Source organism: Leptidea sinapis, chromosome 26, assembly GCF_905404315.1.
Source record: "Leptidea sinapis chromosome 26, ilLepSina1.1, whole genome shotgun sequence".
Taxonomy (NCBI): domain Eukaryota; kingdom Metazoa; phylum Arthropoda; class Insecta; order Lepidoptera; family Pieridae; genus Leptidea; species Leptidea sinapis.
In genome coordinates, this window is record NC_066290.1 from 9962201 (window position 1) to 10106379 (window position 144179).

Below are 144179 nucleotides of genomic sequence, written 5' to 3' on the forward strand. Positions count from 1 at the left end.
ACAAAACAACTTAAAAGGAACATAACCGAAACTAGTAAGCATATTGATAAAGTTATACGAAAAGATAACTACAGATTAGAAAAGTTGGAGACATGTATTCAGACAACAGGAGGAAGTATGAAAGCAATCAAACAACTAATAGAAAACCGAGATTGGATACTCAAACTGAAAACCTTATGTGGAAAAAACCTGACCAGAGTACCTGACATTAAGGACGCGTTTACGAATCCGACAAATATAAGATATTTTTCGGTAGAGTTTGTGATGAAACGAAACTAAATCTAACAAAACTAAAAATTGCCACAAATAAATTACTTCTTTATCTCCAATTAACGGGAAATATTTGCTTTAAAATTTTGATATGTTATGTCGTAAAAACGATTATCCGTTACCTCTTCACACAAAATTGACGAAATGGGGCTTCATTCATGATCAGTTTTCTGCTACTACTTACATAATTTTGTCTCTTAAAAATTACGTAAGGAAAGCAGATATAATATTTTCAAAAACACTGGAAATAAATTAGTGAATATGTTATAAATAATCTCAGAAAAAATAAAAAATGAATCGTCTAAAATTCATATATTTTTCTGATAAGCATGAGCTTTAAAGTGTGGTTAAGGGCTATTTTATTTTGTCCCTCCGTACGCATTGCACAGAGAGATCTATCGAAACAACGTCCACCGCGCTAGGTAGCGTCGTGGGTAGACACTGTATCGGTTGTAAGCAGCAGCTCGTACTCGGAAAGATCGCTGTACGAACATGAATATTTTTTATAAGCTCTACAATACTGTCTTTGATACTTTACATATTTTGTACGCAGTCAGATTTTCAAAAAATTATGTTTCTGTATTTTAAAAAGAATTAGTGATTTATTTTAATCTCTAAATATAAGGTCTATATTAAATCGAAATCCAAGATGGCGCCCATGAAATTTACCAACTTCTCTTCATGGGTGTCATTTTCGGGGTCAACAATAACGAATATCGGGTCGAAATCGAAATCTAAGATGGCGCCTATGAATTTTACCAACTTCTCTTCATGGGTGTCATTTTAATGGTTTTCGGGGTCAACAATAACGAATATCGGGTCAAAATCGAAATCCAAGATGGCGCCTATGAAATTTACCAACTTCTCTTCATGGGTGTCATTTTCATGGTTTTCGGGTTCAACAATAACGAATATCGGGTCAAAATCGAAATCCAAGATGGCTCCTATGAATTTTACCAACTTCTCTTCATGGGTGTCATTTTCATGGTTTTCGGGGTCAACAATAACGAATATCGGGTCAAAATCGAAATCCATGATGGCGCCTATGAAATCTACAAAATTTTCTTCATGGGTGTCATTTACATGGTTTTTGGGGTCAACAATAACGAATATCGGGTCAAAACCGAAATCCAACATGGCGCCTATGAATTTTACCAACTTCTCTTCATGGGTGACATTTTCATGGTTTTCGGGGTCAACAATAACGAATATCGGGTCAAAATCGAAATCCAAGATGGCTCCTATGAATTTTACCAACTTCTCTTCATGGGTGTCATTTTCATGGTTTTCGGGGTCAACAATAACGAATATCGGGTCAAAATCGAAATCCATGATGGCGCCTATGAAATCTACAAAATTTTCTTCATGGGTGTCATTTACATCGACAACATTAGAATTCGTTCATAAACTTAAATTATATTATAAAAGGCCCGTCTAACAATAGGCCTGTCTAGCATGCTAAATTAATTCTTCATTCCCTAAAAATATAGAAATATTTACGTTTCGACTTTTCACGTACAATATTTACAAAACACATTCCGTTACCAATCTAATTAAAAAATCTCATAATTAGATTTAGAAAGACCTGTCTAATGATACCTATATATTACATAAATCTAACGTATATCTTCCTTAATCCCGCATTATTTTCAAGAGACAAAAGGAAATGTCATGTATCAAACCTGAATCTAACTTTCAAAGACCTATCCAACGATACCCCACAAGGTATGTCTCCAGTATTTTTTTCAACTCCACTTTTAGGGGAGGTGTCCTCAGGGGGGAAGCTACGTCCAAAGCACCAGACAACACAAAAAATGACGTGTGTACAAAGTACACATGTCAGAAGTGAAACTTATTTGTGAAAACCAATTTTTAAATCTCGTTTATATTAATAATTATCCTAATCTGTTCTCTAAACCAATTGATTTTTGTCAATATTAGTAATTATTAGATGTTTTACTAATTATTATTACTCATTAAACCTTCACGATACAAAGCTAGTAGGGAGAATGTTCTACATACTCGCGGACGCACGCTAGATACAACGCTAGTAGTGAAGTTGATTTACTTCATAGCGGTACCGTCTGCTTCATGCTACATTAGAATTTTCTCACTCTATCTCAATCAGACTCAATCTCCCTCCCCTCTTCTTGGATAAAAACGTCCTTCATTTTCGTGACACTTTATTCCGTTTCATCCGTAAAAAATTTACCCTCATGCGGGCAAAGAAGTTTCACTTCAAAAATGATCCCAAATTCGTTCTCTGTACCCTCGAGAACCTCGGATTCGGTATCCATATTGTTGAAATCATAATTTTGCGCGGCCGCCATCTTGGATTTCAAAAATGATCCCAAAATCGTTCTCTGCACCCTCGAGAACCTCGGATACGATACCCATATTGTGGAAATCATATCTTTGCGCGGCGGCCATCTTGGATTTCAAAAATGATCCCAAAATCGTTCTCTGCACCCTCGATATCCTCGGATACGATACCCATATTGCTGAAATCATAATTTTTCGCGGCGGCCATCTTGGATTTAAAAAAACTGCGTTTACTGCACACGACGTTATGCGACAGAATTGCCATCTAATGTTCTAATATTTACCTACTAAACGAATACATCAAACAATCATCAAAAATACATAAGTATTAAACAAAACAAAATTCAAACTTGCCAAAGTATCAAATTCATTTGATTCCCGCAATTAACTTTAAGTTCGCGTATGTGTTCGAGCGGTGTCAGTGTAGTGGTGCGATTCGATACCTCTCTGTTTTGAGAACGCGTCCTTAACGTATTTCTCTAAAAATGTACCTATGTACAATGATATTAAAAAGTTTAGATAGGTTACCTAGACAACATTCGGTGTTTGTAAATGATACACAAACGCACACATCAATAATTTAACATTGCAATAGCACACTACATTACGATTACACGTGAAAGAAGAATAGTAAATGCAATTATCGCAAGTGAAAAAGAGATAAGTCTAATTTACTAATTGCTTCGTATTTGCATAGCAAAACCGTACACCGTGATTTATGCCTAAAACTGGCCAACACTGCACGCAAAATGGACCCAATTAAGCGGTCTAATTGCGGAAACAGGAGCCCTTTACCAATACCAATACCTTTCCCACACAAACGTTTTTTAACAATTCTTTTAAATTTCGTAACACATTTGTATTGTACATTTTCTGGGATCATTTTGTAGAAGCATATACATCGCCCAACAAAAGCCTTACTAACTCGACCCAACCGAGTAGTAGGCATAACAAGTTTATGTTTGTTCCTCGTGTTAACATTATGAATGTCACAGTTTCTAGAAAATTCCTCAATGTGCTTATGAACATACAAAACATTATCAAAAATGTATTGAGAAGCAACAGTCAAAATGTTTATTTCTTTAAATTTTTCTCTTAATGATTCTTTAGGACCTAGGTTATAAATCGCGCGAATAGCCCTCTTCTGCAGCACAAAGATAGTATTAATATCGGCCGTACTGCCCCATAATAATATACCATAGGACATAATACTATGAAAATAACTAAAGTATACTAATCTCGCCGTATCTATGTCAGTTAACCGTCTGATTTTCTTAACCGCATATGCTGCAGTACTAAGCCTATTCGCCAATCCTTCAATATGGGGGCCCCACTGCAATTTGGAATCAAGAGTAATGCCAAGAAATATAGCAGATTCCATTTCCTTCCTTCATCCTTCCATTCGACCGTATACAACCAAGAGCGGCTCGAATCATCGACGATCAAGTCATCTCTCATCAAGGGTTCAGAGGAGCTGTTCGGGTTGATTGAAGTGCAAAGTACCACCCGTATTACGTTGACGTCTGGCATTCTACAACGGCGCGTTTTGCAATTTCTTGCCTCGCACAGCCACTTTGTAGAATCAATTACCGGTTGCGGTTTTCCCGAAACGATACAACTAAGGGACCTTCAAGAAAAGAGCAGAGACCTTAAATGCCGGCCACGCCTCTCTTGACAACTGTTGAGCCCCCTTATATATAATATATATATAGTACATGATGACAAGTAGCGTGAGCATCAAAATCGTCAATTGCTGTCACATTACGAGGCCGGCGTTTTCTTTTTGGTGTAGAAGGCATGTTTCGTCCTAGGCCGCTCCTGCCGTAGGCTTCGTTACTGATTTTAGTCACATTTCTCAGAACCAAACCGATTATAATAAATTATATTATAATAAATTAATAAATATTAGTATTAAAAAAGAAATTTTAAAATAAAATACTGAATGGGGGCTTAAGTATTTTTATGGAAAAAAAATTTAATTTTATAGAAAATTAGTATTGTAAAAGAATTTTGAAAAATAATTAAAGTAAATTTAATTTGTATCATAAGCGGACCGCCATTTTGATTCAAATTGATTCGATTGTCCTTTTAACACACGTCCTTCCGGCATTTTCACGATCAATGTACTCAGCCCAATCGAAGCATTCCTAAAAGTTGCACCAAGAAATAAAACTACTCAACTTGAGACATAACAAATGCGAGAGAACTCTTAGCGAACGTAAATGCGGGCGCTAGCACGGGCGTTTGTTTCAAAAGTGTTCTGTAATCTGTGATTCTGTGGTTTGTTGCGAGTGACCACAGAGTACATTTTGTATATCGAGTGACAGACTTGACACTACGTCAAAGTGGCGACCAGACGGTCGGTTGATGTTGCCAGTTGATGTATATATAATGATGTAATATTTAGTTTCATGTTAATAAATATGAAAATAAATATGACATTATATTTTTTACAAAAAAATAAACGATATCGGTTACTATAAACTGTCAGTCGTCGATCCGTCAAAAACCTATGAATAAAATGGACAAAGTGTATGAAATAATTCAGCAGGTACCTACTACCTACAGATTGTTATTTTAATTAAATCATACTAAAAATAATTTTAGGGCTTTGATCATAATCAAAGAGTATAATAATATATAGGGAAATCATAATGCATTTAGTAATAATAGGTGACTCTTTGTTCGCTTTGTTGTAATATTATGTGTCTATATACTCTTTGTTCTTGATTACTTGAAAGTTGAATTTAAGAATAGGTATGAATAGTTTAGAGTTAACTGGGGGTATTGGTGGATGTGTTTATCTGAAATGTTGAAATAAATAACACAGTTAAAAATTTTAGTACGTTCAAAAGTAAATTAAAAGAAAGAACAACATCTATCATTAATAAAATAGTGCGAGTAAAAACTATCGTGAAATATTATTTAATTGTATTTAGGCAATGCTATTGGTGTCTTAGAGGAGGTATCTCACATTAAACAGTGATACATTTTCAAATAAAATGGGAAAGCTATTGAGTTTATTAGCTCGAGATGATTCAAATTGCTGTTCATCGCCAAGATATGATATATTTCTGGATTTTGAGAATGCAGCGCCTACAGATACGGAGCGAGAAGTGTACGAAGAAGTTCAGAGAGTGCTGATAGTTTCTGATAAAATCTTAGAAGAAATACAATGTTACAAGGGAGCTGGAAAGGAGATACGAGAAGCTATTGCTGATCCTTCCACCATCACTCAAGAGAGAGCGTGGCGTGCGGTCAAACCCCTGGTTGACAAACTGCACAGGTTTTACAATCATTCGATGGAGTTGCAAAAGGTGAGTCATTAAGTAACAAAGACTATTAAATATTACATCTATTTAATAATTATTATCATACCTGTTACTGTATAAAAAAATGACATATTTTAAGTGCAATGCCTAAGAAATAAAAATACTTTTGATTAGATTTGATTTGATTTGAAATTTTACGTGGAGGGTATGAGCCTCTCCAATGGTTTCCAAGGAGTCCTAGAATACACTCTCTTTGTCCAGTCTCCTCCAGCTATTTTTATTATTTCATAAATCCACTTTTCTTCAGGATGTTTTCTGGCTACCTTCCCTCTTGGTTCAGACCCTGCCTACCTTCATCTGCTAATTATATGTCTGGTTGTATGGTATGGACACTTCTGTCAATTAGTTTTGTTTTTCATACATTTTTCTGCTTCAGGATGCTCCTTTCAATAGTATATGTGGTTTTCTATATATCAAATGGAAAAGGTAATCATAAGTATTTTTGAAGTAATTATAATAAAATTGTTGCCCATAATTTTAATCTGTATGTAAAATAAGTGAGTTCTCCCGTAGTGATCATTAATTGTCTGATTATTGAACTGCAAAGAATGCTGGAAGAGTTTCTTGCGCTGCTTCTTCTCTCTCAGAGTGCCATTTGTTTCCTGAGTGGTAGTGAGAAAAAAGAATTCTAAAGGAATCAATTTAGAGAAAATAAATGCCTTTTATGCATTTTTATGCATAGGCTCAGTCACTGGTTTGGTATTTTTAAGGAATGTCCGGAGTGGATATTAAGTATTCTTATTAATTCATTAAGTCAGTAAGATGTTTTGGGACTGTTAATGTTTTATTGAACTTGAGGTAGACATGCTTCAAAGGAAGATATTTACTAAGTCAGATAACATACAATGTAAATACACAATAATTTTGAGAAGGTGGATTGTTTAATTTATTAACTAAATGAATAGATGAATGACTGGTAAATACATACATCTGCAATATAAAAGAAAACCGAATGAAAGGATGAAGGAGTGAGGGATGGTGGTTATTACTATTACAATACCTTTTGAAAACAGTTGAAATGTGATATAGAATAAGATGATACTTGTCATGAGGGAGACCATTCCTAACTGTTATATCATTAACAATGTACCTATCAATTTTATTTTAACTTTAAGCCTGAGGTAATTACATAAACGGGGGTGAAATCTGTAGCACCAATTCAAATATTTTTATTTGAAAAATGAATATATAATATAAATACAAATTATGGCTTCGTTTCTGCATCCACAAAAACCCTGCACATGGCTGTCAGTGACATCATTATTGAACAGGCCCATGACCAATTATCTTATGAAGTATTTTACATTGATTGTGTGAGATTCACCAGCTTGCCAGATAGCTTCTGGTCCATGGTATAGCTTCTTTTGTCTGTCTGCACTCTCACATCCATCTAGGATTTACTGTGTACCTCCTTGGTCTGTGTAATACTTGTTACAATGTTATTTTATTGGTTAGTTTTACACTTCATGTTGCACCATGCCAACTCTCACATTCCTCCAGGCATGCTGTCACCTTAAAATAACTTTGTACCCCTATACAATGTTTCATGTAAAAGTCAACTTAAATCTCTCTTGGCATGTTAATCTATATATGAGATTTCCACCTATGTATTGACTCATCATGATATTTCTGGAACTATAAGGCATATAGACTTGAAGTTTGGTAGGATAGTTCCTTTCACTGAGTAGAGGTCAGCTAAGGATACAATTTACGAAATTTATTACTGTTTTTTTCACCCAGTATAAGATAAAATCCAACATGAGTTGTTTGTAAGTATAACAATTTACATCATTATTTGGTTTTTATTCATTGGGTGTTTTGTAAGTACTCCAATAATAAGTCAGCTCCAGTAATTAGTATGAGTTTTTAATTATACATATACAGCACAGAATATTGATTTTTATTTTATGAAGCTCACTTTGATCATGTTTTCACTTCAATAAGAAAGGCTGTAGATAGTGTACAGCCACCCATTTTATCTGTGCTGGTTGAAGGATGTTAGTCTTATCATAGCTGATTAATGATATCACCAACAGATAATACTAAGATAGCAGCATTGCCATACAATAGTTCTGTGTTTACTTCCTGTTATGTCGTTGTTGGTACCTCACTAATATTAGTGCAAATATTATAACTTATATAAGTTGTTTGGTCTATTTGCTTCTACTAAACTAAGCCTAATAACTAAAATATTATTAGCTGCCAAATCATTCAAATAAAATATGTTTATTTCACATTTTATTTTGATTTTATAACAATACTTTAGATTTGTATAATACATAGGTTCATATTATTAACATTTTTGTGTATTTTAAATATATTATTAGATACTTGAATTAAGCAATTCACATAACATGGTGTGAATTGTGTATTGTAGGGTCAGCAGAAATATAGAGATAATACAAATATATAATAAAGAGTACTAATAATAAGTAATGCACATCTTTTCAATAAAAACAATGAACTACACAAGTAGGTAGCTATGTGGGAAGGAAAACATAAAAGTTAGTTACACCGGATTTCAGATGGCTGAGTTTTCAGCTTGACGTCACTAGCTGCTTGTTTGTTTTTATATTTTTTTAACATCCAAAACAGGCGATGCCTAGTGAAGGGGTCAGTATTACTCTTTTTTAAAGAATAAAAGTAGTAACATGCCGTTAACCTGTCTTTAGATGAGACACCCCGTCTGTTACAATTCAGTGATTTTCAGCATTGAATATTGAAAGATCTAAGCTGCATCGCAATTCCGCTCGTCACTGTAAGACATACTAGGCCTGCCACACGCGACGAGTGGCATGCGAAGTAGTGGAGACACAGACGTAGTGTGGTAACATTACTCGTCACGCCCCACATCAATCTCGTCGTCGTGGCCACCGCTCCCTATTTTGACGGCACTCTGAGCACGAGTCAAAGGAACCAATGCGAATGCGACAACCGTCACGATTACTTGTGCGAGTATGGGAGTGTGTGGGCAGACACGTCGACGTTGTGGTAGAGTCAGGAGTATAACAAGATTCATAGTGTGGTGGGCCTAACAGATGTTTAATCTCATTAGGCCAGTAATACCACCAGCTACAGCGCCATTCAAACAGAAACAATAATGTTTGCACATTACTGTTTGACGACTGTAAAAGGCACCACTGTAGCATATTCATCTACATGGCATCTCGTGCAAAGAAGCCTTACACTGATTAATAAATCTATACTAATAAATGAAAAGCCGTTTTTTTGTAGTCTTTGCTAATACAGAGAAAACTACTGAACCGTTCGGAATAATACTCATACCGTAAGGTGTTAGTATATTATGTCCATACAAAACAAATATTGAAAATAAAAATAATTATGGGTCCCAAATCGAAATAAAAAATATCCTATCTCTCAAGTTGGACCAAACTGCACTCCATGAAGAAATTAATCCCCATTAAAATCCGAGTCCATCGCGGACAAACAACGTGTCACGTAATTTATATATATATGGTAAAACAACGTTTGCCGGGATAGCACTTGTATATATATCTATATTATAGACAGATATACGTTAGCAATAGTTGTAGTAGGCTAACATAAGGCTAAATCTCTCAGATAAATAATAAATCTTTAATGTGTCTTCTACCGCATTTATCACGGGGAGTGTTCCGAAGAGCTGTTTCACCTGATTCCTGCCGCCGAATTCCACCTTGGTACGACACGCCACAAGTTAGGATATCATCCCCACCATCTGGATGTGTAGCGGTCCTCTACAGTCTTCAGGGCGGTTTTCAAGGAACTTTCTTCCACGTATAACCAAGTTGTGGAATGAATTGTGTATTGTGCGGTGCTACCGAGAGGATACGACATCGGTACCTTAATAAAAGCGTGAATACCTTTCTTATTATTATTGATTCTAAAAGGCTGGCAACGCTGCTGTGATACCTCTGGTGGTGCAACAGAGTGTGGGCGAGCGCTTAATATCAACTGATCCGTACGCTCTTCTATGAAAAACATAGCCTTAATGTTGTTTTTATGTGGAAAAGACACAATAAAAAGTACATTTAAAATGTCTGTGATGACACATTACATACGCTTAGATACATTTGTAATACATAAGATACAATAGGTATGCATTTTTATACTATGTATAAACAGTCAAAACTTTAAATACTTTTGTCGAGATGTATTTAAAAAAAATTATCAAAAAATCAACCGACTTCAAAAACACTATTCCAAAATAATAGATATAATATGCACTAAAAAGTATAAAAATAATTGCGTATTTTTATACAATCTAATTAATTAATCTAATTCTAGTTACGATTATTGTTATTTTTGGAATCGGTGTCCCTCCGCCGCGACCCGCTCACCTCTCGCCTTTATCTCACTTATATCATTTCGAGGAATCGGTTGGCACGATATTGAGTTATTCGTAAATCTATCATCCACTTTGATAGCGAAGCATACATACGTATCTAGACGTATGTATAGGAAATTTAAGACTTTTATGGTTTTGTCATGGATGTCATTGTCAGATCTGGAATTACAATGGGACCACACGGGAAGCACCAGCTTTCAAATAAAAAAAGAATTATCAAAATCGTTTCACCCAGTCGAAAGTTTTGATGTAACAAACATAAAAAACATACCTACGAATTGAGAACCTCCTCCTTTTTTGAAGTCGGTTAAAAATGTAAATGTAAGGTATTTAGCTTTCATGACCACTTACTGCCCTTGTGTATTGATCAGCTTTCTGGCCCATTAAGTAAGTAGGTATACTCATGTTAAGTAGAGAGAAAATATCAACAATTTTATTAATAGTCAAAGGGCCCGAAGGTGAAAAGGTAAGGGTGTTCAACCACCCGTGTAATGTTAAATGACACCACACTCTTCAAAACTACCTTTATAAGTTATTTATAATATTATGTAAACCTTACGCAATTGTATTATAATTTATTTTTGTTTGTGACATACATGTATATATTTCGATTGTAAGGCATTATTTATTAAAACATGGTAACATAATCGCACAATTTAGTGCACAATTTATAAGAATACCTACTACCTACTAGAACGCCGGAGGTCGTGGGTTCGATCCCGCATCGTTCATACAATTTTGTTTTTCAAATTTTATTTGTGTAATTACCAAAATTTGAAAGAATTTAAATGGATATAATATGTTATCCTTAAGAGATAGACATATGCCATCGCGAACATTATTTTGCAACACTTCCAACAAATATCGTTAATGTATACAGAAAGGTATTAGGTATGTAAAGAAAACACATTCCTATTTTCTTAATTACCTTTAATACGAATTTTACCACAGTGCCTAAAGGAATGTCAAAGCATTTATGAATGTGTTGTCAATGTCAGTGACTTGTGTCTAATCTGTGTTTTAAAGTTTTATCACATTTTACAAAGTTGGAGGTTAGAGGTAAAATAGAAAAGATTAGAATTGAAAGTTGAAACTATCAATATTAATTAATAAGGAGTTGGCGTATTTAAAGAATAAACTTTAATGTCATTTCTTTTATTATTTCAGGTTTGTTTTAATATGGTGATGTCATAAATTAAGTGTGTTAAAAACTATAAAGCATAATAAATCTTTTATTATTTCAGAGCAACACATTATCGTTTTATTAATTGGCCGATCCTAAAAACTATCATTATAGGTATACAAAAACTTAGCAAATTATATACTTATGCCTTCCCCGAAAACTACGCTTTTTAAGTTTATGGCGAACAGACAGACAGACGCGGCAGAGTACTTTGTGTCATAATAATATGTAGTGATAATTTTATTCAAAATATTTTTTATTTTATTTATTTATTAGGAAGCCAACGTGCATACAACTATCTTAATCTATAGATACATTTAAAAATTCTTTTATAATGTTGTATACTCCACTTACAGGCTAACTCGACATGCTTAATAGTATTATATACATCCTTTGTTAAACTAAAACTTTTGAAAACAATTTTTGATAAAATTTTTACAAATTAAAGCCACAAGCAAAAGGCTGATAAAACAATAAAATAACTATGTTCTTACTTAATAACCAAGAAAAAACTAAAGAATAAAACAATAATTACGAACAATGACTAACCATCTTGCAGTACTTTCATAATTTTTTTGATTTCTTTTTTGAAACATGTGGCAGAGTGCTGAAAAATATCTATACCAGCTCTTTTAACCAAGTTGTTGTAGGTGACAACTATTAATATGATTTAAAAATCATTTATTGACGCTCAAAATTTGTCACCCAATCGATAAGAGGAAATTAAACTCAGGTATCTGAGGAATGTCGACAATATTAATTAATTAATATGAGTTGTTTAACCATAGGACAGTTACATTCAAAAACAAAATCATTGAAATAGTTTCCCAAAAAGTCCATTTTTAAGTAAATGTTTTAACATAGAATCGATAAGAATAGTTCTCACAAGGCCATTAATGTCGTGATTTATATCAATCATCCAATCAACAGTGTGGATAGTCCCCGTGTGAAATACTGCAACCAAAACATCCTTTCCTGGCGCATAAAATATGGATGCGCTCAATTTATTCGATCAGCGCTGCATTTGATTCTCGTTCTATCCATTTATATGTCGTTATTTATTTTATACGCATCACTTAATTGACGTGCACTGTTTGTAAACGTTTCGATGACATTTAAGGCCTCAACACACTGTTCTGTTACTAGGTAACATTTGTGGATGGACAAGATATTATCAAATAAGATCTATTTCATCATTATAGGTGTCTTTTGTCTTGCCTTTTTTATTGTTAGTGTTAGAGTACCTACATCGACAAATGTTTAAATCGGCTTAATCATATAGGCCTTGTTTAAAAATCTGAATATCTTTTCTATTCAGTTTCCAGAATTTCGTTACAATTGTTTAATTTTTGAAGGAGGAAATTATCAAGAATGAAATCCTGATTTTTGAGTTTAAAACAGACGATTTTTAGTGTGACCCGCGTCAGGGCACCGCTATATTGTTTTAGAATTCTCAAATCAGAATAAGGTCCAATGTCACCTTTTAATTGACCGTGTGTAGGTCGCCAGGTTAATTATAATTTATTTTTTTGTCACTGTTATCTACCGCTGAATATCGTGGACTGGCCGTTCAATTCATTTTCTTATTTTTTAGTATTGTATAATTTGCCTTTCATCATTTGCTTGTTACGTTACCCATTCCCATTTAAAATATTCAAATAATTTTGCTGTTCATAGAAGCCACATCCACATGTTGAGACCTGTTTTAATATTCGGTACCCAAACAGAACTGTTTCTATGTTTCGTCTGTTCGCCCGCTATTCAGCAAGCAATAACTAATACAATATTTTTAATCCGAATCAAATTACAAATTGTGTTTAGCGCTCTCTATTGGTTCGTATGTATAATTATCAAAAAAGACGCTGTTTTAATATATTCTACCCGCAAGTTCGGAAATAATAATAATTATTGAATAATAATTAAAAAATTAATTAAAATAATAAATATTGACACTGTTTTACACAAATTCCTTGGCCCAAACTAGGCATAGCCTATACTATGGGTACAAGACAACGATATATGTAATACAATATATTTCCTTTAACATACATACATACAAATGAACATCCATGACTCGGATACAAACATTCATCATATAAATGTTTGCACCTACCGGGATTCGAACTCGGGACCTCTAGCTCAGTAGGCAGGGTTGCTAACTAGGCTGTAGGGATTGTAAAATATTTGGTGTTCGAATCCGACTCGCACTAGAGCGGTTTTTATTTCGTGGTGTTGTCACCTCTGTCTTGCCTTATGTTTGAAAGACAACCGAGATACTCAAACAAAAATATTGCCCGATTTTTCTTGTCCAATGACCCGAAAATGTGTTAACTTTGGAGTCACACCGCATATTTCTTCGTTAGAATGACACGCAGACTCACCCCACGGCAATATATCAACTTTAATCTCGGTGGGCAATGAAATTGAACGAAATTATTCTGTTTTTGTCAGTCTCTCACAGTGTGACAACCTGATGAATATTGTGAATGGATTTTATACTTACATATAAGGTAGGTCGGATAACCTCCTACCACGGTAGTACCATTCATTGGGCCTTGGTCTGGTCAAGGAAGAACCTATAGGCGATCCTACTCTGTACTGACCGCTTGGAGATACTGTAGGGTTGACACCTTTTTTCGGAAGAACTACAGTATTTACAGAGCAGTGGGAGGCTCCTTTGCACAGGATGCCGTCTAGATTATGGGTACCACAACGGCGCCTTTTTCTGCCGTGAAGCAGTAATGTGTAAGCATTATTGTGTTTCGGTCTGAAGGGCGCCGTAGCTAGTGAAATTAATGGTCAAATGAGACTTACATCTTATGTCTCAAGGCGACGAGCGTAATTGTATTGCCGCTCAGAATATTTGTGTTTTTTATACAATGGATCAAAAGTCACAGCAACTCATGCGGAAATGATATGGCAGATGAGTTAGCTAGAAGAGGCTCAAATATTACCTTACCTAAGGGCCAGAACCCATCTTACCTCTACCTTCTGGCTGGCACAAAAGCCACATTCGGAAACGCACAAGAAACCAACAAAAAAATCTATGGTCATCATTAAACGATTACCGACAAACACTGGAGATACTCCCCAACATTGATGCCAGTATGGCAAATCGCCTTATTAAGCTTCATATAATAAATATATAATAAACGGATAACGGCGGATCTAACCGGACACGGTAGTAAACATCTTTATAATATGGGCATATCTGACAGCCCCCTGAGCAGGGCCTGCATGGTGGCTGAGGAAACTGCGCGTGTACTTCTGCATTGTCCAAGTGTAACAACTTACCGGGCTCAACATCTTGGTAGCCCAAACACACTCCTGGAAGTCTTTAGGAAGGAGAAGAGGGTGCTAAGGTTTCTGGAGGAATTGGGGTGGCAGGAATAACAAATATATTCCCACACGCGCAAAATAGGCGCACAGTCGTCGAGTTGCTAAAATTAGCCCGATTATACCATACCATATCAAGCGTACGCTATGTATATTATAGATTGTTAAGTACACCGACATGAAATAATATACATTTATGTATTTTAGAGTACGGTTAACAACCCTAAAGTCTTGCTTTACGCCTTCCAGCCAACGAATTTTGAGCCTGCCGCGAGTTTTGTGTTTGGGCTTGAAAATTTACAAAAACAACATCATTTTCTGTGTTTCAAATTGTGATTTTGTTCAAAATTAACAACGGAGTTTGTCGACGCGTCTTGAGAAGGCATTTTGAGCAAGGTGTTGAATAAAAAGATACTTTAAAGGTCCTCGTAGTCAAGTTGAACACGTAGAATATTTTTATGTAGTGCCGGCTAAGGGTTTGAGTCCCATCGCACTTAATTTTAAACTATATGATTTTTTTACGTTACCTATCCAATGTCCATCCAATAACGGCCGTTTTCAATAACTTATCTATCCTTAGTTTAACTTACGTGGTAAGACAAATCTATCCTTTTACGCTTACTCACATTTCAATAACCTATCGATATAAAGCATTGGACTATAACTATATTGGACATAACTATGGATAGATAAGATCTTGTCACTAAATGGTGACAGCAATGTATCCGTAACTAGATATACGTTATTGAAAATGGCCGTTTGAGAGAACTTTTACTTGTAATGTTTTCGTACGATACAATACAACTTTTTCTTGTTTCTGTAAAGCTGTCAAAATCATTGCGAAATATCTGTATGAATTTTATGCAAATTACTGTTCGGTTGAAAACTATGGCTACACCGGATCTCCTTGTTTATGTACAGTATAGTTCAAGCGCAGGTGTATAGCCGCATCTTGCTTGGTGTAATGTAACCTTTATTGGGCAAGACAGCTGTTATTTTGTGGAACCTGTTTAATGGTTTCAGAGGGAAGCAAGGAACCTGATGGTTTTCATTTTTTGATGGAGGACACACAGAGAGAAATGAGCGTACGGCTCACCTTATGTTAAGTGATCACTGCCGTCCACATAACACGACACTAACCTATGTGAAACATCTTACGAGACTTTCTCACGTTTCAAGGTGACGAGCGCAATTGTAGTGCCACTCAGAATTATTGGGTTTTTCAAGAATTCTGAGCGGCACTGCATTGTAATGGGTAGGGCGTATCAACTACCATCAGCTGAACGTCCTGCTCGTCTCGTCCCTTATTTTAATAAAATAAAAAAAACAGCGGCGCTGGGCTGTTACTGTCGCCGGTTTCTATACTAGCGTATAGACAAACAATGCGTGCGAGAGAAGAACAGCTCTAACGGGGATACGGCGAGACAGAAAAGGAAAGCGAAACTATTGTTACTGTTACCAATTTTGATTGATAGGTCGTAAACAATCAGCCACGATTGACATTAGCTCTTTAGTAGTAAATAAAGTAATAAATAGTAAAAAAAAAAGTAGTATAGTAGTACTTAGGAGTTGCAGGCCTTGCACAGGGACCTAGTATATTAAACATTGATAAAGAGCCGTGAGCTGTTATCATGTGATTTACTTTAACGTATCCATGGTGTGGGAGTTTGTGAGAGAGCTGAGCTGGAAGAATATTTGTGGTAGAGCTTCTTTTGTTAATGTGTTACGAAATTTAAAAGAATTGTTAGAAACGTTTGTGTGGGAAAGGTTACTATAGCATAAACGATTTTCTTAATGACACCACGGACTGGGAATAAAGCGAACACCTTCAGGCTCTTTAATTATAAATGTTTATTGTACGATATCACATTGTAATCCATATTTTATATTTAAAAAAACCCCGATGTGTTTCTTGCCTCCATTCTGCTCAGGTCTGAGGCAGTCTCTTTTGAATGGGTGGTAGTTTTTGACGTTCTATAAGTGATTTTAAATCCTATTTTGAATAAAAATATTTGAATTTGAATTTATTGTACACCCACTCACTATTAATAAAAAAATAAAGAAAAAAACTCGATTATTCTCGGTTCTTACAATTTTTTATGATGATGTCAGAATTTGAACTGGATAACGGGATAGCTGGTCAGGCAGCGGAGCGGTACGGAACCCTAGAGACAACCTAGCCGGTTTGTAATACATAATAGTGATACGAGTGAATATCAAGTTAGAACAAGTGTAATGTAACACGTGGCCTATTTGTGAAATACGTTATTATTTTGAAGCGTCGTGGACACAATAGACAGAACCGTTGTCTCTCACCACGCAGACCCTGGTTGGATCCTTGGCCGCCACGGTTGTCAACGGTGTTGTAATGACTCTGGTGTTTCAAGAGAGTACGGGCCGCGTGGTCACATACCATCAGGTGGTGAGTAGATATACTTGTTTGTCGTCCTCTTCCGTAAAGAAACTCTCGTTTGACATTAATTTGCAGACTAGGTTGTGGAATGGGGTAAAAATTAACTTTGCTTTTGATGCCGTATACACGGGCCATGCAGGTCTCTATCGGGAAATCGTCGACCAGTGCCGGGAGAAACTTGCGTTTTCTATCGAGTTCTCTCCTGAGAAGGTTGCGGAATGGGGTGAACCGAACCTTGTCCAAAAAAAAAACATTTTGTCGTGTCACCGCTCTTTGACAGCACTTTTCTTAATGCCACGACTAGTATAGGAATTCTGGGTATCGGAATCTTGAGCGATTGCCAGTTCCGCGGTCAATAATGGAGCAGGTGACCCGTTCACTCGTTTGTAGTGGACAGACAGACCCCATGTATATATTTATTGTATCATAAAAGTTAACTCATATTATCTTAGTCTCACTAGCTACCCATTTATTTTTACCCGCTTTTTATTATCTTCACCTGTATTTATTTTTATTTGAAACCGACCCATTTGGGCGCGATTTAGGTCCACTTTAAACGGCCAGATTTCGTTCAAATTTCGTAGATTTATTGAGGACCAATGACAAAACATTAATTTGATAAAATTATTCCATTTTTCAATTTGCAAAATAAGATTTTTTTTAATCATATAATTTTCATCTATCGTGGATAAGACAGGAATTGATGTTAATTTTAAATTTCAACCATTATCTTTAACTGATTTATCTAATATTACGAAATTTTGAAAGAGAATTTTTAATTCATTAATGCAAATAATAGCTTAAAAAAACTAAAAAGGAACGCTTTTATTAATAAACCAATATTTTTCAGTTCCGTTTTCTATAAAAAGCGTATTTTTTAGTTTGATTTTTACTACTATGTATCATTTCTCTAACATAACAAACAGTTACTCACGATACACCTTAATAGTAAAGTACAATCCTAAATTAAATTCTCATGAAAATTCACTCCGTTATCCACAGCCACGGGTTGATTTTACAATGTTGCTGGTCCCAGTTGTTTTCTATCTACCCTCGAGTCGCGATACACCCGGTATTGTTCCGGGGCTCAGTAACTGCCACATTTACTATTTCTATAGAACTGCTATGATAATACAAACCAAAACAAATGCAGACATGAGTTTTGTATTCGAATTTGTTTCGTAAAGTTTTCCAACCGAACTGTCCCACTGTTCACGCGACTGTTACAAAGCTGTATTTCATAAATAAAACAACCTGCTGCGTATCTGCTTTGTTCGATTGTGCTATAGTTTTTTTATAACGTTTGTTGTGACATCCGGGCAACGGATATTATCCCCCCCATCTGGATGTGTGGCGTTCCTCCACATTGTGGTATTAAATGAACTTTATTCCACGTTCAAACAAGCTATGGAATGAGCTCTCTTGTGCGGTGTTTCCGGGACGATACGATTGGGGTACCATAAAAAAAGTAAGATCAGCAATGTTCCTGTGATTCCTCTGGTGTTGCAAAAGACTGTGGCCGGCGGCCTCTTTCTCAAGAACGCGTGGATAACTAACGTGAGGTTATTAGTTTCTTGTGGTCGGAATTTATTTATTTATTTTGTCATAACTGCGTTACTCTTATCGTGAAAGTACTTAATTATTACTAGCATGTAAGGCATAGAAGAGGGACAAAAAATCTTTACTCGAAGTATACAGAAATACAATTGTAACTTTATTCAAAAGTAGCTTTGTTAAAGAGCTTATGAATTAATTATATTATTGAATACCTACATATTACATTACAATCATAGTTTCCCAAAGAGGTACACATATAGTATTCCTTACTCCTGCTATACTTGCTTAGCTTCTCCACGATCAAAACTTTCATTCATTTAATTGAGCGTAAACCTAATCCATCAATACAAGAAAATAACTGAAGTAAACTAATTGCGCCTTATCTATGTCAGTTAATTGTCGAATCTTTAGATCATTGATAAGTGTAGATAGGCTGTGGCATCTGTGAAACGTCGAAAAAAATTGAGGTGGACAGTCAACCTCTATTTTGAGTGACAATACAAAGTGACATACAAATCGCGAGTGTTAGACATAGCTTGTAACGAATACTAAAGTAATAAACCTGGCCTGTGTTCATCGGTTGTCTAGCAGCAAGAGGCGTATCTTTACAAAGCGAACTCAGCAGGCAATGTTCTAATCTCGGGAATCGATCATTGGCGTGTAAAAGCAATTCACATTTGCGCGGACAATAAAATGTAACAGATTGCTTCCTATAATATTATGATGAACCACGCATGTGATAACAAATTAATGGTGCGTGTAGGACAATGCACTCTGCGCCAAGTTCCTTTGATTTCAATCGCTCTAGAGACACACCCACGTTCTCGGCTATCTTACTAATGAATGCAGAAAGACAACGCCGTTTAACAGGAGCATAGAGCATAGAACTATATGTAACATGCTTAACATACATTATGTACTTATAAATGATACATTATCTTATTATTATACATCCTTATACTAGCGTATACACAAAGTGTGCGAGACACAAGAACATCTCTAACAAATACATTAACATGTGACCGATTCTGAATGACAAGTCGTAGAGAGTCAGCCACGTGTTTGAAAATGAATAATCCCAATCATAGCTGGTCGATCGCGTTTATACAATCGAGCTTAGGTACTTCGCTGCTCTGCGAGCCTTGGACTAATACAAAAAACACTATTATGTCACATTTGGCCATATTTTTTTCCAAGAAGTATTTCAATTTTACACCGTTTTCTGTAAGAAAAATAATTACCAAGACTTCCCCCTAAGTGAGATTTGGAAAGATTTTGCTTGATTATTTAAACGCCAAATGTGTCCTGGGTTCAGAAAACCCAGGTGGGTGTTTAGGTTCCTTATGAATGTTTTCATTCACTATAACAGCGTCGAATAAACGTATCTACATATGACTACGTTAATTAAAAAAAATCGAGAAAATTTTGTTCCGGTTTGGAAGGGAATAGAACCGACGCCTCTTGGATGTAATGCAACGTTCGAAAATTTAAGTTGGTAAGCAATGACCTCCTATACACATATAAGGACATAATATCATTCGCAGTGATAGACAAATGGCAAAAGTGTGCTTTAAAACAATGTAAGCACAAATGATTTGAGTTTTCCTTAGTGTTATTTCCGTCAATATTTGCCGTTAAACAATTCGAGACGTGTTTCGCCTCTACACGGGGCATCCTCAGGATATGTTGAGTCGCCAAAATCAGGCACGAGACTGCAAACTGGCACGAAACACGTGTCGAATTGTTTAAAGACAAATATTGGCGAAATTAACACTAAATAAAACTCAAATCATTTGAATAATTATGGATTTCCGCAAAGTAACGCCTACTTAGTAAAAAAAAATGTAAGCACACTTTTCTCACTCGCCGAATCAAACTTCAACTGAATAAATGTTTTAGATTGCTGCATTGACCAAGAATATTTTTAATAACTGGAGTAAATGCGGCAATGTATAGATATAGCAGTCGATGATATTATAGTGTAGGTAATTTGTGGCATATTCCATATTTGCGCTTTTCTTTTTAAATGACGTCATTTGTCTATATGTATAGAACGTCATGATTAATTATTAATAAGTGATATTGTTATAAACATGCGGAAATTGCGAAATTCCACCCGCATTATGTTGACGTCTGACATTCAACAACCGACCGTTTTAATAATAATAGTAAAGTCGTTTATTTCAAAGCAAGCCCATATTACAAAATACAATAACAAATAAAATATAAATATATGTAAAATTTAAATGTAAGATATAAAATATAAAAAAATAGACACTTTTACGCAAATTATCTTGCCCCAAACTAGGCATAGCCTGTACTATGGTTACAAGACAACGATATATTTAATACAATATATTTACTTAAACATACATATTAATTACTTATAAACATCCAGGACTCGGAAACAAACATTCATATTCATCATATAAATGTTAATCATTATATAAAACAAAAGTAAATAAAATTCGGTTCTCACTCTGATACACAGACAACCAATGCCTGAAGAAATGATTATCCGGGCAATCACCGATGGTTCGAAGGATACGATCCTGAGCTCCGCGCAGACGACCGCAGACCGACTCGATGCGGAGACCATTTATCGCATAAAAGTCGGGAACTCCTGCCTCGGCGAACATGCCCGACGCGCTACAATAGCGAGGTTTTTTCATTAATATTCGAAAAGGATTATTGTACTATATTCTGAGTGTGCTACATGATTTTCTGTTATATGATGACCAAAGTTGACAGATGTAAATTTTTATAAACAAATTAAGTTTTGCATGAAACTTCTTGCCTCACACCGCCACTTTGTGGAATCGATTACCGGCTGCAGTTTTACCAAACTATTACGACTTAAGAACCTTCAGACTGAGGGCTCACTCCAAACTTAAAGGCCGACAGCGCATCTCTTGACCCCTGATGTTGGTCATGTCAGTGGGCGCTTGCCTCACCAGTTCCCACCACGTGGGCCTATTGCCTGTTTACCCCTCTCCTATAAAAAAAATCCACTCTTTTGCTCTAGTAAGTATACGTATATAACAGATGTATAATTTAATGCACCACTTGTTTTATCTTCCGCTGTATAATTAGTTATTACTTAGTGGTCGCGTTGTTTTTATCTCACAATAACCATATTAATTAGCACACTCCTCATATAATAACGGTGATGCAGCGGTCATTACCAGATTCATAGAATTACTGGTTGAATAGTTCGCAAGATATACATGAGCATTTTTACCTTTTAAGGACAAATACAGTCCAATCGTTCGAAGTAAATCCATCGAACACAATAATTGTTTTATCAATTTTGCTTAGTTGGTATGCAATTCTTTACTTATTACCTGTCTGTTGTATTCGCTTCATAATATTATTATTTATTTTTATTATTAGCATTTTAATTGGATAGTTTCTCATTAGAAAATATTACTTTTTCTCCATTTCTGCGTGTCCGGTTGCCAGTTGACAAAGGCCTCCTCCAATCTTCTCCATTCCTGCCTTTCTGTGGCTACTCTACCGCAGGTCGTTGCCGCCACCATCGTCTAATATCGTCATTCCATCTACCCTGTGCTCTGCCTCTGTTATATTTTTCCATTCCAGGGGTACCACTGGGTGACTTATTTACTCTGTCTGTTCCTCTAATAATAATATGTCCTGCCCCTTTCCACTTTTGTATTCTTATTTTCCGGGTTATACCTATCCTGAACTTGAATCTAATGCGACTATCCCTTACTTTGTCTATTCTTTTGAACCCTATCATACTTCTTTCCATGGCGCGCTAACATTGGATAGCATATTCAAAATTCTACTGTCAGTAAATAGCTGTCAATAATCTGAAGCCGTCCCAATATACCCGATAAGTCATTCTTATGGCCTTTGGGACGCGTGAATTGCAATTTCCATACAAACTTCTATCGCTGGTAAGCTATACATCGTCCCATTGACAGACAGCGGGTACGGATGAGGTGAGTTACCGTCGATAAGTTTATTGAGACAGAAAAGTCAGATAACGGCCGTTAGATTTGTGAACCAACACCATTTCGACAGATACATAAATACGCAATAACTACATAAATTAACAAATGATATTCGAAAACATTCTAAAACTTTTTGTTTAATGTGACTTATTTGATAGTTACCAGTGCTCACAATTACAACTACAACAAGAAAAATCAAAATAAAATATTGCGTTGCGTCAATTTTGTTAATGAGTGTGTTCTGCGTCCTTTGTATTAAAGCTATATGTTTGATACTTGTTGCACCCCATAATATTGTATTACATCGAGTAGCTGACCCAGCAAACGTTGTATTGCCATATAAAGTAATAAATAAAATTCAATCATTAAAATTTTTGGGGTTTAAAAAATAGACGACGACGAATCTCAGACCTATCAAATATATTGTACATAAAATGTATCTTACTACAATAATCATTATATTCGATTGCCATCTTGCAACTCTATTTCGTATCTGTGGATGAAATAGAACTAGGATGCCGCAGTCGCCATTCTGTCTCGACAATAAACTAGAAAATTTTGAAAGCTTTCTATCAGTTCAAAAAATTTTAAAATCGATCCAGAAATGGCCGAGAAATAATTTAACACAGAAATCAATTGGAGTCACCCAGAGCTTCGCTCAATAATATTTAAATCGCGATACAAAAATAGGTGTTGATCGTAGACGCGTGAAATGAGTTCTTGAGGTTGCATGTATTTTTTAATGCTGAATCATAATGAAATAAAATTCAAAAAAATAAAAGAAAATATTTACCCTTAAGGATATGAAAAATTCTCAGACCTACCCGATATACCCACAAATATTCAAACGAATTGATTTTCTGCTGTTTCGTAGGAGTTTGGTTACAAAGACTGGGATACTAGAATTAGGATTTACTATTTCTTAAGGAAATTCTACTAAAGGAGTTATTTGAAAAATCAGACATGTTTGCACTCAATATTATACAGCTTCGATGTCATAGAAATAAATGTTAAGTTGTAACAGACTGCTGTATTATATTTTTGTCTGCACTTGGACCATAAATGTATGAATGACTGAAAAGTTTTTTTATGACAGTAAGTCCGTGTAGTGTCTGTACGAACGTCCGCGTCGGTAGTGGCCGCATTGCGTGGATATTGCAGCACTCACTGCATTGACGTGTTTAAATGCTCACTACTCACATATTGAACGACAAGAACCACCACCCAAACGAAAATTTATGCAAATTTATTGAAATAGGCGTTATTTTGCGGAAATTCATCATTATTATCCAAATTCCGCCAATTTGTCCTAAAACAATTCGACACGTGTTTCGCCTCTACACGAGGCATACTCAGTAGATCGTCTCGTGCCAGAGTTTGGCGAGTCAACATCCAGTATTGGCGGAATTAGCATTAAAGAAAACTCAAAACATTTGGATGAAAATTTATGCGTCAGACCTGAGAAGAACGAGCGCAACAAACTCAGAGGGCTTCTTTTTTATGTATAATAGCAATCAAATTAATACTTTTAGATTTCAATAGATTGTTCTAATATTTGTTAGTTATTCGCTAGTGTATTCTGTCTATAGGTGAGAGTCAACGGTCTTTAGCACTAGATGACCTCTAATTATACTGCGTCTCAAACTTACTCCACATAAATTCTTATGCTCTCATTTCTACTGGTTCTCACTAAACAGGGAATCCTAGTGTGGAGCCAGAATACTTGTAAATTACCATTCCTTACTTTGTACCAATGTTTGCCTTCTAACAGGTATTAAAATTCAAATATGTTTATTCAAAATAGGATATGACACAGTGGCGGATTTACCAGCAGGCTGAGTAGGCTGGAGCCTAGGGCGGCAAATTTTAAGGGGCGGCATATTTAGTTCATAATTTTTTTATTTCGATTTACAAATTGGAAACGAAATTAATATACACACACAAAATACGAATTTAGAAAATTGCTGAGAAATTAAAATATTAAACAAAAATCGAAATATAGTCCTATTTACAGTGCTAAATAATAAATATTTCAAGGTCTCTATGTAAACGCAAAAGCGATTTGATGTTATAGTCAAAATTTAGCATTTTTTACATATTTTCTTCACTGATAACTGCAATAATTTTTCTCCGTGTACCTAATAAGTATGAGATCTCCTTACACAGGTCAATCTTGATATTATGAAATCGATGGTCTAATTATATTTGCTGCAGAAACTTTGCAAATTGTCAAATCCAATGTCAGAAAGTTATTCTTAGTTATTATTTCTTTATGCGTAAAAATACTGACTAAAATTGACAATTTATTATTAAATTAAAAACTAATTCATTATCTTATAGAGATATACTCTTTTGGTTTAATTAAATAGAATTTTAAACGAAATTATTTGAACGACTGCGACTTGACAGTAAAAAAATTCCCTTCACAAAATATGAAGTTAGGCAATATGCTGATTAGAAAATTGAAACTGATTTAATATAAGTTAATTATTTTATTTGTTGTAAGAAAAAGTTTGGAAAATCCAAATGAGCATCCAAGCGCTCATGTCGTATACGAATTATTTAAATTGAGTTCTTACAAAGCCAACTTTTTCAGCAAATGTTTATGAGCTCAGCGATCACTTTTCTTTCTGATAAGTTGCTTTTTAAATAATATACATGTACATCATATTTGTTAGGTACGGTTTGATGTGATAAAACAATCGGATTGTGATAATGCCTTTATAATTTAACTTAAATTTTATTACTAACAAATAATTATGAAAGATATTTATTGTTATGTTTTTAAACTGTAAGTGTTATAATTAATATTTATCAACGTTCGTCAAATGTATATTTTTTATGTAAGCTTTATTCATATTATGTAAGTATTTTATAGTTTTAAGACATACCTTACCTTACTTTAAAAGTGGTACATGACTGAAATATTTTTTTGCATTAAATAATGTTTTTTGATAATTCTTTGCTGTAGGGTAAAAGCCGGATAGTTGCCCCACTTTTCGAAGAACCGTTATTTTTTTAAATATGAACTTGCTGAAAACTATGTAGTATGTATCTCACAACATAGGTCTTTTATCTTCTATAAAAGCCTATTTTTGGATACATAATTAACAATGGTTTGGAATAAATTCTATTTTATTTCATCTCTCAAAAGAGGGATAGTTGCCTACTATGACGGATAGTAGCCTAGCGTAGAAAATGCTTCGGGGGATACTTGCCTCGTGCGGGGATAGTAACCTCGGTATGATTTTCATTTTGGATAGAAACAAATTGATATCAATTAGAGTAATCTTTATTATTTATTTAACAGTCTTTATAATTTACTGAGATCTTTATTAAGTACAAACTAAGGCTAAACAATCTTGAGACAAATTTAAAAGGATTGAAGACGGCCTCGGTGGCGTGTTCACATTATTCTGCTCAGACTCATGTACGATAATTTCCAGATTATCAGCATTACTTGGAACTTGATATCCTGATGAGAGCAGTTCGTTTTGATGATGTAAACTTTGATTAGACTCAGATTCCGATACGGTAAAAACACCTGGTACTTGTTTGCTTAGGGATGACTTTTGGTCTCTTTCATTTAACACAAGACTGCTCAGAATCTTGTGAGAGTTTTTCTAACGCAGACACTCCAGAAACGCCTCGTTCTTGATCATTTAGAGGATTAGATTCTCGTTCCTGCGCAAGTTCCCCCAACGCAAGATCTGATATAGCAAATTCACCGTCAGATAGAGCATTTGGTTCGACTGGGAAGATTCCACTGCCACGAAAACCACTTATTGCATTGGCGGGAATAGCTGCTTGAATCCATGCCTTGGACATTAGCTGACCAAAGTTGTACCGATTCAGTTTTTTTTGTGGATTGGTGCGCATGAAATTGTTTGTCTCAGTACTATAATATTTTTTAAATGGTCCAAATAGTGATACATCTAATGGTTGCAAAGCTGAAGTAGTATGACTAGGTAAACAAAGTAATATCACATCATTGTTCCGAGCAGTTTCTAGCATATTGACAGCACTTGAGTGTGATGAATGACCATCCAAAATCAGTAATACCTTCCCTGGCGGTTTGCGTGGAATAAAATGTTCAGTCAGCCATTTATAAAAAAGATCTGAGGTAATGTATGCCGATTTCTTTTGCATGTAAACTTGAGAACCAGGCGGAAGACCCTCTTCGAATTCTGGTTTTTTATTTACGCCTTTAATAATCAGAACTGGTGGGAGAAAATTGCCAATAGCGTTGCAACAAGCAACAACAGTAATTGTTTCTCCTTTTTCACCGGAAGTAAGGTACTTAACTGCTTTAGCACCTTTCTTAGCTAATACTTTACCAATTTTATTATTGCGTTGAACACCGCTTTCATCCATCTTAAATATTCTATCTGGTTTATCCAGCAAATTATTCTCAGTTGAAATAGTTGTTAAGAGTTTGAAAAAATTTGCAACATCTGTTCTGTTGAGACCCTTCGCTCTTTGAATTGATAAACCCTCATCTTGTCTCAAAGCTATTTCAGGATTTCTTTCAAGAAAGCTTTTTAGCCATTGCGGTTCAGCCATTTTACTCTCATTATTAAAGTTGTGCTTTAACCCCAACTTTTCGGCAAACTGATAAGCTAATTGGCGAATCGCAATTCTGTCAGGAGGAATATCGGCGTCTCCGAGCTTTGATATAAAAGTCTTTTTTCATTCTCAAAGCCAAGAACAGGATATTTTCCTAGAAAAGAGAAAAAATCCAATAAGGTCAGATAAGAAGGTAGGTATGTAGATAGAATTTTGTATTTATACTCCTAGGTATACACCTTTAAATCAAAAATATAACTAGTTAGCAGTTGTTGTTACTCTTTTTCATAGCGTCTTCTTAAGGTTCGAGCGGATATTCCGAATGTTCGAGAAATTTCATTGATACCTTTTTTTTGTCTCAATTCTTCGAAGGCAAGTGCTAAGCTAGCTTCTGTCCAGTTGATGTTGCGTGGCACCACGCCTGGTTTTCGCTTATATTTGCGAGGCATTTTTAGAATAAATATATAAAACTGTGAAGTAGATATTTATTTAATTTACAACAAATGAGAGACAAAGTAAATTCGAAAAAACAGCAAAATAATAAAATCCGTCTTTGCTTGTTAAGAAATTTTTTATCACTCTAGGGGCAACTATCCGCGACAGTAAGTAGGACGACTATCCTTGCCCTTTTTATTTGCGAATTAAATAAAAATTATTTAGCAATAAAACATAATAAACAATGTAATTTAAACTCTAATGCATACAAAGAAACAAAAAGTTGACTGAAACCACGATCAGTAGTAAAAATATTCAATAGAAATTACTTACCAATATAATTATGACGCCCGTCAAAGTTTCGCCGCGGAAGATTATTGCTCACACGAACAAAACACGTGCGCCTATTCCGATGACTTACGCGGCATTGAGGCCTGCGGGGCGGTCACTACTTATTGTAGTAAAGTGCCAACACAACTTATAATCTTAACATAGTTTATTAAACACCGGGGCATGCATCCGTCCGAGGCAACTATCCGGCTTTTACCCTAAAAATAATCAAGGATTTAATACGGTACCATAGTTTTCAATTATACTAACCATACGGGAAAAGTTGATGTAAAGAGCATGATGGAGCACAAATCATAAAGTTGGAATTTTATTGATAGAAAATTGAAATGGTTGTGGACTAAGATATCAAAATTTTGAGGCGGCAAAAATTGAATAGCCTACGGGCGGCAATTCTGTAAATCCGCCACTGATATGACATCACTTATTGAAAGTCAAAAACTACCACCCATTCCAAAACGAATGCCTCAGACTTAAACAGAATGGGAGCAACAAACTCAGCGGGTTTTTTTATTTCATCAAAAAAATATGTTAACAAAGTAATATTGTACAATTAAACTTATTATTTAATAGCCTGTAAATTAATCTGTGGCATCATTAAGAAAGTCATTTATGTTATAGTAACCTTTACCACGCAAACCTTTTTGAAACAATTCTTTTGAGTATCATAATACTTTTATTTTGAACATTTTCTGGGATCTTGTTGTAAAAGCATATAGATCGCCCCACAAAAGACTTACTAACTCGACTTAGACGAGTAGTAGGCATTATAAGTTTATGTCTGTTCCTGGTGTTAACATTAGGGTTATGGCATTTTCTAGCAAATTTATTTATGTGCCTATGAACATACATTACATTATCAAAAATATATTATGTAAAAACTATGTAACTTATAAGGGACCCAATAAATTTTCTTGTTCTACTGCATTTATTCTATTTTATCTTCTATCGTATGCATCAGATATACTTCTATGAGCAGCCCGATTTTGATTTAATAATATTTAAATTGATTTAACCTGCAGCTGACTAAGCCTAAACACTTAAAACAATGCGGAATCTAACCAAAATATGTGGTGTCGCTATTTGGGTTACACAAGCCAGGTAGGACAGTGACATTAATATTAATTACCCAACGACGTTTATATACATATGTATAAGTACGGAAGCTATTTGTAACCGAGGTACTAAAGAAAATTTGTAAGTAGTAAACATTTTGACTGTTGCCTCTCAAGATACTCTTGATAATGTTATATATTATGTAGGACGGTTAGGACCATTGGCGAATATTCTAGAAATCATGTGATAATCATAATGACACGAGGAACATAACATACATATATACATACAACTTGTAACTCGTGCTATTCCGCTAAGTCGAGTTAGTAAGTCTTTAATTGAGCGATGTATATGCTTCCACCACATGATATCAGAAAATATTCAAAACAAATGTAATACGAAATTCAAAAGATTTGTTAAAACTTTTGGTAAAGGTTACTATAACATAAATGACTTTCTTAATCATACCACAGATTGGGAATGCAGCGACCGCCCTCAGGCTATTAAAATTATAAATTTGCAGGGAAGTACTTATTATGTTTAAAAAAAAATTTGTTGCGCCAGTTGCGCCCGCTCTTCTCAGGTCTGAGGCATACATTTTCGAATGGGTGGTAATTTTTTACATTCAAGAGGTGATATCATATCCTATTTTGAATAGAAATATTTGTATTTGAAGCATTCAGCCGTACTCCTTCCACGCCGAAATAACTGACCCTTACGTTCCTTGGACGTGTCGTAACCCTTTTTATCGATAACTTATGCCTCCGAGTTCGTAGGAGTTAAATTCAAACGGGATTCGCGGATCCAAATGTTATATTCCCGCCGTTAACTGCACATTGAGTTAGAGATCCTGGGTTTGATTCCTGGTAGGCGAAAATATTTACATGATGAATACGGATATATATATATCTAATATATAAAATTCTCGTGTCATGGTGTTAAACATTGAACTCCTCCGAAACGGCTTGACCGTTTCTCATGAAATTTTGAGTGCATATTGGGTAGGTCTGAGAATCGGACATCTATAAATGTTAAAGGTTACACGAATTTTTTTTTGACTTTTTTTCAAATTTGTTTGATTATGAGTGAGCATTAAAAAATACATACAACTTCATCTTCTTTACTTTTGTATCGCGATTTTAATATCGGCAATACAACGTTTGCTGGGTCACCTAGTATATATATATATATATTTATGCATTATTAATTATTTACATCGAAATTCATCACAATCACTTTATGAATGTCAAAAGTTTTCTTTTCTTTTTACATATTTACCACCACTTGCGAAAAGGTTACATTACTAAGCCTAGAAGTGGGCAATAATGGGTATAAACAGTTTATTTTTGTTTCTGGTATTAAGTAATATTATATCATTCATATATCTTTTACCATTTTTATCAACATATACCAAATTTTCATATTATATCACTGTTATAAATATTCGTTTTTCTTGCTTCCAAAGTACAAGGCTATACCTAGTTCGGGACAGAATAATTTGTGTAATAATGTCTCAATATTACATTGTTATTATGTTATGTAATCCCTAGGGAGCTCTTCAAATTAAGTCTTAATAAATTAAACGATTTAAAAGAATGCTCTGATGAAAATCTTAGCACTCTCATTGCAGTTAATCTAAAGTTTAAACGATCAGAATGCCTGGGGCTAGATAAAGGTTAACCGTTAATGTATAGAGCTTTGAACAACTTTAATTATGATGTAGTTAAAAAAAAAGAACCCATAAAAGAATTAGAAAAAAGATTACATGAGTTGATGCCGAAACGCAGGAAGTCCGTTGAGGTCAAAAGTAATTCTCATGAAATTAATTATGAGAAAATAAACGACATTTTATGCCTGTAATTAATTATAACTGTCGCACTTTCACATAATATGTAGCCTATTAAACACATATTGAATAATTAAGAAAACAGACAGATATAAAGTGTGCTACAAAATATGAGCTTTTTCATCTGTCATAAAAATACCTATACTACGCATCTCCTTACCTCAATGTCCATACTAAAATGTCATCAAAATACTAAAAACTTGGATCACCTAATGTCAAGTGAACTTACATCCATTGATGACTAACATAGATAAAAATCAATCGCGCATTCGAATCAGCTGGAGTAATATTATATTTTTAAGAGCGTCTCGTGACTCAGGACTGCAGAACTATTATAATACAACGTATGCCTCCCGATAGTCGATACACATGTTGTTGATTCAAATGGAACAGATTCTAACGTGTATTACGTCACTTCGCCCTGGCCTGTCCCCTCCGGTGACTTAGGGCTGCCTCTGCATAATTATATATGGCTGCAACAGAAACACATCATCTGTCAATATTTCAACTGTCTAATTATCACAGTTCTTGAGATACAGACTGATACAAACTGACGGACAGAGGAGTCTTAGTAATAGGGCTCCGTTTTACCCTTTGAGTACGGAACCCTACCTTAAAAACTACGGAATTCATAAATAAAATTTGAAAACACAATTTTATTTATCCTAGAAGTGAGGGTTATCACTTTAAAAACATAACAAATTGTTTTAATATAAGCAAAATATACCTACACCAAAAAATAATTTCATTCATGAATTATTGTGATAAGTCATTATATGAATTAAATTTGTACTTTGGTAACATATTGGAGTTTGTATGACTTCGATCCTTATAATTAAGACAATGGTTCTGGAATTAAACATTCTTATTTATTTATTTTTTATTAAAATCGGTCCAGCCGTTTAGGAGGAGTTCAGTTACAACAGACGCACAAAAGAAATGTAAATATTTAGATTATATTAAATGTGTCGGAAGCACTATATGTAAAGACCTTTTCTTTCACTTCTACCTCTTCTCCCGCCACGTAGGTACTAATGTGTTTTTGGTTTTCTAATTATTGTTATGTTCGTTTTGACGCTTTATAAGGTTAGCAGCGCTCATGTGATTTATCTGGTGTTAGGTAACATACCAGCAAGTAGAGACAACCCCTGGTAATATGCGTACAGCGGCAATTCGTTCGTAATCATCTCGTGTGATTCACACTTCGCTGTAATTAAGTTTTAAGTTGGAACTAATGTGACGGGATTACAGAAATCTCAATAACATATTTTAGTAACCGATGACCAATATTAAATAAGTGTTTAAGGGCCTTCACGGGACGCACGGCACATGTGAAACATCTCAGTGAATACTGAGCTTTCTAACAATATACTTCGAATTATTGGTGAACGATTTGTACGTTTCGTCATGAAAAAACTCATAAAAATTGCCATTGCCGTCAAATTCAAATAACAAAGTTCATCCACACTTTCTGAAACGTGTCCGTATTTCGGTAAGTCATACACCAGCGACCCGGTCGTAATAAACTCTTCAAGACACGGTCAGCAGGTCAAGTATCGCAGCGATCAATATTGTACACTCAACATGGAACAATATTGTTCCAAATTTGTGTTTAAATAATATATTGTAATAACCACAGAGTACAGACCCAGAATATACACAATAATACCCAAGTGATTTTATTTTACAATAAACCCATTAGTGTGAATATTAGCATTCGGAAACATTTTCGGCCTTACACAACGACGACGTATAGAACATCATTGGCCTTACAAATCAACTTAGTATAAAGTTATGCCTGATAGTAATCCAAGAATATACATAATCTCGACTATATCAAAATGCTGTCGAGGGTATGTCAATTAAACCATCAAAAACATAACTTACCAAATACCAAAAAAAAACCAAGCCTCGCAACTCAGTTCTTCTACCGTATAAAGATGATAATTCTGAAATATTACCTATACTAATAATTAACCAATCATATTTATTTGTAAACATTTTGCGTATGATTGGTTTATTCTCACGTATAACTATGCCAACTTTATTTGTAAGGCCGTATGTGTCTATAGTCTTAACAATAACAATCCCTTTAGTAGGTACGTATTCCGTTCGAAAACTTTCATTCTATATTAAATCGCACAGCCTTTTTTATTTGCCAATTTTTCCACCAGAGCTTTTAACTTACAAACGTTTTTAATCTCAATTATATAGATATTTATTTTAGGAGTGTAATTTTGTAAATCTTCTGTCCAGTCATTTTCATACTATTTTTTCTACGACCATTATCAAAATGTTGAACCTAAAATAAGAAAAGGCAAGACAGCCATTGCCAATCTTCAATATAGGTTAAAATATTGTTGTCGTTAAAGCCTAAAATAGGTTGTAGTAGTAAGCCGTAACTTTACTCAGAAGTTTATCGTAGTTATGAATTCGGAGACCATTCATGGTCAGTAAATGTGATTAGATATAGTTTCCTGTCAATTTGATCGTCTAAATGATGAATACAAAACAAAGTTTACTCTTAGTTTTATATTCATCGCGAATCAGCCACCCAACAAACAGAGTCTAAGCACGATATTAAATACAAAATTAATTAGTATATCAGTTTGCAAGTATATCTGATGTGCTTGTAAGGTTTAATTTTTTATCGAAATGGACAGCTTTAGCCTAAAAATGTAAATCTAATATATAAAATTCTCATGTCGCGGTGTTTGTGTGTATTGTGTTGTTGTTAATTTTTTTTTGTTTTTTTAAATTTCTTTGATTATGAATCAGCGTTAAAAAATACATACAACTTCAAATTTTCACCCATCTACGATCAACAGTTACTTTTGTATCGCGATTTTAATATCGGCAATACAACGTTTGCTGGGTCAGCTAGTTATTCTATAGATTTACTAATGTTTGCCTATTGATTTTATTATTAGTGACAACGGACTTAAAGCACAATATAAGTAATAGAACAGAAGCGTAACTCAGCGATCTCCTTGAAATTTATACCTACGTCTGCGCGGAGCGCAAGGGTTGGTACATACAAATAGATTGACGTCGTGGACAACGCAGCGCTGATAATTTAACTCGGTCAGCGACCAATCTAAACGGCGTACAGCGTGACACTCAAAAGTTTTGTTTTCCCAAGATTACTTAGCGGCCGTGTAAGTAGTGTGTATGTGTGCGTGCGTCGATTTGGGATCTCTAGTACGATAATAAAGTACAATTCTATTACGGTCGCTCCATTCCCTAGATTTGTTACCATTAAGAAAGTCATTTATGTTGTAGTAACTTTTCTTTTGAACCATATCGGTTTCTAAAGCTGTGGCAGTTAAACCCAGGTTAAATATGCTCAATTGAGATCTAACAAGCTTAACGAAAGTCAACTTGTTTCTAAATTTGTTTTGGTTGGCTTCTCTTTGATGCAAAATCACTGTAGTTATTTCAATTGAACCAAAACAAAAAAATTGTTGTGTTTGCACACATAAATAACTGTATGGTGCACAGTGGATGCTCTATATCCAAGTGGTGTTTCTAAATTCTAATAACGACATGTTGACTCACACTTCAACACTCGTCATCTTCCCCTAAGATGTTATGTTTGAGGCGAAACATGTGTTCGTATTTTCTACATAACATTATTTGGGCAATTTTGTCTTAGAATTGACCTGCCCAAACTGTTGCATGATATGATTAGCCTTTATTTACTTAAAGCATATGCTGTGAACTTAGATCATATAAACGTCTAGATATACTGTGACAGCTATGAAACATTGAGATTGACAGTTAACCTCTATTTTGAGCAATGCACGCACACAAACACGAAGTGACATACAAATCGCGAGTGTAAGACGTAGCTTGTCACGCACACTAAAGTAATAAACCTGGCTTTTATTATTATTATCTAAGGCTGTGAAGTTTTCGGCCAGAGGAGGTCTTCCCACACTTGTAGTTTTGCTTGGGTGTAAATCAAACACAATATAAATTTCGTAACCTGTATACATATTAAAATAATATCGCCAATTTGCCGTGCCTGTGGCATAAAATAAACAATTCACACACTGAAAGGGGTAAAGATTGCTACAACATAAATGACTTTCTTAATTATAGGTACCACAGATTGGAAATGTAGCCCTCAGGCTTTTTAAATGATAGATTTTATTGCAACGAATATTAATGAAAAAAATAATTTAAGTTAAAAAAATACTCTTTCTGGAAATAGATTTTCATATTTTTCCCCCTGCTGAAACACGTTAGTAATGGGCTTTTTTACAACTTTTTTGCCGGCAAATTTGTGTTAGAAACCCACCGGGGCACTTTCCGAGCAGGAATATTATAAAGAGAATTGTCCCCACAACTATATATCGGCATTTCATTTGTGAGTAAAATACACACGATCAAAATACAATTTTTAATATTATGAAGCTGTATATACTGATTTTAAAGAATGGTAAAGAGTAGGTACTCTAGTCTCCTCTACTCTAGTCTCCTCTACTCTAGAGTAAGTACTAAGGTGTAGTTATCATTAAAGATCAACACTACCGAAATGGTGTTACATGGTAAATGTATAACTTTGACATTCATAATAAGGCTAAGTTCATATGGCCGCGCGGTACCGCGCGGAACTACGAACCGCGCGGCACAAGATCAATATAAACGATAATTATCGTCTACATTACCGCGCGGTACCGCACGCCAACGCGCGGCGCGCTCTGACCCGCGCGCAAGATCTAGAACCGCGCGCTGCCGCGCGGCCCAAGTATTTCAAACCTGTATCGACCTGTTCAGTTGATCCGCGCGCCTTGAGACGGAAAGACACATAGATCGATGCAATGAGTACCGAAGATGACATTGTGCCTATCGATTTGCTTATCGACGAAATCGAAAAAAGAGATGCGATTTGGAATCTTAACTCTAAGGATTATTCAAATAAAATATTAAAAAGAAGGTCTTGGGAAGAACTAGTTTTAATTTTTTGCAAAAATGATGATTCCGAAGAAAAAAAGAAAAATTTGGGTAAGTTGTTTTTTAATTAGTTTTATTTATTTAAAATAAGTTTTATAAAATCATCACCTATTACACCATTTTATCTTGCCAATCTAATTTACCTTCAGTAACAAAATAATTTGTGAATTTAGTTCGAATATTATCTACTTCATGGATTGCTCGTCCACTGTTAGTTGGATTCACATTAGGTAATGGCGCTGGATTGATCATATCATCCTGATTTATACCATCTCTCATCCTTACCAAGTTATGTAAAACACAAATAGCTTTGACGATATCAACAGCAAAATCTATCTTCACGTCTATTGGCCGGTGTAAGATATGCCACTTGTTACACATTATGCCAAATGTACATTCGACATACCTTCGTGCTAAAGAAAGGCGGTAGTTAAATATTTTTTTTTCTTTTGACAACATTTTACCACCATAGGGTCTCATCAAATTTTTAGTCATAGCGAAAGCCTCGTCAGCTACAATTACGTATGGTAGTTTAAATGCATCGCTCTCATTATTTGTGATAGATCTAGGCTCTGGTAAGTTCAACGAATTTTCTGAGAGTTTTTTGAATAATGACGTTTCCTTGAAAACACCCGAATCACTGTCTTTTCCGTAAGCTCCAACGTCTATCCATATGAAGCAATAGTTAGCATCACATAAAGCCATTAAAACTAATGAGAAAAAGTGTTTATAATTGTAATACATTGATCCTGATTCTGGTGGCTGTATTAAACGAACGTGTTTGCCGTCCAACGCTCCAACACAATTTGGAAAATATGCTTTATTTTCAAATTGTATAGATATTTGTGTCCAGATTTCTTTTGTTGGTGGACTCATGACCAAAGTTTTTAAATTTCTCCAAAAAACTTGGCACACTTGCTTAATTATACCCGATATCGTAGACTTGCCAATTTTATAACCATATTGTAACTCTGCAAATGAAGAACCAGTTGCTAGGTACCTGTAACATAATAGTTATTTAAGATACACGTGCATAAAGTAGATCTTTACCGAATAAGTGCTACAGTGAAAACACAAGCATAGCGAGTGTTTACAGTGTGGCACGCGAGCATAAAGTGCATATGCTCACGTGCCACGATAAATATTCCATTTCTATTCCTACTCCTATTCCTCGTCAAATTCCTATTCCCATACCTATTCCTACCCCTACTTACTCCTATTCCTACTCCTATTCCTATTCCTAATTCTATGTCTATGTCTATTTCTTTTAAGGAAATCTTTACTGAATAAGTGCTACAAAGAAAACACATTCATAGCGAGTGTTTACAGTGTGGCACGTGAGCCTAAAGTGCACAAAGTACAATTTGCATAAAGTACGAGTAGGTCATAAGGACTCTTTATGCACCCGTATCGTACAACATTTTTCAATAGTTTTGCAATGAAAACTAATAATTAATTATTTACTTTCTAGGATCGATTTTGCAAAAAAAATGGAAAAATTTACGAGATGCCTATGTAAAAGAACTTAAGAAAACAAAACATTTGAAGTCTGGTTCCTCAGCATCAACACCATCTTCATTTTCGTATTTCCAAAGATTGTCATTTCTTAAACAAGTTGTCCAGAAACGAAAAACTGACAACAGCCTTGATGTTGCGGAAGTTACAGAGAATCCTGATTTGGATAGTGCAGTTAACAGCAGCGGCGTTCAAGCTTCAACAGAAAATGTGCCCCGGAAAAAATTCAAACTTCACCCTGCCGATGAACATTTTGCAAATCTTTTACAACAAAGCATAAATACTCGAAATAATAATGCAGCAGAAAAGAAAGATGACGATGAAGATAAATTATTTTGTCTTTCATTGGTTAGGGAAATAAAAAAAGTTCCTGAAAACCGGCGTTTAAAACTGAAAATTGAAATTTATAATTTATTAGAACGATACCAAGCTACACGAGCACAGCCACTTGAAGATTTTAACTACCCGTCTACTTCATATAGCTCACAACGACCACCCAGAAACTATCATGCTTCATTTCAAAGTTCTCAATATAGCAACCCAATGCAGTACTCTGATAGAGAATCAACACAATATGGCTATACAACTAGTTCATACACTTCACCTCCCACAAGTTCATCGCAAGCAACATCACCCCCGGGTGATGTTACTTGTGACCCGTCATACGAAGATTCTCAAGAATTAGATCTGTTCAATTAAACTAAAAGTTAATTTGCCAAGAAGCCTCGCTCATAATTTCTTATTTTTTATAATTTTTACTGTGATTATGATTAATAAACAGTTAACTTACCGCAATGTTACAATGAGTTTTTCTTTTGGTGATATGCAATATCTTACAGCATTTTCACTGGATTTTAAATCATTTTCAATGAAATCGTATAAAAAATCAAAGGTTGCAACTGACATACGGAAATAATTAAAAAAAATTTCTTCATGTAACCTCAACTTAGGGTATAAGGTGACAAACAGGCTTGAAGAAAGTCTGTCACTTAATATTGGATGCACCCAGTATCGCCTTTGTCGTCTTCTGCGACGTCTCAGTCTTCTATATAAAATCCACAAGCAAATTGCCTCCTCCACGTCCATTGTATATCAATGTTAATGCCAGACTGGCGCTCGTATATACCCTGTCATGTGAACTCTCACATCGCGCGTCGGCGCGCGGTGCCGCGCGGCCATATGAACTTAGCTTTAGTGTAACTTTATGACCTATTAATTAAATTTGATTTAATTTTGTATGTACGTATCCATTCCCAAGTTTATAACTGACAGAGCCAGCAGGTGAAAAAGAAGTTCAAGCAGATTAAATTAAAAGAGCCTCCTATGTATTTTAATTCCATTGTTTTTTTTTAATAATTAAAATCCTGACGAGAGAAGACAAAAGGTTTCCCAGATAATATTGTCATTCAGCTAAATGGAATCTCACAAAACTCTTAACTTTGGCGATATTTTAATTTACTTAAATTTAAAGTAGGAATAATTTACAAACTCTTACAAGTAAATACGGATTATAGTAAGGTTATAATATTGGTTAAGTTTTTAAAAAGGCATTAATTTGTTTATCTCTTATTTTTAATTGATAACTAGACACGTTGGGACTACCAATTTCATTCGGGGCGATCCCCATACCATAGTTTGATAAAGCACTTCCATGGCTGAAGTGTTAAATATATAACATAGAGCGAAGACGAAACATTAACAATATACATACACATAGAAGAAAAATAAACACGCAAGAGAGAACAACCTTTCTAACGGAGATACAGAAATATAGAAAAGGAAAGCGAAATCTATTATATTATTATCTGTTACCGATTTTGATTGACAAGTCATAAACAGTACCTAAGCCACGTGTGGACTAAGCTCCTTAGTATGGGATTGCTTGTAATTAATTCTAGTAGGCTTCATAAGATACATAATAGCTTTAAGGATAAATGTGTACACTTTTATAATGAAGTGTCAGCGACTGTTTAGGCATTATCTATAAATCTGTCGTAAATCCTACTACTTCACAGCTGAATATCTAAGTGATCCGACAGCCTGGGATTAGATTATGATTAATTTTATAGTAACAGCATGACAATAAAATATTGTATATTTTTATTAAAAAGAAAGAAAAAAATGGAATGCTGGAAGAGTTTCTTGAGCCGCTTCTTCTCTCTCGGAGCGCCATTTGTTTCCGTAGCGGTAGTAGTATCTAGTATATTAGAATTGACATTAAAAAGAATTCTAAATGAATCAATTTTGAAAAAATAAACGTCTTGTGTGCCTTCTAGTATTTTTAATATTGATTGACTGGCTAACACACATTGACACAACAAAATTGATTACGCATTATCGGACTGTCAGGTCGTCTATACACTAGTATATTGTTTGGTTTTGTGAACAGCGGTTAATTCGTCCACGTGTTGTATGGATGGAAGTACCTACTGAAGTGAGCCAGCTTAAACTCATTGGCTTGACTATTCTATGATGTATACATTATTGTATATAAGGATGTTGATTGGTATTTGTATCGGTTGTGCAAGAACTAGAGCAAGACAATATGATTGGTGGCGGTCAACTAAATAGGATTAATTAACTACGGCTAACAACGTATAGTTATATCAACAGTACAAACGTTTCCTGGTATTTGTTTTGACGTTCTACAATGGATTTCAATTACTTTGATATATTGTTTCCGTTTTCATATCCTATCAATACTTCTATATCCTATTTTTGATCTCCTGCAGAATTGTCTGGACGTGTTTTGTGCTAATTACTTATTACTATTTTATCAAGCTGTGGAATGAGCTTCCTCACGTGGTGTTGTTTCCAGTTGTTTACGATGCATGCAAAAATAATTATTACTATGGAATTATAATATAATTCTCGCGAAAATACGATGTGAACTTCATAACAATATTATGAGTGAGTTAGATAACTAGCTTGAGATAATTTTGCAGAACTTTAAATATATAGATAAGTTCCGCCTGTGTCTTCGTTTGGATTACAAAATAAAGATGTTACTTCTGTTTCACTTGTTCCGTAGTTTTAGACCTCACCAAAACATCGTATTGCGCTCCAGAGTATTATTTTTAACCGATTTCAAAAAGGAGGAGGTTCTCAATTCGATCGGTATTATTTTTTTTATGAACATCAATTACTCTGAGATTTATGATCCCATTGACGTAATTCTTCTTTAGTTCGATGTGGAATAGATGCCAATTTTTCCCATAAAAACATTTTTACATAGTCTGTCCCAGTAAGTTTTCATTTTATGAAAATTTTTGTCCACGTGGATAATATAATTGTTTTTCGTGTACAGCTTTTTTAGAAGTTTTCATTCAGGTTGATTATATATTTTTATTATTAACTGACACTAAAAAGTAATAAATAAAAAAAAACTACTAATTAAGTTTTGTTTTGTTTAGGGCTTGGCACCAATTTCAAAGCTATCAATATGTAGCACATACAAATAATAGTATTTAATATAATTTATAATTATATTAAAGGTAAAGGTGTATTAAATAAAATTTTTAGTTATTTGATACTTTTCAATTTTTGAAGTCAGTTTTTTAAACGTAGTTTTATTTTCTGGACAACATGTAAGTACCCTATATCCTTTTCTGTAACCCTGACGTGAAAGTGTGACAGAAAAATAAATTTATATTTATAATCAAGTTTTAGCCGCGACATCGTCCGCGTAAGGCGCGGTTTATAATGAAGCGGCGTGGCGCAGACGTATGGCGGACGCGCGTAGTCAAAGAAACACAATGTACACCTTAATATCACGTAGAATAGCGTCGTATTTGCCGTAACTAGAATTCCGCGCGCGCCACCAGGTGACGAAAGCCCCTCGCCACCGCGCGCCAGTCGGCAGTCGCAAGCTAGTTGTCGCACGAAGAGCACGTTTATGTAGGTACAGAAAGAATCACAAAAAATGCGCGACGACGTACAATTTAATATAGTGTTTTGTCAGCTCGTGGAACAGTATCCTGCTCTATATGCGCGCCCCCGCCACTTCAATATATTATACATTCATGGTTCTAATTGATATAATATACTAAAAACGAAAAACAAATTGAAGTATAAAATAAAAAATAATAATAAATCAATGAAGCTATTAATTTTGATTTAAAAGAGTGGCAATAAGTTTCTTGCTACTTCTTCTCATTAATTCTCGACTTTTACCAAAGTGGTGGTAAATGTAAAAATAAAAGTTAACTTTTGACGCTCATAAGTATCATTCTCTTGACTTTCATGACTTATTTAGATTTTGAATTGATCATGGTAACCACAATGGTACTTTGGACTGAAATAATATAAAATAACTAACTATAGAGCATCCGTGATATAAATTATTTTTATATCTGTTAGCAGAAAATTTTACCCAATATGAATCTGCTTTGATCTAATCCGAACGTTCCCTAACATACAGTAGTGCTTTGATGTTGAGAAAATATAAAAACTAGAAAATTAATAGCTGGAAATTTATCACACGTATTCTATAAAGGAAGTTCCTACCCAGGAAGCAAAACAACAGATGGTTCCCGTTCGAACGACTCCATTAAGACTAATATTAACAAACTGTCTCTGTTCGGTTGATAATCGATAATTGATACAAATCACTTAACTGCCCTTTATCACGTCACATGCGGCACTGAAAACAAATCATTGTTTGGCAAAATTTAAGGCTCAGTTTTTGTAGTGAAGACTGTTACGCGCCAAGCCCAGACTTCACCAAAGACACTTCAAACTGAGTTTAATTAAACTAGTTTAAATGCCAGTCTTGATCTCGATTATACACAAAGCGTAATCGTAACTTAAACTGAGTGTACATATCATAACTAATGTATCAAATAGCTGTGAAAATTGTCATCGATAAGTATGAACAATTATGAAATTCCTATTTGCCTAAGTTTCTGTTACGGTATCGACAGTGAACAACTCTTGAGCGCGGTCTGATATGTTTACCGTCCAAAATTCGGCAGTCAGTATTTAAACGCGTTTACGTTATAACTGCGTTTAGTTTGTGTTGGTGAAATGTGAATTAAATGTTTACAGGCGTAAACTTTGTTCAAAGTGTTCTTGATCGCCTTCTACTTGAATGATGAAATTAGCCCTGTGTAGTTTTTTTTTGTGGATATTGAATCAGAATGAGATATAATTAAAAAGTTATAGCATTAATGATTTCTTCATGTATAATTCTAAATTGTAATATTAATAATAATTGTGAATGGGTAGAAAACTTAAAGTTACACTTACAAATACTAATAAATGGAGAACTGTTTTTTCCTTGATTATACTGCAGAAACTACTGAACCGATCGGAATAATACTTATACCATGAGAAGAAGCGCGGTTTGTAGAAAGTTTTAATATTGTTTGTTGGTGATTACTTATCCGGAACCTTTATTTTATTACATAATATGACAGTTATTTATACGATGAGTGGGCGAGGGTACATCTACTAATCTAAACAGTCCTATGAATAAATTACGAATAATGACACTAATATGCAAATAGTAATCGGACAGAGTAACGTCCTAACTCGTCAACGGTTGCTAAGGAAGTGTGTCGACGCCAGGGTCCAGAGGTCCCTACCTCTCCTCCTGTCACTTTGTACACCACGATTATAATATTATCTCGTTGTTACCAGGTGGTGCCACGAGTGTTGGGTTCACTGGTCGGCGGCGGAATGAGTCCGACACAACACTTGGAGCAGCAGCAGGCCCTCGTGAAACAGTTCGCTGAAATACTGGAGTTCGTCTTGAAGTTCGATGAACACAAAGTAAGTGTTACGTGTTAAGTACTTAATGAACCGCACTGCTCAGACTGGACATTGATGTAGCGGTATAACTGATAGAAATATAACCGCATATGGACATCCGCAAAGCCAGGGGTCAAGAGATGCGTTGACGGTCTTTGAAGTGGGAGTATGCTCTTATCTTGAAGGTCCTTAACTCGTATCGTTTCAAGAAAACAGCAGTCGGTGATTGATTGACTGGCTGTGCGAGGAAAGATATTTCTTGCAAAACGCGGGATTGTGGAATGCCAGACAGAATGTCCGGTGATGGGATACGGTTGCTGGTATCAACCAGTGAGCATTCCCCGTAATAAATGTGGGGTAGGGTAGCGTATTCAAAGTGAGTGGAGTCAAAAAGAGTGGTTGTCAAGGTTTTTTTTCACGTACAACCAAGCTGTGGAATGAGCTTCCTTGTGCGGTCCTTTTAGGACAATATGACATGGGTACCTTCAAAAAAAAGCACTTACACCTTCCAGGCAGGCGATGCTCCTGTGATTCCTTTGAAGTTGCAAAGAATGTGGGCGGTGGTGGATACTTAATATCGGGTGACCTGTACGTTCGTTTGTCCTCTCTTCCATAAAAAATGCCAATGACTATCTCTCATTATATATTTTCGCAATCGTTTCCTGTCATGCGTTAATTCATACAGTATCAATCGAGTGCAATGCTTCAGAAGCTTCAGGTGTACAAGCGAAAGCTTTTGCACATGACTCATATCAATACAGTGCGAGGTGCTGGCATGTAATTTTTTATCAGTTTCAGTGAGCACTCTTATACGATCAATAATTTAGTTTTGCTAACAGCAGTTGCTGGATGACATTCACGAAATTCATCACAGAGATATGAGGTATAGTTTGATCACTAAATTGATGTCTCTGGCAACGTTCTTGCGGACAACAACAGTGAAATAGTGGCGCGAATATTTTCTCCACACAAACTAAAATATAACCTACTCCCATAGTTTTCCATGTTTAAATACCGTAATTATTACTAGCCCAGATGTTTTAGTATTGTCTACGTATGGTAAAAACTACAAAGTCGATATTCTGTGGATAACATTTTTAATATAGGAGAGTTTCCTTCTACAACACGAAATAACGCCCTATGCTAATGCGTGTCCTATATTTGTATGACAATCGTAGGCTGGGACACAGATGTTATTCAAATAATGTATTCTACAGCATTGTACACGACTACAATGAATCATGGAATGATAACAAACAACGCTTGAGGGGCCATTTGACCCACACCTATATACATATGAACAATGTACTCTGTACTATTCATATTATGCACTGAAATTAAACCAATTGACATATGCGCGTAGCTTTTGGATTTGGAAGGTAACAAACGGATACGACAATAATTGCAAGACAGCAACATTTCTACTAAAAATTCATTTACGGCCGTTTTCAATAAGAGATAATAACTAGAGATAAACGTAATTGAAAACGGCTGTTATTCGTAAAGCGAAAGATAGATTTGGATTTATGTTTAAGGCGATACATTCAAAATAGATCGGTAAACACGTACCTTAACCACTTAGATCATGATAAATAGGACTTTTTTCAAACTGCTTATTAAAGGTCAAAATCGACCATCCATTCGAAAAAATACGATTCAGACTTCGGAATATCGGGCGCAAAGAGCTCAGCGGGATTATTTTTAATAAAACTGAAAAAAATAATAACAAAATTTTTATGATTTATAACGTATTTATGTCATAGTAAACTTAATTCATACACACAAACGTTCTATGACAATTCTTTTGAATTTTGCAACACATATATTTTGTACATCTAGTCGTTCTGCTGTAAAAGGCTAAAAGTATATATCACCCTATAAAAGGCTCACTAATGAGACTATCCGATAAATTTTCCAGAAATACAAAAACAATTCTCACAGTCTTCGATGCAATTCGTAGTGTCATTGCTTTATGTCCGAAGATATTTTCGGACGTACCTGCGGCGAATTTCTTTCTCACTCAACGCTAAAAATGGTACTTATATTAAAGCCAAAAAAGGACCAAAAACATGTTAATTTAAACTCATAATTGAGGTCTTATTTCTAAACCCTCAACGGTATGCTGTCCCAATTAAAACACTGTTCTTATTATTCATAGTAGAAGCTATAAAACATGGATGCAAAACACATTTGGTAGTAGAAAGCCAGATTTGATATGACCTCGGCCAACACTGTATGAGTCAGCTCCTCTATTTGTTTACTTTGTAATAAGCTGATGATAGAATGGTTTGGCGTGTTATATTATTTAGTAATTGCGCCGCGGCCGCTGCAGATTTGTATATTTATATTGAGGGTTTAATAATGTAGTGCTCGTGAGTCTTTCAACACTTGTAAATTGTAATCTGCTACTTGAAGAGTTTCAAAGATATTGCAAACGATAAGAAGTTAAGGTTATTTACGAACAGCTCCTCCTTCATAGTGTCTTAGTTTATTATTCACTTCATTTTTATGAATGTTTATGAACTTAGCAGCTAATAAAAAATATGCCGAGCTTAAAGCAAACCTGAGATTTACAAACCTAAAGATGTGATGATAATACATTCTGAAATATGTTATATGACATATTTAACAGGTGTATCTTGTAGATGAGATAGGTATGCTACTATCAAATAATATAGACTCTCGTTATTCTTATGGTTTAAAGAATATGGTTATATTCGTAACCATACGTTGGGAGTTGATTATAAATTAATAGTTAGTTAAATTATAAATATTAAGGGTTAATTTAAATTTATATATATAAAAGTGAATGTATGTTTGTATGTTCCCTAATATCTCCTAAACTATCCCACTGATCTCCATGAAATCTTTTGTAATAGAATCGTTGAAGCTCAAGGAAGGTTTACATAAATAATTGATATAGCAAAACAACGTTTGCCAGGTCAGCTGGTTATAAATAATATTAATAGTTTATTTAATCCCCTCCTTACTTCCACAGACCGACCACCACCCACCACTACCATTATACTCAGTGCGGCAACAGTCGTTCCTCCGAGTTCCGTTAATTATTTTTTTCAACACTCGGCGAACAAAGTTTTAGAAGAACAAACATTAAAGATCAAACAATAAGTACATGTAATTATTAATTCATATTCTTTAACGTTTTAGATGAAAACACCAGCCATCCAGAATGACTTCAGCTACTACAGACGGATAGTCTCTCGGGGTGGACTCATAAATGCAGAACCGCCCTCCGGGGAAGAACCACATCTTGGCGCCGAGGTCGCCAACAGAATGTCTCTCTTCTACGCACAAGCTACTCCAATGCTGAAAGTGTTGTCAGAATCCACGAGTCAGTTCGTGAACGATAATCAACAAGATCTGGAGAATACGACGGAAACCCTGAGTACGATGGCCAAAGTTTGCTTGAGGATGTTGGAGAACCCGTGAGTATTTTGTTTTTGATGTGAAAAGTTTTGAGTCTGGTTGGACACTTTATGGATGTGGAAACAATACTAAGCTCGTAGAACCATCACATTGGTGACGCTCCAAAGCTATCAGTTCTCAAGTGCAGGCCTACTTTATTGACAGTCTTTTTTGAAGTGAAGTTTCTTATTCAGGCGTGCTGAACTCTACTACTTTTATGGTTGGTGAATGACGTTAAGCTGTCACCCTCAGCTATTTAACACCCGTACGGTTCCGACTAGTAAGTGTTGGGTGTAACTGTCTCCCTCGTACAACAAAGCTGTGGAATGAGCTTCCTTGTACGGGTACCTTTGAAAAATCGCATACACCTTTCTAAAAGGCAGGGAACATCCCTGTGCTTCCACTGGTGTTGGAGGTTGTTTCCACATGTAAAAGATGTTGTATCCACATGTAAACGCCGATTAAGAAAGGTCGAACAATTGTGATACATTATCACAGTTTTGTAGATTTACGTAAAGAATTTTATATATATCTCTATATCTATTAATAATAATATCCTAGTGATGCATGTTTTGCACACCGTAACAAAGCGACGATGTGACGTCATCGACGTCAGAGATATTGTAACCGGGTAGTATATCGTAATTAAAATGTAGCGGTGTATTAAATACACAGACAAAGTAACAGCGCGCCACTAGTCATTTTAAATATTTAGAGCTCCAGAAAAACAATTACTAGAGCTATATTCATCCAAAATGTATCATAACACAACGATCGTGCCATAAACAATCTCCAAAAGTAAATAAACACGGCAGAAAGGTAAACGTGCATATAAATATTGCGTCGTTTTAATCTGGGGATTTAGGTCAAGCAGAAACTGCTGTCAAATGGCCCATTTATTTTTGATAGTAACTGGGCTTGGGGAATATGACTTCCTTTAGTATTCTTTGTTTTTGTTACTTTAACGCGCGGACTGACTAGGATTGTAAACGTTACATCCAACCCTACAGTATTTGTGTTGATCATGTGGCTAAGCTGCAAATGGGCATTTATTATACTGATTTTCATTTGGTCATTCAAAATCTACATATTAAATTGAAAATTTGTTCGGTTTAAGTTTTAAGAAAGTACTAATTCTATTAAATTCTTTCAAAAAAATATGTTTTTATAGCTGAAAATTCGGAGATTTTTGACTCCAAAGTATATTTTTGGGAAGCAACTTCAAAATTTTTATTGGATATTTCAAATTATATATAAATATTCTATTCGGATCAAAATTTTCTTTAAGTCCTTCATTGTGCACTGTATTTTTTGCGTAATAGACTCTCTAAGAAACCAATTTTTGTGAATATTGAGGTTCGACTATCTAGACGGAATGGTAAATAGTGTAATTGAAGAGATATGTGGAGGTAGAGATGTTGTGGCAGCTATTGAAAGGGATTTATGAGGATGTCTGGTTTATGTACAGTGGTGTTCCGAAGTTCAATCTTGTCATGTGTCGAAATCATGCCAACTATCTAGGAACTTCAATATATAACCAAGTAAATAATAAAATAAAAATTGCGGACCTCTCTTCTTACAAAGTAAGATCTACAGTACGAGAGTGGCCTTTACAATTCAGCTATGATGAAACAGAGAATTATCAATTCAAAGTTAGTATACTTTGATATATATTATATTTAATTATGTTTATTTATTTATTTATAAGTATTTGCTTTACCTATTACTATTTAATTTTATACAGTTTCTTATTGTAAGATAGGTATACTTTAAAGTCAGATAAATATTGTTTAAGTGTCAGTCTTACTTCTATTTCATTAATTATTAACATTAAATAAAATTACTTAACAGACGGTAATCACTGGTTGGCTCTGCACAGGGTTTCCTAGTGAGCCATCCAGACGAATTAAATACATTAAAGGTGCCTCTTTGTTTCTGTTTTTGGGACGGACACTGTAAATATTATTTATTTTATTTCTATTTATTTAATTTATTTATACTTTAATAAAACGGCGTAAGCCAATTACAATATTAAAGTAAGAATTAATTACAAACTAAACATATTACACAAATAATAGTTAATAAATACAAAGTTTACTGTAAATATAATTATACAAATAAAATTTGAAAAACAACATTTTATGAACGATGCGGGACTCGAACCCACGATCTCCGGCGTTCCGTGCCGGTGCTCTAACTACTGAGCTAACCGTTCTAGTGACGTTTCGTTATAAAATCTTGTATGCTTTGTTCAACTCTCAGGTTGTGTTATTATAATTAATAATAAATAAATGAAAATGAAATGAAAAATGAGTGGATGGATGTAAAGCTATTGCACAAGTTCGAAGAGCGGATGTGGTTGAAGTGTTGGGGAAGGTAGACCACGGCCGCGGCGCACCACGTTCTGCGTCGAGGTGGTGACAGGCGACTTAGGGAATTTACCAGTGAGAGGCTTTTTTGCACACGATACCCTCTAGATTATGGGTACCACAATGGTGTCTATTTCTGCCGTGAAGCAGAAATGTGTAAGCATTACTGTCTTTCGCTCTGAATGGTGCCGTAGTTAGTAAAATTACTGGGCAAATGAGACTTAAAATCTTATGTCTCAAGGTGACGAACGTAGGTAATTATAGTGCCGCTCAACGTGACGCCCAGCTCGTCTCGTCCCTAATTGTTGTAAAAAATATATACAAACGGACAATAGACTTATTGGAAAATGAAAATACAAAAGCTTTTCCATGACAATGATCATTCAAGATTTAATTAAGTAATTTGTTTGTGCATTATAATTAGTAACATATAAGATAAAACTTAAACATACATGAAAATGATTATTTAAATGCTATTATTAAATTCAGTTTGGGGTCTTAAATTAAATAATATTAAATGCACTTACTACTTTTTTGATTTTTGGAAGTAGGTTATAGTTAAATGCGGGTTCTAAACAACAATCATTTATTAAATTGAGATATTGGAATGTTTTATAATTTTCATGAATACTTTTTACATAAATCCTATGTGAACTATGGGTTTTCAAGTAAATGTATTAAAATAATAAAAGTTTTCGTATAAAATAAAAACTTACTACGTATTAAATATACTGACGCAGACGAGGATAAAGAGCGGTACTTATTAAAAATTACTTCAGTCAGACCACACCGCTAGGGTTGCCAACCGTACTATAAAATATAGTTTGGACTTAACGTATTTTATCTGTAACACTCACACAGTACGTTAAAATATTATTTTTACATAAACTTAATATATTGTGGCATATGCAAGCCAAATTTTTTTTATTAACGTATTACAAAAAATAATTTCTTAGAGAAAAATACACCACTGGTATCCAAAACGATAATATAACGCGGGCTCTGAACACAGCCACGAGAAGTAAAAACATTTCAAGGTGTCAAGTTCCTCCTACAAGATAAAAGTCTTTAAACTTCAATAATTGATGTTTTGTTTCATTAGTCTGTACTCTTTATTTAGTCTTCTTCTAGAAAGTGTTGGCAACCCTAGTACTGCTGCGCTATCGGAACAAGGACGAATTTATTGTATTACACGATCTCATATTACGACCGTGTTATTTTTGCAGTATTACGAACTTTTTGAAAGTTGACTTATATCTAGAAATGTCGCCAGATTTAAATATATATTATATTACATATAAATGTGAAAGTTTGTATGTCTGGATGTATGTTTGAACGTCTTTAACGCAAAATCTACTGAATAGATTTTGATGAAACTTTACAATAATATAGCTTACACACCAGAATAACATATAGGCTATAATTTATAAAACTATAGTGTAATTATACAAAATATAAAAGAAGTATGATTGTTACTAATTAATACAACTAGCGCCATCTCTACAATTTATATGGTAAAACATCGTTTGCCGGGTCAGCTAGTATTACATATACATATTGGGTTAAAATTTACTTGTATTCCGTTAATAACTTACGTAAAAAAATATCGTCTGCAAAAATGTAAGTATGGTGAAGAAACTAAAAAGTAAAAATGAATTTTCTCTGTAACAAAAAAATTGCTGTATTAAATACTTATATTTTATACCTAATGTAATGACAATCTATAATATACAATATTCATGCATGCATGACAATATTTATTCAAATAAAACAAATCTTATAGTTATATTTACAATACTATGATTACCTACATTAAATTAAAATTATTATTATGGCGGAGCATACCAAGAATACTGGCAGCATTTCCACGTTGGATAGCTAGGATGATCCGTTGACGTTGAATAGCTGCCAGCGCTTGGGTTGCCAGTAGCCCTATTGAGGCGAGAAGATAGTACTTTGTACATTCTCCGCGCCTCTGGGCCCCCGGGGCCAAGTGTCTCGACAGCAAACGGCACAAAGATGTATGGCTCACTGAGACCGACACGTTTGCGACGCTTGCTGTCTTCGGCGGTCGAAGCAACAGCCCCAGCACCAACTAATGTAACTTGGACCTGAGAAGGAGCCAGCAAGTCGTGTCCCACACCAGCGTCCTTCGTGCACAAGATTCCAGGATCATTCCATTAGGAATTTTTTGAATTAAACCTCTTCTGTAGGTTTTGCGTTTTGCCCGGACATACATACAAACAAACTAACAATATTTCTATACTTTTTTGGATTCAGTATTGTTTGTAGAATACACAGCAAGTTTTCTTTTATAAAAATATTTAATGTACAGTTTTTATTTATCAAGAGGCTACATATTATAACGCCAATTGCAAACGATATTTTTGCTGCTTGTAGCATTACGCGGAGCACGTCGCGGGCAACAGCTAGTATAACATGTAGTTTCCTGTTTATAACGTACTTATCCAAAGTTAATTAAATGAAACGATCTCAGGACGTTCATCATCCTATGACGCCTCACCCACTTCCTTATCAAAACGTATTCGGTGGAGGCACGGCGGCCACAAGTGATTCACTTCCAATATCAACGCACCCCAATATAAGCCGTGGCCGCATCAGGATAGCGACGAGATTTGATTGTAGGGCACCTTACATTTCTGCGACGGTTGTACAATTGTGCGCCATTGAAAGTGACAATAGGTCGTGTGCCTTGAATTACAATAACATTGTTAGATTTGATCGTTGCCGAAGTTCAAATATGTTGTCGTGGCATTGGCAGGAGCACCGTACATCATTTTGTTAATTTTAACGGACACTTGCCTGAATCGACGGTCCATCCTTAAGATTGGATATTATGCTGTTATTTAGACAGTGTTTCACTAAACACTTTGTCATTGCGTGGCGTTGTATTCAAAGCACGGTCGAAGCACAACTGAACGAAAACTCTACCTAATAGACGCGTAGGCAGAGTTTTGCTTCTGACAATTTTTGAGCGTGATCGTCAGTCTTGTTGTTTATTTTTTGAGCGGTGTTTTCAGGACGATACGACATGGGGACTTTCAAAAATCGTAGACTTACCTTAAAGGCGGGTTACGCCCTAGTGGTTAATCTGTATTTGCGGAAGAACGTCGGCGATCACAATAGATGAGGTGTTTTGGAAGTGACCCGTACGGTTACTTGTCCTCCTCAACCATAAAAAAATTGCGAACGGAAATCATCAGATGGGTCTACTATCCATTACGTCACTCTTTCCAACCTATGCGCACCTATACCGGATATACCGGAAGTTATAAACGAATTACTAATATATGGACAGGAGTTTATAGACTTACAGTATCCTACCGTAGAAACTATCAAAGCGTGCGAGAGAGAAGGACAACTATAACGAACATACAGCAAAATAGAAAAGAAAAGCGAATCTATTGCGACTGTAACCGATTTTGATTGACAAGTCGTAAACAGTCAGCCACGCACACATTGACAAATCAAAATTGGTATTCGTTCGTTGTTGTTCTTTTATTATTGAGAAGCCCTTATGCTAACGTTGAGAAGTTACCGTTGGTTGGATGTGCAAAGATATTGTTATAGTCAATGAAATATTATAATAATATTTATTTATGGCTATTTTTATATAAAAGTAATAATAAGTAAAGATTAGTGAATGTAGAATAAGCGCGTGAGCTTTGTAAGGATGCAAGTGGCGCCGGGAAAAGCGCGTGTATGTATGTATGTATGTAATATTAAATAAGTAACATAATACATATTTTAAGTATCATCAGACTGCTGGCCAAAATCCGCCCCCTTCTTCCTCCATTCGTCCTTATTATTATTTGCTGTGCGGGATCATATAGCATTCATTCATTAACTATCCCGTCTCTCCATCTCGTACCAGGTATTCGTCTTCTTCTACCAGTTTTTGGTTGTCCTGCTCCATTTTTGGTTACTTGTCCTTGACACATGGACTGCCCAATTCTGTTTCTTTGTAATTCTTATAACGTCTTTTAGTTTAGTCTTTTTCCGTATTTCATTCTTCGTTATTTTGTCTTTTAGTCCAATACTCAGTAAGTTTCTCTGCGTCACTTTTAGTCTCTTCGTCTGGTATTTATTGAGCGTCCAAGTTTGGCAGGTAGCTGGTTTGATACGTAAAAAGGCATAAAAGGCATTTATTTTCTCAAAATTGATACCTTTAGAATTCTTTTTGATGTCATTTCTAATATACTAGATACTACTACCGCTTCGGAAACAAATGTCGCTCCGAGAGAGAAGAAGCGGTTCAAGATACTCAATGAAAACGTTCAATGTTAAAACGTTTTTGATTTTAAGCTGATAAGAAAGTCTCTGTTTTTGAGTAGGTATATGTTTCAATGCCCAAATATCTATTATAATAATATAGATACGATTAATGTTCTAAAACTTCATGCGAACGAAGTCGTGGCCCAAAACTAGGTTTATATAAATAGGTAAGTGAAGAATGACGTGCGTTCCAGATATTAAACCGGGTAATGTGTTACGGCGCGCCGCGATTTGATCACGCTAGCGTTCTGCTTTGTATAATTTACTATCCCCGTGTTATTTGCGAGCCAAATCTTGTAATGTGTTGCAGTTTCCTCTTACTACAAGTTTCAACTGAATGCTTCTGATCCAGTTAGGGTTACCATCAGTCCGAATTAATCCGGACACAATAAATATAATAAAATATTGACACACACAAATTATAAAATATTCTTTTGCCAAGACAACGATATATTATGTAATACAATGCACTTAATTAAACATACATAAATACAAATATACATCCATGGCTCGGAAACAAACATCTATATTCATCACATAAATGTTTGCACCGGGATACGAACCCGGGACCTCTAGCTCAGTAGGCAGGATCACTAACCACTGTGCTGTATCGTCATGTCTACTTTTCCGGACTGTTAGATTGCAGTCCGGATTTTATGCGGCTCACTAACTTGTTCGGATTTTATTTTTAACTAGCTGAACCGACAGACGTTGTTCTGTTCATAATCAAAAACTCTTGCGGGTGGAATTTTGGAAAACCCGTTCTTAGCTGACCTCTACTCGGTGTAAAGAATATTCCTACCAAATTTCAAGTGTTAAGCTCTAATGGTTCCAGTGATATCGTGATGAGTGACTATATACGTGGAAATCTCTTATATATACATAAGATTGAATATGTAGTAATATAACTTCATATTAACTATTATCAAATCTAATGTTTACGAAAACCAATTCTAAACGAGATCAACTTAAAAGTCTTGATTTTAATTGAAATGTCAGGCTTTTTGGCCGGTCTTCTCAAATTAGTAAACGGTAACCCTAAATACAATGTGCATGTTTAAAGAGTCTGGTTTACCAGCGAAATTAATGGACACACATTTGATACTTTGGATACCCAGAGGAGCACCAGCTGATCAGCGATTGCCAGTGCGGTTTCCGTCAGGGTCACTCAACACCTTAAAAAAAGGCTTCGCGTAAGGCACTACGGTTTAGTAGGGACAACTAACGCATTCTAACTATTACACTAAGGGAGCACTGCAGATTGTTTCAATCAAACACCTTTTAAGTAAGGCCTCACAGATTCTGTAATAGTGCAGATGAAACCCCGTTACGCATTCTCTCTGAATGTGGTATTTTAATGTGTAAACGTAGCATATCTTTAATCTAATATATAAAATTCTCGTGTCGCGGTGTTTGTAGTTAAACTCCTCCGAAACGGCTTGACCGATTCTCATGACATCTATTTTTCATCCCCCTAAATATTAAGGATAATCCACCCCAAATTTATTTTTTTAATTTTTTTTACATTTTGTTTTCAATTTATTTAATTATGATTCATTAAAAAATACATACAACTTCAAATTTTCACCCGTCTGCAATAGAGTTGCCGTCCGCAGACACGCAATAGAGTTGCAATATGGCAATCGAATATAATGATTATTGTAGTACGATAAATTTTATGTATGATATATTTGGTAGGTCTGAGAATTGGTCGTCATCTATTTTTATACCCTAAAAATTTTAATTATTGATTTTTTTTTCATACTTTATATAACGTTTGCTGGGTCAGCTAGTCATCAAATAAGATTCATGAATAGAATCAATCTTATCGGTGAGTTATAGTAAACAGTGACTATCACAATAGATTACATTGGTCGCTGTGAAACAGGACTGCACTGACCTGTACTATAGCCCCTTTAACAACCATAACCGTAGAGATACTCAGCCGATGATCTTCTAGGCATATCTCCATTAATGGGCGCAGGCGGTTGATTGGAAGGGAGAGGCGAGTTTGGACATAGCGAAGGCCTTCTATTAGGTATAGGAAATAATAATAATAACCAAAATAGAAAAGGAAAGCGAATCTATTGTGTCTGTCACCGATTTTGATCACCACCACATGACATAACAAATGAAATTTACCACGCGTCGTCTGTCGGTAGTAGATTTTAAGTGTATGGCGCAAGGAATTGTACGCGATATTCTTCTGCTTATCAAGGTGCGAGCGTATGGGAGAGCTCTACTCTCGACAGAGACGTGTGATGATTTTCCAATATGAGATTGTATATCTAAATTGAGATACTTATTAAATTAATAAAAACAGGAACGTTATGAAAAGTAGATTTATTAAATTATAATTATTCGCACGACACGCCACAAGTTAGGATATCATCCTCACCATCTGGATGTGTGGCGGTCCTCCACAGTGCAGTTTTCAAGGAGCTTTCTTCCTCGTACTACAAAGCTGTGGAATGAGCTTCCTAATGCGGTGTTTCAGCGACGATACGACATGGGTACCTTCAAAAAAAGCGCATTTTCCTTCCTAAAAGGCCAGCAACGCTCCTGTGATTCCTCTGGTGTTGCAAGAGATTGTGGGCGGCGGTGATCACTTAACACCAGGTGACCCGTACGCTCGTTTGTCCTCCTATTCCATAAAAAAAAGTCTGCGTATATTTTATTTCGTTTTATTGAGATAAGATGTAGGTAGTTATAAAAATATTGGATCGGTTGTCAGTTGGTCTGTGCACATGTTTGTCTTTAGGTACGTTTCAGAACAGTATGCGTAAGATAGATATTAAATTAATATTTCAGTATACATTTAATTATGCATTTTGCATTGCAATCTATAAAGCTGAAGATTCTTTTTCGTTTGTTTGTTTGAACGCGCCAATGTCTGTTTTTCTTGCAAATTTGAATAATTATCTTAATATATATTTCTTTTGTGCGTCTGTTGCAATTGAACTACCTCCAAAATGGCCGCACCGATTTTGATGATTTTTTTTTTTGTGTTCCAGTGAATTTGAGATTGGTTTAGATTCTCAATTCCGTCCATATAATACATAATTCTCCTGCTCATGTGGATGTTAGTGAACTCCTCCTAACAGCTGGACCGATTTTTCAAATTTAAGTCGTGTGTACAGGACAACGTCTGTCGGGTTCACTAGTTTTTGTATAAGTTTTGTGATAGTTGACTACACGTCTTAGCTAACCCAAATATTGGATTTTGTGAAGTAATTCAAACAGAAGCCCTCCTCCATTGCCTTACCCTCGCACGTTGGTTTAATTGTAAGTGTTACGTGAATATAATAACAATAACACTACAAAGATGTATCCTGAGTGTAACTGAGAACTCCTGCCTTTTTCTTATACTAGTTATTTATAAAAGCTATACCAAGACAACTTTTGAAGTGATAACTTCTTATTTATTTATTTATGAGAGATGTCTGTCTGTCTGTCCTCCCTTTCTCTCACGAATACGGCAGCGGCGGGCTGGCTCCTCTCTCACTCTAACCAATTGTTACTTTGTAACGTATATACACAAAATTCATATGTAATTATATTTTAAAATCAGTATAATTAATAAATAATCTTTACATTATAATATTAATATACATAAAATTTAAGTTATTACCGAAGCTTTTCTCAAGATAAACAATTTATATATTAAATAGTTCAACTTAGATTAATTACTTCTGTCGGGCGTTCCGAGACGCACATGTGTTATTGTTTTGTCTATATATATATGATAGGTATATACACGGGGCACAGCTAGTCACAAAGTCTTATTTAATAATATGCTTTAAACTTGCAGGAAACTGGTCGCACAATTCAGCCGCGAGGAGACTTCACTTCTCGTGCTGCGCGTGATGGTCGGCCTGATCATCCTCTACGACTGGGTCCATCCTTCAGGAGCATTCTGCCGTTCCTCGTCCGTGGACGTGAAGGGCTGTGTGAAGTTCCTCCAGCAACAACCACCGCCGAAAGCCGAGCCACTCCTCAACGCCCTGCGGTATACCACCAAGCATCTGAACAGTCAGTCGACGCCCAAGAATATAAGGAGTTTGTTGGCCGCGTGAGGACAGCATTCCAGCCTTGCATGTTGCTGTGGGGAATGATGTGACAATAATTGATGGGGATTTCTCGACGGCATTTGTTCAGCTTTCATCTTAGTCGGTTATGGTTTGACCCCATTTTCTTTATGACAATAAATGACGAGACGAGCAAGACGTTCTGCTGATGGTATTTGATACGCCCCGACCATTACAATACAGTGCCGCTCTGGATTCTTGAAAAACCCAAAAAGTTCACTAGCTACGGCGCCCTTCAGACCAAAACACAATAATGCTTATACATTACTGCTTCACGGCAGAAATAGGCGCCGTTGTGGTACCCATAAGGTAGCCGGCATCCTCTACAAAGGAGCCTCCTATTAGTAAAAATGGGCAAACAACAGTATTAAACACCAAAGAATTAATCATCTAAATAAATATATTTATTATGAAAGGATTCGAAAAAATCACTTTGATATAATGTTTGAGATTTAAATTTTAATACGACAAACGGCCATGTTAATCAAATAAAATTCACTTTATTTATTTAGGTCAAAGAAATTACACTCAGAACTCAGATAATTTATACATGTAGATAGTCTCTTGCTGTTAGACAACCGATGAAAACAGGCCAGGTTTATTACTTTAGTGTACGTGACAAGCTGCGCAAACACTCGCGATTTGTTTTTCAGTTTGTGTTAGGGCGTGCTTTGCTCAAAACAGAAGTTAACTGTCCACCTCAATTATTTTCACAGGTCTCACAGTTTATAGACATACGTTTAAATGATGTAATATTCAGAAAATGTTTAACGAGAAGTGACAAGAAAGCCATTGGCACTCTTTTAAATCAACATTCACAGCTTCATCGTTTTACAAATTATTTCAATTACAATCTATGTATTGAAACACCAATCACTGTGCAGCTTTAAGTTTTACGCGTTTTCATTGGTGCTGAGGCGTGACGTCACAACACGACCGTTGTAGTTCTACCAATAGCATTCCAGATTTTTTACTGCCCAAATAAAGATTTTTTCCGAAAAAGAGACGCGTACCTACATTATGGAAGAGTAGACCGTAATAAAAATCTGTCTTGATGCTAATTATAACAATGAAGTTGTCAATAATAACATGGATTCCATGCTTGAGACATTTTTGCAGAAACATTTTACTTTAATCAAAACACAAAATCACTGGAGCGTTTATACAGGTCAAGAATGTAAATATTTTTCGGGAATCACAGCTGAATTATATGAAGTGTAGGTTTGTTCTTGATGGCTGTTATTGTTGCGCTACGGTCAGTGACTCTTACTACGTTGCGTCGATAGAAAACGATATCTATCGCTCTTGATATACTTCTTTATCGCTAACGCTCAGTAGCGCGTTTATAGTAAGGGGGGAAGTGAGCGGTCGGTATGTTACTTCGTACCATTAACGCGCTACTGAGCGTATGTCCGGCCACACATAAAATATTGCTGTCACCTCTGGTCTGCGCACCCCAGTATCAGCTCGATCCATTTGGCCGCGTGCAACACAGAGCAGCTCAAATTGACAGGTACCCAGTTCTCTGTGAACGACTAGTAGATTTATTAAATTATAATTATTCGCACGACACGCCTTTATACACTTTGCGTTGCCTAGAGACGTCGCTTCATTGTGCGTCTTCTACTGCATTTATCACGGGTTCAAGGAAACAGCTGTTTCCTGCCGCTGAATTCTACCTTCGCACGACACGCTGCAAGTTAGGATATCATCCCCACCATCTGGATGTATGGCGTTTTACCCACAGTGTGGTTTTCAAGGAGCTTTCTTCCTCGTACTACAAATCTGTAGAATAAGCTTCCTTGTGTGGTGTTTCCGGGACTATACGACATGGGTACCTTCAAAAAAAGCGCGTACACCTTCCTTAAAGGCAACGCTCCTGTGATTCCTCTGGTGTTGCAACAGAATGTGGGCGGCGGTAATCACTTAACACCAGGTGACCCGTACGCTCGTTTGTCCTCTCTTCCAAAAAAAAATGTATAGTGTGGATATCGCTGTCCCGATATATCGATATAGATATCGTTTTCTATCGACGTGACATAGTACTTCGGGTCATTAAACGTACTTCCGTACAGAATACCGAAATGCTACCATAATTGTAAAATGTCAAGTTAAAGAGCGCGTACACTTTTGTAACAGGCCGGCAACGCTCCTGTGATTCCTCTGGTGTTGCAAGATAATGTGGGCGACAGTGATCACTTGTCCTCTTTTCCAAAGAAAAGTTGAAAATGTGTTTTTTTTCTTTGGCCTTTTTATGTCTATAATGATTATGAACAGTTGTTTGTGAAATTATATTAGGTATATAATTAAAAAAAAATATTCCAATATTAAGATCAAACCATGGCCGACTATTATTTAAAATAAATTTAGTAGTACTAAATAACTTAGGCATTACCGACATACTATTCCTAATGTGTTTCCTTTGCAGTTGTGATAAATTACAGTTGATATTTTTTTAATCAAAGCTTTTTAATAATAGTTATATCAAACGAGTTAGTTCTATATCGGTTAAGGGAATTTTCTTTCTACCCTCACTATAAGATTCTAATTTAAAAGATTTCACCTTCAATTCTATTGATGCACGTTGGTGGAAACTTTTATTCTAGATTTTATTATTATGTTAAATATTAATTTAATTGCTGCTAAATATTAATATTAGCTCGTTACATAATCAATTTAGTGATGTTGATTCTATTTATATTGCTTCGAGTATCGAACGAAAGGAGGCATTTATCTTGTTCTATATAACTAAAATCAATGTTTGTATAGTTCTGAAACCATCACAACCACCAACGGCTTGTATACGCACGCATAATGCTAGATTGTCTCCTTTCGGTTAATACTCTAACTCTGTTGTTAATAAACACGGAGTAAAGTTATTTCAAGTTTAAAATTTTTGTCACTTCAGAGTTCAGAATTACGTGACAATCATTCAGAGTTCAGAATTACGTGACAATCACTACAGAAGTAATTTAAAACTTGGATTAACTTTACGATTATTAATAAGACAGTAAGCGTATATGTGCAATATTCACACAAACTTACTATTTTTGCATGCGATAGAATTCATTGTAAACAAATTAAGTGAATAGTAGTATAATATCATAATAGCTTTAAAAGCATTCATTAATTTTAGAGAAATAACTCCCCCCGCCCCACACGAGTGCAAGGTTCAACACTTTGTCATAACTAAAGAGAATTTAAAGTAGTTTCAAACTGTAAGTCGTAAGATAGAGTATTATATAAGTATTATATTATTAGATGTATCGTAGGATCCTTGTAATTGGTTACCATGTACTGTGCAATATACTCCAGTGAACGCGTCTACTTACGTTCGTTTATAAAAGTTGCCTTGTTGCGGTCGTGAACAAGAAAAGTTTAGGTCATCGACCTTATGCTATCTATCCTTGTCGCTCTCGTACACGTATCGTAAAATTAAGTTATATTCCAGGGAGAATTTCTGAAATTAATACTGCGCAGAAACTCTAAAACGCACAAATTAAACAAAATAATAAACCTAGTTAAATCTAGCCAAAGTATATCGTAAAAAGACTGAAAACTAATGCTCTTTATGATTTTATTCAATTCCATAAAACTTGTATGCACTAATGTGCGAAGATTCTATTACTATTATTCGTTTAATACAAATAAATTTATCATACTAATATTAAAGTTATGGCCATCCAGGATAATTTATAATGCAAATAATGTGGATTTTTTAATACACTATTTTGTAGCCGCTATGAAGCTCAAAATTATGTTAGTGGTATGTCAATGACTTGTTTTAATTCATAATATTATATTTAATTTTGTCTAGTCTTCCACATTAGAACATGCTTATTATAATAATTTTTGAAGTTGATTTGAATAAACCTACACCAAATCAAATATGATTTCATCTCAACTTTTCTATAGTCGAATTTAATGTATGTTTGCAGAAACTACTCCGTTTGACATTGACACCTGTCAAATAGGAGTCTCATAGCGTATGTGTTATACAAAACTTCAATCATTGAAATAAAAATTTTCTAGAAATGTAGGGAAAGTGTTAAAGCTATGTATGGATTAGAATATACTTGCGTATAGACGACCTGACAGCCCGATAATGTGTGTGTTAGTATATCTGATAGTGGGTTAATATTCTAAATAGTAAGGAGCTAATATCAAGCGTGGCTGACTGTTTACGACTTGTAAATTAAAATTAATTATAGACGGTTACAGTGAGATGCGCTTACCTTTTCTATCTGGATGTAACTCCGTTAGACATGTTCTCCTCTCTTGTGCACACTTTATCGATACGCTAGTAAGTTGTAAGTCTGGGACATTTTATTATACAGTTTGACTGGTGAAACATTTAACGATATTTAAGGAGAGTATACTCGCTACTTCATTCTCGTTATAAAAAATGATAGCTTGATTGTTGAACTAATTTCCCCATACTAAATAAATTGAGTATCATATTATGTGACTCTTACGCTAGCTAAGCGCAAGCGCCAATAGGTTCGTGTGTCCGCCTCCACATTCGTATATTGTCTTATCACCAGTCATGCTGTATAAATCATTATTATAGTGTGTAATTAACTGCCTATATAAAACTTATATACAATAAATAATTACATAGATAAAGAAATAGTTTCTAGAGCTGTTCCTAAAATATTTATGTCTTATTGTTTTACTATAAGCAGATATTATAACACGATATTACGCCTAGAATGTCAACTCACGCGTCACGTGGTGTAGTTAAACGGTGACTTTAGCCTTTCAAAATATTTCTAATGAACATCACATACAAAAACTAGGCTTGAGCTTTTATTGAAGAGGAACAAACACCGCCGAAACCTGGCTGTATGGGCTCTAACCCTTTATCCTTTCGTTGAAATGAATGATGAACAATTAAAAATTTTGATTTTTTTTGACAGCTGTAATGCATGCAGATGGCAATTTAGCATGCAATCATGACGTATAGAATGGTAATTGGTGAGTGTTTGTTAAATCCAATGTCCAATCCCATATACTGACTAAGATGTCTAGAGGATAGCGCTTTTAAAACACTTTTTGGTGAAAGATCTTTTTGAACCGATTCATTTTTGTTTAATGCTATGTTTTTAAACGGATTTAAAAACTGGTTTTAAGACTTGATTATAGTTTATATTAAAATATAGAGGATTTAGTGCAGTATTCAATATTACAATTTTTTATTCATTCCTGTATTAATTCTTGAAAAACAAACAGTCATCAATGATGAATAGGTAAGTGTATTAATAATTTCCACTATCGCCTTTATATTCATTTAGGGAATGTCTTTAACACATTACCTTGATAACAATAGAAGTGTTATGAGTACAGAATAATTAAGTAATATTACTTAAATGTTATTGTTGCTTATTAAAATAGATAAGTTTCATTTCACAATATTTATATTGTTATAGCATAATTCACATATATAAAATAATAATTATAGCTTAAACCAGAATTATTATTATTAATCAATTCTAACTGTAAAATGATAATTGTTAGATATTGTACTCTGTTTGCCGAGAGTTGATAAGTATTACTAAATGTCCTAAAAAGCGACTGTCGCAAACCATATAAGTTTCGTGGTAAGAGGCAAGCGTACGCCTACGCCGATATGTATGAAATAAAAAACAATTTGATTTAATTTTTATCAACTCTGGGCTAAGACTTTGTGATTGTTAATATGAATTAACAAGCACATAAAATCCTAATATAATGAATTATTAACACGGCATTTATACATTTAAGGCAGGTGTCTTTAAAGAACCTGATTTATTTACTATTAAGAAATGTTTGTTAAACTAAATTTAAAGTGTGTCTTTGAGTATGGCAGCATTTACAGATAATTAAATAAAATTTTCAAAATATCACTGCCCTAATGTTAATGCATAATATACTGTATTTTTGAGAATTTTCCTAACATGAAAAAATACTATAAGCCAATTTATTGGGTTTTATATAATATAATATGTATTTATTGAAAGGTATAATAAATGCTAGTTTAGATTTTAGAGTCATATAAAGCTATTTTATAGTTATTAGGGAACTTTGGTAAAAATATGTATTATTGATAAATTAAATGAAAATTTCTTAAAATGTTATTAGTATAAATTTTTTCCTGTTCTTATATTTAATATTATTGTCCATGCACTATTGTTTACTTATTGCTGGTTAAAAATATTGTAATTTAAATTGTGATATCAAACACTATGGTAAAATTTTAATTAAATATATTTTTTGGAGCGGACAACCCTCTTCACTATAATTGACAGTTTATTTTTAGAAGTAGAATCATTTGTTATAGCTAAATATTTTAGGTAATATAATATTATTGCTTCTCAAATGTTTAAGTACTCTTAGAATGTTTAAGTTTAAACTATTTATTGTATATAATAGAAACACCAAAGGTATAAATAAACATGAACTAGTATCACATGCTTAATTGTTTTATTTAATTAACTTAACTGAAACTACAAATTACTACTTAAATGCTACTTAGTTCGTATTTCAAATTGCAGAAATAACCTAATGGCACATACAGGCCAGTGAAACGTAACATTACAATTCACGTGCAGTGATATTTGAACACAAAGGGGCGCGCTTTGTGCTCATATTATCGGTATGCTTTGAGTAAACTGAGACGCGCGTGAAAAGTGAACACGAAAATAACCAGGTTTGGACAGCAATGGACACCATTTTTGTATAGTTCCCAATTCTCAGTAGAAGGCGCTGCGGTCGCGTGCACACAGGGAACAGTTCCGAGGTACATGTTCAGTTCTGATGAAATATGCTTGAGTTTCATGAGTCTGTACGCACCATAATACATCATATAAGCTAATGACTTAGGCAAGTCATAATATTATTTGCAGGCCGTGGCTTCAGTATAAGTTTGCCAGTTTCATCACATGACATGTTGAAGTCATTGAGAACTGACCGAGTTCTGGCAGTTATGATGCTCGGCGCTATAACCTTCCTGTGGACTCCCATCATGAATAATAACACTGGAAGTTAAAATTTCAAAATAAATTTTATTTAACCTTTCTCACATATATGCATGGGTGCATGGTATTTTGTGAGGGATTAATTTGGATTACCAGTCACAAAAAACCGCCCAGCTCCTTTCTGAAGTTCAGAACCGGGTGTCTGACGGAGAAGTCTGTGGATAGACTTCTCCGTCAGGCATTTGAGGCTTACATGAGTGACTGGTTTATTTTGACACAATTGTGAAATAGATCCTGCAGATGGTGCCACAACCTTAGAATAGAACAAACATGCCAAGATTTATGGATCATGGTGTTCCACTATAGTGTGGTTTACAAGACCCATTATTCAACATACAACCAAACTGAAATGAGCTTCCTTGTGCAGTGTTTCCAATACAATATGACATGGGTACTTTATAAAATGTGAGTACACCTTGCAAAGTTGGTTATCAGTTAACCCGCTCGTTTGTCCTTCTCTTCCTTAAAAAACTCATGTGTGAGATTACCAACTATGTCAAGTGTCTGAAAAGTTAACATTAGTTGGTAAGATTTTCTTGATGAAAATAAGGGACGAGACGAGCAGGACGTTCAGCTGGTGGTAATTAATACGCCCTGCCCATTACAATGCAATGCCGCTCAGGACTCTTAAAAAAACTCAAAAATTTTGAGGGGGACTACAACTGTGCTTGTCACCTTGAGACAGGATGTTAAGTCTCATTTGCCCAGTAATTAAACTAGCTATGGTGCCCATCAAACCGAAACAGAAAACTGCAGACAGAAATAGGTGCCATTATTGTACCCATAATCTAGCTGGCATCCTGTGCAAAGGAGCCTCCCACTGGTGGAAGAGAGTGCTGGGGCGTATTTCAAATAGTGTGGTTCGAGTACAAAGTCAGGAAGATCACTTAAAAATAAGAAATCTTTTAATAACTGTGCTTAACCTTCATTATTAATACTAATATACTTAGCAAATATTTACCTAATAATGTTGATGTTACAGCAAAGAACGGATGATTCCATAGAGACTGTGTCAGTGATACAACAGGAGTGAGTGGATCTGTCAGCCAGTGCCAAGCAGCTATAGCTGTACACAACGACACAGTTGCCAATACAACTGAAAATAAAACAAATTCATATTAATATACTAGCTGTGACTGTCTTCCTCGTGGCTTTGCCCAAACAGTCTGTCAAACAGATATACATTCTATAGTTTTCTGGTTTTGAGATTGTTAGCAGAACACACAACAATTCTTTAAAAAATACTAAATGCACAGTTTTTACTTAGTTGCTATTTTATTATATAATCTATAGATGACCTCTTATCATTCCAGTTGTAAAATCAATGCACATAAATAATGTTTATTTAAAATAATAATAATATGTATTACATAATTATACTTTTTTATATGGCACATACTTATTAAGTTATTATTTGATTGAAAACTTATTTGATTTATTTAATGCATCATAGAATAATTAATACAAATTTGTTACTTAATAGTCCACTCAATAGTTTTTCAAATTCAAATTCAAATATTTTTATTCAAAATAGGATTTAAAATCACTTATTGAACGTCAAAATCTACCATTGTTATAAATGTAAATTTTCCATCTTGTGCAGGTTTAATTCCGTTATATTTAATTTCTATGTATTGTCAAGATGCTTGTGAAACAGTCATTACAAATGAAATAGACTTATTATATATAATTGATAGGGTGGTAGTAATAAAAGTATTATTAGAAAAGCTCTTCTGTAAAGCACAACTATGAATACTACAACTAATAAATAACACAACTTCAGTATTATATATGAAACTATTAGTCAGATTAGGACTAGGTTATATTATCCAATTACATACATAAACATTATAATACATGGTATTATTTTTAAAACGGAGAGATCCCTGTGTTATTAATTATTGTTCTCTCTCAAAGGACTAATTCTGCCAAAGTGTTGGCAGTAATTTAGCTGACATCAAACAAAAAATCTGATGAAGTTATTGAAATAAATAATTTACTTAAATTTAATTTACAACCAATTCTTGAAAATAAGACAAAAAGTTATCCAATAGTGCCTTTATTGATGGGAGATTCATTTATGAGGGAAAGGCCCTTTAAACTCATTATTCTTTAAAAATAAAAATAAAGGTTGTCCAATATACAAATACAATCCTAATGTTGTGACTTAGCAATGATACAATGTAGATTATAATATATGTTCATGATATACAATGTTGGCTGCAGGGTAAAAAAGAAAAATAAACATTACCAGCTGATTATGTTAAGGAGAATTAATTAATTTTTAAATAAATAAGATTAATAAAACTCACTTCTCCACCTAGTTGTTGCAGGCTGCAAGCATGCTATAACTTCTGTTAACCTCCGTTCAAAAGCCTTCAAGTCTGTAAGAACGGCTTGCAAATATGAGAAAATATTTAATCAATTCTAAAATATTTAATATTGGTTGAAGACAAAATGTAATATTTTTAAATTTGTTCTTACGGATTTATAAATTTGCCTATCCTAATACATGGTTCCAATTAAATCGATTTTTTTATAATTGAAATACTTTGCATCCAATTTTTGATACTGTAAATATTATTACAATTAAAAGCTTACCATCACAAGCAGTTTGTTCCAAAGACATATTGATATTGGTAGTGGCAGACGGTTGTGAGACGTGAGTAGTATCAGACAATGGATAAGTGGTTATGTAGTAGCATTGTTGAAACCTAATAATAATTACTATCCTCAAACTTGTTTCTAATACAGCATGAAGATTTTACGAGTAGGTAATCTAGGTATCATCAGAATTCTGAGTTTTTATTTTGGACTTTAGTTTGAATCTGAAAGTCTGTCAGAAAGACAAAGAGAGTTTAAACACTACGTCTGTCACATAGATATGACCGAAGACAGCTGTAAAATGTAAATTATTTTTGAGTTAGATCTTATTAAACTTCGAATATTGACACTATAGAAGTAGCCTCCTAATGGTTTTGACAGTAGTCTTAGGTGTTGCCATAATATTTTATGACTAAAATTACCCCTAACAGAATAATCTAACGACACAATGTCACATACTTCACAGATGATTGGGAATATAATTGAAACAAACGGAATAACGAAATGCTATTCTAGCGCTCTACAAAGCGCAGGTCCGGCCACACATGGAGTATTGCTGTTATCTACCGCATTTATCACGGGGAGTGTTCCGAAGAGCTGTTCAACCTGATTCCTACCGCCGTATTCCACCTTCGCACGACACGCCACAAACTAGGATATCATCCCCACCATCTAGATGTGTGGCGGTCCTCCACAGTGCGGTTTTCAAGGAGCTTTCTTCCACGTACTACAAAGCTGTGGAATAAGCTTACTTGTGCGGTATTTCCGGGACGATACAACATGGGTACCTTCAAAAAAAACGCGTACACCTTCCTTAAAGGCCGTCAACGCTCTTGTGATTCCTCTGGTGTTGCAAGAGAATGTGGGCGGCGGTGATCACTTAACACCAGGTGACCCGTACGCTCGTTTGTCCCCCTATTCCATAAAAAAAAGCATGTACTTACTGATAATAATTATACCATTATATTATTGAAGTACTATAACATAACAACAGATTTCATATAAATCACGATTGCCTATTATAATATTAAGTCAATACTACGGTTACCTCACCCAAAACCAATCAAAAAACCCTCACTCAACAAGTATTCCATTCCGGACTATTTAATAGAACACGCTCAGCTTCTCTTAGCGATATGTCTAAATCTGTCAACCAATCAGAACTACAATCAAGAGACACACTGGATATGACTGATAACCCATGCACCCAGCAAGCACCTCCACCCTGGCAGCGGGTGCCAGGTACTAACAAGCGGAAAAAACAAGCGATTCACCACCAAACAGCACTCCCGTGCCAGTATCAAATAGGTTTTCTCCTCTAGCCTTAAATGAGAAGAACTCCACACCGAACCTAAAAACGAATAAGCCTCCGCCTATCGTTCTATATGGAATAGAAGACGTAAATGAACTGTCTAAGCTTATAGAATCAGTATGTGATGCCAAACTATTTAAAATAAGGATAGCAAACTAAAATTTACTGCGAGTTCTTGTAGATTGCCCGGAAACCTACAAGGATGTGATATCGGCAATAAGGGCCAAAGGTTTGATAGGTCACACGTTTACGCCAAAAGAAAAGAAGGCATATCGCATAGTAATAAAGAAACTTCATTATACCACACCTCATAGTGAAATAATCGATGCGATAGAAGCTACTGGTAATAAAGTCCGTGGAGAAATAATTAACGCCCGATATGGTCCAGACAAAACTCCATCTTTTACATTTTTCGTCAATTTGGAACGAAATAATAACAACAAAGCAGTGAAAAATATAGAGTATATCCACCACCAGCGAGTAATAATAAAAGACCCTCGAAAAGCGAAAACAATTGTTCAATGCCAGCGCTGCCAGCAATATGGTCACTCCAAAAATAACTGCATGCGGCCCTATAGATGCGTTAAATGTGGAGAAGGACACAAGACCGCTGATTGTGCAAAGGAAGATCGCAAATCTCCAGCAAATTGTGCTTTGTGCACATGCGACCATCCTGCAAACTATAAAGGCTGTCAGGTTTATTTGGAAATCGCGTCCAGAAAGGCAAACCAAAACAGTCCCGGATGATGACATCACCATCGCGAACGCGACACCCACACAAACACCGACACAGACACGCACACACCGCCTTCGCAGGCGTAGGCGCGGTCAACCACCGCAAACCACTGGCACTCGTCACTCTGACGATGGCCAGCGGCCCGCACCCTAGATACACCACACATTGTTTTGATACCCGACGAGACGTTAGTCCTCGTCCTGTAATCGTTTCACTACACTCACTAACACACGGACTGACTGACGGACTGACATACACCACTTACACAACCACAAACACACTTCACAAACAGACACAAACACAAACATACATGCACACTAACATTTACACTACTTACACACATACAAACATACATACATACAATCATAAACACATACATACACACTTACATACATTACACTAAACATCACCACACTCGCCGGCGAGTGTGTTCTTCTCATCTTTTCATCTTCATTTTCATTTTCATTCTCTCTCCTTCCCACAAGCACACAGCCGGTCTGAGGTTCGAGTCTCCTTAGGAGACGCCCCGCGAGTGTTGTTGCGTAGTCTTTGCGGCCTCCACGGCCCACGTCCTACTTCGCTGTGAAAGCCAGGGCTGCTAACAGCACAGAGGAGGTTTTAGTCGGTATGGGGCGTCCGCTTACGCGGACACTCGAGTCCGACATATTACGCCCCGTTCCGGGGCGTAAATACGTAACAGTATTTCCTCCTCTCAAAAAAAAAAAAAAAAAAACAAAACAAAACATAACAGAAAACACCCTGCTCGACCTTCTATGAACGACATGAAATTAACTAAACCAACTGAACCACAAGATCACCCCAACAAACCCTCGCTAGCACCTAATCCCACCCAACTCCGTGACAAGCGAAGCTACTCTGATATTACAGCAAATAGAGGCAGCCCTAACACTGACTGTAAAACTGAACCCAACCCTCAACAAAGTCGGATTGAAAAAATCTTAATAAAACAATCCCAAAAAGATAGACCAACTCATTCAACAGATAGGTACTCTCTTAAACCTATTGACGTCCGTTGTCTCTAAACTACATTCGTAATCCCCTTAGGTATAGCAACGTGGAACATCAATGGGCTGTCATCGAACATACTTGAACTTGAAGAAGTAATTAAAAATAATAATCTTGACATAGTTCTTATCTCCGAGTCACATTCCTCAAAAAATAGTCTCTACCGAATGAAGGATTTCAACATCTACTTTACGCCTCATCCTGACATAGGCAAAGCTCATGCGGGCACCGCAATAGTGATAAGATCAAACCTTAAACATACCGTGCTGGAGGCATACTCTACCCAACATATTCAGGCTACTACCATAAGACTTGATGACCGAGCAGGTCCGGTAAGCATAAAATAACCTATCAAATGTTTCAAGACTACTTTTCTCACCTTGGAACCAAATTCATATCAGGAGGGGACTGGAACGCTAAGCATACATATTGGGGTTCTCGCATGACTCTTCCTAGAGGCCGAGCGCTTAAAAGCTGCTTTGATAGTCTCCACCTCACCCCAATATCCTCGGGAGAACCGACGATCTGGCCAACAGATATTAACAAGACTCCAGATTTGTTGGACTTCTTTGTAACCAAGGGGATCAGCCATCTTTACTCCACTGTAGAATCGAGCCTTGACGGTTCATCTGATCATACGCCGGTAATCCTCACCTTAAGTACTTCAGTCATTCATGCCGAGCCATCTGACTCCTTATCTAGTGGAAAAACTGACTGGCATGGCTTTCGTAATTTCTTGGACGAATATATCCAGTTAAATGTTCCTATGAAAATTCCGGAGGATATTGACAATGCTTGCTTGTACCTCACAAACCTGATCCAAGTATCGGCATGGAAAAACTCACCAGTCTCCACTCGCCTTCCAAAGATGTCACTACAATCAGCAGATATTAAAGAAAACTTTAGAGAGAAACGAAGACTACGAAGAATCTGGCATCAATCTCGCCATCCTGCAGATAAAACCGCCTTCAACCGAGCAGCAAAACAGCTAAAGAAGCTTGCAAGATCAGGCAAATTCTTCATTCCGAAATACTCTCCAAAGATTGTCACCTCAGGGAAAGGGCGAAACGTCGCTTTGGAAAGCTGCTAAATCCTTTGCAAAGCCGCAAGAACATCACGCTCCCCTCAAACAATCAAACTCATGGGCTCGAACGGACGCTGAGAAAACAGAAGTATTTGCCAATTATCTTGAAAATGTATTCAAGGTGAATGATGGTGGCGATGAATCTGAGATTGATAAAGTACTTGGACAAGATCTCCAGCTATGCCTGCCTCTCCGACCCACATCTCCAAAGGAAATCGCGTATGAGATTAGACGACTGAATTCCAACAAGGCACCTGGATTTGATTTAATTACTCTCACAGTTCCTAAAAATCTTCCCAGAAAATGCATAACATTTTTTGCCTCACTCTTTAATGCTACCATGAGAACTTCATATTTTCCCATAATCTGGAAAGTATCGGAAATTATTATGATTCACAAAGCTGGAAAACCTCCTCATGAAGCTTCATTATTCCGACCAATAAGTTTAACTCCAGTGATATCAAAATTATGGGAAAAAAATATTTTTAGTCCGCTTGAATGAACTCATGGTAAACTGCAACATCATTCCAAAGCACCAGTTCGGGTTTCGGAAACAGCACTCGACAATTGAGCAGATGATTCGGGTTCATCACGAGATCAGACGCTGCTTTGTAATGAAACTTTTCTGCTCTGCGGCATTTTTAGACGTTCACCAAGCATTTGACAGAGTCTGGCACAAAGGGCTATTGTGCAAAGTTAAAGACAAACTCCCATACTCTCTCTCTACCTCATCATCAAGTCCTACCTGGAAGACAGGCTTTTCCAAGTGAAACAGAGAGATGCCAGATCTACACTACGAAAAATTGAAGCCGGCGTTCCACAGGGTTCAGTACTTGGTCCCGTAATGTATAGCATATTTACTTCAGACTTACCGGTATCTGAAGACGTCACCGTAGCAACATATGCCGATGATGTAGCCTACCTTGCAAGCGATGAAGACCCAGCACAGGCTAGTAATAAGCTCTAACACCTTTTAGACGAGACCCATGCATGGATGAATAAATGGCGCATTCGGGCAAGTGCTCAAAAATCGAACCACATCACCTTCTCGTTAAGAAGGGAAAATTGCCCTCCTGTCAAACTTGGCTCTGATGTTCTACCAGATTCTGAGAAAGTGAAATACCTAGGCTTTAACTTAGACAGAAGATTCACCTGGATTTCTCACATAAAGAAGAAACGGGATGAAATTAATCATAGGTTCCGAAACCTTCACTGGCTCATGGGTAGAAACTCTGTCCTGTCTACTGACAATAAGCTTCTAATCTACAATGCTGTATTGAAGCCCATCTGGACCTACGGAATCCCACTGTGGGGCTCTGCCAGCAAAAGCAACATCATGCTCATCCAACGTGTGCAAAACAACATCCTGCGTACCATCACAAGTGCCCCATGGTATATTTTGGCGTTCCCAGTGTTCAGTCGGAAATTGATAAATTCAAAAGGAAATACGCTGATCGCCTCTCGGTTCACCCAAATACCCTAGCTAATGATCTCCTAATCCGTCCCAGAGCGATGAAAAGGCTGAAAAGGAAGGATGTGTTATAGGAAGGCAGATGAGACACTGGTCTCTTCGTCTAAACGTCATACTCACCCAACTCATCCGCTTATAGTCTTGTGACTGATCGCAGATCCGACTTAGATAAAAAAAAATACTACGGTCAGAACTCTAAGATTGATTATCGGGAAAAATATTGTCTTCTTTTTTATTTCTAATCACTTAAATATATTTATTTTCTTTCTTAAAGCTATTTTTTTAATGTATTAAAAGCTATGGTGTATCAAATTTTTCTAATAAGTACATAGTAAAATGCATTATACTATAACATCCGACCAGCGTTTTATATAAGTAGACTTTAACTTATACAGATAACATAAAAACATTTATTTAAATAAACACATTACTTGGTGGCAGTAATTTTCAAAGCATAACCTTAAAAAAAACCCATTGGGTGCGAAATATTACATATTTCGTCTGTGATGTATTTAGTTTTAGCAATTGAAATGTAACTATTTGACAAAATTATTAAAATAGTCATGTTATTTACATATTATTTTGTAAATTTAAAGAGACCACTTACCTGAATTATAAACTCCATCCACTTTAAGTTTGATTATGCTGTTATTTGGACAGATTTTCACTGAACACTTTGTCATTAAGTGTATTTCAAGCGCTATCAAATCAACTGAATAAATACCCTGCCTAATAGACGCAATGACAGAGTTTTGCTTCAGACATATTATAAGCGTGATTGTTGTTTATTGTACGTAAATGAAAACATATTATAAAAACTTAAACTTGGAGTACCGCCGGCAGTGGAGCCAAGGCAAGGAAATAAAATAATTTTTCAGCAGCAGAAAATAAAATAAATTCTCAGCACCTACAACTTCAAACTTCCACCCGTCTACGATCAACACCTATTTTTTATCGCGATTTTTATATTATTCTATTCCATCCACAGATCCGCAATAGAGTTGCAAGATGGCAATCTAATATAAGTAATAGTTATTGTAGTTCGATAAATTTTATGAACGATATATTTGGTAAGTCTGAGAATCGGTCGTCATCTATTTTCTATACTCCAAAAGTTTCGATTATTGAATTTTTTTAATACTTTAAATGGCAATACAATGTATGGGTCAGCTAGTCTAATATATAAAATTCTCGTGTCGCGGAGTTTGTTACCAAACTGCTGAACTGATGTGTATGAAATTTTGTCTGCATATCGGGTAGGTCTGAGAATCGGCCAACATTTATTTTTTATACCCCCAAAATTGTTTTTTTCAATTAATTTATATGGAAATACAACGCTTGCCGCGTCAGCTAGTAGTATAAATACCTGCTGTAAGCTATTTTAATAAGATTGACAAAAAACAAAATTTAAACAAAAACCCTTTAACATGGGTAAAACTACAACTATTTTATGGGAACATTTTCGTTGTTACTGTTATATGTTATGTTTATTTGGATTACGATAATATTACTGAAAAAAAATATTTTTAGTCCACTTGAATGAACTCATGGTAAACTGCAACATCATTCCAAAGCACCAGTTCGGGTTTCGGAAACAGCACTCGACAATTGAGCAGATGATTCGGGTTCATCACGAGATCAGACGCTGCTTTGAAATGAAACTTTTCTGCTCTGCGGCATTTTTAGACGTTCACCAAGCATTTGACAGAGTCTGGCACAAAGGACTATTGTGCAAAGTTAAAGACAAACTCCCACACTCTCTCTACCTCATCATCAAGTCCTACCTGGAAGACTTCACTATTGATCAAAAATCAATACTTTTGGAAAGAAATTTTCATAATAGCATAATTAATTTAAGGCGAGCTTGTAGCAAATTTTATTGAAAACGTTAGGTGAAAAGTGGAAGCGAACTCCTTGTTTTTTAAATGAATTGGCATTGGCATCAAGACACACTTCACCCGACCCTATTGTTAACTTTAACTCTAAAGGAATATATAAATCAAACCAATAATGTTTGAAAACTAATGTTTTTTTAAATACAAAAATACTATTCGCAAGCTAACCGGCTTTTGCCGAACTTCTAAACAATGTCTTTCAGCCACAATTTTCTTGTTTCACCGCTTAAAGTTTGTCCGCTTCTACGATCAGTTTCGGAAATACAAATGAAGTGAGGAAGCTTCAGGAAGGAAAAGCACCAGGATATGACTCATTTGACCCAACCATCCTGAAAAAATTGCTCAAAAAGGGAATTAGGTACTATGCTCACTATCATCTACATTGCCTGCATACGACTGAAAATCTTCCCTTGCCAATGGGAAATTGAAAAAGTAAGAATGCATTACTGCTTCTCGGTAGAAATAGGCGCCGTTGTGGAACCCATAATCTAGTCGGCATCTTGTGCTGTCCGTGTCCCACGAGTCTGCGTTAAATATTGGAGTTATTCTCTTGCTTTTTTTATTTTATTATTATTAAATATTTGATAAGCTTTTTTTTAAATGAAATACTTTTTATAGGATTACATTGCGTGTAATTGTACTTCTGTTTTTTTTTTGTCATTTTTACCTTGGGACATTTTTTCTTTAAATATTTTTAATAAATGCTAATGATAGCGATTATATTCTCGCTCTAGATAAAGTGATATAGATCTTAGGATACAATATCGCGTGGGCTTAAAAGTGATAAAATTCGTGCAACTTGAAGAGTTGAACTTATTTTTTCGCCTTTTCTCAGAGTATAATAACGTGCCATAGGAATCAATGTAAATATAAAATAAATTAATTAATTTTTTTGCTGTGTACATACTGATATTATTTTAATTTTTTTACCAGAAGTGAGCAAAATATAGAGTAAGTAACTAAAATTACCTAATCATTATTTAATGAAAAATATATTCATGAATGCGAGAATAACTAATTATTCAAAATATTTATTCTATACAAATTCACTGCGTTGAATAAAAATAAAATAAAATAATTTAAGTAGGGAGTGGTATACCTAAGTATAGTATATATATATATATATATATATATATATATATATATATATATATATATATATATATATATACTATACTTAGGTTATATATATATATATATCTATATATATATATCTATATATATATATATATATATATTATATGTGTGTTTATAGGAAAGGTATATGCCTTTCTTCATTCACTATAACAGACCTCTCTTTAATTTCAGATCAAAATGCTTAAGCAAGTAATGAAAAATATAAAACCAGTGTTTCCTTATGCTAGGACATTATCATCTAAGGGTCCATTAATTGACTTAAGTGTAGACAATGATGGAGTAGCAGTTATGACCATGCAGAGACTACCAGTGAACAGCTTAAACTTAGACTTACTACAGGAATTGAGTAAATCACTTGATGAAGTTGCCAAAAACAAAACAAAAGCATTGATTTTAACATCAGTAAGTAATCAAACCACACTCACACCATCTTCACCAGAGCTCTTTTTATTTTAAATGGTTTTTAGACAGCTTCCTCGCTTTCAGTGATTGGCCAAATAGTGTCAGAATTGGAAGTAGTTCACATTGTCGTCGATTTTTGCGGGATCTCAATACAAAGAGCGGTAAAAATCTGTACAAATTGACTCCGTGTCACCTTACATAACAGTGAGGCACCAAAACAAGCCGGTAAACGTGTAAATACATAGCCCCACGCATACAAGCCGATCGGCCACCATTATGAGATTTGCCATCGTCTGTGACAGATCAGTTTGCATATATTAATAATATTTTAAAAATGCCGTCGTGCGTTGTGAAAAAGTGTAAAAACAATACTATAAAAGTATTTGTGGATATATGATTATTTAAGGGTGAAAAAATTGTGTGACTAGTATACCCCGTAACCACACACACACTAGCATACACGTGCTTCACTTGCTAATATCACGGCGCGGAGTCCTTCTTTTTTACTAGTCCGTGCAAAGTGATGATTTTTTTTCTACTATTGTGTTTAATGCCGTTTTATTCTGTCATTTTTGTTATCCTTGTTTTCTTGTAAACGATGCCTTGTTTTGTTACCCTTAAAGGAGAGTTCTTTTCAGGTGCTATTTTTATGGGTTTTGTGTTTTTAGTCCAGATAGCGGTTCTAATACTTCTTGTCTACGCTTCTATAATTTTTTATGCTTTTCTCCATTTGTTCGCGTTTTTCAATTAAGAATAGTGAGTTTTTTTTATGAACAATAAGGGTCAAAATAAATAATAATAATTATCGCTTAACACCCGGTGACCCGCACGCCCGTTTGTCCTCCTATTCCATAAAAAATAATAATAAGGGACTAGACGAGCAGGACGTTCAGCTGATGGAAATTGACACGCCCTGTCCATTACAATGAGTTTATAGGTTCTGTGTTTAGGTATCTTGATTTTTCTACCCACCCTCTTAATACTCTCTTTTATATTATTATAACCCCAAAATCTTTAATGATCTGTCGAAGAAAAGTCTATTGCATTCTTGGTTTTCCCATTGGGAGACATCCACGTCCACTTGCGATTGGTGTCTTCGGAAAGTAACTATTGCTTATCGTTACCTCTTAAACGAAGGCAAACTGGTGTCCAACAGTGGAGTCCGATCTCCTCGTCGGTATATAATAGCTCGGGAGAACCGATTTTAGCGTTCAAGTCGCCTTGAACCTTTTTTTTTAATTGCTACGATATTGACTGCAAGGTACGTGCAAAAATCTTCTACTTCTTCATTAGAATGTTATTATCTAGCTATTATCTCTATTAGAAATAGATTTATGAAAATTGCAGAAAACTTAGTTTTATAAGGTAAGGTTAATATTTTTAAATTATTACAGGCATCAACAAGTACATTTTCAGCTGGCCTAGATATTATGGAATTATACAAGCCAGATATAAAGAGAGTAGAATTATTTTGGACTACCCTCCAAGATGTTTGGATTAAATTATTTGGATCCACTTTTGTTACTGCTGCTGCAATCAATGTATGTATGGAAGGGCTTCTTTACATTATAGAATAACAAAACTATTGAATTACATTTAAAGGAAAACTCTATAATATTTTGTTGAATGGGAAATGAAAATTTCCGTTTTTATACACACATACTACGACTACATTTATTACGATTAAGGATCATTATGGAGGATTGTATTATTTATATCAGTCATCAACTTACAAGTATTGCACTCACTTATCTCATAAGATGTCATTAGAGTTTTAATTTTTCCTTCAAGTAAATGAAATTTAATTAAAGTCAACTCATCAAGTTTTCACTTCCTAGAGCTTTGTTCGAAAATTATTTTTTATGTTAATTAAATCCTTACTAACACTTCTTTTTTTATGGAAGAGGACGGCGGACGAGAGTATACCATTTGATTTCAAGTGATCGCCACTCCACATTCTCCTGAAAACCAGAAAAACCACATTAGAAAAAACACATCTAAGTTTGTACTGTATTATACAAAGGTGGAATTCGACGGCAGGCATCATATAAAACAGCTCTTATCATATCGGTGACTCCTCGTGTTAAATGCAGGAAGACACAGAATAAAGTGATGTCTCTACTCAACATCAAATTATCCGTTCGCAGAGCACTGATTCAATGACAATTCTAGCTGCTCTGCTGTAGAATGTGATCAATTGGTTAGAGCTAATACTGGGGTACACCAGACCAGATCCAAATGTGGCTGGAACGCTTTATAGAGCACTAAAATTTGAGTCTGCTTGAAGTATTGCTTTGTTCCCTTTATGATCCCAAAGCTTTCTTCAAAGCCATTTTAGCTTTGCCTTCCAAATTACCGCAGAATTGGCAATCGCTCGAGACTTCAAGGGACGTGTTGGAGAGACGATACGACAACTTGCAAACTTGAGTCTTCTGAGGGTTAGCTTAACAATGTTAATTTTACCCCTGCGATGTTCTCAAGAGATAACGGGTTGGACTAAGAATCCCGCAGCAGTAGATAGAGCTTTAATCCACAATTATAATGCTACCACTCTTATTACAAGGAATAATGAATATAACGAATAAAATCTTGTCTAAATGTTTGAGACACTCTAGGACAATGATAATCTAGCGATTATGATACTTCAATGTCTAGACTCTAGAATGTATATGAACATTGGCATTTTATTACAAAAGTGCTTAAGAAGTACTCGTGCCATCAGGCGCGACGAAAAAAGACCGCCTTCTGCTGAAATTGATAAATTAATTTAATATTAATTTTTTGTTCAGCTATCTGTCATATAGCAACTTTGAATACGTCTACACCTCAATATCATTCAAACGAGATATGAACGTAGTGTTTAAATTCTCTTTGCGAGATAGCAATTGAGCAAAACTGTCAAAAATAATTTACATAATCGCCTTAGTATATCATTGTTAAATTTCTGTCACTCAAAGATCTACGGTGTTTTTTTCTACGGACGTTATATTTTGTAACCGTAAATAATGTAATTAAAATAATAGTTACAAAAAAACTAAAAAACACGCTTCTCTAGAAAACCATACTAAAAAATAGAAAATGATTTCAATAAACATTAACTACGAATAATGTGATTATGTAGCAATAAAATGCATTTTATCAGTCGCTGATCGCTGAAGATACGATGATAAGAGAAATGGGACACACTAATAAATCAGTTAATTGCGATCAGTCCTTGACTAGTGTGCAAAGTTTCAAATAAAACAGACGTTATGCCCTTCATATATATATTTGAAAATAACGTTCAAGGATTCCGTTACCTACAAAAAGACCATACCGTTACATACCAAAGCTAATAGTGTGGGGCAGACTATTTAAATTATTGTATTGTCATCGGTCCTTGATGTGTGTTTAAATTTTCAATTTAATCCAATATTTGAAAGTCGGTCAAAATCGTATTCAAAGATTCCGTTACATATTACAAACTCGGGCGAGTCAACATGACACCTGGCTCGAATGCGTTTGTGCAATGTACAGTGTGCAGAAAAGTTTTTGTTTTAATTTCACTTTCTCGCACGAAAACGAATAATATTTTAGTTTTATAAACGTTTTGTGCATGAATATTATTAAATTACATAGATGTATCGGTTTTACGAAGTAACTTGTAGTTGTCATTCGATTTACATGGAAATAAAATAGAAATATATAGTTATTTGGTATTTTTGTATCAGATTTATTTAATAACTTTAATTAAAAATAGATATTTATTACTACCACACTAAATCATCACTTTCATCAATTTCTTCCATTTTATCTAAAATAAAACGTTGGGACGTTTTCTCTTGAAAAAGTCTTTTTTATAGATTAATGATAATAAATACTATTTAAATATCTGTGGCAATGACAACAAAAACTTTAAAAATCTAATTACACATATTATTTTTGAATATTTTATTTTAACAAAAACTTATCAAATATCTAAATAACAATAACATATTACAGCAACAGAATATTTAACTCGAATATTTTAAAGCGCAAAGATACGTACAACGTACCTGCGTGTTATCACTTAGTGTGTTAAATGTTATAACAGTTAATGTAAACTGCTACACTCAATACAATCATGCTAATATTAAATCCTATAAAGGAATATATTTAACTTCATAATTAATTATAATAAGATTATAATTATTTAAGCGTTATCTGTGAACAGTGCCATCTATGTAAAACCGATCTCTTCTTATAATATAGGTACTCGATAGAATGAGAGTTCAATTTGGAAATACCACAGAGTAGAACTTAATACTTTATGAAAGTGAAACTAGACACAGTACAGTAATAAAATAGTAGGTATTTTAAATTCATATCTACTTGACCACCCGAATTAAGGCACGCACACATACACATGATTTATACGGCCTGTAATCAATCTCGGGAAGACAAAACTATTTAGTGCCACGTGGCGCACCGCCGACACTCGCCGCCCCGCCCGCGTCGTCAAAATAAAACGTGGTTGGTAGTAGTGATATTTGTAAATGTCGGTAGCTGGACAACGAGTATATTGCAGTGTTCAATTACAACTATAAAATTAATAATCGTTAAATTAACATTTTTCATTCCTAAAACTAAAATAACACACACTCAATAATAATCTAAACACATAATTATTATACTTTATGTGTGTAGCAACCCTAGCGCTAACCCGACGTAGGTGTAAATTTCAAGGAGACAGATGAGTTACGCTGCTATTTTATTACTTATATTTGGCACTAGATGGCGTATAATCTATAATTTATTTTTAAATTAAACTTAGACGGGATAATCTATGATTCAAATTCAAATATTTTTATTCAAAATAGGATGTACCATCACTTATTGAAAGTCAAAAAACTACCACCCATTCCAAAATGAATGCCTCAGGCCTGAGAAGAATGGGTGCAACAAACTCAGCGGGCTCTTTTTTTCATCAAAAATATGTTTTACAATTAAAGTAACATTTACAAAGTAACATTGTACAATTAAACTTATTATTTAATAGCCTGAGGGCGGTCGCTCCATTCCCAATCTGTGGTATCATTAAAGAAGTCATTCATGTTTTAGTAACCTTTACCACACAAACGTTTTTAACAATTCTTTTGAATAACGTAATACTTTTGTTTTGATCATTTTCTGGGATCCTGTTGTAAAAGCATATACATGGCCCCACAAAAGACTTGCTAACTCGACTTAGCAGAGTAGTAGGTATTATAAGCTTATGTCTGTTCCTGGTGTTAACATTATGGTTGTGACAATTTCTGGCAAATTCACTTATGTGCCTATGAACATACATTACATTATCAAGAATATATTGAGAAGCAATAGTCAAGATGTTAATTTCTTTGAATTTTGCTCTCCATGATTCCTTTGGGCCTAGGTTATAAACAGCGCGAATCTTCTGCAGCACAAATATTGTATTAATATCGGCAGCGCTGCCCCACAGCAATATACCATAGGACATAATACTATGGAAGTAAATAAGTATACAAGTCGCGCCGTATCTATGTCAGTTAATTGTCTAATCTTTTTAACCGCGTATGCTGCAGAAATAAGTATGTTCGTCAATCCTTCAATATGGGTGCCCCATTGTAATTTGGAATCCAGAGTAATGCCAAGAAATTTAGCAGATTCCACCGGTTTTATCACCTCTCCGTTTAACAAAACACTTGCACTTTGGTACGGTAAATTTTATATATTTCGTTTTCTTGCTATTTAACAATAGGTTATTAGCGCTAAACCAGTACACGATGTCAGATAGAATATCGTTCACTTCGTCATACATAGCTTGGTTTCTTTTCACTTTGAAAATCAGTGAAGTGTGATCCACAAACAATACTACCCTATGTTTTTTCTCTATGAGATTAGGAAGATCATTTATATAGAAAAGGAAGAGTAACGGTCCGAGGATAGACTTTTGTGGTACCCCCATACTGAGAGGAGTCCCAGGAGATCTCCTGCCATTCACGTCGACCTTCTTAATTCTATTGTTTAGATATGAAGTCAGAAGATCGAGCGCAGTTCCCCTTATGCCATAGTGACATAGCTTCCTGATCAGCGTTGAATGTTGAACACAATCAAAAGCTTTAGATAAATCACAGAAGATGCCAAGTGCATTCTGCGATTCCTCCCAGGCATCAAAAATATTCTTGATAAGCTCAACACCTGCATTCGTTGTTGAACGTCCCCTAGTAAAGCCAAATTGTTTCAAATGAAGTAACTTATGAGAATTAAAGTAAGTAAGCATTTGGCTTTAAACTATTTTTTCAAAAAAATTACTAAGAGTCGGCAAAAACGACACAGGATGATAGTTATTCGGGTCAGAGGAGCATCCCGACTTAAATATTGGTGTAATTTTATTATGTTTCAGAAGGTCAGGAAGGTTATAGGTTATCACGGGCTACTATCCGCAACTCGACGACTATGGCGCGCCTATTTTGCGTGGTGAGGTGGGCGGCTAATCTTGCCATCCCAGCTCCTCAAGGTAGTTAATCAAACCTCTGATGTCACCCATGACCTTGGGGAGAGTCCTCGGTGACCCCAGGTGTTTGGCCCGGTAAGTGGCCATACTCCTACACTCCAGAATGATGTGTGCGGCCGTCTCTTCTGCCTCCATGCAGGCTCTGCACAGCGGGCTGTCGGTGACACCTATACTAAACAGATGTTTGTTAAAAGGGCCGTGGCCCGTTATAACATGGGTTAATTTACGTAATCTTTGGCGTGGGAGTTTTAGTAGCTTGTGAGAGAGCCTGAAGTCTACTTGGAGTAGGGCCTCTTTTGCTTGTCTACACCCTCTCACTTCCGTCCAGTATTTACTTTGTAATTCCTTGGTATGTTCTCGTATGACCATTGTAGGCCATCTAGAGGGGAGGGGGACGATTGGATCTGGTCCTGTTGCTATCATCTCCGAGCCTTTCCTGGCCAGTTCATCCGCAGCATCGTTGCCGCGTGAGTCACTGTGACCCTTTATCCATTGAAGAGTTACCTGGTTGCCATTTGCACATAACTCCGTCAGATACTGGTGACAGTCGTATATTAGCTTTGAGGTGATAGTGTTGCTTTGTAGAGCTTGTAGTACTGATTGCTATCTGAGAGGATGCGGATTGAGTAATCCTTTACCTTTCGTGCCAAAGTAGCTGTGGCCGCTTCTATGATACCCATGCACTCTGCTTGGAAGACAGTGTTCTGAGCTCCTAGTAGTGCGGCTATTTTTATATTTAGATCTTCCGAGAACACTCCGTATCCTGTACCAGATCTTGTTTTCGAGCCATCGGTGAAAATCCTAGGGTCTATAACATTAAAGTCCTCTTTTGGTTCTTCATACAACTGTATTTTGTATTTCTTATCGAATATGTATTCCTTTGGAGACCTGTCACTTACCGCGAGCAGCAGAGGCTCCTTTTCAATCACCTCAGTTAGGACCTCTGGGTGTGCGGGTTGATTGGTTCTCCAAAGATTTAGTGTCTTCAACCTTACTGCGGCGGAGGCCGCCTCTTGTTTTATAAAGACGTGTAGAGCCGGAAGATTTAGCATTGTTTCTAAGGCTGCAGTAGGTGTAGTTCGCATGCATCCTGTGATAGCCATACATGCCAGTCTTTGAAATCGTTGTAGTTTATTACACGTGGTTCTAAGTCTAGTGCGTGACCACCAAACTACTGCACCATAACATATCACAGGCCGTATCACAGCTGTGTAAAGCCATAGTACGATTTTCGGGGCAAGACCCCATGTCTTCCCTATCATTCTACGGCATTGCCAGAAGGATATTGTAGCCGTATTAATCTTCGCATCTATGTGGGCGCCCCAGTTTAGTTTGCTGTCAAGTATTACGCCTAAATACTTTACTTCGCTTGTTAATTGGAGTTCAGTGTTAAACAGTTTCGGCAGTTTGTAATTACCTAGAACTCTTTTGTTTGTGAACAATACCAGTTCCGTTTTCGTTGGGTTAACTGTCAGATCGTTATCTATGCACCATTTTTCCACGATTTTTAGTGCCGCATTTGTTACTTCACATACAGTATTGGCAAACTTTCCGCATATCAGTATAGTTAGGTCGTCTGCGTAGCCTACAGTATAGTAGTGGATTTCGTTGAGGGTGGCAATCAGATCATTTAGAACCAAGTTCCATAGAAGAGGTGAAATTACACCTCCTTGGGGACAGCCTTTGGCAACTATAGCTTTCTGCGTTTCACCTTCATCGAGTAAAATTACTCTGTGCTTAAGCATGTTTTCAATCCATACTGTCAGAGTTGTACATACACCATGTCGTTGTAGGGCTTCTTTCATTTTTGTAAATTTTGTCTTATCGAAAGCTCCTTCGATATCCAGGAAGGTTCCTAGACAAAAGATCTTTTCCGAAAGTGCACCTTCTATAACGTTCGTTACAGCGTGTAGTGCAGATTCAGTGCTTTTACCTTGACTGTACGCGTGTTAATTGGGGTGTAAGGGTATATTCCGCAGGTAATTTTCCCTCAGTTCTCTTTCGCACAGTCTTTCTAGGGTCTTCAAGGCAAAAGAGGTGAGACTGATGGGTCTGTATGATCTAGCATTAGAGTAGTCGCTTTTACCCGGTTTCGGTATGAAGATTACTTTCACCTCCCTCCATTTCCTGGGGATGTATCCATGCGCTAGACATGCCCTGAAAATGTTAGTTAGCCGGATGTGAAGGGACTCTCCTCCCCATTGCAATAAAGCGGGAAAGATCTCATCCGGTCTTGCCGATTTAAAGGGGTGGAAGGAATTTATAGCCCACTTCGTCTTATCATTCGTCACAACCTTATGGGCCAGCTGCCAGTCAGCTTCTTCAGCAGTTGTGTTTTCAACCACCCACTCCGTTTGCTGCGTTATTTTGTAGCCTGGGAAGTGCGTTTCTGTTAATACACGCTCTGTTTCTTCTGGTGAGTTAGTGAAAGTACCATCAGGTTTTCGCAAGGATTCCAGAATGTGTCTAGGTTGATTGGAGACCATACTTCTTACCCTGTTTGCTTCGTTTTGGCATTGAATGCCATTGCAGTATTTACGCCAACTTTCAGATTTTCTGTATCTGATGCGTTTCTTGTATTCAGACTTACTTTCCTTGTAGATATCCCAGTCGTATTGTTCGCCTGTGTTCATTGCGCGGTTTAGATGTCTCCTCACTTTTTTCCTGAGCCTTTCCAGTTCATGGCTGGGGTTTAGGTTTGTCAGATTGGGGGGAGATGAGGGGGCATGTAGCGTGATAGCTGGCTATCATAAGATCACTGATTTGTGATACTTGTTTTTCGATGTTATCTACGCCGATTATCTTGTCAGAGAGTGTTCCCTCATTCAAATTCAAATTCAAATATTTTTATTCAAAATAGGATTTATAATCACTCATTGAACGTCAAAATCTACCACCCATTCAAAAGAGACTGCCTCAGACCTGAGAAGAATGGGCGCAAGAAACTCAGCGGGCTTTTTTTTTATATAAAATATGGATTACAATGTAATATCGTACAATAAACATTAATAATTAAAGAGCTAGAGGGTGTTCGCTTTAATCCCAGTCCGTGGTGTCATTAAGAAAATCGTTTATGCTATAATAACCTTTCCCACACAAACGTTTTTTAACAATTCTTTTAAATTTCGTAACACATTTGTTTTGTACATTTTCTGGGATCATATTGTAGAAGCATATACATCGCCCAACAAAAGACTTACTAACTCGACCCAACCGAGTAGTAGGCATAACAAGTTTATGTTTGTTCCTCGTGTTAACATTATGAATGTCACAGTTTCTAGAAAATTCCTCAATGTGCTTATGAACATACAAAACATTATCAAAAATGTATTGAGAAGCAACAGTCAAAATGTTTATTTCTTTAAATTTTTCTCTTAGTGATTCTTTAGGACCTAGGTTATAAATCGCGCGAATAGCCCTCTTCTGCAGCACAAAGATAGTATTAATATCGGCCGCACTGCCCCATAACAATATACCATAGGACATAATACTATGAAAATAACTAAAGTATACTAATCTCGCCGTATCTATGTCAGTTAACCGTCTGATTTTCTTAACCGCATATGCTGCAGAACTAAGCCTATTCGCCAATCCTTCAATATGGGGGCCCCACTGCAATTTGGAATCAAGAGTAATGCCAAGAAATATAGCAGATTCCACTGGTTTTACCACCTCTCCATTTAATAAAATATTCGCATCTACATTTTTGACATTTGGCGCGGTGAATTTAATATATTTGGTTTTATGATTATTTAACAATAAGTTATTGGCGCTAAACCGGTACACGATGTCAGATAGAGCATTATTTACTTCGTTATATAAAACTTGGCTTAGTTTCACTTTGAATATAAGTGAAGTGTCATCCGCAAACAATACCACCTTGTGTTTTTTTTCTACAAGGTTAGGTAGATCATTTATATAAATTAGGAAGAGGAAGGGTCCAAGAATAGACCCTTGTGGTACCCTCATACCGAGAGGAGTCCCAGGAGATCTCTTGCCATTCACCTCGACCCTCTGAATCCTATTATTTAAATATGAGATCAGAAGATCGAGTGCAGATCCTCTAATACCATACTGGCATAGCTTCCTGACCAGCGTTGAATGTTGAACACAATCAAAAGCCTTAGATAAATCACAGAAGATACCAAGTGCATTCTGTGATTCCTCCCAGGCCTCAAAAATATTCCTGATGAGTTCAACACCTGCATCCGTAGTCGAGCGTCCCCTAGTAAAGCCAAATTGTTTTATATGAAGTAACTTATAAGTGTTAAAGTGAGTAAGCATTTGGCTTAAAATAATTTTTTCAAAAATTTTACTAAGGGTCGGCAATACCGAAACAGGGCGATAGTTATTCGGGTCAGAAGTGAGTCCCGATTTAAATATTGGTGTAATTTTACTATACTTCAGAAGGTCAGGAAACACGCCATGTTCAATACAGCTATTAAAAACTAGTGCTAGATATGGTGCGTTGACGTCAATAACAGAACTTATTATTTTTACAGATATTTTTTTTTCATTTCTAAGGATCTGAAAGGTTTAATTATTTCTGCTGGGCTAACAACACTGAATTTGAAATTTTGTTTACATTCCTTAACATTTTCCAAAAGAAGTGACTCGGCAACACTGGTGGAGGAGACAAGGGTGCTTGAGATGGAAACTGGAATGTCAGAAAAAAATTTCTCAAAAGCAGAAGCTACTTCCTGCTCAGAGTGGATTTTTGTATTGTTTATTATTAGATTATATTCAAAATTGCAGTCTTTCGCTCTTCCAGATTCCCAGTTAATAACTTTCCAAGTCATTTTTATTTTATTTTAAGCATTTTTAATTATTTCTCTAATATGCATTGACTTAGCAATAGTACATACTTTCTTAAATAATTTTGAATAATTTTTCACATATACAAGGAAAGATGCATCATGATTACATGATGATCTCTCACTATATAGTTCATATAACCGTTGTGTGCTCCTATGAATACCAGCTGTTGCCCAGTTGTTAAATGACAAGAGACCACCCGAGTTGACTGTCTTTGAAGTAAATATAGAAGCAAACTCTGTTTTAATTATTTTAAATAACTTACTATACATCTCATTTGGAGTACTGTTATAATTCAAATACAAGTTTGAGAGTTTTTCTGAAACATTGCCTCTATATTTCTCCATTCGCCTATTGTTTACCGGAATAAACATAAACTTTTTAGTTGAAGTACATTTGTTCCCTTCAATATTAAAAGAGGCTAATTGACCAAAGTGGTCTGAGCTCAGTTTACTAATTATTGATTGAGAAATAGGTTTATAATTCAGACGTGATTCCATCATCATCTTGTATTGGATGAGGTTCGTTCTGCGGGGTTTCCTCCTGGGAGACGGTTTAGTAGTGTTTACCTTCAGGTTAAAGAGTATCCATCTGTGATCTGAGCAAGATGCTTCTTTCGAGACATGCCAGTTGGATATAGAATTAGACATACCCTCCGTTGCCAGGGTAATGTCAATAATTGTTTCGCTCCTCTTGTTAATAAAGGTGGGTTCTGACTGTTCTGACGGAATGTAGGGACATTTAAAATATTAAGGTTAGTAGTGAAAAGGTATTCAGAAAGTTGCTTACCTCTTTCGTTAGGTGTCTGCATGCCCCAGAGCGGGTGATGTGCGTTGCAGTCTGCAGCTATTATCAGCTCGCTCTTGGTGGTCTCGCAATAGTTCACCAGTCTGACGAGAGCTTCTGGCGGTGGTTCTTCTCCATCCAGCATGTATGCTGAGGCGACCACTATCGCTTTCTGGTGAGTATGTTGGTCCAGTAGTTTTATAGCGCATAAATCTCTGGAACAATAGTCTGTTAGGGATTGCACATGTAGTTTATTTGAAATGTAAATACAGGCTCTAGGTTGTTGTGGCCCTGAGTAATATATGAGCTTACCTCCAATATTGGAGAGATAGCAAATGCGGCCTCGTCTAACCCACGGCTCCTGGATTAGGGCGAGAGCAGTAGAGTTAACCTCCAACCATTTCCGAAGTTGAGCCGTTGCGGTTTCACTATGGTGGAGGTTTATTTGTATAAAACTGCACTTAGAAGGGGATGCCATCTTTGGATAGCAAGCCCTCCTCACTGTCCCTGATGCAGAGTTCTTCGATACCCTTAGTGCAGTCGGCATCGCCCTTGGTGCCCGAAGCCAGAAGCTCTTCGAGCTCCTTCAGGCTGTCGAGCGCTTCCTCAGAAGGGGAGCTTGCGGCACAGGTTCCGTCTGCTGAGTTATTCCCTTGTGTTTCCATCGGTTCCGGTGGTGCAGTGTTATGGCCTTCGTTTGGCTCTGCAGGTTGAATAGTAGCCTCATCGTTAGCATCCTTGGAGGGGGGGGTCTCAATAAATTTTCCACCTGGCCCCTAGAATTTCATGTAAACTGAGCCCAGCATAAACGATAGCCGGCGCTCATGTTCCATTATTCTGGGGATTTTCTCCTCCGGAACGCTTACGATGATGAATGTGTCATCGTTGTGATGGTGAAGAGCATGTAGCAACCAGCAGTCTACCTTGGCCCAAGAGTTTTGGAACCTAAGCATGCCACCGATCGCCTTGGTGTCCCTCCACACTCCAGGCAGCAGGATGCCGCACCTTATGTTGTTAGGGACTTCCCACATGTTCTTTACAGTTAGGCTGTCTCCATTTGGTAGTGTTATTTCTGGGACCGCTGCCTTTAGCCACTCAAGTGTGTTGAGATTGGAGCACCACAGTTTCAGGACGCCCCCGTCATAGATTGGCTTGCCCAGAAAAGCAGGCCCTTCTCTCTCCTCACTTATAGCAGCTAGCATAGCGGCCATCAGCTTGTCTTCAAGTTTGTTTTGTATAAACTGGACTGCATTTGCGTCTATGTGCCCTGTTGTGACGGATGTTATTGCTACAACTGGGTCAGTTTTCGCGGCGTTGGCATATGTGGTAGGTTTAGGCCGATTCAATAGTTTTGCCCTCTTATGGTCCCCCCTTGGAGAGTTAGTATCGTCCAGACGAGAACGTTTGGTCGGTACAGAGGGTTGGGCTACGGCACTGACTTTGTTGGAAGGAGGCCCTCGGTTGTTGGTTGTTGGGGGCCTTCCTGGAATCAATTCGGGTTTGGTTCCCCGGTATTTCTGAACCACGAGAGGTGCTGGGTTGAGGTTCTGTTGTTGAGGAGGCCATCGGGCCTTGCGAAGGCGGGCTGCTATGCGCCTCTGTCTCCTGTTGGGACGATGGTGACTCGTAGATGCTGGTTGCGTTTGACTTTCCCTTATACAGGGCTTGTCTTGCTTTCGGCCCTTGTAGGACACGAGGGTCTAACCAGCCTCCAGTCTACTGACTGCTTGGGCAGGCACCACTTGCGCAGTGTCTGTCCCCATAGACGGTTGGGCCTTTGATGGCTCTTTCGCCAGTATGCTCCGGGTGCCAGTAGGTGCTGAACACTCTCCGGATGTGTTAGTATCCTTGGTAGATTTCTCCACCAAGGAACCAGTTATGGTACCTTTTGGTTTCCCTCCAGGTCCCATTTTATCCAACACAATCAAAAGCTTTAGATAAATCACAGAAGATGCCAAGTGCATTCTGCGATTTATCTAAAGGGGGACGCTCAACACCTGCATCCGTTGTTGAACGTCCCCTAGTAAAGCCAAATTGTTTCAAATGAAGTAACTTATGAGAATTAAAGTAAGTAAGCATTTGGCTAAAAACTATTTTATCAAAAAAATTACTAAGACTCGGCAAAAACGACACAGGACGTAGGAAATATTGGTGTAATTTTATTATGTTTCAGAAGGTCAGGAAACACGCCATGATTAATACTTAATAAAGGCTAATTATTAAAGATTATTGCAAGATATGGTTCTATGACATCAATTATTGAACTTATTATTTTAACAGAAATGCCCTATATATCAGCAGTTTTTTTCATGTCTAGATATTTAATAGTTTTAATTATTTCTCCAGGGCTAACAAAACTAAAATTGAAACTTTGTTGACATTCTATAACATTTTCCAGAAGAAGTGACTCAGCAATAATGGTGGAGGAGACATGAGTGTTTGTGATAGAAACTGGAATCTCAGAAAAAAATTCTCAAAAGCAGTAGCAACTTCCTACTGAGATTGAATTATTGTATTGTTTATTAATAGATTGTATTCAATGTTGCGATCTTTCAATATTCCAGATTTCCAGTTAATAACATTCCAAGTCATCTTTATTTTATTTGTCTGATATGCATAGACTTTGCAATAGAACAAACACTTTAAAATAATTGAGAGTATTTTTTAACATACTCGAGAAGGAATGCCAGATTCAACGCCATCTACTAGTAGATTAACTAACTGTAAATTACCTCCACAGTATGCATCTCAGTTTTTTCCACCGAAGCGTGACTACGAAAGTAAATAAGAAGGGTTAACTACAATAATAATTTCATGTGATGATAAAGGTTTCCCTAAATAATTTCAACATGACCTTGTTTTTAACTAGCTTCAAAAAAAGGAGGAGCTTCTAAGTGCCTGCGAACCTTTCAGAACCTTTTATCAAAATAAATCCCAAAAAGAATAAAAAGGAAACAACAATATTTTTATTAAATTTATTTAATAATTTCCTCATATCATTACATACCCTCGTAAAATTATTATTAATCGCAGAAAAAACGGAGTCACCAATGCATTCAACAAGCGTTGGTAAATCATAAGTGAATAAATCCTCTGACAAAGTCGTAAACTGTGTTAGAAGTGACAGTTGACAGTTTTTAATAATTTCAACATTTGGCATTAACAATTAACAATCCGAATATCCCAATTTTTCTATCACTACTGCTTGGTTATATAATCTAAACTAAGATTACGCTTAACTTAAATAATTATAATCTTATTATAATTAACTATAAAGTTATTTGGTTATAATATTGCCAAGTATATTTAATATTACAACAGATAGGGTTACCATCTGCGGATTAATTCGGAAATGTTCAGTAATTTTTTCTCTAGTCCGGATTTTGTCCGGCCCTCTTACGTGTCCAGATTTTATTTTTAGATTTAGATGGAATATACTTAACAATTAAACTACACGTTTACTAATATCAAATAATTTGTATCTTTACGAGGAACGAAATCTAACCGAATTTAACTTAAAAGTCCGGACTTTTATCGAAATATCAGGCTATTTATCAGGACTTTTCAAATGACTAAATGGTAACCCTATATATAGGTAAAGCTAATATGAAGCATGTAAAAATAATATTATAGTAATACTTATATAAAAACCAGGCTTGCCGGCAGATCACCTGATGAGAAATAGAGAAATAACATTATTTAGAAGATAGGTCTAAATCACATCCGTAACCTTTTATACGTCTGTGGCCTAAATGTGAATTCGCAATATTCTATTTTCAGTCCATTCTTGTTTCTTGTTGGCATTAACAACTTACAATTTGTGGTTAGCCACTGGTAATTTTTCCGCTGACCTTAAAATGCACAATGTATTTATATCAGGGGATCAAGTATAAAATTGCCGTAATAAATAACATAACCATATTATTCCCTATATATTATTATATACCCTATTTATTATTAAACTCTTTGAACATAGCTTAGCTTACATGCTCATGCCTTTTTTTATTTATTGAGCATTATGGCACGGGATGCAAGTCCAGTAGGCAATGCTCATGCCTCATCTAAAATTGAATTACCTACTCTCGTTATCTATGCATTTCTGCCATCTCACGGGAAGTTTATTTATGCCATTGGGCTTAAACCCTGGGGACCTATCCTTAAAGAACTCTGTGAAACTAACTAATAATAGTAACATAGTAACTATTGCTTCTGTAAAAAGATTACAAATCGCAGATGATAGTCTGTTTGGATCAAGTCTAGGGAGTACGTAGGATGTCGGAGGGTTTTAAATGTACCTGGGTCCTGTAGAGTTAGACCTGTTTCTTCAGCCGTATGAGGTTTTACGTTTTGATAATTTATATGTATAAGTATATAGCGTATGACAGCTGCTGCTGTAATAAGGTGAAAAAAAGGCAACAAACTCAACATCAACAACGCATCACCAACGCAGCAACACATGTACACTAAAACAAAGTGGCATAAGTATATCGAGTGGAAGACGTAGCTTTCATGCACAATAAAGTAAGAGACATGGCCTGTTATCACGCTTTGGCTGTTAGGCTACGTCTGGACATAATATTAATCTAGACGTATAAATTATCTAAAGTTTTTCGTTATCTTGGAAAAATAATAAAATATGAGCAAATGAATAAAAATTGATTTATGCACTAAAAATAATGTTACAATTTGTACGAGAGAGTTATGGTGGCATAATTATACGAAGTTATCGCTATTTAACGATCGGATCTCTTTCAGGTAGGTGTAGAGAATTTTATTATAACTTGGCATACGCAATAAATAACATAGGATAAAGTACAGTCGTAAAATTTTCCCCACTTTTTGTAAAAATCAAATTTTGAAAATAATATTATAACAAGTGAAATAATAAAACAAACATCAGAGGCAAGTTGAAATATTCCTTTATTATTTTGAACAGTCTAAAATTTTTAACTTTTTCTTTTAAACGCTATTTTTCTACAAAAATAGCTTTAACCAAAAAGTAGAAATTCTAGAAATCTTTTTGTTCGCCTAATATCGTCCCGGGGACGATATTGAGATAGCAACAATAATCAGTACGTAAACTTCAAGTGTATCGTTAAAATTATTATTATTGATATTGTATCTTTATCATAATTATAATATCTGATCAGACTTTTATTAATTATTGATAAGGTGAAAGTAATTTAAGTTTCTCAAACCGATTGTACAAACAAAGTTTACTCCAGGATTTTCAACACAATGCTCATGCAGCTTTTGCAAATAATTTGTGCATCTTATCCATTTCTCACGCTTTGTCTCACTTGCCTAATGGACGTTGAAGGTAGCCTAACAACTGCAACAGTCTGTAAGTCAGCTGGAACTATATACGGGGAGAAAGCGTTGCTAAACCTTGGAGATGGTGTTCTTCGTTTAGACCGAGTGGTTTCCAAAGGAACGGGGAAATCATTTACCATAGATGCCTAAGGGCAGATAAAGTGACCCAACTGATACATCATTAAGAATTTGTAATTTTTTTTCTATCATCCATTAAACCAAAACCAGCTCTTAACCTAAATAAAATGTTAATTAATTTAAATCAAAGTAATAACAACCAATTTTGTCAAACATTTCATTACAATAAGTCTAATACTATCATATTTAGAGAGTACTCATAGAATTTCAATTTATAACTCTCATTGAACAGATTTTTCTTCTTTTTATACAGTGTAGGACAGTGGTTACGTGTCACCGCCAAACTATTGCAGTTGCCGACTGACATGATAAACTTAAGACTTTAGATTGTCCTAGATGTGTGCTTGATGTTCCTGAAAAGCATATTGTATTTTTATAGATAATTTTGTAATACTCAAGTTAAAAAATGTACCTATGTATTGCGTATCTCTATCTGCTCTGACAACAACTACTATTTTTGTACCATTTTGTTACTGACATTAATACCATTAATAATTTTAAATAGTTTTTCGATTTTGCCGAGCGAGTGTGAATAATTATTTATATTTCAGGGTCATGCACCAGCATTCGGGTGTGTATTAGCAATGTCCTGCGAGTATAGAGTGATGGTGTCCGGCAAATATACAACCGGCCTGAATGAGACAGCTATAGGAATAGTTGCAACACGCTGGATTATGGATACCATGCGTAATACGATATCACAAAGGGAAACAGAATTTGCGCTCACAACTGGTAGAATGTTCACCGTGGATGAAGCTTTAAAGGTAATATGCTGGCGTATAGACGACCTGACAGCCCTGCGTGAACAATATTGATTTAAATTTAAAAAAAAGCCCGCTGAGTTTCTTGCGCCCATTCTTCTCAGGTCAGAGGCAGTCTCTTTTGAATGGGTGGTAGTTTTGACGTTCAATAAGTGATCCTTTTTTTTTTATATGAGAGGCGGCAAACGGGCAAGAGGCTCACGGGATGGGGAGAGGTGAGGCAACCGCCCATGGACATCCGCAACAACAGGTGTGTCAAGAAATGCGTTGCCGGCCTTTAAGGTGGGAGTATGCTTTTTTCTTGAAGGTCCCTAAGTCGTATCTGTTCGGGAAGACCGCTGCCGGTAGTTGATTCCACAAAGTGGCTGTGCGAGGCAAGAAATTTCGAAGAAAACGCGCGGTTGTGGAATGCCAGACGTCTACGTGATGCGGATGGTACTTTGCACGTAATGTCCGATGGTGGAATTCGGCCGCTGGAATCAACCCGAACAGCTCCTAAGAACCCAAGCCAATCGGAGATGACTTGATCGTCGATGATTCGAGCCGCTCTTCATTGTATGCGGTCAAATGGAAGAAGCTGGTACTGGGGAGCATCCGCCCACAGGTGAGAACAGTACTCCATGTGAGGCCGAATTTGCGCCTTATAAAGTTGCAGGCGGTGGCTTTTAGTGAAATACTGTCTCGCCTTACTGAGTACACCAAGCTTTTTAGAGGCCAGTTTGGCCAAGTGACCTTCCAAGTGACCACGGAACTGAACGTCGCTCGATATATCGACGCCAAGTATGCCAATACAGGCTGTGGCAGTTAGAGGAGTGATCTCGAATCGAGGGGATACGACAAAGGGAGACTTTTTAGTGGTGAACGCACAAACTTGTGTCTTCTTGGGGTTGAATTGGACTAAATTTTGTCGGCCGCATTCCGAGACTTTGCAAAGCATAGTCTCGATTTCAGACACAAGTTTGATCCGGTTCTCGTCGACGCTATCCCGGGATATGTTGGCACGGCCGTTGTAGGAAGCATACCCCTCTGCATTCGTATGCAGAGGGGTATGCTTCTAGGAGGGCTAATCATTGCTATGAATATTGCTAATTTGCAGCATATCATTGATATGCAGAAGAAACAGCGTAGGGGATAGCACACAGCCTTGTGGGACACCAGAGTTTATGGGTTTTAAGTCGGAGCATGCACCGTTGATAACAACCTTGATGCTCCGATCAGCCAAAAAGCTAGTGACCCATTTGCACAACTTCTCGGGAAGCCCGTAGGTTGGCAGTTTCGCTATAAGCGTTTTATGCCACACCCGAAGGCCTTCGCTATGTCCAAACTCACCGCCAACGCCACTCCCTTCGACTCAACCGCTTGCGCCCATTTATGGGTGAGGTACGCAAGAAGATCACCAGCTGAGCGACCCTGACGGAAACCGTACTGGCAGTCGCTGATCAGCTGGTGCCCCTCTAGGTATCCCAAGAGCTAAGAGTAATGGCAATGGGGGGGTAGTTGGACGGATCTGAGCGTACACCTTTCTTAGGGATCGGGTGCACTAAAGCCGCCTTCCATAATTACGGGACTACGCCTGATGAGTAGGAGAGCCGGAAAAGATGGGTAAGGACCGGCGCCAGTTCCGGAGCACATGTCCGCAGCACTATCGGGGGAGTGCCATCGGGCCCGCTCGATTTGTGAATGTCCAAGGTGAGAAGCGCCTTAAGCACGGCACCATGCCGGATTTTTACCTCCGGCATATATGAATCGCACCGCGGAATATGCGGTTGTGGTGCATCTTGGTCATCCAGAGTCGAGTTGGACGCGAAGAGGGAGCCCAGGAGATCAGCTTTCTCTTTCGCGTCATGGGCCAGCGAGTCATCATCCCTGTGCAGTGGCGGACAGCCTTGGCGAGCGACCAGAACGCACGAGTTCAACAGATCTGCCTCCACGGGTAGGATGCAAAAAAGCACCGCATCTCGTCCCACTCTGCTGACCTATAGTGCCACACGCGGCGACAGCTTAAGAAGCGGGGCCTGGTTAGGGCGCGTGATCGGCACGGTGCTCCGGATCAGGCAGTGGTCCGATGATCCCAGAGAAGGGTCAACGGAAACTAGGTAGCCGTCCGATCTTGAATCTTATTTTTAATTTGAATTTGACAATGTCAACAAAGGAGCTAATAACAAGCGCGGCTGACTATTTACGACTTGTCCATGAAAATCGGTAACTGTAACAATAGATTTGCATACCTTTTCTATCTTGCTGAAGCTTTAATCTTAATAAATCTTTTATCGGCAAAAGGCACACGGGATGGAGAGTGGTGATGCATCCGCCCATGGACATTCGCAACAAAAGGTGTCAAGTGATGCCGGCCTTTAAGGCGGGGTATGTTCTTTTCTTCAAAGTCCTTAAGTCGTATCCATTCGGAAAAACAGCAGCTGGTAAATTATTTCACAAAGTGGCTGTGCGAGGCAAGAAATTTCTTGCAAAGCGCACGGTTGTGGACGCAGACGCATTTAACGTAATGTCAATGGTGGAATTCGGCCGCTGCTATCAACCCGAACAGCTCGCCTGAGTACTTCCCGTAATAAATGCGGTAGAAGATGCAGAGAGAACCCACATCACACACGAGGGGATACGACAAAGGGAGACTTTTTAGCGGTGAACGCACAAACTTGTAACTTCTTAGGGTTGATTTGGACTTTTGTCGACTCCATTCGAGACTTTGCAAAGTATAGTCTCGATTTCAGATACAGGTTTTGTTCCGGTTCTCGTCGATGCTATCCCGGGACATGTTGGCACGGCCGGTGTAGAAAGCATAGCAATGAATATTACAGTAAGTCTTGGCGATGTAGGTACATAGATATATTATGTAAACAATTTGTTATTTTTAAAGTAAAGTTATCCCTCACTTCTGGGGACTGGGACAGGGATGCGGGACTCGAACCCAGGCTCCGTCCGAGCGCTTTTCCTAGTGTCTTGTTCAACTCTCAGGTTGTGGCTCCATCTATAGGATCTACTTTACAGTTGATAATCTGCTCAACCACAATAATGGCATATTATGAAAGTGACTTGAAATGTTGCTCTTTCAAATCTAAACAATTTGTTATTTTTAAAGCCACTACGAACGAAGGATATTATGATTTGACAAGATGATCCTAGAATATGTTCAAATTAAATGTAGGTACTAATTACGAAATTCAAAAGAATTGTTCTAACACGTTTATGTGGTAACGTTACTATTACTTAGACGACTTTCTCAATGATAATGCAGAATTATAAACAAAAGTTTAAGTCTTGTACTAGGGCAACGGCAACCACGAAAACAATTAATGACCATGTGTTGACTAATATTATTGACTACTTTCATGGTGTTATAATTGAGTCTGCCCTGTCAGACCACAAGAATATATATGTTGAGCTAAAACGCTATAAGCTACCACCGAAAACAAGAGTACAGTACGAAGCTATAGATTTCTCTAAATTATATAAAATGGTGGAATCATCCAAAATGGAGAACGAAAACCACAATTTTACCATTCTGGGCGAATATAAATGAAAGAAACTATTGCAAAGTACAAAATATAAAGCAATCAATCAGCCACATATTAATAGGTTTAAACTGAATATTCCAAGCTTAATTTTAGATTTTTTAGTTACAACTTACAACATGTTAATTAATAATTCCTTAATAATATTAACTAACATTAATAATTCAGTATTATATTCATATTTTCAACACAGGTTGGCCTCATAGATGAAACAGCAGCTGACAAAGAAGACGCTATCAAGAAATGCAAAGGATTTATCAAGAAGTTTGACCGAATCCCTTCTTTAGCCCGCGGTCTCACAAAACAAGGTATTCGAGCTGAACCAATCAAGTGGCTACAAGACAACAGAGAAGCAGACACAAATGTGTTCCTAGGTTTTGTAAAGAATCCAAATATGCAAGAATCTTTGGAAATGTATGTTCAAGCTATGAAGGCAAGGGCAGCCAATAAATGATTGATTGTTGCTATAAGGGTGGAGTTCACGGAAACGAAGATAATCATTGATTTTAAAACCGACCGATTAATGATAATGACATTGGTAAACATAGAGCGTTTTATTTCTGTTCACCGTTACCTTTCTAACAAGGGTTATTAAGCCGAGCGTTTTATTAAGTCTTGTTATAACCAAATAAGATGTCCTAGCCCTTTAAATGAAATAATGTTTATGCATATAACTTTAAATGATTGTTTTGATACAATTATAATAAACTATATAAAAATGAAAGAGACAGTTTTATAGTGATTATCAGGCGAGAAGTTCTCTCTATTTAACTTGAAAGGTTTATAATGTGTTTAAAATGTTGATGTCATTGTATATTTGATCGTATTTTTCTCTGTGCCGGTGAAATTATTAATTATTTATAGTGCAAGTGCTACAAAATAATTTGTAGCATTAAAATAAGAATGAGATAAATAATTATGAATTTGATGTTTTGTTGATTATCTATGTATTTCAGTAAATTAAGAGTATATAGTCTTCTTCTTCTGTTAAAAAATTAAAGCATGGCATTTTATGATTTTAGTTATGATATTATCTGATAAACAATACAAAATAATTACTTAGGTAGGTATATTACCTATGGTAGTCACTACGTTTACCTAGTGTACTCTGTGGTAAGAAGTAAGAACTGTCAAAATAATCAACCTTCAACGATTAACCAAGCCTTTCGTGGTGGATTATGATCAATTATGATGACAGAACACTTTTTCTCTAACGACATTATGATAATCGCCTGAACCACAGATGAGTAAAAAATAAGGACTCCGTGTCACCTACATAACCGCGTGCAACGCAGAGTTATTCGAATTGTCGAGGATCTAGTACTCAGTCAAAAATTTCATCACTTTTGTATTTACCTAGCAACCAAATCACTCTAAAGCATAAAGTTATATATTCTCTAAAAATTTACTTATTTTATATAACGTTAGTGGCAAACAAACGAATTTAAGAATGGATTTTGTGTAGTTATTCTTAAAACTAAGAAATTTTATATGCTTATCTTTAGTTCTTGGAAATAAATAAAAGTCGCAGGGCTCCAGGTCAGGACTGTATGGCGGATGACTCATTATCTGGACACCTGCCATAATCAAATTTACAATAGTCCGTTTTGCGGAGTGCGCTGAAGCATTGTCGTGGTGAAGGAGGATCCTGCTTCGAGGGCGCTGATGTCGATTTTTTTCCAAGAGAACAGGCAAAGAGCGATTGACATACCAGGATGCAGTAACTCTCCTACCATCTTCTAGCACAACTGTCGCGAAATGTCCTTTCCGACCAAAAAATGAGGCAATCATCTTTTTTCCTTGACTTCTTCCTTTCTTTACCTTACTTGGCCAATCCTCCAAAGGAAACACCCACTGAGCTGATTGTCTTTTGGTTTCGGGTTCGTAACAATATATCCAGTTTTCATCACCTGTGACGATGTCAAATACAGCAATTGAGTCACCGCCGTTGAAATTATCTAACATAGTGGTGTAGTGGCACCAGATGGGGCTTCATTACGAAATGCTAATCGCAGCCTATCATAGCTTTGTTGTTGATTAAGCACACAAAGAAAGTCATAATAAATCATAGACCGAAAATTTTCTCGCGTTAGGTTAATTTTCACGTCGAACAAGAGTTTAAGATTTGCCGCCAATTCACAAAAACAAATGACAAATGAATGCAATAGATATACTACATTATGTTATCAAAGAGTTCTAAAATTTAAATTCAAAATTTGAAAAAGTTTTCATTAGCAATGTTTGTAACTGGCCAGTTCTAAACATTTTCAGTGTTACCCACGTATTGATCAAACAAATAATAATTAAGTACACAGATGTAAGAATGTTTGCAGCAACGAAAAATTACCCGTCAAAAAATTTGTGCTCGTCAATAATTAATCAAAATAAAATATAAACATATGAAATGAATTTTTATTAACCTTTGTTCTTCATTATCATTTACTTATTTAATATTTGTGCCTTTGTTTACCTTATAATTATACATTTATTCATTAATATTCATTAGCTTCGAAGCTAAATGACAAATAATTATCTACTTATTTCGGTATCTTAATCTAACATAAGTTGTAAAGACAGGAAAAGTAAAAAACATCCATAAAAACGCATTTTTAATCAGTCTGATCATTAAGGCATACATGAATAATTAGTTTAAAAAATACATTCAACTACTAGAACGTAATAAAGAACACATATTTTTTTTTGTAATTTTCCCAACATCTATCGATGTTTCTTTAGATGGGGTCGACATCACAAATTTTAGTACCGCGTAGACTCGCTATGGCCAAAAGCGCCAAAATGTGAATATCAAACAGGCACAAAAACACTTTGACAGCCGCCAGTCCAGTGGTATATTCATAGAGGTCAGTGGCGATTACATACTCGAGCTTTTTCTTTACCTTTTCCGAACTCGTGCGTTCTTTTTCCAGCAGCTATAAAAGTAATGTCTATTAAAAAGAAAAAACCAACCACGAAATAAAATTTTAGAAGTTTTTATGATTCTTGCAAATATTTTTAAAAAGAAGCTATTAATTTAGTTAGGTTTCATTTCATTTCATCTCATTAAATTTCATTTTAATTTCATATCAATAAAAAAAATCAACTGAAGACTTGGCTGTATGGATATAGTTCCCTTTGCCTGCCCAGAATGGGTGAAGAAAACAAAAAAAAACTCTGCACTTTTACGGTTGGCGCCATTTTCCAGAAATTTTCTTTGCGAGTTTAGTTGTTTGTTGCACAAAATGAGTAATTTCGACGGTATTTTATCTGAATGATCACCACCGGAACTCAGTATAATTGCAAAATGCGGAAAAACCAAAAAGTCGCTACATATCTACATACGACGAATTTATTGCGTGGAGAGAAGAGAAAAAAGCAAATAGTTTTTCAGAAAATGTTTTGTTTTTTTTTTATGGAAAAGGAGGACATACGAGCGTACGGATCACCTGGTGTTAAGTGATCACCGCCGCCCACATTCTCTTGCAACACCAGAGGAATTACAGGAGCGTTGCCGGCCTTTAAGGAAGGTGTACGTGCTTTTTTTGAAGGTACCCATGTCGTATCGTCCCCGAAACACAGCGGAGGATGTTCATTCCACAGTTTTGTAGTACGTGGAAGAAAGCTCCTTGAAAGCCGCACTGTGGAGGACCGCCACAGATCCAGATGGTGAGGATGATATCCTAATTTGTGGCGTGTTGTGTCTAGACACGCCCAGTCAAATAATCACAAGCATTCGCACACATACGTAACCACAAATTCGACCCTGTAATTTCTCAACACATAGATAATTGGCATACACACGCCTTCTTTTGACATCTCACGCCTATGAAGTTTCATATTATACCGATAATGTTATACTTCATGGATGGGTACATGAGTAAAGTGATGTGCCACGCATAACGAACAACCCGACTTTCAAAAATCGGTTTTGACATTTAAATCGAATAAACTTATTCAAATTATGTAAATAATAATCGAAAGGCATGGGTGATCAAGCCGTTCAAAGAGCACTTGATCCCTGACATCTCGAGCAGCTCTGCGTGCAGCGTTCAAATGGTTTGAGCTAATAATGGTGTGCGCCAGACCAGAAATGACAGCTGTACACATTATTTGGCCGGACCTGCGTTTTGTAGAGCGCTAGAATATGTGCCGGCCTGAAGTATTGCCGGGTTCTCTTTATTATTCCGATACTAGCCGCAGGTTTAAGGTCAAAGAGTGGTGTTCATAAAGAGTGGTAAACGCGCTAGCTTGAGTCTTCTGGGGGTAACCTCTCTGTATACCAAGAACTGGAGGCTGACAATGACTGCCCTAATTTTGGAGAGCAGGGAGGTAATAGCAATAGGCCTGTTGTTAGCCGAATCCGAACTGTCTCGTTATTCTTTTATCGGATAGACAAGGGTTGAATTCCATAAGTCCGGGACCGGAGTTCGGAGTAATGCAGCCAGTAGTAGGATTCGCCGGTTCTGGCTCACAGTAGTAAAGATTCGCCGGTTCTGGCTCATTTGTTCGTGATGCCTACTAAAAAAAAAAGTTTGATGTCAAACTGGGGGTTTTGATGTATTTCCGAGCGATTGCGCTGATCCGTTTTTAGATATCTCTTATAGTTTCAAAGTTAGCTTTTTAAATTAAACAGATCCATAATAATTAATAATCACTGGACATTAAGCTAATGATTGGTGAGCGACTCAATGTCTAAATTTCCATGAACGTGATACAGGTAATTTACTAATTACATCTGTCACATTCGTTACTACGATTTATAAGACAGTTGCTGTATTTATTATTTATTTTTAAACGATGATTTTAAATAAAGTATATAATAAAACATCATTGCAGATTGTATCATTTTCAAAATATTTGATGAAATCATTCAAACTCTTCTTATTAAAGTATAGATATATTATGCAGTACTGACCACACACTGGGGTATATTCATTCTGTACTCTTGCAGTATTGCAGTTATACATTCTGCAATTCCTTTGTAAAAACACCAGCTGGAATCCCTGAGGTGGACGACCATGTGAATCAAAGTATTGTCCAATACCCTGTTCATCAATGTGTATTGCAACCCAGTGAGAGCCTGGCTTATTATCACTATCTAAATTGCTGACAATATAACAGGGAGTTACAACATAATATATCGGCAATCGGTTTGCCGCGTAAACATTATTTTTAATACTGGGATCAATTTTGTTCAAATAATTCTATATTTCGATTGTATTCCTATTAGTTGAGATGAAGGTCTTGTCAGTTGCGGGGATTGAATAGTTATGTGGATCAAAATAACATAAGCACTCAATAAGTAAGGCTTTAATGTATCTTATTCATGTATTTAAAACTTATTGGGTTACAATAAAACAAAATATCATTTTATATTATATAAATTTTTATTATATAAATTTATAGGGTAATCTAGTATTTAATAAACATAAAAAATACGCAAGGATACAAACGATTCAAACATTAATTATTATATTCTAACTGCTATAATCTACAGAAATATTACGATTTTTATCAATTTCAATAGCATTATCAAATTCCGCATAAACAATACAGTTAATTGTTTGTGTAAGAGCTGATTCAAAACGAACTTCTAATCTTACACTACCATGTTTTATAAGATTCCAATGACTTGAAGAATTTTCTGTGCATATTGTATAATTTTCAAAATATTTGATGAAATCATTAAAACTCTTCTTATTTAACTGAAAGTAAATGTACATTAAAAAGTACTCGCAAAATATACCTACTGCGGTAAATAATATCTTTACTCTTGTAGTATTGTAGATATACATTCTACAATTGCTTTGTCAAAACCTCAGCTGGAATCCCTGAGCTTGACGATCATATGAATCGAAGTATTGTCCCATACATCTGCTCATCAATGTGTATTGCAACCCAGTGAGAGCCTGGCTTATTTTCAATATCTATATCAAGTCAAGTCAAAAAAATCTTTATTCACTGTAAAACTTTATAAGTTATTTCGTGCAGGTCAGGATGAAGTACAAAAGTTACAATAGCATTCAAATGAGTATAACAAAACAAATTATTCATCATTAACAAAATTTAGAACATTAATTCCAACTATCTTTAAATAATCTTTCACATTATAATAGGCCTTAGATGTTAATTGATTTTTACGATACATTTAAAAAAATTAATAGGTAATATTTTAATAGCATTTAGGAGTTTATTATAAAATATATCACTTTAAAACATTAAGCAATTTTACGGAGCCTAGTAGATGGAACAACGTTACAACGTATATCGACAATCTGTTTGCTGCGTAAACATTATTTTGAATACTGAGATCAACTTCTGCAAATAATTCTGTATCTCGATTATATTCATATAAGTTTAGAATAAGGTCTTTTCAGTTGAGGGATTGAATATTTATTTGGTTGATGTATTTAAAAGTTATTGGGTTACAACTTACAATAAGACAAAACATTTTATGTAAATATTTTAATTCAAAATTATAAGGCAATATAGTAGTAAGTTTAACTAAAAATAATACACACCTTTACAAACAATCAAACATAAACATAACTGCGGTAATCTACGGAAATATTATGATTTTTATCAATTTTATTGTAAAGAACTTATTCAAAACGAACTTGGTTTTTGAAATATGTAAATTGAGTTAAGTGATATAGCTCTTTGTCATTTTCTTGATGTAACAAATTTTGAGATAAATAAAATACACTTTAGTTAATGTGATTACTTCCATTCGTGAATATATCAACAATCGAGTTGTTTCAGACCAGATTTCCTCATCAGGTCATCAATTATTTTTAGGATTAATTTAAGATTTTTTCCGTTAAATATATTATAGAGTTCAGGTAGTTATATCTTGAAAGTAATTAACATGGTTGAGATTGTATAAAGGTTGCATATCATTAAAGCATCAGGTGATAAAATTTGTGTCACTGACATGATTCAAAAATTTTATAAAATTATTTGCGCAAACTGATTTTCCACACCCACACAATGCACCCTCTACTACAAAAAGGTTTCATATAACATAATGAGACGATTTAATGTCAAACTACCATTTATTGATTAAATTTAAATAGAAAAATTTGTAAGTAAAAGAATATACAGAACCTACATCATAACTTACTCCACAAGTTATATATCTAATCTATTCTTTTCAAAAAAAATAATTCAACCTTAAAACTTATATAATATTTATTTTATTTATTTTATTTCGTTGAGTGAAAATATTATCCTTTATTGACTTAAATCTATGCATTGAACAATATTCATTCTTATTTTTAAATAGGCATAGGTATCTTACAATTTTCCATTTTCATATAAGTAAGTACTTAGTAACACTTTTATTAAATTTGAATGTGAATTTTTCCTCAACATCTAATACATACGTTTAGATCTAAGTCCTAGGAATTCATTAAATATGTAAACTTTGTTTTCATCTTTATAATTACCGTACCGTACTTCGTTTTATTGACTTTTGTATAGCAAAAATTTTTTTCTGCAGTCAGAGGTTTTGAAACGCAAATGTAAATCAGCTTTTATATTTGTGTAATTTTTTTATATATTAAACTATCAGTATCAGTGTACAATAATTTTAATTTATTTCGAAGCTTTTTTAACTAGTGAAAGTCATCGCTTTAGAGTTTAAGAAATATTCAATATATAAAATCCGAAATAAATTTTTAAGTGCCAAATAAATAGGTTTATTGAAGAACAATTTAGTTTTTCGTAATTGAATTGCAACCAAATTTTCATTTTAAAGTAAATAAACTATTGAATTATATCTTGGCAATAAAATCTTGTACAATTTAACATTTACTCTTTTTCAATATTTTCCATTGTTCTTTATACACTGAGTTATTCATTAATTTATAAAAATCTTTTCGAAATCAGATGTAGGTAGCATGTTTTTGCATGTTTGTATTTAAATCTATGTAATATTGTAACCACGAGCTTGGTTTGAATTTTAAAATTATATGAATATTTTGTAATTTCTGTGTGTGTGTTGCACAAAACAAGACATTGCTTTAAATTCCTGAAGTAAATGACATATGTATTTTTATTACGAAGGTTTGGAACAAATTTTATGCCTTTTTTATCATCAATACTTACATTTTATATTCTCGGGGCATAAGGATAGGTCAGAATGTAAATCATGCAGTTCAATTGGATATTCTATTGGATCTACTTCCAAAATAAAACCAAATTCAAAATCATCCGGAACATCAAAATTTGTAGGGACATCTACCCATTCAAAAACTTCAGTAGGAAGGAATGGAGATATAGCCCATCCGTAAAGGTTACTAGCACCAAAATAAGTTATAAACGACTTTGGTTTTTCTTTGTCCTGTTCTCGCATAGTCAAAGTTAAAGTTCTTTATTTACCAGAAACAAGTAAAGTTGTTACAAATTTAAGAGTAGACACATGTTTCGTCTTGACAGACATGCAAATATTTCAGTGGTTTCGTTTTATAAAATTGTAACCTATACTTTTTTCATTAAATTATCTTTTTCATAACGATTTCTACATTGAGATATACAGTCTTAAATACTCGATCCAATGAAAGCTATTAGAACGCGAGCAAGATAGAGAATATGATGTCAACTGCAGCGCGACAAGGACAAATAGTATGTGTCATAGATTAATCAACCAGAAGTGAAATCGTAGGCAGAATACATAGCGTTCGTAACCGCTTGATTGCGAAACTTGAGTTTTCTAGTTAGTTAGGGAGCGTCTTTCTTAAATAATATTATGATGATTATAATAAGTTCTGGCTTTCAAAGTCTTATAATAAAGGTGGTATAGAATGAGATTAGTAATAGCAGGCTATTTGATATTTTATTAGTACTTAATCTTGGAATGTATGTAACGTACCAGGAGGTCTACTCTCAAAATCTACAACGACACATTTGGAACGATACGACAATACTCCGAATATACCGCAACTACCCTGTCTGCAGCGGGATGATCGAGGTAGTATATTTTAGGACAATTTAGGAAATGATGTAAAAAGGCGTTGTTGCAGTGAATGTAATACGAAATTTAATATTTTTTAATAAACAAGTGCGTATGCGTAGCTGAACTATCAAACTACAAAAACAAGTTTTAGGGTAGATAGCGGACGTAGACAGTAGGTAAGTGCTATCTGCTTGCGTAGGAGTTTTTTCAGTAACACTGTCCTTTCGGTATATCCCTTGCTAACTGCAGAAGAATCAATGGATCATTTTCTGTTTCTCCCATTATCTTATTGTAATAAACCCTCAACAGAAATACATTCATAAATAATATAATATACAAGACACACTGTTTAGACACACACCGAAAATACCGAACATTATGCAGATCTAATTTCGGTGCCAGGAATCAGGTGAAACAGTTCTTCAGAACACTCCCCGTGATAAATGCGGTAGAAACACACAATAAAGCGACGTCTCTACACAACGCCAAGTGATCCAGCCGTTCACAGAGCACTGGGTCTCCGACAATTCGAGCTGCTGTCCGTTGCACGCGGTGAAATGGATCGAGCTGATACTAGGGTGCGCCAAGCCAGAGATGACAGCAATACTCCATATGTGGCTGGACCTTCGCTTTGTAAAACGCTAGAATGTGGGCCTAATTGATGTATTGCAGTGCTCTATTAATGACGCCCAGCTTCTTCAAAGCCAATTTGGCTTTGCCCTACAGATGACCACGGAATTGGCTTTTGGCAATCGGTCTAGATTTTGAGACTCAGTATTCCGATACTAGTCGATGCTTTAAGGGAAGTGTTGTCGAAGAGTGGTGATACGACAAATGGTTATTTTTAGTGGTAAACTCGCAAACTTGAGTCTTCTGGGGGTTAAATTGGACAAGGTTCAATTAACCCCATTCCGCGACCTTCTCAAGAGAGAACTCGATAGAAGGCATAAGTTTCTCCCGCCTCTGGTCGGCGATTTCCCGAGAGAGACCTGCATGGCCCGTGCATACGATATCACCCGTGCTCTCTCGCCTAACTGACCACAGCAGGCTTTTTTTAAGCCTCTTCTTCCATGTCACCACGAAAATGAACGTCACTCGAACGACGCCCAGTATGACAATACTGGATGTACTAATTAGGTAACTATTCTGAAATCGAGGAGATACGAATTTGTATGTATTACGTGTGAACATACTAACCTGACTATTAAATCATTGATACCTACAGCAAATCACCAGCAGAAAATCGATTTATTTCGTTATAAGTACAAAGATTTTCTCGTTCTTTAAGGGCATTATATTTTTCTTTTTCTCCATTTTTATCCATAATGTTTAATTCAACTGTAGTTAAAATTCTCTGGGTTTCCACGGAAGACCAGCGTCGTGGAATCTTTCGAAACCACAACTATACTGAGTTGGGGGCCCATTGGAGTCATTAGATCATAATTAGAATAGTATAACTTTAAGAACTATTATCAGAATGTATGTAATGACGTCAATAAACATTTTTTCTTTCGTTCTGTCTTTCTAAAATAGTAACACGTACGGAAATACATGCAAACGGAATCAAACTGTTATTTTCATAGTTATACTTAACTTAAACAAGGGTCGCTATGAGAATAACATCAGAATGGTCATTGTATGGGCAGATATGTCAACGATATACGAGGTATAAATTTACCCTTTTTTAATTAGTAGACATTTTCCTTATGTCTAGTTTGTTTGGAGGAACCACGTTTCCCGCGTTTATTTGCAAGGCTGTCTGACATTCAGTAACCACACACTAATTATTGTATTGACAGTGTTGTCAGCGATATCCCTTGATGAAAAACAGTACAGAGATAATCCTTCTTAAGAGAAATTTACATACATGCGTAACATCTAATTAATAAGGAGTTATCTCGTAAGGACTATCATCACTGCAGCAACAGTTCGTAATAAAAACGTGATTAGATATCAAAACTAAACTTACATACAAAATTTCGTGAGCGTGCTACTAACTGTTGAAAAGTTCCCTATTTAAGAAATAATCCTGGCTGCAAGGTCAGATTATGTATAATATCATATTATTGCAATGTCACCGAAGTTATGTAGGTGTACAAAATTTTAGCTCAATTAGATATCGGGAAGTGCTACAAAAGTTTCTTTTAGACTCTGAATTGATACAAATACTTACATAGTTATATACCAACTAACCGGCAAACAAGTGTTAAGTAAAACCTTGCAATATTAATAAAATGCTCAAAACCGTGATGATCATACAAATATGAATATTATCAAATATTTACTTACCTATTATAGACCATGGAATAGTCAACATAATATGATATATTTTTATTTTTCTCGTATTATTTATGCATACAATACAGTAATAGACCATATTAATAATAATATTCTAATATCACTTTCTATGTTAAGATATTCAAGCTTGCAATTAATAGAACGTGTATTGCGCTAACTGTCAACTGTCTATGCGATCGTCAACCGGTTATAACCAGTATTGCAGCGTACGCAACAAGAACAAGCGACCAGTGGACACACATGCCCCGAATTATTGTAGAAGTGCAACCGTTTATCGTGTTTGTATGAAGCTTAGTCTCTGTACATTTTTTTTACTCATATGGCCATATAGTCGGTAAAATACTATTTTCAGTTTATTTGCAAGGATTTTGCATATTCTGTTTTATACTTAATTATAACTTTATACCACGTTTATTTGTAAGGCCGTTTAAGTTTAGTATGAAAACCTTGCTTATATTGGAGGTTCCTTATAGGAGGGGGATTTTATTCCATATTTTGGCTGACGAGAATCGGAAACTTCCTCTGAAAGTAGCTGTGGCATGAGTCTGCGGCAAAAGCTGCGTCGCACATTGCTGTGTGCCTAGAGAACGACGACTTGATGCCCATGACAACTTATCATACAAATATGAAGCTGCTTGATACTTAATGACATCAAAGAGAAAACAAGCGAGATGGAATTTGCGCCTGTGTCTCATTTTAAGGATTGAGTGTTTATTTAAGTAAGGTGTTACATTGGCTCTCAAAGGGATATTAAAACAGAAACGGGCGCACGCATTCTGAACTCTTTGTATTAGTTTTTGTGTTCTTGCAAGTAAACGTGGACCGAACACTGTATCCATGTAGTTCCAAGAATATTCTATGTAGAAAATGTAAAAATATGTGGTTATGAGTTTGATCCTGGCCCGAGTTGCATTCCGTACTAATCGAGGAGGAATTGATGCACAATCTAATGTAAATGACATTTGAAGCGGCTATGACCAAGTCTCAGACGTGGTAATGTGATATGGACATTTATGTTAACCTAATGTTTGGATCTTCTAAACCACGGGTGAGCAATAATACCACAATAATTGGTCTTAGTATACCAACATCCCTTCATTTTATGATTGTTTCAATCTTGCACTATCTGTTGTTTAATTATTGGCATTAAATCAGACATTAATGGCAACACTCCTGGCTGACACATCAGTTGACGTCACACCCCCGGTCATCCAACAGTCACGCACTAGTTCAAACGCCGCTGTGCAGTTAAAATTTTTGAAGTGAACCTTCTTTAGAATCGTTGTGATTTGAAACTCGATAAAACAACAAAGCGAGGCGATAGAGGCGCCTTTGACAGCTATTATTTATAAAACTATTATTTTCGCCGCCGCATCAAATTATGATTTCAACAATATGGATATCCGATCCAAGATTCTCGAGGGCGCAGAGAACGAATATGGGATCATTTTTGAAATTAGTAAATTTAAAATATTGCCGCCGCGCATAATTATTTTTGGGGCTATACGTATACGTGGTGGTTATAATGATAACCCTAATGCCAAACCACTAAAAAGCATGTTTCAGAAATTTTTGTGCCACCTGGAACTAAAATCGTTGAAATCAGCAAACTATGTGCTAACGAACACGAACACGAAACACTAGAAAACGTCAGTATATTTATGTGTTCTTCTTCACTGCATAATATTAATACAACTGCTCCATCAACATGGACTGATGATGCAAATCAGGATGAAAGTGACGGTTATATTATTGATAACTAGAAGGAAATGGAGGCATATTAGTGCAAGTTTTACATAACAATAAAACTTGTATTATTGAGCAGAGACGATGCACAGTATCTGTGAGATTGCGTTTGATACTTTCCTTTATATTTCCGGCCGTCACCAGAGCGTTGGCGGCAGTTCGCCCTCATAGAAGTATCTCACCAGGAGCCATTATTGGGATGCTGTGCATCGTCTCTGCTCAATAATACAAGTTTTATTTTTATGTAAAACTTGCACTATTATCGGCATGTGACGATGCACAGCATCTGTCAGAGACGTGTTTATAACTCCTGGTGACTGACAACGACGCTATGTGAAATTGAAACAGACATTGATAACTATCGTTATATTTAACTATACAGTATCAATTTTGTGTACTCCGAATTAATTTACAACAGTTAAACTTAAAAAATCATATGGATGTATTAATTCTTACAATTGAACTAGCTTTTTAAAACAAGGAATACAAAAGAATCTATCTAAAATCGACTAAATTTAACCAATCAATATAGATTTAATTATAATTATATAGAATCAAAATTAGCTGCAAGGTTAATGTGCGATCCAGTAATGCCCATAATTTGCTTAAAATAATATTTTGCAAAGGTATTTTCTCTGCGCCAATTCCCACGACTAAGAATATATTCTATATGGTAGTTATCATACCAGTTCAAAGATGCGACGGCAGAACGCAATGAGCCAGGAGTGGCTGTAATACCTGCGTCCCTTAACACTGTTTTAACCCAGTTACCGAGAACCCTTCGCGAGGCGGCTTGTCTGGGACCTCTGATATTAACGAAGAGGGCACTGTTACACTCGGTTATGCGTCTCTGTGCTCCTAGCTCTACAACTTTCTTAAGCCAAAATACCGGACAGATATTGTGATTGCTATGCTCCATTAACTTCCAACCTGATTGTCTATATGATGCCGTATCTGTCTTCGATCCAAAGGCTGGGAGTAATATGACACGATCGCCTCCGTCAGTAAAGTGGGATGGAGAGATCTTCAGCAAGGTATGATAGTGTACGCGTCGGCCGGATGCTAAAACTAAAATACAGGCTAACCGGCGTGAAGCTTCAAAGAGTGTATCATTGGCGGGTGAATTACTTTGTAACCATGCGACCAAGTCACTAGGATACCAAATAGGGGGTTTTTCTGCTCTTGGTTTCTGAAGAGAGATGGCTTTCAATATATACGTTACCAAGAAATGAGAATTTAAATTTTAATTATTTGGTGGTTTGCCGAAAGTTAGTACGACTGATATATGTAATAAAATCGTTGGATAAGCTAGTCTCTCTTCAAGGCATAAGTATGCTAAGAATCTAGATAAACTCACGGCGCTAGGATTCTTATGATAAAAATTATTGTTTTTACACCACTTTATCCATCTTGCCTATGCAAGCTTGTAAGTTCTCAAGGTGGATTTCTCCGCCTCTGTCCAGACTCCAGTGATGTCACTCCACCCTCAATCTTCCAAACGTACAGTTCTATGTCCTGCACTCGAGGCTCTAAGCCTGTGCTCTGATCGATAAGTACCGTGCTCGGATTGTTCACTTTCATGGGCTTGCACAGCGCTCTTTGGCGGAGATCCGGTAGCCAAATCGCTTTTTTCCACATCGGTGCTACAACTAGATACACTCCTATTGCAGAATTCAAGTGGTGCAGCAGTCGGGACAGCAGACTAGGTGGTGGTAACACCCACGCCAGTTGAAACTGCCATTCGCGACTGAAGGCATTGCAGAATAGCGCTGAGTTGTCTCGACAATCTTTTGAGACATACTTTTCTACAACCCTCGTGTTCATCGTGGCGAATAGGTCGATCTGAGGGATCCCGAAGTTGTGAAACACTTCCTTCAATGCTGGGCCAAGTAAATGCCATTCGGCCTCTTGTCTCCCCTGAGATAGCCGGTCTGCTATGTCGTTGTATTTCCCGGGGAGGAACTCTGCTATCAGTGTGATGTTCCTTTTGTCTAGGAGTTCCAGTAGCTCAACTGCTTACTGCACGGTGATTTTTTATGGTAGTTATCCACCATTTTAAGTCTCTTACTACTGGGATCGGAATTATCGATGGTGTATATGAAGAGGTTGTCCGCTAGAATTCGAGCATGACGTTGCAACTGGCGGCAGTGCAGTCTTCCTCTTGGTGTTACGAAGTTGGCAAAGTTGAGAGTGCCAAGGATCACCTGAGTTTCCTTGAGAGATATTGTTTCCTTGAGAGATATTGTTCCCTTGTGTATAGCTTTCTGTGAAATTGCTACTATAGTTTGAACCTTTTTCCCTGGTAAGCTCTTTAGACTGCGGGCAGTGTTCCACGATAGTCCTAGAAATTCTATCTCCTGCATAGGGTCGATTATAGATTTTACGAAATTCATGGTCCAGCCGAGAGTCTCCATCATTTGAATTGCTACTTTCGCTCGGTCTCTCAGAAGTGTGTTTGACTGATTTACCAGCAAGAAATCGTCTAGGTAGACTATTACCCTCATGCCCTTGTTCCTTAGGTACTGAGCTTCCCAATTGGTTAGAGCTGAGAAGTTCTTCAGTGCACAATATAGGCCGAATGGAAGGCAGGTCATTTGGAGGACTTGTCGCTCGTAAACCAGCCGGAGGAACCTTCGATGAGACTGTGAGATAGGCACGTGGAAGTATGCCGATGACAGGTCGAGCTTCACCATTCAGTCGTCCTTCTGAAGAAATCGAGATATGTGAAACTGTGAAATCAGTTTGAATGGCTTGGGTGTTATATGCTGATTGAGTTGCCTTAGATTGAAGATGGGTCTGAATGATCCATCGCTCTTCCTCGTCAAGAACATCGTTGACAAGTAACTGGCTCGTAACTGCCGTTGATTTGGAATTTCTAAAACTCCTTGTTCCAGAAGATTGTGGATCTGCTGTGTCATATCTGGTGACTGAGGAGTCTCGAAACGACGTAAAACCTGCGACGACGGATGGACGAGCGCTGGTTTGGAGGTGAATGGCAGGCGCATTCCCGTGATTATATCGAGAAGGGCCAGTGGAGCTTTTCTCCACCAAGTACTGAACAATGTCGGAGGCCTTGGTGGTGTGGTGAAATCGAGAGACGTAGATATACGTCGCTGGGATCACGGGATGCAGGAGCTGGTTCTGTCCTATCAGTGCAGTGCCACATTGATTATGACTAGGAGGCCTCCTCTTCTTCCGCTCCACCTTAATGAAGCCATCCTTGTCGGTCAAACCCTTCGACACAGTTCTACAAGCGGGTTCGTTGCAGGCGTGCCCGCTTCCACTTTCTGTCCTCAGCACTGTCCGCTTTCTGGGTTGCTGGCGGATGGCAGCAGCATAGTCAAGTTGAGGTGTTGACGTAACGACAGCAGGCGACACCTCCGAGAGGGGAGGAGGTGAGGGACCGATGGTAAGTAGATTACCGCTTACACGTGCGGGCACAGCGGTCGGTGTCAAGTCGAATTTGGCTGATTCAAAACTCGCTGGCGAAGCAATGCAAGCCCCACGTCGTGTGTTGATGTTATTGGCCTCTATTGACCTACTTACAACAGTATTGTTGCGCAACGTCGCAACTTCAGCTTGCAGGTTCCTGATGGTGTTCTGAGATGCCTCTAATTTCAACACTACTTCTGCCAGGCCTGCCCTGGTGACGTCGACATGGTCGAAGGTGACGGGCGTCAGGATCAGTCACCTTCACGAGATTTATCATGTCCTGAAGACTTCTCTCTCCCCTTTCATCTCTCCTGCGGGTCGGCATCTGGTCTGTTTTCATCAACACCTCGTACAGGAGCGTCTTGGCGTTGATGATCTCCTTACTCCTTACACTTTTGGGAACTCATAGTCATAGCGTGCAGCGGCGGTTACCGCGCAGATCGCGAATATAAATTATATTCGTAAAAAAGTATTATATTTTTACTGGGCTGAACTTCCTTTCTGTAATTTTTTCTCGTACTTTTTTCAGGCGGCTTAGAGGCCCTTGTGAGTGCGAGTTGTTTATTTCGTTAAAGTTATGTCCTTGTAGACGAAAAATTGAGCCGCATTGTCTCGTGAGGGGCCCGTTATATCAGATTTATTAGTTAACTTCGTATTAGCTTTCTTAGAATAAAACCACGGCCGATTCCACTTGTCTAGTCCGCCAGTGCATTGTATATAAACGCGTAACTGACTCTCATCAAAAATATGCTTATAACTCGTAGGGATCTTACGCAAACCCACACGCAAATTTTTATTAGCCAACTTGCTTAGGATACGCTCCCTGCGATTCTCAATGTATTCGGCTCGTTTTCCGCAAACCATTTGCATTACCTACTTCGTCACTCATTTTGTGAAACTTGGAGGTAGGTTGAAATATTTCGGTTATTTTATCAAATATAGTATAGGCAGACAAAATTGTGTCGGCAGAGGCCGTCCAGTTGACAAAATCTTGCAGATTTTGATTCAAAAGTTCACGCTGAGTAATTAAACCGTTACAAATTGGTGCTATTATTCTTTCTGAATTTTCGGTATGATCTTTGCCCTTAACAAACTGTCGGAGTTCGTCGTTCACTTCCAAGTTTACGAAACCCGGAGAAGCATTATAGAGCTTTAACGCATCCGTATATCGAACATCTTTCCACGAGGAATCGCCGAATTTTTGTAAGAGCTCAAACCCTTTTAAATGATCGGGGTGGGCTCTGGGCAATTCCGGGTGAGTGTTGGCAGCGGCTCCAGGGAGTTGTAAATAAAAATCGGGAGGTGCATAAGGAGCCGGCCCAGGTGCTTAGTAGTTTTCTTGCCCGAGATTCTCAGTTGTTTCAGAACGTATTGTGGTATTCGATATCGGTATGTTGTAATGTGAATTTTGCAATAAAAAATCTGTCAGTATACCAACTTTATTCAACGATTGTATCAGTTAATTTAACAAATTCTTCTCTTATAACTTCTCGTAGCGCTAGCGAATGAATTGAGTCATCTAAATAAGAGCTGTCAATAGAAGTTGGAACTTTAAACTGAGATCCACGCTGAGTGGTGATATTGTCGACAGTAAATGTCTCTTCCATCGGAATTATCTTCCTGCGTGGTCCTATTAATATTTAAATTATATTGGTTTTAACTTAAAGCAGAAGCAGTGCGAAGCGTAAGCGCAGATGTCTTAAAACTCTCATATAGTTCGTACGCTTTAATACAATATATATTATGAGAAACCAAACATATAAAGTCAAGCGCAGTGCGAAGGCAAAATGACCAAACAAGCAAGACACTGAGATCCGCGCTAAGTGCATTAATGAAAAGGTCTGTATCGGCTGGTCAAAACCGGTTAGTACGAGTAGCTAGCGGTCTTTGACCTCATCCCCATCGGACGCACAAGCCACCGCGCGCTGTTCTAGAGATGTTATGTGCGGTAGGTCAGTTACGTAGCTGTTACAAAATTGCTTACTGTGCTTGCATCCGCTGCCGAAACTGAATGAAATGTTCACTGTGATGACTGCTTTTAATTCGCTACAGAACAGTATAACTTTCAACCACTATAACTAAAAAACACGTTACTAATTAATTTTATAACACTGCAACTGTAAAATTACGCCTGTTACGTACAGCGGCCGTAACGCGAATATACAGAATAGGATCAAGGCCTGCCTCCAGGCAGGTTCCGACGATGCAACCGCATCGCCTAAACCTGCCACCAGAGGTCAGGAACTTACTCACACAGAAGCACAGAGCCGCTAGACTTTACGATAGGTATCCGTCGGTCGAGAATAGGCGCCACCTCCGCTACCTACAGCGGGTGGTACGGGAACGTATCGCGGAACTCCGCGGCGAACGTTGGGACCGCTTGCTCGGCAACCTTAAGCCATCACATGTAGCTTTCTGGAAGCTGCCTCGCGCGTTCAAACAGGAGCCGCCCACTGTCATGCCTCCTTTGGACAGACCGGGACTGCAGCCGGCGCTCGATGACGATGAGAAGGCTGAATGCCTCGCCGATAGTCTCGAGAGTCAGTGCTCTCCAAATGCAGCAGCCGACCCGACACACGTTGACGAAGTTGATCGTGAAGTTGAACGTCGCTCCACTCTGAGCCCTTCAGGCGATGTAATAAAACCCACCTCTTATGAAGAGGTGAAGCTAATTATTAAGGAGCTTCACTCCAAGAAGGCCCCGGGGCCCGACACTATAAGCAATAGGGTTCTTAAAATCCTACCCTCGACTCTTATTACTTTATTGGTTACCATTTTTAATATTCTATTGTCTAACAGCGCGTTCCCCGAACAATGGAAGGATTCCATTGTTATCGGTATCCCAAAACCCAATAAACCTCAAACTAAACCGAGTAGCTATAGGCCTATTATTTTTTTTTTATATGAGAGGGGGCAAACGGGCAAGAGGCACACGGGATGGGGAGAGGTGAGCCGCCCGCCCAACCGCCCATGGACATCCGCAACAACAGGTGTGTCAAGATATGCGTTGGCGGCCTTTAAGGTGGGCGTATGCTTTTTTCTTGAAGGTCCCTAAGTCGTATCTGTTCGGGAAGACCGCTGCTGGTAGTTGATTCCACAAAGTGGCTATGCGAGGCAAGAAATTTCGAAGAAAACACGCGGTTGTGGAATGCCAGACGTCTACGTGATGCGGATGGTACTTTGCACGTAATGTCCGATGGTGGAATTCGGCCGCTGGAATCAACCCGAACAGCTCCTCTGAGCAATCCCCGTGATAAATGCGGTAGAAGATGCAGAGAGAACCCAGATCTCTACGCAATGCTAGAGAATCAAGCCGATCGGAGATGACTTGATCGTCGATGATTCGAGCCGCTCTTCGTTGTATGCGGTCAAATGGAAGAAGCTGGTACTGGGGAGCACCCGCCCAGAGGTGAGAACAGTACTCCATGTGAGGCCGAATTTGCGCCTTATAAAGTTGCAGGCGGTGGCTTTTAGTGAAGTACTGTCTCGCCTTACTGAGTACACCAAGCTTTTTAGAGGCCAGTTTGGCCAAGTGACCTTCCAAGTGACCACGGAACTGAACGTCGCTCGATATATCGACGCCAAGTATGCCAATACAGGCTGCGGCAGTTAGAGGAGTGATCTCGAATCGAGGGGATACGACAAAGGGAGACTTTTTAGTGGTGAACGCACAAACTTGTGTCTTCTTGAGGTTGAATTGGACTAAATTTTGTCGGCCCCATTCCGAGACTTTGCAAAGCATAGTCTCGATTTCAGACACAAGTTTGATCCGGTTCTCGTCGACGCTATCCCGGGACATGTTGGCACGGCCGGTATAGGAAGTATAGCCCGTGCTGTCGTCTGCATAGCAATGAATATTGCTGATTTGCAGCATATCATTGATATGCAGAAGAAACAGCGTAGGGGATAGCACACAGCCTTGCGGGACACCAGAGTTTATGGGTTTTAAGTCGGAGCATGCACCGTTGAAAACAACCTTGATGCTCCGATCAGGCAAAAAGCTGGATGGCAGTTTCGCTATAAGCGCTTTATGCCACACCCGATCAAAGGCCTTCGCTATGTCCAAACTCACCGCCAACGCTTCTCCCTTCGACTCAACCGCTTGCGCCCATTTATGTGTGAGGTACGCCAGAAGATCACCAGCTGAGCGACCCTGACGGAAACCGTACTGGCAGTCGCTGATCAGCTGGTGCCCCTCTAGGTATCCCAAGAGCTGGCGGTTGATGATCGACTCCATTACTTTGGAGAAAATGAAGGTAATGGCAATGGGGCGGTAGTTGGACGGATCTGAGCGTACACCTTTCTTAGGGATCGGGTGCAGTAAAGCCGCCTTCCATAATTTCATTTTTATTAGCTTAATTAACTCGATCGGGAAACTTTACGAAAGATTAATTCTCGCGCGTCTTAATCATTACATCGCGGAGCTTAACCTGATACCCGACATACAGTTCGGATTCAGAACCGCTCACTCGTGTCTCACCCAGACCCATCAGATCTAGCGTGCCACAGGGCTCGGTCCTCTCTCCCACTCTTTTCTCGCTCTTCACGAGCAACATTCCCAAGTTTCCGAGTGTCCAGCTCGCTCAGTACGCTGACGACACGGCACTCTACTTTGGTTCCAACCGCTCAACCTTGAGCATGAACATTAAAGTGCTTCAAGCCACCGTCGATGAACTAGGCAACTGGTTCAGAAAATGGCGGATTGAAGTGAACCCCACCAAGAGTGCAGCGGTACTCTTCGGTAACGCGAATAGCATCCGCGCTAAAAAACAACCGACCGACGTTATTCAACTGTATGAAACACACATTCCGTGGGTGAAGGATTACAAATACTTAGGAGTCACGAATAGCAATATGAACAGCAACAGCAATATGAACTTCAAGAAACATATTGATACGGTTTGCAACAGAGCCCGATTTGTCCTTAGTCGCCTTTATCCACTTGTGTGTGGGCGAAGCAAACTTCCGCTCAAACACAAAGTGACGCTGTACAAAACCATCGTACGGCACATACTGTCATACGCAAGCGTCGTTTTTGCACACACCCGACCGAGCTACTTACGTCGTTTGCAAGTAGTTCAAAATAAATTCACGCGCATGGCAATCGGAGCCCCGTGGTTCATCCGAAACGTAGACCTTCACCGCAACCTAGAGCTTCCGACGATAGCTCAACACTTTAAAGAGATCTCGCGACGCTTCTTTGACAAGGCGCCTAACCATCCCAACATCTTGGTTAAAAAGGCATGCGGGTACACCCCCCTTCACCATTGTCTCAACCCAATAAGACGTCCCAGACACGTCACGGTAGACCCGGATGATGACATCACCAACGCGAACGCGACACCCACACAAACACCGACACAGACACGCACACACCGCCTTCGCAGGCGTAGGCACGGTCAACCACCGCAAACCACTGGCACTCGTCACTCTGACGATGGCCAGCGGCCCGCACCCTAGATACACCACACATTGTTTTGATACCCGACGAGACGTTAGTCCTCGTTCTGTAATCGCTTCACTACACTCACTCATACACGGACTGACTGACGGACTGACATACACCACTTACACACTCACAAACACACTCCACAAACAGACACAAACGTGAACGTGACACGTTCACGTTCACGTTCGCTGTGAAAGCCAGGGCTACTAACAGCACAGAAGAGGTTTTAGTCGGTATGGGGTGTCCGCTTACGCGGACACTCGAGTCCGACATATTACGCCCCGTTCCGGGGCGTAAATACGTAACAGTATTTCCTCCTCTCAAAAAAAAAAATCATCCAGTACCGCAGTACCAAGGAACCAGGAATAAAGGAAGCTCTCAAGAAGTACCCAGCAGTTTTATTACTACGAGGAACCCCTGCCCCTGCGGTGAACCTACCCCTGCGGCGACCTACCACTGCGGCGGCATACCTGTGCGGCAGCGAGAAAGCCTGCGACAAGCTACTCCGGCGGGAGGGAACTACCTACCCTCTTCGTCTTCAACCCAGTGAGGTCAATTCCAGCAATAGTCAAGTGTGCATGCTGCACAATTATAGAGGAGCCCGTGAGGTTCCGCGTACCTCACACAGATGGACAACAAGAGCCGGAGAGCTCCGATCGATGGGCTCAACAGCACCATGTCGTCAGCGTAACTGATGCTGTTCACACAGTGACCAACAATCGAGCAGCCGACACGTGCGCCACCGAGTGTCTCGGTCAGCTCATTTATATGCAGGTTGAAAAGCGACGGTGAGGTTAAACCCCCCTGCCTCACCCCGCATTCCAACCTGTACTCCTCCGACAGTATGTTTGACCATCTTACCTGATTGGTCTGATGCTCGTACCAATGGAAGAACAAGTCCACGTAAGGTCCCGGTACTCCCGTCTGCCTCAACTTACCCTAAAACAAGTCGTATCTGACTAGGTCAAAAGCCTTCGAAAGATCGAGAAACACTGCATAAACAGGCGTATTCCTTTTCGTGTAGTATCCTACCACATGCTATAGCGACATGATTGCGCACTCGGTAGATAACATCGGTCTAAAGCCGAACTGAGCATCACTTAATTTAAGATGATTACTCACCTGCCGCTCGAGCACTGCATCGAATACCTTAGCAGTTATGGTTGCCAGGGAGATCGGCCGATGGTTGTTACTATCCAATACTTCACCTGTTTTGTTTTTTAAAACCGGTTAACAACGACCGTTCTCATTAACGCCCCTGGCAGAAACGAATGTCTCATACAGAAGGTGTACAAGAGCGCCAGCAATCGAGGTAAATGCGGACCAGCGTGTTAAAAGTGCTTAATGCTGAGGTGGTCATGACCGGGAGACTTACCCATAGTCATATTCTTTATTATTTTAGTTATTTCCTTCGCTGTTATCCGAGGTGGTACTTGCGAGGGTCGATTCGGGTCCACTACCCCAGCATCAGCACCTCCACTTAACTTTCCAAGTGATTGTACCCTGAAATGGTTCTTAAACATATTAGCAATCCTCACAGGCTTACACTCGCCATCAACGGTCACCGGAATACCAGCTTTCGGACTCAATTTCTTTGTTTGTTTCCAGAAACCTCGGAAGTCTTTTTGCTCATGTTTTGTAGCAAGAATATTCATTTTTATTTGCTCCTGATAGTTTTCACAAACGTTTTACCATTTTTCATTCCACCATATCCCTATAAACAGTTCCTTTCAGAGGTTCCCGTTCCACACCCAGCAAAGAAATATTTATCTAGCATCCTGGTGAGCACTACGGACGTGCTTGTTCCACCCCATCAATGGTCGAATCTCCTATGGGTTATTCCAACCTTATTACTACAATCCTCATAACAATTAACAGAAGCTTCAGTTAAAACATTAATAATACACATATATACATTATTTATCACAGATTATGATTCACATTAGTACACATATTATCACAACATTTGCTTACTTCTAGAGGAAAATCTATTAATTTAAATTAATCATATTTATTATACATATTCAATTTGATCTCCTGTGCGAATAGTCTAACCCTTTCAAGATAACATTCGACCTCCAGTAGAAAGTGATCTGACCAGAAGACATCGTAATGTATTTTTACATTTTCTGCTGTCCGCCAAGCGGCCATAGTAGTTAAACAATGGTCGAGCCACGAACAGCTACCATGCGCATCGCTAGTGTAAGTGTATGATTGAGAGTTAATACCTAGTCTCTCAATGTCCGCACATAGCCTATTCTACGCCGCACAAAAGCTTAACATTTCATTTCCAAATAATTTGCCAGGATGAGCATTAAAATCTCCTAACACATTATATAGATTCAATATTTTGTAGTCTACCTTTGATTAAAAATACTCATTGAAAAGTATTGAAAATTATGAGAATTGTTTTCAATAATCCTAATTCTTTTTTTATGTATTTATAAATATACAATTTACATGATCACTTCTGTTTATTTTTCAATACTTTTCAATAAGTATTTTTATTTCAGGAACTTTTCAAAAGTTTCCCTTCTACTGTGTGGGACTTGCACACACATATATTTTTTATCCGCACCTGATGAATTAATATTTTTGAATGAATATGATTGAACAAATACTTACCCAAGAGTAGGTAATGCTAACATAAAACATACATACCTTTTCATCTTTATTTCATGAATTTCGGCAGGCGTAAAATCCTGATTCATCATGAAATATTGTGCCACCATAAAACTATCCACTATTGGCAGATTATCCGACTTTTAAGAAATCCTTCTTTCATTCTACAGTTACAGTACTACAAACTTACTTATTTAAATACAAGCACACTATAAGAAAACGAAAACGATCGAAACAAAATTAAATGAGAGTGCGTAAACACCGGAGCGAGCACCGCGCCGTGTCACGGTTCGGGCTGAACGGGGGTGTGACGTCATAGTATGAACGCGAGTATTCTCAGAAATTCGAAATAGAGCTTAAACTTCTCATCGTCACCGCGGAAATACTGCATGTATTGAAGTGAAATAAAAACTAATGTAATTTGCGTGATCTTTGCTCCGATGTGACGTATATTACATAGTCATATTTTTACCCTTTTGTTTTCTCCATTCGCTCTGTGTGAACGCATTGTTAGAGACTATAGTTCTGCAAGTGCAAACTGCGGAGTGTGAAGTGTTAACAGTTAGCTGCCAATTACCACTAAATAAAATATAATTAAGACGTAGGAAGCTGTTTATTATAATTTTAGCTTCTTGATAAGTTACTATTCTATACTTACGTGAGGGTTGCCAAACTTTACTTGAACTTTAGGTAAATATATTGTCTTTTCTCTTTAAACTTACATAGTAAATTAGTTATATTTAAGTAAGAATTAGTGGCAAACTCGTTAGAGTATATTATCTATAGGGTAATAGTGTTCTGTGGTGGCCAGTCAGGCAGAGATTGAATACATTGATAAAAAGTCTTAGGTGTTTGTAAAGCATGCAGTAGGTCAACAAACTTGTCAATTTGATAATGATTTGACATAATATAGAAACTAGATTGGAAATAACTATAGATTAGAAATTAGAATAGAATTAGAAATTTGAAAGTCCAAACTCCAAACTCCATAGATATTTTAAGTCTTATAAAATATATTATTTCGATTAAAGTTTAAAAGTGATAAAATTCGAGATACATTTTTTTCCGCCTATTCGCAGTGTATATTAACGTGCCATAGGACTCAATGTAAATCAAATATAAAATAAATAAATTAGCTTTTTTACTGTGTACATACATAAATTATTTTTACGTGAAGTGAACAAAATATAGAGTAAGTTACCAAAATTACCTAATAATATTGAATAAAAAATATATTCATGAATGCGAGAACAACTATTGACAATATTTATTGTATAAAAATATATTCTGTTGAATAATTGAAAAAAAATTAATCTAGGGACTAGTTTTATACATAAACGTATATAGTTTTAAATTTTATTATTTTATATTTATGTATTACTATAACAAACTTCTCTTTTATTTCAGATCGAAATGCTTAGGCAAGTAATGAAAAATATAAAACCAGTGTTTCCTTATGCTAGGACATTATCATCTAAGGGTCCATTAATTGACTTAAGTGTAGACAATGATGGAGTAGCAGTTATGACCATGCAGAGACTACCAGTGAACAGCTTAAACTTAGACTTACTACAGGAATTGAGTAAATCACTTGATGAAGTTGCCAAGAACAAAACAAAAGCATTGATTTTAACATCAGTAAGAATTAAAGTATTTTTTAAGAACCACATAATATTCAGGTTTGGATAATATGTGGTCTGCATGACTTAATATACTGTGTAGGAGTCACTCTCTTTATCTGCACTATCAAACTATTATTAAATTATACTAAAAGAATGTGAATGACAAAAAAACTAGATTCTTATGAAAGTTGACACAGCACATTTTGACACCTGCACACAATTTTAAAATTTTTGACAGTTTGCCTTGTCTGGCTATTCTCTGAAATGGCTAGACCAGTTTTGATGCAACTTTCACTGACATATAAGTCGAATTTATAGGTCATAGCTTTTTTATTTTAAGTAAATGATATAATAGTCCACACAAAAAAAGCAAAATCCTATTGTATGGTCATGTGGATAAGTATAACAATATTTATGTGGCATAGTCACAGGCTGCCAAAAGATACCAATAAGAACCTTAATGGAAATAAAAGAAAATAACATTGTTTATTTTGGTTTTGTGGTTTAACATCCTAAATAATTATAACATATGATTGCTCTTGTGGATGTGTTTGCAAAAATTGAGCAATTTTTTGTGTCTGAAACACTGGAACTACTTAAAAAGAAATATTGGGGTATAACTTTTTTTTTATGAAAATAAGGGGCCAGATGAGCACGACATTCAACTGATGGTAATTGATACACTCTGCTCATTACAATGCAGTGCCACAGGATTCTTGATAAACCCAAATTTTCTGAATGGCACTGCAATTGCGCTCGTCACCTTGAGACAAGATGTGAAGTGTCATTTGCCCAGTTATTTCACTAGCTACAAATCCCTTCAGACCAAAACTCCAGTTCTCTACCACAAAGATACTTGTTGTTAGATGATGATGATCTACATATAATAAATATCAAATCAAATCAAAATCACATCAGTCATTTCAATGAAATAACACTTATTTAACATTCATAAGTTTACTTTTCTTATTACATTTACTCAATGCATTACACAAGTTAGTCAAAAAAAGTAAATGAAAAATTATACCTAATGAAGTCGGTTAAAAACAAGAGTAATACATAACACACACACTGTAAATAAATAAAGGTATTTTGTGAGTATTTAATAAGCAAAGTAATCAAAAAGCTGAAATACCAGAAATGAAATTACACAAAAGTTACGAATATTTATATCATTTCATAAGTTCTATAATGCATCGGAGCTTATTAAAATTTTATCATTCACTGTTTTTTTATTTATGGCAGGGTGAGTGGTATTAGTACATAATGCCTCAGAATATATTATTATGTAGGATGATTTTCTACCAGAATGTTTGCTAATTAATATTTGATAAGCTTCTTACTCTGTTAGAAACAGATTTACGAAAATCTTAGGGAACTGCTTTTTAAGGTAAGGTGAATAATTTAAAATTATTACAGGCATCACCAAGTACATTTTCAGCTGGCCTAGACATTATGGAAATGTACAAGCCAGATATAAAGAGAGCAGAATTATTTTGGACTACCCTCCAAGATGTTTGGATTAAATTATTTGGATCGAATTTTATTACTGCTGCCGCAATTAATGTATGTATGGAATAACTTTATTACATTTAGAAAAACAAAATTTGTGAGTCACATTTAAAGAAAAACTATAATATTTAGTGTAATGGGACCATGTTAATGACTGTTTTGACACAGTCCACATATATTGCAATTAAGGATTGTAATTGATTATGTTTTTTGTATTAGTCATCAACTGCACTGTACTGACTTAACTTATAAGATGTCAGCAGAGTTTTATTTTTCACTTCAAGTATATATTACATTCATAAACTTAAGCCAACTCATCAAGTTTTCATTTCCTGGAGCTTTCCTTGAAAATTATTTTTTAAGTCAATTAAACCGGTGCCACCACTCCCTTTGGAAGTGAAAACTTCATTAGATACATTGGGCACTTTTGGTAGGGGAAAATCATATGGGTTCGCGTCACCGACATGCTCATGACTGGCGTACGCGATATATATATATATAAAATAGAAATATATAATATAGTTTGGCACTTTTTGAATAGGTGGTATACCTTATAAGTGAAATTAAATATATTATATTAAAAGCTCAATGTGCATATACTGTGCATTGTTGAAGAGTTTTTAGTTTTATTGTGTGATTAATATATTATTGAAAATAAGTTGTTTATTGTTTTTAAACATTATGAAATCTTAAATTTTAATACTCTAACTTCTTTTTACTTCTATTGGCACTCTCTAAAACTGCCAATTTTTTTCATGGAAGAGTACTCATTTATTGCCATAAAAATACTTACATATTTTATTTCTAGTTCAAAATTATTAAGTAATAAATTCCGCCGCGGCAACAAACCATTGTAGGAATGTTTGAATAATAGATTTTAACGTAGTCACAAAATATAATTTTCATGAGTAGGTAGGTGGTACCTACCAATTTTTACTAATAATTTATTATTTTCATAGCTCTGTGAAAAAACAAGAAAACCATTAAAGTATTAAATACGCTGGGGAGAAATTAACGTTTTTAAAATAAATAGATTTCGAAACTGTCATTCCATTCCGAAAACTGTACCATTACCACTCCGTAAACCTATATATTTTGATTATTAATACAAATATTCTAAAACAACACTAAAAAAAATTAAGGATGTTTAATTACATACTATCATGCTAATACTTGCTAATTAAGCTCATTATGTACATACAAATTAAATTTAAGCAAATTGTCCATTATATTATATTGTGGTCTGTAATTACGATGTTGGGAAAACCAAGCAAAACATAAACTTGAGTTTTAATCATTGTTAATTCGAGAGGTCGCCAGGTTTTCATAGCAGACTCAATATACTTACATAGTCTGGCCATAAATACTGTTACAATTAAAAATAAACAAAATATAACATTTGAATTTGGAATCTCCCTTTTTTACATGATTGTTCATTGAGTTTTCTCATTTTGGCACCAATATATGGTACCATATGTATTGCACCATTGTACAATATATTGCGATATTAAAATGGAGTGGGGTGATAAAGAGAACCGAATCGCTGTGATTGCATTACACAGTAAGTATGGCGCCAAATGCAATATTTAAAACTCTGCATACGCTTGGTATTAATAAAATGTTTGTGTACCGGGCTATTAATAAGTACAACGAGACCTCCTCTCTTTGTGACAGAAAAAGATCTGGGGGCCTACTCCTAAAATCGATGTTCGATATATCGTGGCATTAATCATGTCGAATCCTACTCTTAGTTACATCGTATTCAATGTCGAAACGATGATTGAACGAACGAAACATTCGGTATTATCGGTCCTAACCCTACTCTTAGTTGAAATTGTCAGAGACGAATATTCGAATTTGACAAATAATCAAACGTCGCTATTACGATAATCTCAACGACACTTCCTAGGCTGTCGATGCTATTATCGTTTCAATTTGTGTAGATATATTTGCCATACAACATACATACATAATAAATGTTATTAAAATAATTATATGTTATTTACTATTCAACAGGATTTTTTACTACCAAGTAATTTAAGTCATATTTTGTTGATCGTTTATGCGTAGAAAGTAATGCAAATGGCCGCCAGAGAAATAGGAAGTCGACGAGAAGGGTTGAGTTTATTTTTTTACATTTAATTATCTGCAAGTTTTGTATTATTTATTCAATTTTAAGTGGTCATATTATAGTCATTACATAATTTTGGAATATTTACATTTTGTGTGAATGTTATCAAATTGGTGGTGTAGAGTCTGGCATGGTCCTTAGCGCTTAAATTGTGTTTTGACTTTTGACACTTAACAGCGACATAGTACAGATAATATTTAGTTTTTCAAGGTTTGCGTATAAGTCATTCACTCTTACATCGTAAGAAAATCAAAATATTAGTCTATGGTTACGATAAACAATAAGGAATTCGAACATTTGTCAGAGTAGGATAGTTGCGGTATATTCGAAGTATTGTCGTATCGTTCCGAATGTATGGTTGTCGATTTTGCGAGTAGACCTCCTGGCCGTCCACGTAGTGTTCGTACGAAAAACGTGGACAAAGCAGTAAGGGAAAGAATTCGAAGAAATTAAATTGAAGAAAGAAAAAAAAGGGCAGTCCTAACGAAAAAGATTTTATCTCGGGAGATGAAGATAGCACCAAGAACCATGTCGCGTGTTTTAAAAGATGACTTAGTACTTGCAGCCCATACGAGACTATAGGGTTAAAAAAGAATAAGGTGGTAAAATCGAAACAACTACTGAAGCGGTACGCAAAGGGAGGTCACTAATAAAATTTTGTTTACGGATAAGAACTTTTTTACAATTGAGCTACATTTTAACAAACAATATGACCGTAATCATGCTCAAAGCTCTTAGGAAGCTTCCCAATTAGTCAACAGAGTGCAACGTGGGCACTATCTGACTTTTGGTGGGGTATTAGCTATGTAAGTGTGACTGAGCCATACTTTTGTGAAAAAGGTATCAAAAAATCCGCACATGTGTATCAAGATACCATTCTTTAGAAGGTAGTAAAGCCCCTTAACAACACCATGTTCAATGACCAAGAATGGTTCTTCCAGCAGGACTCGGCGCCGGGTCATAAAGCTCGGTCGACGCAGTCTTGGTTGGAAACGAACGTTTCGGATTTCATCAGAGCTGAAGACTGCCGTCGTCAAGTCCCGATCTGAATCCGCTGGAATACGATTTATAGTCAGATTTCAACGGATTGCTCTTAACGCCATGATTATTTGGAGTCCCTAAACCAATCCGTACGATGGGCGGTGAAGAATTTTTCCAAGAAAGAGTGCGTGCTTCTATTGATAACTGGCCTCAACGTTTAAAGGGCTGTATTGCAGCCAATGGCTGGCAATTCGAATAAGCTCTTTTATATTTAAAATTGTTTTATATTTATGTATTAAACTAACACACTGGAAAAGTAATAGATGTTATTTGCAATAGAATTTTTTTCTTTATTTCAGTATTTATGGCAAGACTATTTATTATATCGTATAACGGTCCTAAATCTGACGCTCTCGTGTAACGTTAAAGTCTAACGATTAGGACGGAAGATACTAGTACGAAAAGTGGGACAGACTATATAAATAATGAAATTCAATACCGACGGTATAAAGTGTTTCAAAATCACATTCAAAGATTCCGTTACATACAAACAGATATATGTACCAAGCTTACAAAAATGGGGCAGACTATTTAAATTATTGTATTGACATCTTATCTTGATGAGTGTGTGAAGTTTCAATTCAATCCGACATTTTAATGTCGGTCAAATCGTCTTCAAAGATTCCGTTACACATTACATATTATATAATATATACAGGTAGAGTTACCATCCGTTCGGATTAATCCGGACATGTTGAAACTTCTAGAGTCTAGTCCGGATTTTGTACAGATTTTATTTTTAATTAGATGAAGTATAGTAATAAAACTACATATTCACTAATATCAAATAAGTCTCTTTACATGAAACGAAATCTAACCGAATTCAACCTAAAAGTCCGGACTTTTATCGAAATATCAGGACTTTCAAGCTTATATGAAGCATGTAAAAATACTATATTTATTATTAATAACACCTGACTTGCCGGTAGATCACCTGATGACAAATAGAGAAAAAACAACATAATTTGAATATGAATTCGCAATATTATATTTTCCGTCTATACTTGTTTTTTGTTGGCTTTAATAACTTACAAGTTGCGGTAATTGGATGGGCGTGTAAATGGGAAGAAGAGTAGACGCCTTGGTTATAACATGACTTTAATAATTTGACAATATAATATGATGTCTTGATACGTGATGTATGAATGACCGTCGCTGAAGCATTGTTGGACACGGAGAGCTGCGCCCGCGCCTGCCCGCGCGCCCCGCGCCTCCCCGCGCTAACCGGTTCAAGACTTGAACAGTCTGCAGGGGCAAGGTTAATGTCTTCAAACTTGATTAAGAGAGAGGAAGGGGACAAATATTGTTGAAAGCCCTTTGCAAGATTCCTCGTTTAGTTTTGATATCGGCAACCCTGTTGACACCGTCTCTACCGGGATGCAGCTTCACAATTCTTCCGAGCTGCCACAAAAGCGGTGGTTGGTTCTTCTCCCTCACGAGCACCATGGCGCCTGGCTTGAGGCTTGATGTTGAAGCTCGCCATTTGGTTCTTTGCTGAAGGAGAGAGATATAATCTTGTGAGAAGCGTGACCAAAAATGTTGTCTGAGGCTCTCAATCCTTTCGTAGCGCTGCAAGCGGCTGATGTTGGCATCGCTAACGCAAGGACGAGGAACAGTCAAAAGTGAGCGCCCAATCAAGAAATGTGCTGAAGTGAGGCAACTGAGGTCCAAAGGATCAGAAGATAGAGGTGTCAAAGGTCGGGAATTTAGGATGGCTTCTATTTGGATAAGACACGTTGACATTTCTTCGTAAGTTAAATGGGTTAATGTAAGGACCCTACGAAGATGATGCTTTACTAATTTTACCATACTTTCCCATATTCCTCCAAAATGCGGGGAATAAGCTGGGATTGTTTTGAATTCTATGCCTTTATTATTTATGTTTGACATAATATCATTTAAAGAATTATTTAAAAATGTAGAAAGTTCGTTACTAGCTCCAAGAAATGTAGAAGCGTTGTCGGAGGTAATTGATGCTGGTTTACCGCGGCGTGAAACGAATCGATACAGTGCCGAGAGATAGGCATCGGTGGTTAAGTCCGCGACGAGCTCCAGATGTACCTCTTTGACTGCAAAACAAACAAAAATACATATATAAGATTTCGTCAGCTTAGCGCCTCTTCCCTTACGGTCGGCTATCAACACTGGCCCAGCATAATCCACGCCTGTATGTAAAAATGGAAATTCCAAATGTGTCCTATCATGAGGCAAATCGCCCATAATGGGTTGAACATATTTTGATTTAAATCTAAAGCATCTAACGCAGCTATGCACGACGCGTTTAGCCAAGTTCCTCCCCCCGAGTGGCCAATATTTTTGTCTTACACAAGACAAAAGAAGTTGAGGTCCGGCATGCATAAGCTCTGTATGCTCTTTTTGAAATAAAAGTTTAGTAATATGATGTTTACTACATAGTAGTATAGGATGCTTAACATCATAAGTGTAAGAAGAGTTTTTGAGGCGACCACCAACTCTTAAGAGATTATGTGGGTCCAAGAAAGGGGACAATGAATTTAATTTGCTGTTTGATGGAATGTTTTTACCTGACTTAATTAATTTGTATTCCTCAGGAAACATTTCTTGTTGAACGGATTGTAATAAAATTGTTTCTGAATTTGATATCTCAGATGGAGATAAAAAGTTTGTTAACTTACTTTTGGGATTCTTACAGTTGAAAATAAATCTTAATATATAGGCAAATGTTCTTATTAAATGTGTATAGTTGGATTTTTTATGAATTAAATTATGAATGATGTTAGATTGAAAATTAATTGTATCATTTTTTTGTGTACTTGTAGTGTGTAGGACTAATTCTGTGTTTGAGTTTGTATGCGTATTTGGTATGGTTGGAAAATTAATATTTTTTGACTGCAAAAATTGAGGACCAGACCACCATAAAGTAGCAGAGCTAATACTGTCTGCGGTCACTCCCCGTGAGACTAAATCAGCAGGGTTTTCTTTTGACGGTACGTAGCTCCATCGATGACCAGCTGTGCAGTCTTGTATCTCACCCACTCGAGTACGTACAAACATTTTTAATTGATTTGGTTGAGTCTTTAGCCATGCTAACACGATTGTAGAGTCAGTCCAAAAATAAGAATTATGTATTTTAAGTGTTAAAGAAGATATGACTTTAGTATGAAGTCTAGTGGCAAGAAGTGAACCACACAACTCTAACCGGGGTATTGTTGTTGGTTTCAAGGGCGCCACTTTACTCCTAGAGGTAAGAAGACGAACTTGTATTTTGCCATTCATGTTGACTGCTCTTACATAAACACATGCGCCATATGCACGTTCTGAAGCGTCTGAAAAGGTATGTAGCTCTAATAACAATACATTATTAGTACAAACCCAACGGGGAATGCGAAGCGAGTTAAGTGAAATAAGAGAAGCTACGAAATTTGAAAAACACTTCTGGGTTTCTTTAGAAACTTCGTCATCCCAACCGTATTTCTGAACCCAAAGTTTTTGCATAAGAATTTTAGATTGTACAGTACATGGTCCCAGAAGACCTAAAGGATCAAAAATTTGGCTTATAAGCGATAAAATAATTCGTTTTGTAATTTTTTTTGTATTTGTGTTTAAATTAATTTTGAATAATAAATTATCTTTACTGCAATCCCAATGAAGACCAAGTGTCTTGTGTGGTAATGAATTATCCAAATCAAGTGTTTTATCCCTATGATTAACATGCAAATTCTCATTTGGTAATGATTCTAATATCTCAGGGCTATTCGATTGCCACTTTCGTAACTTAAATTGTGCTGACTGTAAAGAATTGATCACCTGTTTACATAGATTTATTACTGACGGAATGGTTTCTCCGCCGCTCAAAAAATCGTCGACATAAAAATCTTTTGAAATAGCGAATTTTGCTTCTGGATCGGAACATTGGTCTGCCAGCGAAACCAAGCACTTAGTGGCTAAGTAAGGTGCGGCTGCAGTGCCGTATGTAACTGTATTTAATGTAATGACTGTATAACATCACTACGGTTAAATCTAAATAAAATTTGCTGTAATGAACGTTGAGAGGGCTCTACAAGCACGGCTCTATACATTTTTTCAATATCTCCGGATACGACATACTTATGCTGTCGGAAACGTAATAAAATTGACACCAAATCATCTTGGACTACCGGTCCAACCATTTGAATATCATTAAATTATTTTTTATTTGACGTGGGGCTAGAACCATTGAAAACCACGCGTAGTTTTGTGGTTGACGAGGATTCGCGTATGACCCCATGATGAGGTAAATAATAAGAATATATCTGTGTATGAATGAGTTCAGAGAATTGTTTTGATGTATTTGTCATGTGACCTAACTCTTCATACTCAGTCATAAAATTTATATAACGCTCTTTTAAAATAGGATCGCGTTCGAACCTGCGTTCTAGCGCCAATAAGCGACATTTTGCTGTGTGATAAGACTCGTCAAGAACTTCGGGGGACTCTTTCAACGGTATGGTTACAATGAAGCGGCCGTTGTTATCGCGCCGAGTGTTCTCTGCGAAGCTTTTCTCACAAGCTTGTTCTTCTAAAGATAAATTATATTTAGAATGTACCGATTCTAACTCCCAAAATCGTGTTAGTAAGGCCTCATCATTTTGAGTGAAAAAACAATTAGAAGACTGATTTAAGTTTTTTAAGGATAAATTTTTATTTGTATTAAGAGTGCCCGAAACAAGCCAGCCAAGTTTTGTTTGCTGTAATTTAGGATAATGTTTACCTAAATCAATTGATTTTGAACATATGACGTCCCAGAATACATCAGCTCCCATCAATATGTCTATGGGTGCGGATATGTGAAAAGAAGGATCGGCTAGTTTGATATTAAGAGGCAATCGTATGGATTTTATATTAATGTTACTGGAAGGTACCGATTTTGTTATTTGAGGTAAAACATAACATTCGACACAAAACTTATAGTCACCCGAAGATGAATCGATGGATAAGTTACAAGACTCTGCACTGTAGGAACATTGATTATTGATTCCTGTTACCGTGGAGCTTACGCTACGCCGCGAGACGCCGAGCTTTTCACAGAATTTACGTGTGACATAGTGTGCTGTTGCACCGTTGTCTAGAAGAACGCGAGCAGGATGTAGTATCCCGTATGCGCCGACCACGTTCACCAAGGCTGTGGAAAGCAGTATATTGGGTTTGTTAATATAATGTATGTCAGAAGATAAAGCAACTTCATTGAATTGTTCTGTGTGCTTCTGTGTATGTTTGTGAAGCAGGCTAGAGTGTGTAATATTGCAATATTTACAATGCGTCAGCTTGCAATATTTTTCCTTATGGCCAGGCCTGAGGCAGTTATTGCATATATTATTAAAGCTTTGCATTTTTATAATGCGAGAATCAATATCAAGATTTCTAAACTCAGGACAAGCAAATAAGAAATGATTTTGATTACACATTGGACATGAAATTACCTTTGTGTCTGAATTTTTTATTTTATTGTAATTTGTGTTTTTTGATTTTATTTCGACTTTGTGTGTGTATTGTGAATTTTGTGTGTCTGAATGAATTTTGTATGTTGTAAGCTGTCTTTGCTTTTCATCTTGTTGTATTGCATCTAATAAGTCTGCTCTGTTTGTAAGAAAATCTAAGAATTGTTTGAGGCTAGGTGAAGTTGTAATTGAGTTTCGTTTTTCTTCCCATTCTCGAAATGTGACAGTATCTAATTTTTTGATCATTATATGTGTAATTAATGTGTCCCAATGGTCAGTGGGTTGGCCAAGGGTATTTAAAGCAGCTAAATTTTTATTAATAGTGTCAATTAATTTTCTTATAGCTTGGCAAGACTCTTGTGCAATAGCAGTAAAATTTAAAATTGCATTAACATGGTTATTCACTAAAAGTCTCTCATTATCAAATCTACTAGACAAAAGCTGCCAGGCAATCGCATAATTTTTAGAAGTAAATTCTAAATTTTGTATCATATTTAAGGCGCTGCCTTTCAAAGATGCTTTTAAATAATGAAATTTATTGATTTCACCTATTGTGATATTCGTGTGAATAAGAGAAATATACGTATCTCGAAATGTGAGCCAGTGCTGAAAGTCGCCGTCGAAGGTAGGAAGATTGATTTTAGGTAGCCTGACGAAATCACGCAGTGCGTCCCGATTTCTGAGCTCGCTTCCCTCATTGGATTCGGAAACGGAAAGCATACGCCTGCTCTCTCGACTCCATTTATTTAAAAGCGTACGCGCTGATCCCACAAGTGAGAAATATTTTGTATCGAACTCTTCACGTTCTTGAAATAATTGTGTTGAATCTTCGGATAATAACTCCAGCTCCGTCTGAAACTTATCGTATTCAGTGTTTAGCGAATCTAATTTATTTAACCGAGATTCAAGATCGTTATACTGGTTTTCAGTTAGACTATCGCTATCTATGCTATTAAGAAAATTTTGAAATATGGTAAGCTTTCCTTTAACGCTGCCGCGTAGTTTAATTAATTCTTTAATCTTCGTGTCAGACATTATTAACACGTATATATGCAAGGCAAGTTAGCAATAGGTAAATAATATAAGCTAATAAGCGACCGGCACTCGGCAAGATGAGTTTATAACCGGTTTCGCGTTGTGGCTTGAGCAACAATTGCTCGCTATGTGCACTTATAATACGAAGTGAATTAGCGAAACAGGTAATGAAATGATTACTAGTAATGGCAATATAATATAATATTTCTATAATTTGTATTTGTAAGGTTTGGCTAAGTAATATATATCGTATAGTATAAATTGATAAGCAAAGTAAAGCAACGAAAACTAATTTTTAATTTACAATTGTCTTTTAAATTAAAATTAATTAATGATTTTAATACAAGATAATATAAGATATTGAAATTATTTTAATACAAGATCCAAATAGAAGACGGAATAGAAGAAAGGAATAATATGGAACAAACTCACAAATGACCGTGTCCTCAATCCTTTTGTTTCCGCGATGAATTCCGTTATTTTGGCTGGTTTCTTGATATTATACAAAGGCCGAAGGACCAAATTGGATGGGCGTGTAAATGGGAAGAAGAGTAGACGCCTTGGTTATAACATGACTTTAATAATTTGACAACATAATATGATGTCTTGATACGTGATGTATGAATGACCGTCGCTGAAGCATTGTTGGACACGGAGAGCTGCGCCCGCGCCTCCCCGCGCTAACCGGTTCAAGACTTGAACCGGTTAGCGCGGGGACCTTAAAATCTTCCGCTGACCTTAAAATGCGCAATGTATTTATACTTTTAATATATCAGGGTTTCGCAATGCCGTTTTTTACAACATCAATGAAATCCACATTTATATACTAATATTTACATACATATAAAATATAAGCCTTATCTTATTAATATACAGGGTGTCCAAAAGTTATGAGACATGTAGGGAAAATACCTTAAATATCGTAGATAGTGTATTTTACTGAAAGAAGACTTTATCTTATTTTTAAAAGTTAGTAATTCTACATTCAAAGATTTTTCTAAAAATTACTTACCTCGTCTGGGAATGGAACCGACTTAAATGTAAAAAAAAAAACCCCTACTTTTATGACATGTAAATATGAAAAAGTAGTCAATTAAGTGGGTATTTTTTGTAAATTAATTAATTAAATGTTCAAAATGTGACCCCTCTTGTCTTACGCAAATCGCCAATCTTTTAATGAGTCCGCAGCCTTTTGATTTTCTTATAATTTTATGGTGAATACTCGATATGATATGGCACAATTCTGTTTGTAACTCGCCCACGTTCTCGTATCGCTTTTAAAGTAAAAAAAGACTATGCTATAAAGTATTTTAATTATGAAGTGGGTACTTATTTACGAATAATCAATGCTATCTATGGAATGATAATATCTCTACTTTTCGGACGTCGTCGTCGGTAATAAATAACTTTCTTGAAATTTGACTCAAACATTTTACGTTGCTCCTTTCTTTTAAAATACTATCTTACTTAAGAAGAGTTATTAGTTTTTGGCTATTCTTTCGATTGGCATCGTAAAAGTAGGGGTGTTTTTTTTACATTTAAGTCGGTTCGAGTCCCAGACGAGGCAAGTACCTAATTTTTAGAAAATCTTTGAATGCAGAATTACTAAAATTTTAAAATAAGATAAAGTCATCTTTCAGTAAAATACCCTATCTACGATATTTAAGGTACTTTCCCTTCATGTCCCATAACTTTGGGACACCCTGTATATCATTAACACCTACTCTCGTTCTTTATGCATTTGCCATCTGCCATCTTACGGGAAGTTTATTTATACCTTTGTGTTAGAACCGCGGAATCGCTAGAAAATTATAGTCGGTTGGGGTCAAGACTTAGGATGTCGGAAGGTTTAAAATGTAGGTTCTGTAGAGTTAGAACGGTTACTCGGGCCGTTTGAGGTCTTGCGTCGGGGCTGCCTCTCCGCTCTTATTGGGAAAAGTTCAATGGAATAGGCATCTGCTGTTATTGCCTGACCAGATCTGAGAAGCTGTAGTGAATATCATCATGAATTTCCCACCAAACAGTTACCATCACTTTTCTATGGAATACCTGGAATGAGCCATTACGATGTTCGCTAGCGATAATCATATAGAATCCGCTTTTCATTAAACGTCACAATTTGTCTCAAAATCTGTTTGTCAGTTAAATCACTGGGCACCCCCATTTTATTGATGCAAATGGGACAATATTGTGGCTAAGCCAACATCATACCAAGCCGCTAATTCTTTGGTAGTTAGGTTCATCCTTTAGTTGAGGTTTCTCTACGGCAGCGGCTAAACCAAAAACGTGCTGTGCGTTTGTTAGTGGTTATCGTCTTCTAACACGATATTGATATTTCAAACTGTGTCTACCTTAGTTCGACGCCGATATTCGTATAAATCAAAATTTACTCTAATTTCCGATAAATCCATGTGTACATTATAACATCCCTATAAAGCCCACTTAAAAATTATTGACAGTCAAACAATCTAAAGTCGTACATATTTGAAGTCTAGAATGTTCTTTGTGTCATGTAAAAACGTTTTACTCTGATATCTCGCAGCAAGTAGGTTTTATTTTAATCTGAACTAGTAAGACGTGTTTATTTTAAGCGCAATACGAGTTTATAAGAATTTTAATGGAATTAAGGACAATTTGCTACGACGCAAGTAACTTGTTTGCCAAAAAGCAACAAAATAAAATAATACTAGTAACCGGTCGCAACTACGGGGACAGGCTGATATGTGAAAAATAAATTTGAATGTCACTACAACTAACCAACGACCGGGGGCTTATCATACTAACAGTACTCAGTGCAAAATAACGATTCAAGATTTGTATACCGCATTTATTACGCGGTACCTTCAGCAGAGTTAGACCTCATTCCTGTCGCCGATTTCCACCTTCGCACAACACAGCACAATCTTGGATATCATCCCCACCACTGTGATGTCTGGTCTTCCTCTACAGTGAGGTTTTCAAGAAACTTTCTTCCACGTACAACCAAGCTGTGGAATGAGCATCCTTGTGTGGTGTTTCCGGGACAATACGACAATAATGACTTTGAAAAATTCGTACACCTTTCTAAAATGCCGGCAACGGTCCTGTGATACCTTTGGTGTCGTAAAAGAGTGTGACTTATTGCTCTTCCATGAAAAAAAAATGGACACTGTCGAGCAACTGTGAAAAATAATTTATGTTTCAGGGTCATGCACCTGCAGGCGGGTGTTTATTATCAATGTCCTGTGAGTATAGAGTGATGGTGTCTGGCAAATATACAATCGGACTGAATGAGACGGCTCTAGGAATAGTTGCACCACGTTGGTTTATGGATACCATGCGTAATACGATATCACAAAGGGAAACAGAATTTGCGCTCACAACTGGTAGAATGTTCACCGTGGATGAAGCTTTAAAGGTAGCTTAAACTTATTTAATGTTCAAAAAAATCGGCAAAGGTTTAAAATAGTAAATTAAGTTTAAAATTTAAACAAAATATTAAAAGTTATATTAACATTATTTTGTATATATTCATATTTTTCAACACAGGTGGGCCTCATAGATGAAACAGCGGCAGACAAAGAAGACGCTATCAAGAAATGCAAAGGTTTTATCAAGAAGTTTGACAGAATCCCTTCTCTAGCCCGCGGTGTCACAAAACAAGGTATTCGAGCTGAACCAATCAAGTGGCTACAAGACAACAGAGAAGCGGACACAAATGTGTTCCTAGGTTTTCTAAAGAATCCAAAAGTACAAGAATCATTGGAGATATATATTCAAGCTATGAAAGCAAGGTCAGCCAATAAATGAGTAGGCTATAAATAATTGATGTATTAAGTTAAATGTTTTTATTGATATAATATTTTTATACCCAGTTCTTTACCTATATTATTATAGTATTTTATACGAATAATAATTGACATAATATCTATTCGATGTCTATTCTAATAAATGACATGAGATTGTATTTAATGTTTGTTTTATTAAATTCTATTTTAAAAAAAGTGTGTGCTTGTAATATTAACGCGCGATTGAAGTAAAGCTTAATAATAATTAACTTTAGGAATAATTAACAGATACATTAATATATTACACTAAATAACTTCATCTTTTTAGCAATGTTGGCATTTTCTCTACATAAATTAAAAGAATGCCTTTAAGTATAATAAATATTATTATGTAATCAGGTGAGATTTTATATATCTAACAAAAAAATATATGTTATATTTTGATATTATTATTCATCAGAAAAAAAACACTTATTATTTTTACAGGTCAGGTCATTATCAGGATCTTGATTTTCTCTTTTATGCTTATTGATTGATGAAACAGTAAAATTTTCCTGGGATTACGCCATTTTATTTGACTGATTATTATTTTCATTCTATATTATAATTCATTCATACCATTCGCGCATTTTAAAATATTCACTCATTAAATAAAATAATTGATAATATGAAATTGAAGGTTATATGAGCACATATTAATTTTTTTTTCTATCCTTTGCCTATCCTAATAATGGATGAAGAAACCAATGATATTATAGTATTAAAAGAGGTAGATATGTCACTAGCGCGCCGAAAATCAATCGCCTAAATTGAGTCAATTGGTTCCTTTTGTCGTAGTCGCTCTCTCGATACGAAAACGGTACACACGCGTTTGTTGTTGACAGAATTGCTTACAATTTGATATAGGTACAACATTAAAATGCCGTCTTGTGTTATGGGAAGAAAGAATCATAGAATTACATACCACAGTTAAGAAATCATGAATTATAACATTTTATTAGATTTCATAATTTAACTAACAAAATAAATATGTTGCCATGACAACGCCTATCGCCGCCAAGCCGATCATAGATTAACGTACAGAAATGACAAAATATTGATGCTGTCTGTTGCGGGATGATCGAGGTAGAATATTTTAGGAAATCATGTAAAAAAGTAATTGTTGCAGTGAATGTAATAATTTTTAATAAACAAGTGCGTATATAGGTAGCTGAACTATCAAACTACTAAAACAAGTTTTAGGGTAGGTAGCGGATGTAGAAAGTGAGTGCTATTTGTTTACGTAGGAGTTTTTTCAGTATATCCCTTGCTAACTGCAGAAGAATCAATGGATCATTTTCTTCTTCTCCCATTACATTATTGTAATAAATCTTCAACAAAAATACATTCATAAATAATATAAGATACAAAAAATAATAATTGTAATCTTAAAATTTTTTGGGAGCCGTTGTTAGTAAAATTGTAAAAATGGGACTCTTACCGAAAGGTATCTATATACCTTTCGGTTTTGTTTTGGTGTATGTATGTTTATTTTATTATTTTATACATAAATAATTAATATCATCAATGTGGCTATATATTATAATCAATATTAAATTATTTTTTATAAAATCAATGACACATTATCTACCTAATTTCAATGCAGTTTTACTACTTTATAGCTTTTACTACATGAACTAATGAATGAATCGTAATTTAGGCATAAATCACGGTGTACGGTAAAAAATCATATCTGATGAATTAACTGTATTTTCTCTATACAAATACGAAGCAATTAGCAAATTAGAGGTATCTCTTTTTCGCTTGCGATAATTGCATTTAATATCCTTCTTTGACGTGTAATTGTAATGTACACTACATTGCTATTGCAATGTTAAATTATTCATGTGTGCGTTTGTGTATCATTTTCAAACTTCGAATGTTGTCTACGTAACCTATACTTAACTCTATACTTTTAAATATCATTGGAAGAAACCAAAAATTAATTAACGAATGTCGCAAATGTCAGAAAAATTATGTTAACTTATTTATTACAAAAGTAGTAATAAATAAGCAAATTATACACTTGGAGATTTTCAAAAAATATTACTGAGCATATTGAAATGTTTTTTTAACACCATAAAATTATAACGGCGAAAAAAATTGTTTCAACTGACTGACTAAAAATATCTAAGTTACCCCCAAGTCGCGCCTAAAGAAGTTTTACTTCAAAAATCGCACCGTTGCATTGATTTCAAAATTGCATTATTCCTTATAAAATTATTTTGAGATTTCTTGAATGATTGGCAATATGAATATTATAGAAAATGCGAAAAAATATTTCTGGAGTTCCGTAAAATATACTTTAATTTTTTCTTCTTCGTTTTGACGTTCTGTGACATCAACGTAACGTTTCACCAGTGACCAAACGCGAGACATAATATTATCTGTGCTCGTTATATCACCCACGCGCCACTCCACTTCATGTAAACAAGGTCCAACGACATCTCTTTCACACGTCTAGTCACACACACTCTTTTGTTTTCTATCTTGGTATGAAATGATATAATCGGGCTACATTCCGCAACTCGACGATTGTGTGCCTATTTTGCGTGTGTGGGGATATATTTGATATTCCTGCAACCCCAATTCATCCAGAAACCTTATCAACCTCCTCTCCTTCTTAAAGACTTTCAGGAGTTTGTTTGGGCTACCAAGATGTTGAGCCCGGTAAGTTGCTACACCTGGACAATGCAGAAGTACACGCGCAGCAGTTTCTTCTGCCACCATGCAGGCCTTGCACAGGGGGCTGTCAGTTGTCTATATTCAATTGAAGTTTATTATAAGGACCGTGCCCAGTTAGGACCGTTATTTGTCTAAGTTGTATTCTATTGAGACAGCAAGGAGATTTGCCATATCAAATCAAATCATTTATTAATAACACCATGTTACAAGTCAAAAAGCAAAAATAGGTCAATTTAAAATTCAAATTATCATTTTACATAGGTAGGTACCTACCTCACAATAATACAGTATTATGTAATTATATATTCTTATGTATATAAAGAAAATAAATATTTTTTACGTGTTGTAAAATAAGTTTTACCTAGTCAAATAACTGGCATCTTGTAGAACTCCTCAACTGAGTAAAACGTATGTTCGAGAAGCCATTTTCGGAGTTGTGTCTTAAACACCGTTGTGGAAGTTGCATCTTTCTTAATCGAGTTCGGCAGCTTGTTATACACAGATGGACCCATTATGTATACTGATCTCTCCGATTTACGCAGCTTATAGTCTGGTGTGACCAGTAAATGTGCGAGATTGTTGCTGCGTAAAGATCTAGATGTATTAAAACCTTTCTGTCGGAAGAGGTTTATATTATTATACGTGTACAGTGCTATTTGATAAATCAGCTCGCAAGGTAGAGGCATGATTTGAAGTTCTCTAAACAGCTCTCTACAAGAAACATCGTTTCTGCATGACAAAGGCTCGCCCAACGTCCGCGGCCCGCGCCCAGAGCTCCGCACCGTAGGTGAGATTGCTGTGGACGGTAGCGTGATAGCACGTTGCGAGATGCAGTGCTGGCGAGCCGGCGTAATGCAAAGCAGGCACGACCAAGTCTAGAGCAGTGGTCGTCAATGTGGACATCCCAGGTGAGGCTACTATCTAAATAAAATCCGAGCAATTTTGTTGATTATACCATCTCTAGTGGGGCATCGCCCGCGGTGACTGTGAGAGGCGGCGGTGGTGTACCATTCAGGTAGAAGGACATAAAGCAAGTTTTATCTCTATTCAGAGCCAGACCGTTTGATCGGAACCACTGCTCAAGTTTTTGAACAATTGAGTTTAGCCTCTGCTGCAACTCGTATGTTGTCGGTGCGGTGACAATGGCGGCGACGTCGTCTGCGTGCATAAATACCTCTGCGTCGCCGACCGCGTCGGGCAAGTCGTTTAACAGAAGGCTGAACAGAGTGTTGGACAGACAAGTGCCCTGGGGGACTCCGAGGGTCGTGACCATCTCAGATGACCTTAAACTTCCGTTTTGCCCTACAACAGTCTGAGATCTCTTGGACAAGAATGAGGTTAGTAAGGACAGTGCCGGGCCGCGTATACCGTAGAAGTTAAGTTTATTAGAGATAAGGTTGTGATCAGCTGTGTCAAACGCGCGTGAGAGGTCGCAGCACAGGAGAGCGACGTGCTGGCCCGCCTCACGTGCGACCAGCACGCGCCATACCACCTCGCGCACCAGGTCCGTAGTGGCGCGTCCGGCTCTGTAAGCGTATTGCCTATCAGTCATCAAGTCGCGATCTCCTATGAAGGACAGGACCCTGTGGTTCAAGCCCACTTCGAATATTTTGCTGATGGCGGGAACTACCGATATCGGCCGGTAAGACTTGTTGTCAACTTTTTTGCCTTTGCCTTTATATAGCGGGGCTATTTTTACTCGCTTGAGAGCAGGGGGATATATACCCTTGCGAATGCAGGCGTTAAAAAGGTAGGCTATTATGCACGCAAGTGGGTTCGCGACGGCACGGAGTAGGTTAGCTGATATACCATACAAGTCTGTACTCTTCTTAGGGGCTATGTACTTATTTACAATAAGCAGTATCCAGTCTGGGGTAAAAAACGTAAGCCGTATCGACGAGTTACATCCATTCGATTTAGTACAGAAACAGTTGTATGCGCAAGCAATATCAGCCAACGGGGCGCTGCACTTGCTGGCGGCGGTTGTGAACTCGAGATTCATCGCATCTACCAACTGCTGCTTAGTGCTAAAAGGAGCTCCATCAGCGTCCCGTATAAGGTCGGTATAATCGATTCTCTCACGGTTTCCTCGGCCAAGTTCTGAATTAATTATATTCCACATACATTTCGCTTTATTCGGATGGTCACGAATCAGACCAGAGTAGTAATTAGTTCTTTTCTCTTTTACAGTGTATTATATTTATTTGAATATTGTTCGGCGATAGCAATTAGGTCAGTATTATTAGGAAACTATTTTTTTAAGTTTAAGACGTCTAATAACAGATTTTTAAAATTTCTTACTTCGCTATCGATCCAAAAATTTTGTTTAGGTATGTATGGCAGTTTTTTAAGTGGAAAACTTACTTCAAATTTATTAACTATTAGGGCCAGCAGAGCTTCTGCTAGCGCATGACAGTCATTTCCTACGCGCTCTACTAATGATTCCCAGTCGACTGATTCAAGGGCTTTCGAAAGGTTT

General features: G+C 36.4%; 7 protein-coding genes across 11 annotated transcripts; 4 read left to right on the plus strand and 3 right to left on the minus strand.

Annotated features, from left to right (window-relative positions):
- Positions 1-5376: 5376 nt before the first annotated feature.
- Positions 5377-63845, plus strand: LOC126972479 (CYFIP-related Rac1 interactor B). The gene is made up of 4 exons (XM_050819277.1): positions 5377-5909; positions 43104-43235; positions 46383-46660; positions 57117-63845. The coding sequence occupies exons 1-4, from the start codon at positions 5595-5597 to the stop codon at positions 57379-57381; spliced, it is 990 nt and encodes a 329-aa protein (XP_050675234.1). The 5' UTR covers positions 5377-5594; the 3' UTR covers positions 57382-63845.
- LOC126972482 (uncharacterized) lies at positions 35595-38266 on the plus strand. The gene is made up of 2 exons (XM_050819282.1): positions 35595-35999; positions 37420-38266. The coding sequence occupies exons 1-2, from the start codon at positions 35816-35818 to the stop codon at positions 38160-38162; spliced, it is 927 nt and encodes a 308-aa protein (XP_050675239.1). The 5' UTR covers positions 35595-35815; the 3' UTR covers positions 38163-38266.
- Positions 63834-67345, minus strand: LOC126972511 (nuclear envelope phosphatase-regulatory subunit 1 homolog). 3 transcript variants are annotated; one of them, XM_050819331.1, is made up of 4 exons: positions 67011-67345; positions 66722-66805; positions 65371-65505; positions 63834-64409 (listed from the first exon to the last, which is right to left on the minus strand). In XM_050819331.1, exons 1-4 carry the CDS (start codon positions 67036-67038, stop codon positions 64243-64245), a joined length of 414 nt encoding a protein of 137 aa, XP_050675288.1. In that variant the 5' UTR covers positions 67039-67345; the 3' UTR covers positions 63834-64242. The 3 variants fall into 3 exon arrangements, with proteins under 3 accessions (XP_050675288.1, XP_050675290.1, XP_050675291.1); XM_050819333.1 differs by having other exon boundaries at positions 66722-66793; positions 67011-67340; XM_050819334.1 differs by lacking the exon at positions 66722-66805 and having other exon boundaries at positions 67011-67344.
- A 7606-nt stretch (positions 67346-74951) lies between these two features.
- LOC126972483 (enoyl-CoA delta isomerase 1, mitochondrial-like) lies at positions 74952-98457 on the plus strand. The gene is made up of 5 exons (XM_050819283.1): positions 74952-74969; positions 75846-76076; positions 77471-77617; positions 94173-94385; positions 98106-98457. Exons 2-5 carry the CDS (start codon positions 75852-75854, stop codon positions 98364-98366), a joined length of 846 nt encoding a protein of 281 aa, XP_050675240.1. The 5' UTR covers positions 74952-74969; positions 75846-75851; the 3' UTR covers positions 98367-98457.
- Positions 98458-122939: 24482 nt separating this feature from the next.
- Positions 122940-139155, plus strand: LOC126972489 (enoyl-CoA delta isomerase 1, mitochondrial-like). 2 transcript variants are annotated; one of them, XM_050819295.1, is made up of 5 exons: positions 122940-123102; positions 123820-124050; positions 125454-125600; positions 138394-138606; positions 138738-139155. In XM_050819295.1, exons 2-5 carry the CDS (start codon positions 123826-123828, stop codon positions 138996-138998), a joined length of 846 nt encoding a protein of 281 aa, XP_050675252.1. In that variant the 5' UTR covers positions 122940-123102; positions 123820-123825; the 3' UTR covers positions 138999-139155. The 2 variants fall into 2 exon arrangements, with proteins under 2 accessions (XP_050675252.1, XP_050675251.1); XM_050819294.1 differs by lacking the exon at positions 122940-123102 and adding an exon at positions 123226-123604.
- Positions 129770-132821, minus strand: LOC126972451 (uncharacterized). 2 transcript variants are annotated; one of them, XM_050819229.1, is made up of 2 exons: positions 130704-132821; positions 129770-130212 (listed from the first exon to the last, which is right to left on the minus strand). In XM_050819229.1, exons 1-2 carry the CDS (start codon positions 132190-132192, stop codon positions 130088-130090), a joined length of 1614 nt encoding a protein of 537 aa, XP_050675186.1. In that variant the 5' UTR covers positions 132193-132821; the 3' UTR covers positions 129770-130087. The 2 variants fall into 2 exon arrangements, with proteins under 2 accessions (XP_050675186.1, XP_050675185.1); XM_050819228.1 differs by having other exon boundaries at positions 129771-130212; positions 130653-132809.
- Positions 132882-135736, minus strand: LOC126972453 (uncharacterized). The gene is made up of 2 exons (XM_050819232.1): positions 135642-135736; positions 132882-135026 (listed from the first exon to the last, which is right to left on the minus strand). Exon 2 carries the CDS (start codon positions 134892-134894, stop codon positions 132882-132884), a length of 2013 nt encoding a protein of 670 aa, XP_050675189.1. The 5' UTR covers positions 134895-135026; positions 135642-135736.
- Positions 139156-144179: the final 5024 nt, after the last annotated feature.

Coding starts and splice junctions, on each gene's coding strand:
- LOC126972479 (XM_050819277.1), top strand. CDS start 5,595: ATGGGAAAGCTATTGAGTTTATTAGCTCGAGATGATTCAAATTGCTGT. Junction 43,236..46,382: donor TGAAGTTCGATGAACACAAA/GTAAGTGTTACG, acceptor TTAACGTTTTAG/ATGAAAACACCAGCCATCCA. Junction 46,661..57,116: donor TTGAGGATGTTGGAGAACCC/GTGAGTATTTTG, acceptor TTAAACTTGCAG/GAAACTGGTCGCACAATTCA.
- LOC126972482 (XM_050819282.1), top strand. CDS start 35,816: ATGAGTACCGAAGATGACATTGTGCCTATCGATTTGCTTATCGACGAA. Junction 36,000..37,419: donor AGAAAAAAAGAAAAATTTGG/GTAAGTTGTTTT, acceptor TTTACTTTCTAG/GATCGATTTTGCAAAAAAAA.
- LOC126972511 (XM_050819331.1), bottom strand. CDS start 67,038: ATGTCTTTGGAACAAACTGCTTGTGATG. Junction 66,806..67,010: donor GGAACAAACTGCTTGTGATG/GTAAGCTTTTAA, acceptor CATATTTGCAAG/CCGTTCTTACAGACTTGAAG. Junction 65,506..66,721: donor TGCAACAACTAGGTGGAGAA/GTGAGTTTTATT, acceptor TTTTATTTTCAG/TTGTATTGGCAACTGTGTCG.
- LOC126972483 (XM_050819283.1), top strand. CDS start 75,852: ATGCTTAAGCAAGTAATGAAAAATATAAAACCAGTGTTTCCTTATGCT. Junction 76,077..77,470: donor AAGCATTGATTTTAACATCA/GTAAGTAATCAA, acceptor AAATTATTACAG/GCATCAACAAGTACATTTTC. Junction 94,386..98,105: donor CCGTGGATGAAGCTTTAAAG/GTAATATGCTGG, acceptor TTTTCAACACAG/GTTGGCCTCATAGATGAAAC.
- LOC126972489 (XM_050819295.1), top strand. CDS start 123,826: ATGCTTAGGCAAGTAATGAAAAATATAAAACCAGTGTTTCCTTATGCT. Junction 124,051..125,453: donor AAGCATTGATTTTAACATCA/GTAAGAATTAAA, acceptor AAATTATTACAG/GCATCACCAAGTACATTTTC. Junction 125,601..138,393: donor TTACTGCTGCCGCAATTAAT/GTATGTATGGAA, acceptor TTTATGTTTCAG/GGTCATGCACCTGCAGGCGG.
- LOC126972451 (XM_050819228.1), bottom strand. CDS start 132,192: ATGCAAAAACTTTGGGTTCAGAAATACGGTTGGGATGACGAAGTTTCT. Junction 130,213..130,652: donor TTCTACATTTCTTGGAGCTA/GTAACGAACTTT, acceptor TCTCTCCTTCAG/CAAAGAACCAAATGGCGAGC.
- LOC126972453 (XM_050819232.1), bottom strand. CDS start 134,894: ATGCTTTCCGTTTCCGAATCCAATGAGGGAAGCGAGCTCAGAAATCGG.